The sequence below is a fragment of the Anastrepha ludens genome, chromosome 3 (genome assembly GCF_028408465.1).
Source record: "Anastrepha ludens isolate Willacy chromosome 3, idAnaLude1.1, whole genome shotgun sequence".
Lineage (NCBI taxonomy): Eukaryota > Metazoa > Arthropoda > Insecta > Diptera > Tephritidae > Anastrepha > Anastrepha ludens.
Window position 1 is genome coordinate 92,658,739 of NC_071499.1, and position 144,179 is coordinate 92,802,917.

The 144,179-nt window shown below is 37.0% G+C and overlaps 1 protein-coding gene across 1 annotated transcript; it reads left to right on the forward strand.

Moving 5' to 3' along the window:
- Nucleotides 1-8,735: 8,735 nt before the first annotated feature.
- On the forward strand, nt 8,736-114,548 carry LOC128858472 (irregular chiasm C-roughest protein). The gene is made up of 9 exons (XM_054094776.1): nt 8,736-9,990; nt 32,728-32,781; nt 98,669-99,538; nt 102,123-102,323; nt 105,092-105,268; nt 109,943-110,045; nt 110,452-110,579; nt 111,547-111,967; nt 113,320-114,548. Exons 3-9 carry the CDS (start codon nt 98,738-98,740, stop codon nt 114,018-114,020), a joined length of 2,532 nt encoding a protein of 843 aa, XP_053950751.1. The 5' UTR covers nt 8,736-9,990; nt 32,728-32,781; nt 98,669-98,737; the 3' UTR covers nt 114,021-114,548.
- Nucleotides 114,549-144,179: the final 29,631 nt, after the last annotated feature.

A 144,179-nucleotide genomic window follows, 5' to 3' on the forward strand; every position in this document is an offset into this window, starting at 1 on the left:
CCATGGATTTAACTGCTGACGTGTTGAAGTGCACGCGCAATCATTTTGAAAATTAACATTTTAAAGTGTTGTATTAGCACTTGCATAGCAGTTGATGTTGCACGCAACATACCTCACCACTGTAACAGCAAATGGAAGGTGAGAAATATTATGAAAATAAAAGTATGTCGTTTGTGTGTGATATGTTTAGGGAATTTACTTCTTTTCTTCGATGCAAAATAAATATTTTGAATGAAAATGTGAGTGCATGGGGCATGCTGCAACATTTATAGAGCAAATCTTAATACGCATGCATTCATTCGTCTATTGGGGTGATTGCGGCTCATCGAAATGTTGAAATTTGTGATAAACACAATGACTCGATTCGAGGCGTTGGCATTTTAAGTGCACACTTCGGAATCACTGGGGGCATGGACTAATTGTACTATCGCAACATAGAAATTGTAGATCCCATACAGCTGTTTGGTTTACCCTAAAGACAATTCTTGGTATGTGTGTATTATGTGTATGTAGGTATGTATGTATGTATGCATGTTTGTAGATATATATTATATAAAGTAAATATGTAGATTAGACAAGATCGATCTCTATACGATAGAGATCACTCTATTTTCTAAAAAAACAAATTAATAATAAGGCAAAAAAAAATTGTATGAAAACAAATTAAATATTAATCATAAAGGAACAAATACAAGCATTTAATCGCACGAAAAAAATACTCTAATTTGATTTCGAACATCTCAACAAATTTTTCTAAATCTTACCACTGCGAGAGTTTGAGTCCCTATAGATACAAAAATATTTCTTAAATACACTTCCTCTCACTTGATTGAAGACACATATTTTCTATTGGTTTTTGTCAATATTGTCGTTGCCAATAACAAAATAAAAATACCAGTCTAACGGTTAGACGCGTTAGAAGTGAAACCTTCCGTAAAACAAACTGAGAGAGAATGAGACGAAAGCAACATTAGGAGCGGGATAATTATAGGTTCATTATAATATTGCTATAAAGTTCATATTTTATTTTCTTCATTTTATTATTATTCATCCTCAATGTTTTCAATTTCAACAAATGATACGATGTTGTTTCGATGTTGTCAACATATCTTTGAAATACCGCGTCAATTGCTGTTTTTGATCGTGTTGTCGATTCAGTGCGATTGTTACACATTTTTAAATTGTATGTTGTATTGAGAAGGTCAATTAAAGGAACCGCTGTGTCCAATGCAAAATTTACGTTCAAATCGCCACTTAAAATCATTGGAACTTTATCGTAATCTTTTCTAAGTATCCGCGATACTTCTGGTGTATACTTTATTAAATTTTCGTGAATGAATTCCGCTCTGCTATTTATTGATTGATTCGGTGAAATATAAATTGCCACAATTAAAACTGTTTTTTCATTGCTCAATCTGGTTTCGCATGCACATATTTCTCGCACTTTAGAGAGCTGAACAGACAGTGATTCTAGTTGCTGTGCATTCAGATCTATCTGTGGAGTTACAATACGAGCACCGTCATTTTGATCGTGGTATATTGCAATACCGCCTGCAATTGCGGTAAATATTTAAAAATGAAAATATTTACGAATATAAAAATTCGGACGCAATACAGCACTCGCGGTTGCTATTGTGTAGTATGGGTATACATAATGCCTTCTCGCTCACCGTGGCTCCGTATGACGCTTGAACTAAACACCAAAGCAAGTAATAGGCAGTGTAGTATACATACTACAATACTCACTATACTAGCGTGGCTCAGCAGTACGCAGCCACACACATATACGCATATCAACATATAACGCTTCATAGTGTCGCTTTTTCGTTTCATCGAGTCTCAAATCACTTCCAACGATTCTAAAGAAGTTTTCACTTCAAAAATAAAAAATGTTATAACTGAAGTCGCTATAGTACCTATGATCTCAAAGTTTTCATATTAACCGTTAGTACAAAAAATGTTCTTTTTATTTTAGATATTTTATTTTAGTCACTTATTCTTTTTTTATTTTATTTTTTTCTTTTCCCCCTTGCAATATTATACTTCCTCCACTAAGCAATGTGTTTCTCAATCAAGTAATTCAAGTAATGCGCATAAAACATTCTTGCCACATGATGCATGTAAGGACCGACGGATGATTTGACCGCCAGCCGACCGCATGCCACAAATGCCACTGACTGCCATATGGAAAAAATGAGAAACTAAGAAAAAATCTGAAACATTTCACCATGTGCAACGAATTTCGAACCGACGAGTGCCAAAAACAAGACGGCGGATGGTAGCGCGGGCGGTGTTGGATGAGAAGATGCTTCCAAAAAATTACTTTGGCCTCTTTTCACTTCAAAACACTTTGATTTCGTACCTACTGCTTGCAATCGTATTAAACAAAGTGCAGCATACGGGAGGAGTTGTGGCACGAAGTAACTTTGAAATTGTGCTGAAAAGGTGTAGAACAAAAAAATGCGACAGCTGCTGTTGTTGTGCCACATGCAAAATGTGTCATGCACCAAATTGGGCCCGTCAAAGATGCTGCTGCAACTATGTACTCGTATGTGTCTTGCTGCTGACTTGGTCGACGATGCGGCTATTCTGGGCGCATGTTTTGCATGCGAAAGTGACCTCAGAAAAATTTTCTTTTCTTTTTTCCTCAAAAATTGAATACACCCTTTCAGTTGGTTGCTGCAAGCAACTGTTGCTGAAATTATATTCGCTGCAGTTGCAGCATGCAAGAAGCTATCAATAATGAGTACAATTACAAGATATTATTACTGTAATAAAACTAAATTGTGCTCGTAAATGTTTATAGCACTCGCAATAAAAACACATACATGCACACATGTGCACATATGTACAATATGTACAAAAAAAATATCGAGAAAACCGGCTTCAAAATTTTGAATTTACTATTGCTTTCTTTGAGGTACTGTTAATAGAAAATTACTGCTATCTTTATGCAGCGTAAAAGACAAGCTGCCGTCATTTCCACATGTTTACCCAAATCTTTTTTTATTTTTTATTATGATACTCTGCCAGAAAGTGAGCAAAAATGTCAAAAAACCTAACGAAAAATTCTTATACCTATGAAAATATTTTATTGTTCGTTGGTGGTCAACGCTCGGCGACACGAAGCTGTAAATTTTGTAAAATGTTTTCATCAATTGAAGTGGAAAGGCGAAAGGGAAGATGCATTAATAATTTCAATTTAGAATGGGGAAAAATTTTAATCATACAGCAAACACACACACATACACACTCAAACATACATATTCGCTTAAGTAGAATCTCAGCTACATTACAGCTTTATTAGCGGTGACAGACCAAGCCAGTGAAGCAAGTGCAGACGCTACGTGCGGCACAGTGGGCTTATTTCATAAAGTTGTCTACGAAAATTTGAAAAATTAGAATACGAATTTCTTTGCTTCGCGGGATAAGTTAATGCAAATATATGCATTTATTGTAAAAAAAAATTATATTAGTAATTTTACTAAAATAATAATGTGATAATTTGTCAACAGCATATGGTCGATTGATGTACGTGAATTTATACAACTAATAACTGATAGTTATAACTAGATATCGTAAAATACTTTTCATGAGTTTCGTTTTTGTAAAATGTTCCGTGTTACTGAAGGGGTTCGACTGACAAGCAACAGCTGCTAAGTGTTCAAATTCATTTCATCTGGTTATTTGTTGCTGAGATCTTTAAAATACTAAAATAAAGTTTAATTTATTTTTATATATTTGTTGGTTTTTGTTCCCTCGCTCTAGAAGTGCCAAAAAAGAGAGACGTACAAATTTACTGAATACCAATTATCGAATTTCAAAGTTATCAAACTCAGTCTGAAACCCCTAATGCATCTTCGAAGCCGCTTTATTTCCGAAATGCTTAGAAATTGACAATCTTAACAAATAAAAAATTATGAATGGAAGCTCACAATGCAAAAATATGGAAACTAAATGATTTCCACATGGCAAAGGTAGAGTAAATAAATAAAATAAAAGCATTATATATTTATATTATTGGCGCGTACACCCTTTTTGGGTGTTTGGCTGAGCTCCTCCTCCTATTTGTGTTGTGCGTGTTGATGTTGTTCCACAAATGCAAACCTATAAAATAATTTAATAGGAGGGTTGATTTTGTTCGGTAATTGTCATCAACATTAATGTTAAGATTGGCCAAGTTTCAGCTCTCAAAAATGAATCTTTGGTGTGTCAGAATTAGCGCCAGTTGCTTAGTGCTTTCCAGTTAAACTAAATTGTACGCTCAATTCCGCGGTATTAAATTTAGGTTAAAAAACTCACCACAGTTGAACTAGCACCGAAAAACTGGCTCTTAGTTTTTGAGAAATCGAAGTTAACTCATTTCTTTCGAATAGACCGGCCGATTTGGCCAAAAATTCGAAGGCATTTGAAAATTAAAGTTTGGTTTTCGAAGTAAACATTCTACAATCGACCAGGTACACAGGATCACGCACGAAATAGAAAAAGCACTCGAAAATCAAAAAGTAATAGGACTATGAATAAGTTCGTGCGGTTTTACAACAGATGGCGTAACTTGATTATTATTCCATCGATCCACATTTCCAAACATTCATTGGAGAGCTACTGTCGTAAGGCACAAACGTCAGTATAAGTTTTTTATTTGAAGCGTAAACAACAATATTTTTACCACACTTGAAAATGTCGAATTTCGTGCCAAATAATGTGTTTTTGCGGGGAATTCTTCTTCATTATTTTAATATGAAGAAAAAAGCAGCCGAAAGTCATCGTATCTTGGTGGAAGTTTATGGTGAGCATGCTCTATCTGAGCGAACGTGCCAGAAGTGGTTTGCACGCTTTAAAAGTGGTGATTTTGGCTTGGAAGACGAAGAACGCGAGGGTGCGCCGCCAAAGTTCATGGATACCGAATTGGAGGAATTGCTCGATCAAGATCCGGCTCAAACGCAAGAAGAGGTTGCAAAAACTTTGGGAGTTGATCAATCAACCATTTCCAAACGTTTAAAAGCCATGGGAATGATCCGAAAGGTAGGCCATTGGGTGCCGTATGAATTGAAGCCAAGAGACGTTGAACGCCGTTTTATGGCATGCGAACAACTGCTTCAACGGCACAAAAGAAAGGGTTTTTTGCATCGAATTGTGACTGGCGATGAAAAGTGGGTCCATTACGACAATCCAAAACGTCGGGCAACGTATGGATACCCTGGCCATGCTTCAACATCGACGTCGGCGCAGAATATTCATGGCCTGAAGGTTATGCTGTGTATCTGGTGGGACCAGCTGGGTGTTGTGTATTATGAGCTACTGAAACCGAATGAAACGATTACGGGGGATGTCTACCGACGACAATTGATGCGTTTGAGCCGAGCACTGCGAGAAAAACGGCCGCAATACGCCGATAGACACGACAAAGTTATTTTGCAACATGACAATGCTCGGCCACATGTTGCACAAGTGGTCAAAACATACTTAGAAACGCTCAAATGGGATGTCCTACCCCACCCGCCGTATAGTCCAGACCTTGCGCCATCCGATTACTATCTCTTCCGATCGATGCAACATGGCCTGGCTGACCAGCACTTCCGTAATTACGATGAAGTCAAAAAATGGATCGATTCGTGGATTGCGGCAAAACCGACCGAATTTTTCACAAAGGGAATCCGTGAATTGCCAGAAAGATGGGAAAAAGTAGTAGTAAGCGATGGACAATATTTTGAATATTAAATTTGTAACCATTTTACGTCAATAAAGTTTCAAATTTCGAAAAAAACCGCACGAACTTATTCATAGTCCTATTATGTTCTGGCGTATTCCTCGATGTGGCAAAGGCATTCGATACAGTTTGTCACACAGGTTTGCTTTTTAAACTAAAATTAATACTTCCTAAGCAATACTACGAAATCTTGGAGTCGTACTTATCAGATCGCTTTTTTCGAGTCAAGCAAGATGATGCTGTCAAGTCTTTGACAAATAAATGCAGGAGTACCTCAAGGCAGCGTTCTTGGGCCTCTGCTGTACCTTATCTTTACACATGACCTACCGTCTGATCCTAATTACGTCACAGCAACGTTTGCAGATTACACCGCCTTGATTGCAGTTGGTGAAACGGAAAACGAATCGACAGCCACATTACAAACGCGTTAAATAAAACATGCCAGTGGACTAATACATGGAAAATTAAACTGAACCAAACAAAATCTGTACACGTAGTTTTCACATAGATGATCAAGAGGTCCCATACTCAATCTATGTGTAGTACTTAGGTATGACACTTGACTGCAAACTTCGATGGAAAGAGCATGTCAAGAAAAAGAGGCAAGAATTGGCCATCAAACTGAAAAACATGCAATGGCTCATGGGTAGCAGATCAGTTCTCACGATAAAAATGAAGCTGTTAATTTATAAGGAGATACTAAGGCCAGTATAGGTGCATTGTCAAAGCACCATGGTACTGCAGAAGTTCCGACATTGAGCGCGACCTTAAAATAAACTCCGTCAACACTGAAATCGCAAAGAATCGCCCATAAAGAAAGACTAATAAACCACATCAATGAAGAAGCACTTAATTTAATTGAAACCAACGGATTAATACGAAGGCTCAGACGCACTAAACCTTGCGATCTCATACCTCCATAGAAATGCTTTATATCATGTAGGGTGAAAATTGTGTAATGTTATCATAATTAAGTTGCTTGTTAGTCATTTGTAAATATTTATGAACTAATATAGTTGCAATAAAAAATTAAAAAAAAAAAATTTGAAAATTAAAAATTAAAAAAAGAAATACATATAACCTGAAAAAAAGATTAAATAATTTTTTTTTATCAGCTTAAATTTTTTTAACATATATGTATTTGCAGGTATAATTTACGTAAAAAACAACAATAAAAATTCTCAAAAATTCAGTTAGTCATATTTAATATGCCCTAAGTCATATGTAATAAGAATAAAATTCCTTTGGAATACGCAACATTTTGTATTAGAGATGTTGCAAAATAAGTGCAAAAGAAGATTGCTTGGAAATACTTTTATTATTTTTATTATTTCTTTTAAATGAAACTTTTATAACAATATTATATTATTTTTCTTTTGATGCGATCATCATATAAAAAACAAGATGATCTCAGTATAGTTGAAGTACGAACAATCCCACTTTGTCCCATTTAGAGTGCTCCAATCGAGTCCAAATGTATGACCGACCCCCACTAACATTGGACGGCCGATCCACCCATGCCAGTGGGACACCCCATACAATCATTTCAAAATGTCACCATTTTTGGCCTTTACATGAGAAAAGAAACTAAAAAGTTCGACCCAAATTGGGGGACATCAGAATTCGTTTTAGAGATATGGTTCCTTCGGCAAAGTTTCTTATTTTGATCCCTAGAATATGATTTTTACAGAGCAATGGGCGATTTTTTTGCCTCCCCACAAATCGAGCCGGCCTAATGAACATATTCCACGATTATGTTGAAGCTTGCAAACTTAGCTAAAAAATCGTCAAAAATGCAAATAAATTCAAAAATGCCCTACAGGTAGAAAGAAACGACCTTAATTAATTAACCTTTTAGTACCTCTAATTTTACGACCAAGATAGTTTGTCCATCTTCAAAAGTATGTTTGCATTCAATTTTCTACCAAGCAAACCACTGTACATTATACATACAAAGTGCTCAACTATGTTTCCGCGGCGTATTAGAAGTCGCCAGGCGAGTCATATTAATAGCATTCGTTTCGCTCATCAAGAAGCCACCAACAACAGCCAAAACGCAGACTATAGAAATTTCGAAACAAATTAAAACAAAACTAAAATTTAATCCACCATCGAAGTATTTCCAAAGAACCAAAATAAAGAGTCACCAAAAAGAACACCAACGCGCAATATGCCACAGCGTTACATGCAACACCACCGCAAACAAGTATAGACCAAGTAAGCCCTACAGCAAAACGCCTGGTGCGGCGTGTCATACCAATTCATTGCTTAGCTTTGCACACAACAGGACACATAAGCGGCTCAAATGCGATTTCCACCACTGAAACTTGATCTAAAACACAACATAACAACAAACGCTCTCTTTCGACTAACAGTTTCTCTTCACAAAGCTAACGCGGCGCTCTTTAGTAATAATATTTTACTCTTTTTCCTGATTTTTTACTTAAGATTTGTTTTTTTTAATTTTTTATCAGCTGCCCGCCATCCTAAACAATGTTAAGCGCTAGCATATTGCTGATGCTATTACTTTTCTGCCACTGGATCCAAACGCATTTGTTGTTATTGGTTTTGGCTCCAGCCATTTGCATGTACTCTTGCACTGCTGAGGGCACGCTATTGACGTTGAATTGTAGAGTGGAGTTGGAGCTCACGTGAGCGCATGTGTGGTGTATTTTTCAATTTCCATATTTGGGTGAATTTCTGCTCAACTACCATCGCGCTGCATACTGACTGTTTGCCCACTGAGGCGCCAAGCGGCTCTTCGGTGGGCTGGTTGCCTTCTTCCCTACATAATACATTCATATGTTGGTATGTGTTGGCGTCTTGTTTGCCCTGTTCGTTGTTTGCTTTGCTGTTGTCGTTTGTTTGGTGGATTATTGTTCGTATGCTAGCTGTTGTTGTGGCTACTTGGATAGCCTTTCGCTACTGCTGTTGCTGTGTATGCTTTCGACTCCACTTATTCATTCGTTTGGGTTGTTGTACTCACACGTCTGGAGTGAGCGCTCATTACGTATCCGACTTTTGTGGCGTACGTTTCGTTGTGTTATATCTACGCGTGTTAACGGTTGGACTCGACTCGTTCATTCGTCGATTATTTTATAAACTAGTGCGTTTTTAAATGTACGGCTATTGGATAAAAGAGTTATTCTTTCGCGTTGAATGGTAACAGTTGTGAACTTCTTTATGAAACGCTCATCAAATTTGTGTTTTAAACAAAGCATATGAAAAGTGAAAATTTTCCAGCTGATGTGGAGTCAAGTGCGGGTATATGCATACAAGGGAGTAACTTGCAAGTTGGATTACTTTCATGAAGTACTTGAAATAAAAGGCATTTAATTTTTTGAGAATTTTTACAGTAAGAAATTTCTTACTATTCAATACATGTGAATTTGCTACGAATTATTATTCAAGAGTTAAGAAAAACATAAGCACAATCTCACAGGATTTCAGTACAATTATAGAGGAAAAGTCGTGCAACAAAAGGCATAGTCCAAACAACTTGGAAGACTTAACTTCACATTCAACACTATATGGATAAGCCCGACTACTAAAATCAAGCTGAACGGTTCGTGGCGAGATACTAAAAAGTGATGAATATCTTAATAGCTGGAAGTAAACAAACAAAAACAACAAAAAAGTATTGTGTTAGCGAAAGAGTGAATGAAAAGTAAATAACAGTCCAATTTACAACGCTTTCCTCAACAGAAATAAACAAAAATGAAGTTTTAAACAAAAAAATGGTTAATAAATAATTGGGAATATTAAAAATATTAAATGCAAATTGTGCATAAGTAAGATAAAGAGCAGAAAATATGAGAAACGAAAGTTAAAATACAAATTTTAACAACAACAATAAATATGTACATATGTATGTGTATGTAATTAACGATGAATTGATTAAAAGAAACTAGTTATTGCTGATGATGATCAATGTTAGTGCGCTCTTTATAAAAGCTGAAACAAAGAACGACCTTTAAAAAAAGCGAGTGAATCACCGTACTTGAATACTTCATAAAATCATTTTATTAAAAGTGAAAAAATATATATATTCCCACTTAAATCTTGAAAATGAAGTGTGTTTAAAAAAGTAATAACAGGAGTGCTTAACATTTTCTACCTAAAAAATATCTCTATTGGCCTAAGTGGCACAACTCTACCACACGAAGTCACACACACCTATTAAAAGGATACTTGGATGTAAATATTTTACACGATGGAATTTAAAGCGAACCCTTAGGCCATATGCTGCCATTTTGCGGATAGCACAGCGTTAAGTGGCAGTAAGTAAAAAGAAAATATATGTAAAATAAAAAAAACACTAAATGAAAAAAATTAAGAACCAAAATTTAGAAATATAATATCTAAAACAAATATGTATGTACATATGTATGCTGGCATGTGTGTATAAATCATGAAAATTCAAAAACTGTTTCTACATAAAAATATTTCAACTTTCAAAGGGAATAACTATGTGAGTAACAAAATTTGAAACACTAAAAAAGTTTCAAGTGGCGGCGCCCTCATCAAATACCCTTATATGTATGTGTGTGCTTTGTGTACCTAGCACAGCCTTTTATACTTGCAACAAAGTGCTTAGTGCAAGTACTTAAAGACTTGCAACATGAGCACTTTAAAAACTACACACAGTATGTACCGTTGTATGTAGGCATGCAATAGGAGATGTTAGGAGAGCCAAGTGCAGCGCGCTAACACACTCGAAAAGGCGCAAGCAAGGCATTACCTCGTAATGTTGCTGATAAACGCGCCGGGTCAGCTCGAATAGCTGACCTGCATTAATAACAGTGCGAGCAAAAGGGTAGCATAAGTAACATACAGACATGCTTACAGGCTACTCGCTGCCAAATTTTTTCACAGAATCGAAAATTCGAAAACAAACAAATAATAACTAGACTCAGGTTGAGTTACAGCACCAAGAAAAAAAAAAACAAAAGCACGCGATAGTAACTGGTCGCTTTGAAAAATTGTAAATTGAAGTTGCAAACGAAAATTCTGAAACGGAATAAAAGAAAAAAATAATCTGAAAGTTGCTGCAGATACTGCCATTTAAATGTCTGCAACACTTTACTCATCTGCTGTCCAAAACAAAAATCTAAAAAAAAATCGGCAAAATTAAACAGCCGACAAATCGCCTTTAGCTACATGCTCCTATGTTTCATAACCATCCACTCTAGTAGTTGTTGTGCGCAAAAACTTGCATGCCACAAATTGGCAATTACTGTTACCAATTTACAAAACACACTTACCGATTTGCTCTGTTTTCTGCTATCTTTTGCCACTTTTTGTGCTTGAAAGCTGGTGTATGTATGTATGTAGGTATGTGTGCAAGTACTTATACGAATGAGTGAGCGTAAAAACTACGTAGGCAATTACATATATGTGGGGGTATGTTGTTGTCGCCACTTCTGTCAATGCCTGTCTTAAGCCTTTGTCGCCCATTACATTCTGCATTGGCTTTTTTCGTTGGAGTCCGCACAATTGAATACTTTCATCGATTTGCTTCGCTTCTTGCATTTTTGCACGTCTACATTGCCGTTCACTTCTTACCACTTTTTCTGTTTCATTTTGTTTGGTAACATCTACTTGACAGCAATTTGCAGCTTCCAACATTTGACACATTGCATGATTCCTTTGACTGGATTTTCTTTACTTTAAATATGCTGGCTGATTCGAGCTGCTTTAATTTCTGCCATAAACTTTCCATGTTTGTATACTGACAAGGCGTATCGTGTATTTTTTGGTTTTTACTTCTTAGATTATGGAATTTCATATTCCCAAATAATAATTTGAGTATGTAACTTTATTTAATATGTAGGTATGCATGCCATTTTTGTAAATCATTAATTGCTTTAAAATAAAAATTTAAAAAATTGCTTTAAAGTAAAAAAAAAAAATATTTCTAAATGTGACAGACATTCGATACCCACAACAGGCATTAAACACTAAATGATAAAAAAAGTTCATCCTAGTTAGTAGTAGTATAGGGTGGGCCATGTAAAATTTGCTTTTTGAATCGGCTATAAAAAAAAAACGAATCAATATTTTTTCAAACTTTTATATTTTTTTTGAAGATTGAACATTGTCATTTATGAATAAAAAATAATATCGTTCAAATGACTGCCACGACTGGCTTTACAGTAGGCCATTCGATCAACCCAATTTAAAAAAAAAATGGCCCGATGATGCCGCCAGACCAAAAACCGCACCAAACAGTGACTCGTTGTGAATGCATTTGCTTCTCTACAGTAACGTGTGGATTTTCTGAGCCCCAAATCCGACAATTTTGCTTATTGACGTAGCCACCGATGTGAAAATGAGCTTCATCAGAAAAGATGATTTTTCAGTAAAAATGCTCATCTTCGGTCAAACGATTTTCTGCCCATTGAGCGAGCCGAAAACGCATTGAAAAGTCATTAAGCTTCAGTTCTTGCACCAATTGAACTTTGTAAGCCTTCATACCGAGGTCTTTATGCAAAATTCTCCCCAAAGAAGTGCGTGAAATGTTCAATTCTTGAGAACGATGACGAGTTGAGGTTGTTGGATGTTCACGCACATTTTCGGCTACAGCAGCAATGTTTTCGGGTATACGCACTGTAGGTGCACGTTCACGTGTTGTTTTATCCATTAACGATCCACTTTCACGAACACGATTAACAAGTTGATCCACAAACTGTCTTGTTTGCAAATCTTTTTTTTGAATTTTTTTTTTCAAATTTCTCACAGTTTGAGTAGAAGACTCACCACTTTGGAAATAGGTTTTCAATATTTCCCAATTTTGTTCAAGCGTATAGCGTCTTATTTCGTAAATGTCAAACCTTTAAGGGGTTATACGCAGTTATGAAGCAAATAAAAGACGGGTTTTCAAGGATTTATCCTGAAGAAACTTCAGAATAATTTAATTTGAAAATTTTTGGCGGTTATCCTTCAAGAACGTAACAAAATTTTTTATTTATGAAAATGTTGATTATAGAGCACGCTGCAGGCGATTTCTAGAACCTCCTTTAAAAAAAGACGATTTACGGTGTACATCGTAACTCAGGATTGGATTATTTGAAATCAAAAAACCAAACAAATTTTGTTAATATATTAGATTATCTAGTAATTAATCGTTCGGCTAATCAAAATAGTGAATTTTCACAAAATGGCAGCTTTTAAAAGAAATGATTTCGATTTTTACGTTAAAATTTGGCCGTAAATTGATTATACAATAAAATGGAAAATAAGTATCAGATTTACAAAAGGAACGATTAATTACTAGAAAATGTATCTTTAAAGATTGAGTTAAAACGGTTGACCGATCAAACAAGCCGTTTTCGAGATATCGTGTACACCGACTTGAAAAATGCCATTTTGAAAAAAACACCTTTAAAGTTTCAATATCTACCTTAAAACGTACCGAGGCATCTCTACATATTTATGTATAACTCCGAAAGTATTGCTTAGATCTACTTCAAATTTCGTGCGTATACTTTTGAATATATGTACATTACAAAAATGCAATAAAAAATCCATTTTTTTCAAAGTCACAACTGCGTATAACCCCTTAAGTAAATTGTGAACACATTTGACATGTGACCATTCTCAAAAATATGGGTGGTTCAAAAAGCAAACGCTATATGGCCCACCCTGTATTAGTAGTCGTCACTCGTAGGCAATGGCAATGCCTGGTGCAGTTCTAGCATGAAAAAGTTCTCATAAAATTGATTTGCTCTTCAGCTTGTGCTAATAACTCACAACATCCAGATATACTAGTATACTACCGTACAAAATAGTAGAGAAGCTCAAAGTAAATATCAACAATAGGTAGTATGGAACATTTTGAGTAATTGGCAGATCTGCTTGAAAGTCATCTCAACTACTGACGAGGCATAAGTTTGCTATCACGAGAGTCTTCAAAATGGGACTTTGAGATGAATTCGCAACCTAATGTTGTGACAAACTCTCCCGATAATCTTTATAATCTGGTAATTTAAATTTCCTACAGAGAAACAAAGAAAACACATGATATGTAGGCTTAATGAGCGCGAAAATATTATTCTAAATCGGTTGATGGATTTTGCAACACAATAATCGCAGCCTTTCCATTTCAATTTTATTTCAGTCTATGAAATTAAATTCTTACATGGTAGATTACATAATTACTTTAAAGTAAAACCTACTTGATGCTTAGCCCACGATTAAAACGATTCAAACATTAACTTAAATGCGGATCTTCGTAATGAAAATTCTATATGAACTCTCATTGAGATTAAAAAGCAAAAGCGCACCGAGCAGACTAAAATAGAAGAGGATTTTAATACATTCGTAGGAGGTTGGTAACCCAGTTGTGTTACTACAGGGCGTCCGGCAGCAGAATTAGAAATTAAGAGCTAAATAAAAAAATGATAAAAGTGTACGAGTATTTCAATAACTAGACAAGTGAGCATTTTTTTTATTATTGACCATTACATCGGATACATTCTTGAAGTTCCCTTGTCCGTACTCCATGCCACTCGCTAGATAAGTGATGTCGAAATGCTATTAGCCTCACGAATGACATTTTCTTTTTGTGCTGAGATGGTCACTGGGTTTGGTTCATAGACTTTACTTTTGAGGTATCCGCACGGAAAAAAGTCAATAAAGGTAAGATCAGGCGACCTGGGAGGCCGGGATATATCACCGAAACGGCTTATCAGTTTGTTAAGGAAGAAATCATACAGTGTCGCCATGGTCTCTCTGGTCGTGTGCAGCGTGGCAACATTTTGCTGAAACAATCTAGCCAAACCAGCCTTCCTTCAGTAAAAACACATTATGAGCAGAAAATAATCGTTCAGAAGGCGCCGGTAAGAGACACCGTTCAGCGGTTAGGGAGAAACTTTAAATTTAAAACATAGTTCTGTCACTAGATACCTTGTATGTTCGCATCTGCACTCAGTTCGAAAGCCGACTATATTTTATGGAATACTTCCCAACTCAACGTCTGTCGTCTTTTGTAAATCTCTGAGGTGTTGACCATTAGTTGATAGTCCGAAGGTGGAATAGAAAAATCTTTCAGTTGTTTGTGCATGATGGCCATTCGGCATGATGGCTAGGTTTCGAGTTCAATGCAGATGATAGGAGAAGTCTGCGAAGCCATAGCTTCAAAAGCCTACGAAAAATTATAACACCGTGTGACAAAAATTAACTTTTTTTGTTATCTAGGAAACATTTCATATGCATGTTAAATTATATATTTTATAGCAATGCTGCATACTAAGTTGGTAGATTTACCATCAATTTAATTTTCAAAAGTTCAAAGCAAAATGAAAAAAAAAAATTGTTTTAAGTAGTTTTGTTCACGCCATGATATTAAATGGGTATCAATTGAAAGAAAATGTAACCATCTATTCAATTTTTTTTACACTTCGCCAGGAAAAATCTAGATTTTTATAATACCCATTTTTTTTACTTTTCGCAAGGACAAATCCAGATTTTTATAATATTTCAATGTAGGAAAACTCCCCAGTTTTTTTTACGTTTTTATAAAATCGCCAAAAAACGAAATTGAATTTAAAAAAATGTTTATAGTTGGATATCTTTTACTGTCGCAAGTAATTTCAAATTTAGACAAATGGAATTTTTAATAGACAAATGTTGAATGAATATTCTTCTTTTTATAGAGCATTTCAATAAACGAGTTTTACTTAGAACCTTAAACTAAAATAAAAAATCGTAACACGGAAAAAGTAAGGTGGGCAAAAAGTAAGGTGAATTTGGTTGTAAAATAAAAAATCTTTATTTATTCTTGTAAATCAATTTCATCCCCTTCAAAATAATCCCCTTTCGATGAAACACACTTATGCCAACGATTTCCAATCCCCGAAACATGCCAAATAGTCCATTTCCTTCTTCGATTCAGCTTTTATCTCCTCAATCGACTCGAAACGCGTTCCCCGGAGTGGTCTCTTGAGTTTTGGTAATAGCCAGAAGTCAGACGGAGCCAAATCAGGCGAATACGGTGGTTGCGGAACGATATGCGTGGAGTTTTTGGCGAAATGGTTACGAAGAACGAGTGCAGTGTGAGACGGTGCATTATCGTGATGCACAAACCAATAGTTGTTGGCCCATAATTCTGGTCTTTTTAGACGAATTGATTCACGTAAACGACGCTTAACGCTCAAATAATATTCCTTATTAACAGTTTGCCCAGGTGGAAGGAATTCATAGTACACCACACCACTAAAATCGAAAAAAAATGTCATCATGACCTTTATTTTCGGTCTGGCCTCGCCTTTAGCACGATATTCGCTTGATTGGTCGGTTGTTTCAGGGTCGTAAGCTTAAATCCAAGTCTCATCTCCCGTAATTATGCATTTGAGCTTGTCCTGATAGTCTGTCTGAAAGCATTGTTTCACAAACATCAACGCGACGACTTTTTTCCAAGAAATTGAGAGTTTTCGGTACCAAACGAGATATGACTTTTCGTAGGCCCAAATGGTCTTTCAAAATGGTTTTCACAGACCCTTCTGATATTCCGATCATATCAGTAAGGTCTTTAATAGTCAACCGACGATTTTTGAGCACTAACTCCTTCACTTTATTGACGTGTTGGTCATCAGTTGACGTCGATGGTCGTCCGGAGCGCTCCAAGTCATCAACACGTTCTCGACCCTCTTTGAAGTCTTTGTACCACTTATAAACATTTTTCTGCGACATGGTCGAATCACCAAATGCCTTCTGCAACATGCTAAACGTTTCCGCAGCCGAAATTTCATTCCGCAAACAAAATTTGATGGCACTTCTCTGCTCAATCAAATCAGACATTGTAAAAATCGAAAATGTACTCTTGGTCGTTTGGTAAACACAAGCGTAAATATATTACTGATAATGACAATCACATGAAAGTTGGGCCAGATGTTATTAACAGTGCTGCCAAATCATGAAAAAAATAACTAGAGCGAAATTTTAATCCCGCAAAGTTTGACAAATAAATTCACCTTACTTTTTGCCCACAGAGTATGAGCAGTTCTTTTGTTAAATTGAATTATTCAATCCATGTCATAATGCTGCTATATGATTTCTTCCGCACGCACCCCACTTCAGCGATTTTCATTTATCTTGAAAGTTTAGGCCATGAAATTCTTACTGGAAGATGTTTTTTTATGACATGAATGAGACTAATGAGTGAATCCAATGAAAAAAATTTTCGGCAACTTTGAATAATTTATAAAATATCTTGATCTGTGCAGCTATACATCCATCTGTGATGACGGTTGCCAAAAAACGCCACCTAACAGTGTAAGAAAAGCCGCCAAAACTTCGTAGAAAACCCATTGTATTTTGAGCATCATTTACCTGCATACATTTTCAATTTCCATTTTGATTATACCAGCTCGAAAATTGCTGAAAATTCGATAATTGTGTTTTACTCATTTCTTTAATGCTTTTCAAAATGCTTCATTTAAATGTCAAGGGCCCTCCAAAACATTTATAACCACTGCTTGATTTTTATGTGCGATAGTAAAATTTTACGCCTGTGCGCTCATGAAAACTATTAAAAAGTTATTAGTTAATGGTATATTGGCTACTGATGATGGCCAGCACCGAATTTGCACACGAACGCACTCATGCACCCATACACCCATACACGCACTTGTAGTTTTGTACTTTGATACTCATGTCTCAAGAATTGATCGCCATTTGTCAGTTATTGAACAAAACAGATACAACATTTAAACCACCCGATTGTTAATCTGCACCAAATTGGCTCAAGCTACTAAGCCACTGACATAATTAATACTAATTTAGCTTGGAAATAAAAGAACAGTCAGTCAATTCAAGACAATAAGACCCGAAAATAAGTCAAGCGAAATCGGCCAACTGCCAACGCCAATTAATTGTTTCGCGAAGCAATGGATATAGTGAAATGGGCCAACTGGCACAACAAATTTAAATGAACTTAAATGATGCTAAGCAAATATCCAATCGTAATACATACATACATACATACGAATTGATGATAGTAGTTTTGAAAGTGTTTTTCCACTTAATATTTTTATTTATAGATTTTTTCTTCGGTTGGCCCGTTTGGCTTGTGGCGAGTGCCATCATTTTTCAGCTTTCATTTGCTTATTACTATTTTTGTTTTTGGGGTAGCTTGTTTGCGCGTATCTTTCTAATTGAATAGATTGGGCCACTCAATAGCGAAGGGAATATTTTTTGTGTACACGCATACATACATACCTACATAAGTATGTAAGAATGTATTTAACATGATTTTTGAATGGCATTTGCTTGGCTGTCAATACAACAGCGTTTTTGTTGTTATTGTAGTTTTTTTTACTGTTCAATTGTTTGTGCATTTTAATGAATTTGACTTTCAACGAATTTAAGCGATTCATTAAAAAGTCAAATTCGATGACTTCAAGTTTTGTTTGTTGTAATGTGGTACGAATTGACTGGCAAGCAAAGCAGCGCCAGTTGTTGAAGCAAATTGGATATCATCAATAACGGATGAGACACACGCACACACACTCATAAATAAAAGCCACACGCATCCATAAAAAAACTCATCATTGAACTGTAAATGAAAACAAAAATGCGCTCCAGCACCAGCAGCATTAAAAATTTCTGTACTAGAGATTTTCTTGCAGCTTTTCATATTAAAATTGAAATATTCTTCCGCAACATTGATATTTTTATGATCGAGCAATAAGCACTTAAAAGTACGAGTACACATCCCTGCCCACTGTTCTTTTAGGTTATTTCGTCCTTCGCCTGCAATCAACTGCGATAATCAGTTGCGATCTTCTCATTTCCACTTTTGATTGCTTTGTTTACGCTCACTAAAGTGAATGCGGAAAATGTTTATGACTGCGTATACACAAGCCCCACTACACACACACACACATACACAAATACATACTCAAACAATCAGCCTCCTCGCATTGCCTATCATACGCTGCGGCGCTACACTTGTCACATTTTATAATCCACCAGAATACGAGTACGACTTTATTGCGCAAACACTTGCAAAGCTATTCGACTTGCGCGTGTGTGTGTGTGTGTACGCATGTGTTCGATCGATATGTAATACTGTAGTCGTCACTGCGGTTGACCTCATATCAGGAGTTGCGTTAGCGCTGGTTTTGTGAAATGTCATCTGTTGGCAGCAACTTGGAAATTCTCTTCAATAACAACAACAGCAACAACACTGCTCTTATTATTATTAAGTTCAAAGCTTATCCTGACATATTATTTACCATTTTTACTGCGCGCATCATCATCACTTTACACTGGCCGCATCTTTAAAAGGCTTAACCCACCAGCACTCCGTGTTCCATTTAATGTTTTTGTTGTGCGAATGTGTAGTTTTAGTGAATATCTACTCAAAGTTAATACTTAAAAATTTGTGTGTGTGGGAGGGGTGAGCGGAAAGGACTACATATGGGAAGTTGCTATCCAAGAATTGATTATTGGATATTCATAGAAATCGAATTAGTAATCCGTAGGAAGAGTCTGAAGAGTAAAATGGGTGGGTTAAGAGCTCCAATTGAGATAAATTTAATTATGATCAAGCATGGCTCCTTGCAGAATTATTTTACCGAGCCTGTCCTCGCAGTGAAATGTTTTTCTTGCAATGCTCAGCTCAAACGAATGACGGTCTCCTCTCTTGGAATAAAATATATAATCTCCCTATCCCCTAGTTATCTCACCAAGCATACAACAAGTGCTTGTAGTGATGCATAGTCGATTTTGTCCCCGATGTTAATGTACGGCTCGGTTTAAGCTCCTGCTCTCATTTGTCACGCTCCTGGTGCATTATCGTATAGTATCTATTCTTCAGCATTATGATACAAGCAGGGCCGTAGAGAGCTTATCCGGGCCCCGGGGGGAAAATCCGGGCCCGGAGGAAAAAGTACCCGATCCCTCCCCCCCTCTCGTCGGGCCTGGATACAAGCATTTTTAACATCGGATGCATCATTGAGTGGAGCACGCAGTTCCTGCCTTCATACCTTTTTTTATATTTTTCAGCATCAATTCCACTAGTCAACTTGCCAGCGAAATGTTAAAATGTGTATGGCCAGTAAAGTTCGCGCTTAAATCTTAAACTTAGCTGCTAAGAGCTTTATATAAGTAGTTTCATCAAAATGGTTCACGAATTTGCAAAGGTAAATTAGAATAAGCAACAGGAATAACAACACTTATCGTACTTCCCAATTTCACCTTTTCACCTGTTTGTTGAGCTCCTAAGTCCTATACACATATCTGTCATGCGAAACTCCGTTTCATGTACTCGTAGTTGAACGGAAAATAACACGTCCGGTGGCGCTCCACCCTAAAAATTCCAAGCTTTTGCAGCTTCAAAATGTTTTATCGAAATTTTATTTCCGCCAAAATTTCCTATTCATTGCATTGAGCAATTTTGTTTGTTCTCGTATTCTTGCATAAGCCATGGCTGTATTTTCATAAGGGAAGTGCCACATCTCTATAGTTTTCGTCTTTTTGGCGAAAATTATTTAGATACCCACTCTCGCATAAGCGCAAAATTTGCTGGTGGAATTGTGTGTATGTTCTCTACTCCTTTTCAGACCTGATATAATATTCTGACTGGCGTTGGTATTGGTATTGGTTTTCTTGTTGATTTTGCTGCAGTAGCTGAAGTGGAGGTGGTAGCTTGCTGTTGACACTTCACTCCGTCTTGTACATTTGTATTGCCCACCGAATGCCTAAAGACGTTTAGCCAAAAAGCATCTTCCGCAGTGGCGTTCCCAACTCCTTCGTTAAAAGCAGTTAGCATACAGCAGACTTGAAGGGTTGCTTAAGTGCAGTACGAGGGGTGGCTTTGAGTTTGCCTTCGTCATCGGCGTGTGCAATTCTGTCATGCCATAGCCAGCAACACCACCACAAACGTCTGTTTGGTCCATTCTGCAACGTTTGCATCATAAGCTCGGTGTCGCCTTGCCGCCCAGACATCTTTTGACAAAACTGGCGACAAGTAAGACAAGAAAGTCGTCCTCCATGTCGTCGCCACCACTACACTCATGGATCTACATACTATAGTAATAACATAAAAAGGATATTGTAGAACATTTTCATAAGCAAGTGGTTGGTTGTCATGTTTTCGTCGCGAAGGGTGTGAAGTTGCTGGCAGACATTTCGCCCGGAAAATGCATGCATACTTATATTATTTATGTAGTACATGCATATCAGAACGTACATACATACATATATGATTGGCTACGTATGCATTCACACGTATACGTGTCTATGTGTTGGTAAAATACCAAATTTTTGTATTATCCTGTGTGGGTGGAGCGAACTATTTTAAAATATTTCTCTTCTTTTCTTGAAGATGCTCGATTATGGTGCCAAATAATGGTCAGTTGAAATTTTTGTAAAAAAAAGATTCTGCTGAAATGCAAAAAGTGCTAAGTGAACCATTTACATTTGCTAGAACAGCGTCAGGCTAAAATTTTATTTTAACATAAAGACTCATTACACCGCGTTACACACATTCTGTCCTATGAACCAAATATACTTTTTCGGAAAGGGGATAAAAAATAAAAATACACGTGCATCGGCGATTTTCATGTACGCGTCACAATTTTTTTTTTTTTTTTGTATTTTATAACTTTAAACGAGCAATTCTTGTATGCATATCTGTATAGCCACACGATCTCAGGATTAGCTTAACGGACTTGAATTAAATTGGGCACACAGATAGTGTATCACATTTCTAGAATTTTCACCTAGGTGTTGCCACTGATAATGTTTCACAGGGTTGCCACCTGTTCGAAATAAAAATAAAAAAATTGCATGAGATATGCCGATGTGGGTATCAAAAGAAAGGTATTTCACTCCGCATTATAATAGAGATATAAAACCCCGAATTTTTTTATTAATTTTATTATATTAAAATTAAAAATTGTTGCATTAAAAATTTTAATGCTTTTAAAGAAACTTAGGCCTTTTATTTTTTTCTATAGCAATAGTCGCACACGACTTCCGGAGTATACCACAAGTAAGGAACATAAGCAGTCTTGAATATTTTCTGAAACGAATTAACCACTGTTTTCGTAATATTTTTAAAATTTTTACTTGTGCGAATAAGCCACAAATGTAACGAAAGTTATTTCGAGTCGGGCACTGCATTTTTCGTAAGATGAAATATACAGAAAGACGTTTTCGCGCAACAGAACTTAAAACAATTGTCAATATATGTCTCCTAGTAGCGCAACTGTCAGATGATCGGAACTTCCGGAACTGGAACAAACACACAAACGGCACAGAGCGTGTTGTATTATTAAATTAAAGGTTAATAAGTTGTTTAAAAATTTGGAGTCCCTTCAAGTTATGCCGAAAATTTAGAAAATTTTTTTTTTTTTAAATTCAAGAAAATCTGAGAATTGATAAATTTTTTTTTTTTTAATTTTACATAATAAAAACATTTCTACGAGTCTGCCTGCCGAAAAACTGCGCGATTGGATCACGGGAAAAGGGTTAAAAATTGATCCAAAGTTTTTCACACTGGCGGACTACGAGCTCTATATTTTATACATAAAAAAAAAAATTCTGACATGTACATGAAAATCGCCGATACACGTGATTTTTATTTTTTCTCCCCTTTCCGAAAAAGTATATTTGGTTCATAGGACAGAAAAAAAGTTCGTTTTTGTAACGCAGTGTTATCTTCGAATAAAATACCGTATGTTGTCTGTTTGGCATGAGTTGTTTATTTAGCATAAAAAAGAATCGGTGGGTATTTTTGCAAACTTATTTCTTGATTATGAAGCTTCCCGCGAAGGAGATTTTCACATAGACAGAGTTTAAATAAGATGAGCATCCACCAAGCGTGCGATGAGATCCAGAACAAAACGAACCAACAACTACTCGACCGGACCATGTTTAGTCTTACACTTAACGATATTCATCGGGAGACACTTACCACCTTCTTAAACTTCCTACCCCCGAATGCCGTAATTGGCAGCCACCCACAGCAGATGAAGAGCTCAGCTCCCCGAGAGACCCGCGTAACCTTGGAACAATTCCGTTCTGAATACAGTAGCAGGCCAAACTCCTACCTATCCAGAATTAACTCCGACATGCCAAATACCACATTTTTCCCTAACCCCTCTCCATCTGGGCGCAACCTGTCGAAACAGCAAGTTTCCTCTGCCTACCGTTAGATGAGCTAGACGAAGACGACCAGTAACTACATTGCATTGCAGAGTTTAGTAAGCTGGTACAATAACAACAAAGTATCATATTCGTAAAAAAGTTCAGTGGCTACAGCCACGGCCTCTGTCGCCATAACGTGGTTGCTGTGTTTGCGAGTTCAGAAATACTATTCATCATCGATATGAATAAAAATTTAGCACACAAGCCTTGCATTATTCATTTTTAAAATCTATCTGCCTTAGAAATTGAGGCAAATAATCGGCAGCTTTGGCATCACTTCTCAGTCTAGGTTATACAGAAACTACCATTATCAGGCATGTTCTGAAAATCGCGCGATTTCAATTCGGATCCGGGTGTTCTGTAATTCGTCCGATTTCATTTAAATTCGAATTTGAGTTCGAAACAGCGAAAGATGGTGAAGATAATAAATGTTTGTTGCGCACTGCATAACATACATATGTAGGAGTAATCAAATATATGACATTGAAACAGAAAGCGTATTAGAAAACAATCCAATTGATGAGGAAATTGCTGAAAATGAGAAAAACAGTAGTTTATATAGTGTTGGCAGAAATATAAGAGACTCTATTGCTAGAAATTTAATATTATGAAACATAAAATTTATTCATATTAAAAGTAAATATTATATATACATAACAGTTCAATAAGATTCTTTTATATTTATTTTTTACTCTCTATCTTAAGCATTTAAATTTTAATTTTAACTGTTTCATGTTGCAACTGTCTTTGCTTTTGCTCTATACTTTGAGTCTTCAAGCGATTTTGCTCTGCCAGCAATACATTTTGTTTCTCAATAGCACGACAAAGTCATCGAATCTCTTCCCTTTCATCTTCCTGCGATTTTGCAATCTTGTGTTGGTTTTCGCAAATGTTATCTAAAGTGGTGGATATTTTCTCCATACAAGTAGATTGCGTTGCCATACACGTCTGAAGGCTGTCCTGCGTTGACACTCGTGGCCTTTTTGCAGCTCTCGGGGTAACCACCGCTTCCCTACTTGTTTGGGGACGTTCTTCCTCAGATTCGATAGCGCTAGTATTTTCTTCTGCCCCAAAGCTTCTAGAATGGTTTATGCCCTCAACGGCTGCAAAAATTCCACAAGTTCTTGCAACACATTCTTCGTTGCTCGTCAGTACATGCTTATTAAAGGGTCCACCTCCTGTTGCCCTCGATTCTAGATTGTTATGGGCAACCTTTTTTCCGAATGCACCCCTTCCAGTCAGACCATATCTTGAAAAAAGACAACTCAAAAATGTTTATTTTAATATTTGACTAAATACTTACTTTTTTCCATCCATTAACATCTTTTTGAGGCGGCCCTTCTGCTTTTAGCAGCGTCGTTAGCTCTTTCCACTCTTCCTCAACAGCAACTCTGTCGCCCTTCGAAAAATTCTTCGCCAAATCTGGATGAGATTCCATAAACTCGACTAAAATTAGCTCTTGCTTGGAGTTCTTTTGTTTTCCCCTAAAAGTTTTTGAATAAGTTTTAAATATTTTAAATAAACACTTTTATTTACATAAATATATGCAGTTATTTTGAGCAAATACTCACATTTTGATAAATTTATTTCAACAAACAGTTTATAAGAATGCCACAACCCGCTAACGTTTAATTTGCCGGAAATTTAACTGGAAAATTTTAACGATTTCGATTTCCAGAACAGGGTGACCAAACGATTTGCTGATGTCCGAAAAAAAAAACGAAAACGGAACGATTTACAGGACATGTCAAACGATTTGAAAACGGAAAATGCGAAAATATAGCCCGAAAACGATTTGCCGAACATGCCTGTATATGTCGACTTTCGAAATACTTATAAGCGCATTATTTCTGATGAAGGGCATCCTCTTCTCGACGATTAAAATAACAAACAAGTCTCCCACAACTGATTGTCGAGAAGCCAATCCATATGCAGGGAATGACCACATGGGATGCATTTTAGTTAAGGACTCCCCGATTTTCAACTTTTTGAGTGGGCTTATCTACATTGTTTCTTTACATTTGACTTCAGCAGGATAGCGCCCCATTTTATATAACACATCAAATAATAAATAATTTTTTTTTAACAAATTCGGTACTCGGCCTCAGAAATTGTGTTAATCGTCAATGGGCGATATGAAATGGCCGTCGCGTGTCTGCGATTTGACACTGTTAACCCGTATTCTGGGGTGTTGTTAAATATAAACTTTGTGCTGATAACCAAAAAATTACTAGACTCTTACGTTAAAAATAGTCAAAATCAATCTGCAGAAAAAACTTCTCCGAAACACCACTTTCATGTTTACTATTTATGGTGCAACACCAATGTCACATAGCTAGGCGTGCAATCAATTTATTAACCTTTAAGTACGGCACTATTTTCGTACCACTTGCCTAGACATGGGGTCTCAGACTCTTACATCTGCGGGAACACATAGACAGCATTTCTTAGTAAATATAAGATAGTATAAAATATTCAAAGGCTATGAAAAAATTGCAAGCCCTAGCAGCTATTACTCTGGGTTCGTAAACAAATATTAGTAAAAATGGCTATAGTCTTAAATGAAAAGATTTAATGCTGAAATAATTCATTTTTATAGTAAGGTAGCAAACTAAATTATCAAAATACACACACACAGAATTATACTTTTCCTCGGCATGAGACCACTGTGGCCGGTGTTACCTTTTCTCTGCAGTTAAAGGTTAACTTCACTAGACTTTTACTTGTAGTTTATTTGAATGCCAAAATGTGGCCTAAAGTCGTAGCCATATCAGCCGATAGATTGACCCACAGGGTAGAAAGCGCCGAAAGAAGAGGAGATTTGACCATGAAAGCCAAGGTCTTCAAAAGTAGTTAGAAAAAATCTACTAGAACTAAAATAAGTGATAATATAGGGTTTTTCAGTAAGAGCGCTTCAACTTTTGAACTTTTTTGAATAAAACACAAACGGTTTGACTTTTTTAACTAATTTTTTTTTTTATTATCGAGTTGCATGACCACCGCGTGCACGTTTTACGAAGTCCAATCGTTGAACCCAATTTTCGACCACTCTTTTGCATAAATCGCCCGAAATTCCAGCAATTTCGCGTTCAATATTGGCTCTAAGCTCACAAATCGTCGCCGGCTTGTTACTGTAGACCAATGACTTCACATAACCCCAAAAAAAATAGTCTAGAGGCGTCAAATCACACGAGCGCGGCGGCCATTCGACCGGTCCATTTCTGGAAATAATGCGCTCATCGAACTTACTCTTCAACAAATCAATTGTAGCGTGTGCTGTGTGGCTTGTGGCCCCGTCCTGTTGAAACCACATGTCGTCTAAGTCCATACCATTCAATTGCGGCCAAAAATAATCGTTTATCATGTCGAGGTATCGATTTCCATTCACAGTAACGTGGCGATCGTTCTCGTCAACGAAAAAATATGGGCCAATTACGCCGCCGGCATGTAAACCGCACCAAACAGTGATTTTTTCGGGATGCAACGGTGCCTCATGAATCACGTGTGGATTGCTTTCGGCCCAGTAACGCATATTTTGCTTGTTGACAAAGCCATTGAGCCAAAAGTGAGCTTCATCACTGAAGATGATTTTTCGACTTTAAACTTTCTTAACAGAACACGCATTTTTATAATAAAATTCAATGATTTGCAAGCGTTGCTCAAGTGTGTAGCGTTCCATGATGAAATGTATACTAATGAAGTTTACAAATGACAAGCGAAAAATAAAAAATATTGCGTCGTTCGCCCTCCCTACCGGAGAAAAGTTGAAGTGCACCTATTGAAAAACCCTATGCAAGTGAACAAAAAAGAACAAATTCGCACTCAAAAACACATTTATGTTTAAATCAACAAATTTTTTTTTTTTTCATTAAAAATTAAAATTTATCAAAAAAACTGTTGTTTTTTATTAAATATCAAAACTTATCACAAAAAAATTGTTTTTCATTAAAAATCAATCAAAATCGTATCAAAAAATAAAATTTGTACAGGTTCTTGTTTTCTGAAACTAATACCTAATACGCCTGCATTAAACAGCGTATTGTTTTACCTACCGTTGTTACCAGTTATTCTTTCATCGTTCGGTAGCAAAAATCCTCACTGATTTCCTTTATAATCAGCCCTCTCCACGTACTTAAGCCGGAATTCAAGATATGCTATTTAACTAGACGACTTTTCCACATCTCTTTTCAGTACTGAAATATGCCCACTAGGCCGGGTGAAAATCATATTCTAGGGATCAAAATAAGAAACTTTGGCGAAGGAACCATACCTCTAAAACGAATTCTGATGTTCTTCAATTTGGGTCAAACTTTTTAGTTTCTTTTCTCATGTAAAGGCCAAAAATTGTGATATTTTGAAATGATTGTATGGGGAACCCCCTAGGGGAGCTCCAGGGGGTGTGCCACTGGCATGGGTGGATCGGCCGTCCAAAGTTAGTGGGGGTCGGTCATACATTTGGACTCGATTGGAGCACTCTAAATGGGTCAAAGTGGGATTTTTCGTTCGACCCAAATTGGGAGACATCAGAATTCGTTTTAGAGGTTCCTTCGGCAAAGTTTCTTATTTTGATCCCTAGAATACGGTTTTCACAGACAAAACGTGTTTATTTGTCATTACAATTTTATATTATTTTCATTAATACCTTTTATTATTATTCGCATTATGTGAGTTAAGTATACTATATATACATATATAATTGGCGCGTACACCCTTTTTGGGTGTTTGGCCGAGCTCCTCCTCCTATTTGTGGCGTGCGTCTTGATGTTGTTCCCCACAGTTTCAAATCGACTCCGAACGGCAGATATTTTTATGAGGAGCTTTTTCAGGGCAGAAATACACAGGGAGGTTTGCCATTGCCTGCCGCTATTAGAAAAAACTTTTTCTTAATTTTTGATCTTACACCGAGATTCGAACCGACGTTCACTCTCTGAATTCCGAATGGTAGTCACGCACCAACCCATTTGGCTACGGCGGCCGACGAGGTAAGTGTATAAGATTAAGAATTTGCATTGTTTTTATTTTTTCTAATCCCTTTTCCAAGTTTATAATCAATTATTCTACCTCCACAATTATAAGGTACAGTTTAATTCATCACTTAAATACAATCAATCAATGTTAGACATTATTTAAAGTGACTGAGTGGGCATGTGCTACTATTTACAAAGCAACGTTTCACTCTTTCTCTTATTTTCCTACAACACTTCAATGCGCTTATTGAGTTTTTGTAGTACTGTTTTCAAGGCTTTGCTTTCTCTCTTTTGTTTTTTTAATTTACCTAAAATCGTTTTAATATTACAAATTGAACGTAGCTGGCAGGCGAATGCACCTCTTCCGGCGCTCGCACACTTTAGCAACAATCCCATCTTCACCACCGGGTTATGCTATTGCGTACTTATAGCCAATACCCACTCCACAAGTCAGAATGGTAGCTCGCCTGTATTGGGATAAGCAACCCTCATCACATTTCTTCGTAAACTTTGTAACGATTTGAGCACTTTTTCCAGCCAAACTTATACTTTTCCATTTACTTGTTGTTATGTTTATTTCAGTTCTTTCGTTTATCCATATCCTTTGCGTCTACTTCAATGTCCTTGCTAACTTATGCATCCCTTTTTTGTGCAACTACATTTTGTGCGTCTATATCCATCTTTGTGCTGTGCGGCCTTTGTTTTACCACCCCCTCATACATACTGCATACATACTCATATACATATATGTATGTATATATGTAGACGGCACAAAATGAGTCATGCAACGCGTCGAAACAATGTTGCCGATGTTAGGCCTTAAAAGCAAGTGGAACTCCCTCATACCCTGATGCTTTCTTTGACCGGCTGGCTAGCATTGTTGTTGTCGGAATTTTTGTTGTCGACAGTTTTGCCTATTCTCTTTTTTTATTTGTTTTGCTACCTCGTGTCATCCGAAGCTTACCTTTTCTATGCCACCACTACCCCCCAACACGTTTGTGGATGAATGTTTTACCGTTCTGCCTTATTTATGAATTTATGGTACCCATTTTGTGGTAAAATAGTCAGTGAATATTTTTTTTTGCATTTCTACTGTGTACTTTCTTTTGCGTTTGCTTACCATTTCTTTATTCAATAAAAATCGAAATCAATAAACTAACGGACTAGCTCGTTTGTTTATTTTGGTTTGTAAATATGTATTTATGTATGTATGTATGTATGTATTTATTTATTTATGTGAGGTGGTAAGGAAAAACATAAATCGTTAGCTAACGTAAACTGCATTGCATAGAAATTACAAGTGAATAAACGAATTTCGTGTAAACCTCAGCATGAAGTGTAGGGAATCCATGTAATAGGGCTAAAGTAGTAGGTTCAAACAAAATAGTGCATAAAAACTGTGTTGAAACTATTAAATATTAAATTAAATTTTCTAATATTAAACATATTTAGTTATGAAAAACTGGCAAGTTTAATAATGTATTTACTAACATTTTACTCATATAGATTTTTAAGTCAGTGGGTCTTGACTAAAACTGCAACTAATGAAACTGATGTACACTGCTGGTCTTAGGTTAGACGCACGTTTAGTTGCATACAACTTTGCTTCATATTTATTTATTAAAGGACGATAGAAAAGAAGTTGATATGCAAAAACATATCTTATTTAATGATACTTTAAATATAATATTCAAATGATTATAAAGGGTGTTTTTTTTTAGAGGTTGGGTTTTCAAGTTGGCACTACTTTTTTCGTAGATGGTCTTTTTGACAGCTGTCACTTGATTTATGCTCAGTTTGGTTTGCCATTTCATAATGAAGAGCCTTACACCTGAACAACGTTTGCAAATCGTGCAAATTTGGGCCCAAAACGAGATGGCCACCGATCCCGATTTTCACAAGAAAATTTTGTTCAGCGATGAAGCTCACTTTTGGTTGAATGGGTATGTCAATAAGCAAAATTGTCGCATTTGGAGTGAACATAATTAATCCGCAAGCCATTGCTGAGACGCCGTTACAACCTCAAAAAGTCACTGTTTGGTGTGCTCTATGGGCAGAGGGAATCATTGGTCCATATTTCTTTAAAAATGAAGCCGGCCATAATGTTACAGTCAATGGAGAGCGCTATAGAGCCATGATTAATGACTTTTTCGTGCCTGAATTGGACGATGTTGATGTGGACGACCTTTAGTTCCAACAAGATTGCACTACATGCCATACAGCCAACGCAACAATCGATTTATTGAAGGAAACTTTTGGTGAGCGCATTATCTCGCGCCGTGGACCTGTGGCGTGGCCTCCAAGATCGTGCGACTATTTTTTGTGGGGCTATGTGAAGTCGCTTGTCTACGCAGATAAGCCGGAGACGATTAACGTCTTGGAAGAGAATATTCGGCGCGTTATTGCTGACATACGGCCCCAATTGCTGCAAAAAGTGGTCGAAAATTGGGCCTCTCGGCTGGAATTTATTCGAGCCAACCGCGGCAGCCACTTGCCCGAAATCATTTTTAAAACATAATGGCAAACCCTTATCTTTATAATAAAACTAAATTCTTGGCCATAACATTAAATTATATACGTTTTATTTCATCTTGAAAACCTAACCTCTAAAAAAACACCCTATACATATTTAACAAAATTGTGTTTTTCAAACATTTTCTTAAAGCTACTCAAAATAAGGCGAATTTTCCTTGGTCATTAGAATATACGCACTTTGGCTTTTTAACTTTTATAAGAAAAGTATTTCGATTTTAACTTAAATTACTATTTGATTTATTTGAAATAAAAAAAAAAAATTCAGTAATGAGTACTGCCTCCTTTGTTAGTAATAACTTCATAAATCCGGTCCTTCATAGAATGATACAAGGAATCTATGTAGTTCAAGGAAATCTCGCTCCAAGCACGTTTAATATCTGCAGTTAATGTTTCCTTATCTTCGTATTGCTTTCCTCCCCAAACATTTTCAATAACGTTCATATCTGGAGAATATGGTGGCCAGGTCATAATATTAACGTTTTGACTCGAAATAAAAGATTTTACTACTCGAGAGTTATGAATAGGAGCATTGTCTTGTTGAAAAATCCAAGGAATTGGTCCGAAGAGATCTTCTAATTTTGGAAATACGGACTCCAACAATGTTTTGAAGCGATCGCCGTTCATCTTTTGATCGATAAAAATCAAGTCAATTGTTCCATAAAACGTGACTGCACCCCACACCATTATTCCCCCTTCTCGGCTATGGTGGCGACTTAAATATAGCTCATCTTTCCGCAAATCGTCATAATAATATTGAAATCCATCAAGGCCATCTAAATTAAAACGTTTTTCATCAGTAAATACAACTGAACGCCAATCATTTAATCGAGTGTCAGATTGGACAGTCCACGTCATGAATTCTTTCGCGAATTGAAGCCGGTTTTCTTTGCGTATTGCATTCAAAGGGGGTTTTTTCTTGATTTTTAGACGCATCAGGTGTTCTGCATTTCTGATCGTACCCTGAACAATTCCTTGATCTTAGCAGCAGATTTAGTCGAATTCGAAGCAATTCTAACAATTTGGCGTACTGCTTGTTTTGATAGTGCCTTTTTCCCCTTTGAAGTTATTTCCATATGCCTCTGGATCCTTCAAATATCTGTCAACAGTTCTGGAGCTGCGATTTATTTGTTTGGCAATGTTCCGATTGGACAGTCCTTGCGAGTGAAGAAAGTCTACTTTTTGACGTTCCAATAAGCTCATAACAGCAGCTTTTCCCATTTTTTTCTTCAAATGTAGCTCGAAAACACTTTATTTGTTTATTTTTGATATTTTTTCAATACGAAAGTTTACTCTTGTCCACGCAATACGAAGAAATTTAGGCTGTGTCTAATTCAATGGCCAACCGAAAACACGTGTGATTGCCATAGAAATTTCTATAATCTCCGAATGTACAGTTATTTTTTCGCAAATCAACCAGCTGTTAACATTTTTTTTCGAACAAGATTCTCACATTGATAAGAAAAGCACTTTGGACTATTAGAACAAACATGATAATAAATAATTGATTTTGTTTAAAAAAAACGATGGTGCGTCTAACCTAAGACCAGCAGCGTAGTTTTATATCGGATGAAAATCATATACCCTTCACATTTTTGAACAAAATACAAATAAGCAGAAATTACAAAATACCGAAAGTTGGACATTTTGCGTTCTGGTACTTTTCTCTCAGTGAATTTAACAAAATCAGTTGTTGGCTGCTATGCTGACGTAATTGTAGTGCTTCGTTATTTACAAAAGGGCCATTAATGTTCATTACGCTAACTTATCCTAGCTTTTAATTTTACTAATATATTAATATAAAAAGCTTGCTATTTTGCAACACTCCGCTATTTTTCCCACTTAATACTAAAGCGAATTCTTGTTCTTAAGGAAATATCAAATTTAGAGTATTAACCAAAACTTAACACTCTTAGCGCATTTGTTTCATATAGTAAATTCAGCATCAACATCGTCGGCCTTACAGTGCCTCTGCAACTACGGTTCTCCACTGTGATCGATCCGCTACTCTTTCCAGTTTGTGATTAGCAATATGACCTCACCAATCGGTAGTCTATGGTAGTCCGTTCGTAGTCGGCTTAAAACTGTAAGTCCCTCCAATTGTGTAACAACATCAAGGCGCAATCCTCAAATAAGCGGAGGAGCTCGGCCAAACACCCTCCAATATCTCCTGAAACACCGACCTTGTGCTTATGGGTTGTTTCTCTAAATAACTCGGCAAACTCGTTATATTTCACTTTCTTCTACAGATTTCTAAAATGCTTTACATTTTCTAGTTAAATTTATTGTAATAACATTTTGATCGAAGTTGTTTGTAATTAAATTTCTTATTATTCTAATTTCTTCCTCTTCTTTTTGCAGCTCTTCTAATCGGCTTATGGCTATGTGGCGCCTAATTTAAATCATTAAATTAAGGTAAGTTTTGAAGCAATAAAATAAACCTTTTTTGCATTTGAAACACGCGAACCAAAACGTAAATTTTACACAAACAAGATGTTAGTAGCGACTCGCATCTTACTAATACCTCTGCTCATAGTCTTTGGTATATTCATTCCTCTTCTTTTGGAACTCAGGATAAGTATTTACTTAATGGACGAAAACTTTTTAAGCGAAACATCAAAAAAACAAAAAACAACTTTTTTTTACGCGAAGGAAAATTAATTTTTTTTGGCAGAAACTATTTTTTTCCCCGAATTTATGAATTTTTCTGAAAAGTTATAGTTACATCACCACAGAGAAATAAAATCGCTGTTTGGTTATATTTTGGCTGGTTAGAAAACAATTCGATTAGCTGAAGTATATTCTTATATAATTGGAAGGGGTTTTAAGCCTCTTTTTCCTCTTGGGAAAAAGGGGTTTCTCTCAGCCATTAGTTCTGTTGCACCTATGTATTTTAGCAAAGTTCGACAAAAATTAATTTTTTTGTTATCCAGGTAACAATGCTGCACACTAGGTTTATCATTTTCTTTTCAATTTAATTTTTCAAAGGACTTTAAAATTTCAAAGGACTGAATTAAAAAAAAATCATTTTAAATACTTTTATTCTCTCAATGAGACTAATATGGACTTCAAGCGAAAGATGATATATCCAACTATATAAAAAAATGTGTTAACATTGAATTTCGTAGTTCTTGCTATTTTATATATTAGAAATGCGAAAAAAAGAAGTTGAACTTTCCTTCGATGAAACAAAGTATGCACAGTGGATTATAGTATAGTAATAATCTATATTTTTTCTGAAAATGAAAAACTGAGCATGCAGCATTACTATATAAAATCTATAGCTTCACGTGCAGATTAAACTTTTCCTGGAATATTTTACTTTAGATTTATAAAAATGTTCCTAAAAAAATTGAGCTTTGGGTTCGATTCTTTGTTATTTGGAATTATTTTTAATGTTTCAAACAACTTAAGAAAGCCAACTCTTGTAGGTGTTGAGAAAGATTTGTATTGAATTTTTTTTAGTAATAAATATACATAAAAACAAGCGATAGGATTTCATTTAACATTATAAGGTATTTATTTTGTGATACATTGGCTTTCGATTTTTTTTTTTCATAGAAACTCACTTATTTGTGTAGGGTTTAATTATTTGCTTTCCATTTTTCAAAATACTCCAAGCACAAAAGTTATTAGGTAATATTCTATTGCTTTTAAATAAGTCAATTTAATAATGTTTCATTCCACTAAACAAAAATGTCTATTCAGAATGAAAGTAATGCGCCAGTTTTCTCAGCTTGTGCGGTTTTTATCAGTTAACTTCTCTTAATATTCTTCGCGCCTATTGTACATATTTTCCCGTGAGACCTTCCTCTGTCGGCTGGCACGTTCCATTTCATGGCCTATGCTATGAAATTTACTTATTGGTATTTACTGACGTATTTCTTTATTCAAACATTCTCTGCAATACGCCTGCCGCCTTGTGCCATCTCTCTCTTCGAAACCCTAATAATTAGTTATAATCGGCTTTCGAGTACTTCAATTCCCATAGAGCCATATGAATAACTTAACAAACTATTGCATTAAAGAATTGTAAATGGCTTCTATATATCTATATATATCAACACAGGCTATTTCAAGTTTGGGTTTCTTCTTTAAATTCAAATTAAGCTTATATTTTAAACGGGAATTCGTTATATTTTTATTGACATGGGAACGTATGGTAGAAAATCTATCATACATACAATTTATGAATGACGAATGATATTTTCCAGGTAGAGAGTCCTGATAGCGTTTTCTTTGGTAAATCTTTAATGACATTTCGCATAACCTATGTACATTTATAAGTGCATTTTCGAGGAAAAATATCCAACCACAAGCGATGTATTCAATTCCACTTAGGTTGATTGGTTGGTTAAAGTGGTGATTCATCTAGAATCCTACAAGCGCTACCTCAACATTTTGTTTCCACATCCTCAATATCAACCTGTTTATTGTTTATTTACTGCATGACTATATCCATTCTGTGCGGTTAAAGAACCTTATTAGGTTGTTGACATCTTTGCCAGGCAGTTGACATTCTCTAATTCGATAGGGCCTGGCATTCACAGAGGAAATGAAAAATCGTTTCCTTTTTCTTCGGTTGTTTACAACTGTGAGAGTTTATGTGGTGAGGGATCTCCATTTTGGCTACTTGTTCTCAGACACACCAAAAGCCAGTTATGACTGCCGTGAGTGGCCAGGTGCACCGTCGTTTCATGTTTATCAATATTGACGTTTGTTTGCGGTTGTAGGTGAGTCTCTCCTAGGTCGTCTGGTCTCTCCATCGTGCACTTTTTTTTTTTGTTTTTTTTTGTATGAGGAGGAAGCATCGAAAGCCTAACCCCGTCAGTGTGGAACTTTAACCCGAACTAAACCTCCTACCGTCAAAGTACCGATCCCCCCGGTACAACCGTTAACTATTCGTCCGGAGGCGGTTTGAGCACTAAGCTCAACGTCCGTTATTGTCCTGATGCAATGCGTCGAAAGTAGCATCTGCTTGTTACCACCCACTGTTTAGGTCATCTGATGAGAGAGCCACCCCTGTCATAACAATACTCCCCCACCCACCATGTCTCCGTCCCTACCACAGAAACGTAAGTTCCTATGTCTGGTATCGTCAGTTTACCTGCATCCAAATAAATTTATCTAGAAAGTGGCCCTACAGCACAACCGTAAGTTACTAAATCTACTACTACAGGAAAAGTTACTACATCTACTACTACAGGAAAAGGTACTACGTCTACTACTATGGGATTTCAGCTATTTAGTGCTATGCCTTCGCTTTTTCGCCTTCTCTCCATTTGTCTCAAATCATAGAGTACGAACGCTGAGAATTTTTTGATACAATCCCATACTTCTTTAGATTGTAGCATGTGTGGAACAACATTGTCCGGTGTTATTGGTTCTGCTATTTGGTTCTCCAACAACTCTCGTTCTGTATTATATCTTTGGCAGTGAACGAAAATATGCTCCGCGTTTTCATTAGCCTTGGCACAAAATGAGCATATAACTCCATCATCATGGCCATACTTATGGAGATATTCTCTAAAACAATCATGTCCTGTCAGGAACTGCGTCATATAAAAGTCGACATTACCGTGGTTTCTATCGACCCATGCCTGCACATCACTAATGAGTCGGTGTGTCCATCTCCCTTTGGTTGTTATATCCCAGCGTCTTTGCCATTTAGATAGACTCTCGTATCTGATTTCTTTGCGCTCCTCAGCTATTAACGACCTGCCAAGGCTTCGGCTTTTATCATATATTCTCTTATTTTCCAGAGCCATTATATCTGGGGGCATTATGGCAGAAATTACGCCGATAGCTTCATGGGATACAGTGCGAAAAGCGCTTGCGACTCTCATAGCGCTCAGTCGAAACAGAGATTTTGTACTCTTGCCGTATGTTTCGTATTTTAGCGCTTGTCCCCATACCGGTGCAGCATACATTACATCGTGCACTTATGTTGACTACAATTTGTCGATAGACTTTTTTATTTCGGGTTACGTCGGACAGTTATAGCTACCGAAAATACATGGAACATTGTAAACTATAATTTTTACAGATTTCGCAAATTTTCGTAGTGGGTTTTAATTATTTTTATGCGGTGCTCGAACCAAATCGAACTTATTTTATTGTAGTAAATTGTAGCTTTTTACTGGATATATGTCAAACGACTTATCAACGAGTGTTAAATAAGACACTGCTAAAAACGTAACTCAAACTTGAAAGATCCTGTACTTAAGTATACCAAAGAAAGCAAATGTGAAACAGTATTCTAAGCTATGACTATTTAACTTCAACTGTTGCAGCGGCAGGTTTGAATGCATTATGTTGCACATAAGTGCACTTTAAAGCAGTTTTGAGCGAGTTTGCGTATGGCTGCATGGCTCTACATATATACATATGTATATTGTATTTATGCATAGATTTTAACGGGTGTAAGAAAGCACTAGGAAGATTTTGCATGAGCTGCTTGTTGGTGTCAACAGCAACGTACTGTGTTCCATTAACGTCAATAAGCCTACTATGTGAGTATTTGTAGGATTATTAGCGAGTGTGAGAGAGTTGCACAGTTGAAGGCTCACCGACATGAGTACTCTCTCCCATTGACGTATGCATGTAGGCATTATTTCGAAATATAACTACGTACCATATACATACATATATACTTTTCACATTGTAGTTACATATCGCATATTTCCATACATGCCACACAAGGTTTCATACAATTGTCATACGTGTGTAGTTAATGGCACGTCGAACTGTCCGCTCGCCTGTCTAGCCATCTACCCCGTATTACTCGTATTCCTCCACCTACCACTCTGTCAGTTGGGGAATTCTCTAACCGAATATTTGTGTATTTGGCTGTCACTTCGCCCGCCACAGAAAAGTACAAAATTGTCAAATGTTGTTTGGTTGTTTTTGCAACCACGCTCGTTGCTATTTGCTGTTGCTGATGCAGCTGCTGTTGCTACTAGTGCTGCTGCTGTTGTTACAGCCGATGTTGACAGTTATAAGGCAATGGTAACAATATTGGTTTTGTGTCAACTCGAATACAGTCTATTTGAGTGGTTCCCACTCCCTAGCCGCCTTATGTGACTTGTGTCTTACTGTACATGCCTCTAATCGGATCACATTGTTGTAGTGGGTCTTATTGTACTGTGAGAGTACTGCCAGTATTTTGTGCTCTCACACAGGGTTGAACAACCCACATTGAGGTTGATAAAGGAACGTAATAGAAATTCAAAAAGAAAAACACACATAAAAAAGTGGCTTATGTTGTCTTACAACGGCAGTTAGAAAAGCAATTTGACAAAAGTTGAAATATTTATATGTAATTTTGGATTTGAATATGCGTGCGTAGGGGAAATGCTTGTAAATAAATTAGCAAAGTTGTAGAAATAACTTTTATGAAATATGCACCAATGCCTGCTGGGTTGTGTTGGTGACTCTGTGGGATTACTTGTTTAGGAATTCTGTGTAAATTGAATACTTATTATTGTTAAGAATCGCTGAATATATAAGTGCTTTTAAATTTATAAGAGCTGGAGCTATAATTATACTATTAACTTATTGTTTTTTTCTTATTTTATTGCGGTAAATATTAGTCTACAAAAACAAATTTTCTTACACTAATACGAATGTTTTGACAAATTACGTAATAATAGTAATAATCCGTAAGAAGAAAAAAATATATATTAACAAAAAAACTAAAAGCAATATTAAGAAGTTCAATGCCAGAGTGTTTAGAAGAAGCAAAGCCATAAATTTGTAAATATAGGGTCCGCCATATAACTTTACGGAATTAAAAATGCTATAAAAAAGAAACTACTGAATATTTTTCTAAACTTTTATTTTTATTTTTAAGTAATATACAATCCTTCCGGTTAATGATGGAACACAACTTCATTCATATGGCTGCCTCTGCTAGCCATGCACCATCCCATACGATCGGTCCAATTTTTCAACACATTTTCGATTGTATGCGGCTGTATTTCAGCTATGACATCGCGTATGTTGGTCTTCAGTGCATCAATTGTTGCTGGTTTGTTGGCATAACACTGGTCTTTGACGGCACCCCAAAGATAATAATCCAACGGTGTCAAATCGCAGCTCCGAGGCGGCCAAACGATATCAGAATTCTTTCTTCGAAGACAGTGCGCAAAAGATTGATCGTAGCATTCGCTGTGTGGCAAGTAGCGCCATCTTGTTGGAACCAAATGCCACCAATATCCTCCTCTTCAATTTCTCGGAACAAAAATTCGTTCAACATGGCCCGGTAACGCTCTCCATTGACGGTTGTGGCCACTCCTCGCTCATTCTCGAACAAAAATGAACCAATGATGCCTCTCGACCCAAATCCGCACCAAACAGTGACTCGTTGTGAATGCATCGGCTTTTCTTCGAGTGCGTGTGGGGTTTCTGAGCCCCAAATGCGGCAATTTTGCTTGTTTACATACCCGCCGAGATGGAAATGAGCTTCATCCGAAAAGATGATTTTTCGGTAAAAGTCTTCATCTTCTTCAAGTCGAATTTTCGTACACATTCTGCAACATTACCATGATTTTCAAAGTAATGAGCGTATACACAACCATTTTCGTTCAGTGGAATTTTTCGTTCTGTCAAATCAGATGACAGCTAAGTGTTACCATTCTTGAAATAATACCTAGTTCAAATCCGCAACGATAGATGGCGGGCCCTGTGGTATTGATTTCGGTCAGAGCGTTCATGGCAAGTGCATTCCTTGCATACTGAGTTCTTATCAAGCCAATATGGAAAAGAATTTAAACTAAATTCAATGAGGTATTAAGATAGATTCGCAGAAGGGAGAGGCAATCCACTACACCTCGAATAACATCAAACATGAAAGATAAAGGCAAAATAGATCGTCGAGACTGCAGAGATTTCAATATGACAAACAGGAATCTGGAATAGTATGAAGATATGTGAACTATAAATTCATAGCACCATAACTAACACACTCGCAACATATTTCCCTGCATTAAGCTTTAGACTGGGGCTTAGCTTTTGACAATTGCATCGAAATTAATTCATGCCGTAAATTTTACCTTTCTTTTCACTTCAAGCTTATAAATTGAGCGCATCCGATGATATCTTCAGAAGTTATATGAACATTTTTGTTGTAGCTTCGGCGAATGCGCGGAAGTGCAGAAAATAGATCTTATTGATCTTGATTTTTTTAAACTGAATATTATCCCTTTGCTGGCTACAAGCAAAAAGAAGGCTTTCGAGCAGAAGGAAAGAAAAATAACATGAGAAACAGTGAAGTAATTATCTCAGAGTTACATTCTTATACTACTAGCTGCCCCGGCGAAATTTGTTCCGCCCTAGAGGCAATAAAAAAGCAGATTTTTGATTTTGTTAAGTTCATTTTTTTATTAATCAAGTATTTCAATGAAGCTTTAATAGATTGCACTCTTCAGTTAAGCACCTTGTGATACACGACATTTTTTATTTTATTAACAGGTGCAAGAACAAACAACGCAGATGGTTTTCCGACCCGTGAACATGCCACATATAATTGACCATGTGAGAAACATAGATTTCCTAGTTTCAGACCACAAAGTTTCAAGGATTGGCTTTGTGATTTGTTAATGGTCATGGCGAATGCAAGACGGATCGGAAATTGAAGTCTTTTAAACTCAAACGGATGATCGGTTGGGATCATCGGGATCCTCGGAATGAGAACTTCTTCACCTTCGAATTTTCCCTTGAGTATCGTCGCGTAAAGCACATTGTTCATCAATTTATTTACCACCAAACGCGTACCGTTGCAAAGTTTTGGTGGGCTTATGTTTCACTCTTCCACTAAGGCAGCACAATCCGGGCGTTTTTCCGGAAAACTTCAATGCGCCACAATACTCGCAAGCAACGCTCATTGGCCCAATGCAAACGCTAGGATGCAAGCGGTGCTCAGTGTTGCAAACATATCGAAACGCTGCTCGATTCAAATCAGCACTTGATAATTCTCTTCTTGTGCATCAAAAATGATCTACTTGTTGATCTCTGTTATTCGCTCGACGATTTCGCCTAGCCAACTGAGCCGTTTCACGAGCTGCCTCGCTTTGCTCTTGTGATTGAGAAGCACGAAGTCGAGCCATACTAACGCGGCGCTCTTCATGGGCAATTCCTTGAGCTTCTTCAGTCGTTTCATTCGCAATGTTTCGTATCCTTCTTGCATTACGGCTTTGTCGGGAAAGATTCGATTGTCTTGGTCACGGCATTGATAATGATGATTCAAAGAGTATACAAATTACTGTGATTATAGGTATATTTCTGACAAAATTTATATTATCAAATTTTCTACTTAACCATAGACAAAATTACGTTTAGCTGGCATTTGCGTTTTGTTATTCCATATCAGGTGCGTTTTTGTTTGGAAACGCGTTCGAATGGGATAAAAAGTATCCTATGTCCGTCTCCTGGTTCTAGGCTACCTCTCTACCAATTTTCAGCCAAATCGGTTCAGCCGTTCTCGAGTTATAAATAGTGTAACTAACATGACTTTATTTTATAAGGGTTTTTCAATTGGCGCGGATCGATTTTGGCGCCCTTGGCAGCCATTTTGTTTTGGTGACATCTGTCAAATCTTTTGTTTATTATTCAGTTGTTTATGCCAAATCATCATGGCAAGTTAGACGACTGAACAGCACGTTCTAATTATACAACTTTATTATCAAAATGAGTGTTCATTAACGCAAACGTTGCGCGCATTGCGCCCATTTTTCGGTAGACGTGGTGACCCGTCCAATTTCTTATGGCCCATATTGAACCATATGGACTTAGACGACATCCGGTTCCAGCAGGACGGCGCTACGTGCCACACAGCAAACGCCATTTTATTCCATTTCAACATCTACCCGGCCTTATAGAGGAGTATAAAATAATCTAAAATCGTCTAGGGTTGAAAAAACTTTAAATTTAATAAAAAAAAAATTTCAGAAAACTCTTACTAATTGCTTTTAATATGTTACTTCGGTATCGAATAAAAAAAGCTCATCGGCTGTTAGGAGTTGATTATATTTATAGTATACTGGAGACCTTAAAAACGACCTGAAACCTTTTGACGTTCTTAAATGGCTTTAAAGGTAATTGCTCTTCTGTTATTCAAAGCAAATAAGTGTCAAAAATATATTCCTGCAGTGAATAGATATAATATTCTCTGCAGTTTCCTAATAAAATTTAATGATTGGTAAATATGTTCTGCTCCGATTTATAAAATCCATTGACCCACTAAGTGTAACTGCTTGAAAGATATTTACAATTTGACTCTCTTTTCGGCAATAATTTTACAAATATTGGCAGCAAGTACATACAAATATTTATATATATTATATAACTAGAAACATTTCAATTCCAATTTCATAACAAATATACGCTTGCCTCCTTTTCTGATGACACTAACACAAGTACAACCAAGAAAACCAACTGCAAACCATTGGCGCCACATGCTAGAACGAATTCAATTGAACTACTTTACAAACAAGGACATAAATAAAAACTCAACTAATAAACTGACGTCAGATTAGCTGCCAAGCAGTCTGCCTAGTTTCTTGCCTGCTTGCTTTGCTCCCCTTACAATAGGCGAATGAGTAGATATATGTATATAAGTGCATACATATAAAATATATAGCTTGTAGCCAGTTAGGCCGACCCCCGTTCTCAGCAGCATGTCAGCAGTGAGCAGTATCCGAGGCCCTATAAATGCCACTTACTCTTAACTGCCTATCGTCCGCCCTTAGCATCAGCAGCTTATTGCTGATTAAATGTCAAAATGCGATAAGCAGCAGCTCGGCGCAGATTTTACAGCTTCAATTGTCGCAATCTCGTACCACACATAGCGTGTGGCCTCAACATCCTTTCGTGCCATGTCATTGGTGTCATGTTCTCGTCCTATTAGCTTTTATTCTTTTCGCCCTCTTCTGGGCTTTCAATTTGTGTTTCCTTTACACTTATTGCGCCTCTCTTCCATTTTATTTCACATTTTTAGTGTAATTTTAGAAAAGTTTAAAGGAATATATAAGTAATAAAATTGAGAAAATCTTAACAATCTATTTATGTACTTACGTCAGTCCGTTTTTCCTCTTATATGCTGAGTTAGCAAGTTATGCTCCGTTTTTTTTTTCTTCTTTTGCTTGAAGACTTACCAACTTTGGTTGTTTTGCAAAAATCATTGATTTCGCAAATAAATAAATTTAATGACGGTTAAAATCTTTAATTATAAGGGCAAAGAACTACTAAATATCTGTGTTTAGGTACCACCTCAAAACTTCATAAACTCCTTCTCTAATTCATAAACTTCTATAATTATACCCTTTATTGGGTGTTTGACCGAGCTCCGCCTCTTATTTCACCACAAAACTCCTTATGGATTTTCAAAATTAAACATAAAAATTAGGCGATTTTGGTTAAATCAAATTTTTTAAGAGCTTTAGGAAAGTTTTTCAAAAAAACACACGTAAAATTTAGAAAAATTCATGAAATTTTTATTTGAATCGATAGTACAGTCCATATAATTTAATTTTTGAAGATCATTTCATGCAAATGTTGACCGCGACTGCACTTCAAATGGTCCATCCGCTTAGTCCAGCTTTTGGCATACTGTTTCCAATGTTTCGGCCGGTATCTCACATATAAATGCTTTAATGTTGTCTTCCAATGAGTTAATTGAAGGAGGCTTGCCTGAATAGACATGAGCTTTAACATAGCCCCACAAAACATAATCTAAAGGCGTTATATCGCACGATCTGGGTGGCCAATTGACAGGTCCCGAACGTGAAATAAAATGTTTACCGAACTCGCCTCTAAACAAATCCATTGTTACGCGTGCTGTGTGGCATGTGGCACCGTCTCGCTGATACCACATGTCATGCAAGTCAAGGTCTTGCATTTTGGGCAAAAAAAAGTGGATATAATTTCACGGTAGCGCTCACCATTCACAGTTACATTACGATTCGCAGCATCTTTGAAGAAGTACGGCCCAATGATACCTCCAGCCCATACACCGCACCAAACTGTGACCTTTTCTGGATACATTGGTAGCTCTTGCAATTCTTCTGGCTGATCTTCACTCCAACATCCATTCGACAATTCTGCTTATTTACGTACCCATTGATCCAAAATTGAACTTCGTCGCTGAACACAATTTTTCGACTTTAAACTTTCGTAACGGAACACTCATTTTTATAATAAGACGATTCATGGTTAAATTAAAGACCAAACTGAAGATGTTTGACAGTGAAACAAAACACTAAACGTGCGGCAGGTGCTTAAACCAACTGTTTAAGAAAATAATAGCTAAAAAATCACCCGTTATTATTATTAATAGGCGAACAAAAGAGATATGTTGTCTTGTTATGTATGTCTTGAGGCACATATATTTTTAAAATTTTACCACTTTCTGGGGCTTATAGCTCCACAATTTATACGGATACCCGGCAATACCACCAAGGGAGTGTACCTTTTTCTACCTAGTGCGTGACATTCACAAAGAATGTGTTATAAATTTTCTGTATCCATTTCGCAGTAAAATTGTAGGCCACTCATTTGTGGAAAACATCAAGGCGCACACCACAAATACCGGCAAACACCCAGTAAAGTGTGTGAGTGCCAAATACACTTATAAATATTTATTTCACAGAATCTACAGACTATCAAATTTTATTTCAGTGACATGCCAGGCTACAGTGCCCTTAAAGTAACCAAGTGTAAGTCTGAAGTCTACTCTGCTGACCCAAAGTAGCTAATCACAAAGTCATCTGTTCGACGCTAGGAATTGTTTCGCTTGTCTCTAACCGATAGAATTTCGTCAGTGTTCAACAGATTTATTTTCCTCCCACTTTCTAAAAAATCGTTAATATGGCCTTTTGTGAATACGCAGAAAGGCACAGTACAAATAAGAGGTATGTTTTTAGCTAGATGATCAGCCATTTCCCTTCTCTCATAGCCTTCAAGTCCCTAATGTGTTACGAATATTTAGTCAGTCATTTACCTTTTTGGAGGAATTACAGTTCAAAACCGCCTGACTATCTGAAAGTATATAAATGCCGATTCCTCTCGTTTTCCTACGGAGACATTCGCTCTCACATATCTCGCTGGCATATACGCTTCGGACAGCTCGCGCAGCTGACGCACGGATTTCAAACATAATAGTGTGATTGCATTATATTTGGCTGGAAAATCACAACCAGCAATAAAGTTTCTGTTTATCGCACCATTACTCGTTACAATGACACTGGTAGCATCGCGAACCGGCATGGAGGTGGTCATCAAAAGACTGCAATGTCAGGTGAAATGGTACAAAAAGTGAAGAAGCGACTTGAGTGAAATCCCCGACGAAGTGCCAATCAAATGGCGAAAGAACTGAAAATATCTGATCGTAGCATCCGCCGCGTGCTGAAAAAGTATCTCAAAGTCAAGCCTTATAGGAGGAGCCTTGGGGAAGCCTTTTATCCCTAGAGGGTGCGTTCCCGGGTGGTGAATAGGGGAACACCTCCCAGATATGGAAGGTAGGAGAGTAGGTCTCCCCCGAACCACACAGGCCGAAGACGTAAACTTCGTTAAAAAAACTCCCTCAACCCAAGGTGTGATGCGGCCCGTGCATATTGGGTGGGTTTGGCAGCCGGGGGACTAAACAAGGCTGTCTTCGAACAGCCTCCTGATATCAGGCCGCCTCAAGTTGTAACGGTGGCCTTGCCATGGTCGACCGGTTATTTCCCCTAATTCCTCTTTGGTCGCCGCGCATGGCAACATGCGCAGCTCCTTGGGCGGGCCAGGTGAACCAGAAAAAAAATGAAACCAAAATCGTTTGGTGGCGAGAAACAGACGGAGAACAAGACGCCAAAACGGGCATCCCTTACAACACATACTGTCATAGTTGTAAACAACCGGAGAAAAAAGAAACAATCTTCCATTTCCTCTGTGAATGCCCTGCCCTATGGAAGGACAGAATGTTAACCCTGGGCTAACCGCTATTTGAGAGTCTCGAGCAACAGTCTTAGACGTCAACAACCTAATAAGCTTCCTAAGCCGCACAGACTGGATATAGTCTTGCTGTAAATAACTGTTAAGCGCAATCCAAAAGGCGCATGATCTCACACCAAGGCAGCAACAAGTCAGACTTGAGACAGCAAAGTATTTGCTTTGATTGGCCGAAAGTGGTCAATTTCCGAACATTGTGCTTTCTAACAGGAAAATTTTTCAAATTGAGCAATTCGTTAACTCCCAAAATGATAGGGTTTATTTGACCGACCGTTCATATGAGAATTTGAGCCATCGATTGGCCACCAGGACACAGCACCCGCCACAGGTAATGGTTTGGGCGGCTATAACCGCAGATGGGCGCTCTCCAATCGTTTGCATCGAGCCTGGCGTCAAGATAAATGCGAAATATTATCGGGAAGTATTCTGCAGGTTGCTTTGAAGCCGAGGGCAGACAAACATTTTGGTGGCAGGCCACGGACGTTTCAGCAGAACTTGGCATCGTCTCACAAAACTCGACTGAACAAAGAATGGCTAAAAAACAACTTTCCGAACTTCATAACTTCCACACAATGGCTCTCAAATTCAATATTGTTCACTTTAATCATTATTCATTCACTTTGGGTCATTTTGGAGAGCAAGTTTCGAACTAAGAGACTGGTGAATCTCGAGGCGTTGAAAAAAGCCATTGTCCGCGAGTGGGCCAAAATACCTTCAAGCCACATTCGGGCATCTTGCGATTCATTTCTGGACCGTCTCAAGGTCATAGTCAAGGAAACGGTGGTCATATCAAGCAAAAGTAAATTGATTTGATTGATTTTATTATTTTCACACATTTTATACTTTGAATTTAATAAAAGTAATTTTCCAAACGGCCGCCGTAGTCGAATGGGTTGGTGCGTGATTACCATTCGGAATTCACAGAGAGGTCGTTGGTTCGATTCTCGGTGAAAGCAAAATTAATAAAAACATTTTTCTAATAGCGGTCGCCCTCGGCAGGCAATGGCAAACCTCCGAGTGTATTTCTGCCATGAAAAAGCTCCTCATAAAAATATCTGCCGTTCGGAGTCGGCTCCACAAATAGGAGGAGGAGCTCGGCCAAACACCTAACAGAAGTGTACGCGCCAATTATTTATTTTTTTTATGTTTCATTTTCCAAACTAAATTTATGGCCTTTTTAATTGGTTACACTTCGAGTGCCGGAGCCTTATTTCTGCTTGTAAGAGTGTTGAGTAAAAACCCATTTGAATCGATTTTTTAATTTTGACCTATTGATGCCCGCCCATGTCCTACCATAATAAAAAGCATACCAACTACCAGGCGCTGGTATTCTTCATATACATTTTCACATCTACTTTAGAATTAAACTTAACCAAAAAATGATAAAGACTAATTCACTGCATGGCTATTTTTATAACAATGGCACCACTTACGATTCCGTCACTAGTTGCTTTTCTCATTTTTATGTAAATGTAACACTTCCAGTGGAATCATGGGTCACCTCCAAAAGGTTAATGCACGATTTAGAGGATTTACCTTCTAAATTAAACACTTCCGTTTTTTCCTTTTCAAGAAGTATTACATACTCGTATTAAGCCTATTCAACGCCAAAAGATTATGTAGGCTCATAATAAATATTGAGAGTTTGAAAGCTCATGAAAAGTCAAAGCATTTTAGAAAACACCCACGTATGGTTGAAAGTGGTCACAAAAGGTTTGCATTCTATTGCGTAGCTGCTTTAGAGAATGGAGGAAATCTCGTAGAGTTGGTTTCTTACAATACTAACCACGACTGCTTGCCAACTAGTACAAAACGTGCCAATTTGAATAATAAATTATTAAATTAAAATCAGGTTAATTGATTAAGCTAATTCAATAATCAATATGTTGCTTATTTTTTTATTAATTTTTTTAGCTAAAAGGTTTTGAGTTGGCGCCAAAGCAAGGACTATTTTCCTATTCACGAGGGGAGCGTGCGTTGCGTTCTGTCGACAATTTTTTGAAAAAATACTACTTATACAGAATAAAAGTAGAATAAAGTTATGCACATTTATTATAGAATTATTATAATGAAAGTAGTAAACAAAATTGTAAGGAAGCCTTCTGGTTTCCATGGCAGTTCTCAACTCAATCGGTTTGCAACATCAGCGCAAGCTAATTTTAAATTTAATTATATGTTTCCACAGAGTTTGTTCAAAATAGAACCAGTTCAAGACCCATTCTAAATTTTAGCAGGGGGTGAGAATAGTTACGCGGTGAGAATAGTACCTACTCATAATTAGCTAGTGCTACTATAGTTCTAAGCCACTTCGATTTACTGCACGGTAACCACTGCCAGTATAAGCTTAAGTACGTGCGTGTGTGTGTCTCAAACTAGCCACCTAGGCAGACAACTATATTTTTCATCTTCATTAGTACATATTTCCTACAACACCAACTTTCTTACATACATTCAAATCTGGCAAGTAATGACACGAAGCAATAATTAAAAGATTGAAATTTATCAAAGTCTACGGCGGCCTTATTTTTTTTTTTAATTTTTTATTGGTATTTGTGTGGAATAAACTAGCGGAGACTACGAAAGAACAACGCCAATGCTACACAGCTTACAGAGAAGTGCCTATGTATGTACGAGTACTTAACGCTGAACGACCTAGAGGAAGTAGAAAAAAAATTCAAAAAGGAAACCCGTGGAGGGCAGCCCATTGTAATGTGTGCTGAGGTAGCTGAGAGTGTGTGGGTTTAAGCGTATACTTATATGCTTTCGTGGCGCTGTGTATCACTAAATTAAAACGTTACCTATTATCATAATATGACGATTTGTTGTTGTTGTCTTCCCGATTGCCTTTTTCTAGGCACACCAACCGATCACTTCCTTCTGAAATGATTGTCACCGTGTTCGCGTCTTGGAGCCGGAATGTCGTTGGCTGTCTATAGTCAGTATATATTTAGAAGTACACGTACATATGTATGTATGTATAAGTGCATATCGCCAATGTGGGTTTTTCGTGCCTTTGTGTCTCGTTAACTCGTTACTGGTATCAAGTAGGCCGTTTCCTTTACAAAGTTGAGTGTTTTTTTTTTAATTATTTTATTTTAATTTGTTTAATTTCCTCTTTAGCTGATTTTCTCCACTGCACTTGTCTCAACATGAGAGCACCAGGATAAGTAAAAGAAAAAATAAAGAAGTTAAGTTAATGAAAAAACCAATACCTTTAAACCACCTCGCTTCATCCATTGCGAATTCATGCAAAACGAAAGCTGCTTGCACTTTTTGCCTTTCAATCAGCAGATTGAACACTTGAGTGTTGCAGAAATGCTGATTTTATAGTACTTGCATAATTTTTTAATTTTTTTACTTACATACTTTTTTACGATTTCCCTTACACAGGCGTTAAATATTTCCATCTGTGTTAGGGGAGAAAATCACGATAAAGCGCAACATCTAAAACAGATTTAAGCACGTGATCAACGCGATCGTCAGACTGAAGCCGCCTCTTTTAGTCAGCAATTGTGTGCTGATGCGTAGTCATAAAGCGGCGAACAAGCCGAACCCCAACCCTTTGATGACAGCCTTAACGCCAAAGCAGGCGGGAACTGGCTGCTTCACTTGATTGCTTACAAATTATATGCCGAATTTTTGAAACGACGATGTTTCTCGGTTGCTCGCTTTTGTCATTGCCGGTATTTTTAGCCACGCTGAAAATCTTAATTAAAGAGTCCTGTTAAAGCAATGTTTTTATTGCCTTTACGCCATCGAGTGGCAATCGAACGTCTGTGCTTAACTGCCGCTGCTGCTGCTGCGACTGCTTTTGTTAATACTTTGGCTTAGTTGGTTTATCCTTCAGTGGCCTTTGTTTCGTAGTCACGCAAGTCAATTTACGCATACAAAAAGGCACACACACTCGTACAACTATTTCTACGCGTCTCATTCACACACACATACACACATGCATTCATATGCTTGGATTCTTTATAATCCCCCGCTTTCTTTGACCTTTTTATTAACCCAATGTATGTAATGCAAACTTTTGTTCGGGGGTTCACGTTTTTAATAATAGTCCTTGCAGCTGTGCTTCATTTATTGAGATTTCTCTGGTTATTTGGCGCTAAGCGGTGCCTCTTTTTGGCCGTGGTACTCGTAGTGATTAAGTGCCGCTTGTGTACATCTACTGTTTGTGGTTCTACGTGCGTACATACATACATATAAGTAGTAATTTGGATAATGTAGTAGTGTGCGTAGTGCTTAATGGGCTTCACCGCGTATCCTTATGTTAGCCGGCACCCAAAGGCAGTAATTACAAAAGCGTACTTTATTGAGGTAAATAGGTTGAGGTTTTTGAATTAAAAAATTAAAATTTATAGAGCAAAACTCGTCTTTACCCGTTCAAATAAGTCAAAAAAAAATGTCCGTATTTTTCGATTTCGTTAACCTTCTGGACTAGCAGAATATTAAAAGATGGACGCCGTAACCTGAGGGTTTGTGCGGGACTGAACAGTGAAAGGAGATCTCATATGAAGTGTGTTTATTTAGTTGATGTCGATAGGTAACTAGAAATTTGAATCAAAATAAACTACGAATATTCAATCTGCAAATAATTTCATGTTGCTGGTTGTAGAAAAAAATGTCAATTATATGTGACCAACAACGTGATATCTGAGAAGTGACATAGTCAAGGGCGAAAAACTAGCAATGAAATTTTATGTCACAACTCTATATTTAGAAGACTGCAATGGCTTCAAGTATCTAGACTCGTATATAATTGTCGTCTACACCCTGTCTCCGAGCTGCTTCTCCTATTTGTGGCTTGCATTGTGCGGCTGTTCCACAAACTTCAAGTAGAGACATAAAAACAGTCCAGAGGCATGAAGTCTATTAACCGCGCTGACCCTATTGTCGAGCACTTTTTTCAATAAATCAATGCATTCACACGTGGTATGACATAGGGCATCGTACTATGAATGCCAAAAGTAATGCCAAGGGTCTCCCAGAAGCAAAACAACATAGTTTATTTCGACTTTTTGTCATTTGCAATTGATGGTGGTGGTCGTTGTTGAGGAAATATATACCAATTACACCGGTTTTGAGGGAGTTTGAATAAAAATCAATAGCAACGTAATTTTAAGAATTTGTATCGCTATTTTTCTCAAAAACCTGACAAGCTAAGGACTCAACTTATACTCAAATTAAAACTTGAATTTTACGCTATAATGACCAGATATGCAAGTCCCAAAAAAACGAGTATTGAATAAAATGTGGAAAACCCTTCAAAGTCCATTAATTCTGATCGAATTTGGGGGGTGTTTGACCGAACTTCTCCTCCTATTTATGATGTGTGTGTTAATATATTCCTCGGTACCTACAATTTTACGCTGCATTGGGATTTTTGTTAGGATATTTTTCTTAGCAGAAATGCACTCGTTGGTTTGTCATTGCCTGCCGAGAGGCAACCGCTATCAGAAAAAAAACTTTTTCTATAATTAGGTGTCTCATGGCCTAGGTTTCGAACTTGTGCTTTACCGAATGGTAGTTACTTGCAAACTAATTCGGTTACAGTGAACGCAAATTCCAATTTATTAAACCGAAATTTAGCTAAGCTCATAAAAATAGATATCCGAAGGCTTATAAGACTATGTTATGAATCATACCATTACAAAAGTTCTTTTGGTAAAAAATCATCATTGAAAACTTTGTATATATCGTATGGGAATAGAAAATTTAGCTCAAACAGCATCGGACATGAAAACCGGCAAAAAAATCCAGACTACTCAGAATCATTGCTCTGACAACTAGCAGCTTTATGCAGTTTTAACTTATTTTCCTATATTATTCGGTCACCATTTATAAAAAGTTTCCTCTGGTCACCAAAGTCCAAACCACCTTGGTGGATCAAGCAATTAACCTCGCTACAAAAACACCATAGAACGTTAGGTCAGAGGACTGGCAAACCTATAAGGCTGAACTGAAAAAGTACAAAAAAAAACAGTCAGAACTGCGCAAAGTGAATCTTGGCAAAATTATTGCAAAGGAATTGAGGAAACTTCAGAAGCGGCCAGATTAAGAAAAAGAATTCTTTCAAAGACGCCATGTAAGCCAGGCTATCTACAAGGCCAAGGGAATACATGGACTACGTGAAGTGAGGAATCATTAGGTCTTCTACTAGATACACAAGGAAACAAGCCGGTGGAACAAAATGATTCTGCTAATCATGAAAGGCAATCCAACTTAGGAAGTCTATTAGTCACAAACGCAAAGATTAGATGGAGTTGGAGTTGAACCACACGTTGTTGCCCTGATAGAAGCAATACTCGTCAGAAGGAAGATAACGGCAAACTTAGGCAGCACTACCTTAAGCAGACAGGTCTGCAGAGGCACACTTCAAGGTGGTGTCCTCTCCCCTCTCCTCTGGATTTTGGCGGTATAAACTCGCTATTGCTGACCCTGGAGAGAGGAGGTTGCCACGTCACTGCATATGCAGATGACCTAGCAACTGCTGTTAAAGGCAGATATCCTAACACCCTCATGGACATTCTGCGCTCTAACATGGCCACGCTCAGGAGCTGGACTGAGAGTAGGGGACTCGCTATATATCCCGCAAAAACTGAAATAATTCTCTTCACAAGGAAACATAGGCTTCCTATAATCTCCCCACTGGTTTTCAAGGGTGTGGAGATAGCTTTGAGAGAGAATGTCAAGTACTTAGGACTCATATTAGATAGGAAGCTCACATGGAAACCTAATATTGAGGAAAGAGTAAAAAAGGACAACGTTGCATTATATAGTATACTCGCAAAAGAGCGGTCGGTATTAAATGGGGGTTAACACCTCCCGTTGCTCATTGGCTATATACTTCGGTTGTTAGACCAATCTTAATATATGGAATACTTGTATGGTGGCCATCTACTCTAAGGTCCAAAGAACAGCTATTTTATGCATCTCTGGTGCTTTAAGGACTACCTCAAACAAAGCGCTAGAAGTGCTAATCAAATTGCCTGCACTAAATCTCGTAGGGAAAAACGTGCCCGCCGCCTCGGCGCTTAGACTCAAAAGTATGGCGCTATGGAAAGAACGGCGGTTTGGCCACGCCTGTATTTTGCACACTCTGAACAGTCACAAACAAGAAATAGACTATTCTACTCCTAGACTTACCTTCAACAAGCTCTTCAAGACAAATATATCGTCAAGAAGGGAGTGGCAAACACCAAGGCCATGGAGAAGGGGGGAATTAAATTTTTATACAGATGGCTCCCAGCTAGACGATAAAGTTGGCTAAGGAGTATTTTCGAAAGAATTAGGACTGGAACTATCTGTTCGACTACCAGCGTCTATCAGGCAGAGGTTCTAGCCATAAAAGAAGTGGCTACATACCTAAATATGCATGCCGTAACAAAAACGACTATAAATACATTTTCGGATAGCCAAGCGGCCATTAAATCAATGAATGCGGTTATACTAAGATCAAAGGTTGCACAGAAATGCCGAGCAGCCCTAAATGATATTAACGTCGTATTCAAGGTCAGCCTTATTTGGGTTGCGGGACACAGAGATATTGAGGGAAACTGTAAAGCTGATGAGCTAGCCAGAAAAGGAACTGCTCTTCAACTGTTCCGTGATAAAAGTACCATGAGAATACCTTTGGCCACGAGAAAATTAATAGTAAAAAACAACATTACCCAAGAGGTCAATAGGTCATGAGAAGAATAAGATACATACGTAACAGCCAGCCTCCTATGGCCTCAAATAAACAAGAAAAGAACAAAGGAATTGCTTAACCTTTCAAGAGAAGATATATCGAAGGTCGTGGCTTGTGTCACCGGCCACTGGCTATTTGGAAGGCATTCCTTGAGACTAGGAGTATTCTCCCATGAATATTGTAGAAGCTGTAGAGATGAGGAGGAGGAAGAAACAGTAGAGCACTTCCTTTGCAATTGTCCAGTCTTAGCTAAAATCAGAGCAGGTTGTCTATGCAAACACTTTTTCAATTCTCTTACGGAACTATCTGGCGCGGGGATTAGACCAATCCTGCGCTTCATAAGAGCCTCAAAATGGTTTCACGAAAGTAAATAAACAAGGTTCCCGTGTCGCACAGTGGTATCACAACGGACCTGTGAGGTCTAAGTGAGTTGGTCATACGGACCGACTACCACCATAACCTAACCTCACCTAACCTGGTCACCATAGCTGTGCAAAGGTGCGGAAGTGCAAAATTGCAAAAACGAGATTTGGGGTACTTGGATTTTGTCCTTTGTCCAGTGTGATTGCAGCAATAATTTTTAAATATTTCAACAGCAATTCTTGCGTATTGTATTTTTTTGTTGTACTTTTTGAAATCCTTCGTTAAACCCATTCTTATATTGTACTATTTCACCCTCTCCTTCAGCCAACCTCAAGGCAAATGATTATAACTTTGATTAATCAATGACGAAAATATCTCAAATTGCAGTGAACGTAAATCTCATACCTCCTACATTATATCACATCATAAGCCGATTCTTTTTATCAATGTGAAAAAATAATAAAGAGAAATAAATTTATTTATTCGAAAATAGGTGTTGAAGAATTCACAATGCGTTAGCGATCAACAATCACGTTAAGGGGGAAGTCTACTGTCAATTTTTCAAAAAATCGATTTTTTTTTTATTAGCTTAAAAAATACTTTGAACCCTCTTAAATAAGGTACAATATGTGTTACAGCTGGCTAAATTTTTCTTCGTTGAAATTTCGACCTTTTCCCGAAGCGCTCCAAAGCGCGTACCTGCTATACTGAAACTTTAAACGCATTTTTCTCGAAACTAAGTTTTTGTATACGGTGTACACGATATCTCGAGTTCTGATAAATGAATCAGATTAAAAATTTAATTATATATTCTCTGTAATAGTGTCTCTCGTCTGACATAGGATTGTTTTGATATCGTTATTTGTTAAATTGTTATAAACAATAGTAACATCAATTTTAGGCAAAAAAAAAGAAAAAAATTTCAAGAATTTTTTTTTCAACGCCAAAATTTTTTATCGACATAATCCTACGTCAGACGAGAGTCAATACTATGTATATGATAACACTATTTTGTTTTTTTGTTTTAGATCACCGAAACGTAAGATTTCATGTGCACCGTTTAGGCACCTAAGAAAAGCAGACCTGCGCTTGCAGAAGTGCCACAGCGGCCATTTTGAATATTTTGACTTAAAATTTTTTTTTCAAAAACTTAAATATATAATAAAGATAAGAGTTTAAATAGATTTTATGTACGAGCAATATTTTGTTAGAAATAAAATCCGGAAAATAAGCCTGTTTTTTCCCTTGTCACAGTAGACTTCCCCCTTAAATAACAGCAAAAACAAGTTTTACCAAAACGTTACTGCTTTACCAGTTATTAATTTATTAAACGCAAATTTTTAGAAATTTAGTTTGCAACCAAATTGGCTTATTCAAAAAAATTAGAATTTTATGAAAATGGTCTTGGCTAAACCGAGTTGATTGTGAGACCGCAAAACATGTTTTCTTCTTCAAATCCTATTACTTTCATTACTCATGCTTCAGTGAATATCAGAATCTATAATACGTTGCTAAAACGCGAATTTGTATGCAATGTGCCAGCTAAACGTTTTTTGTTTCTGTTTCTGTGTTCTTTTTTTTTTTTTTTTGTAAATTTAATTATTTCAATTTAAGCGACACATAACGGAGCTCAATGACCGACCAAAACCTAAATTCAATGAAATTATAAATAAGCCGAAATAGCACTTAATATTCTTTACAAACTTTGTGAATATTCTCTACTTCTCTAGCTTTATTAGATTTCTTCATATTTGGTGCTAAGAAATCCAAATAAGTGTTTTCTATTCAAATGTTGCGCCTAACGTATTATGACGTAGTCAACACCTTACAATTCCAAAATTTGGTTAATAATCCATCAAGAAGCTACACAAACTTTTACTGATTCAACTAAAAAAATTTAAAGCGGCGGAAGCTGGAGAATCATATGCCTGCGTATATTCATGCATACACACAAGCCAGTTAAAGCTACATATAGTACATACTTTTTTCATATTTATTTTTCATATGACTAAGAAGCGCAGGTGATAGCTTTTGTAAAGCCATCTTTTTGAATTTAACATTTTTTATGTTATATTTTTTGTTCATCATCGATGGTCTCGATTTCTTTCTTTCACATGTTTTGTTCGCATGTATTATCATATACTCGTATAACGCGCCAACCAAACGGCAAGAAAAGCAAATAAATAAACAAAACATAATTATGCATACAATACATGAATCGACCGAAAAATTTACTAATAAATTAAGGTGGATCCGACAACTAACTGGTTCGCTGGTACATCATCAGCCACATTCTTGGCAATAACAATAACAATTTGGCGCCCACACACGCCTTAAGACGAAATTTTGCTATTTCACAATACTCGTACAATACAGTACAAATAATAAAAAATAAAAGAAAGAAAACAAAAACAAAAATAGCATTAGGCCTAGCTGTAGCCTCGTTGTCGCAGCTTCAATTTACAAGTCCCATATGTGGCGAGTTGCGTACGCTTGCTTTACAAGCGACATGCATTGCCAACGAAATAGGTAATAATAAAAAATTATGACCTACAATAACAACAATGCCAGCAACAATAGCGGCTGCATTCACACAAAAATAAAGGTAAAATAACTATAATAAAAAAATAAAGCATAGTAAAAAAATGACTAAAATTTTACGTGTCACTTAGATTTTCATTTTCGTATGTGAGTAGTTGGGAAAACAATCAACTAATCGTTTTTACAAAAAAGCACTCGAATGCCAACAAATCATAAAATCTTGTCGAAAGCTACAAGTCAAAGACATCCAAACCTCCTTGTTTGGGAGGCGCCACAAAGTAAAATATAAAAAATACAACAATACCAAATTTTACTTTATTATACCACGAAAAAAAGAGGCAAAACCAACTTAACACATAAAACGCCATGCTGCATAGATTTTGAAAATTGTCTGAAATAAATTTAGATTAAGTTTTGCCAAATTTGGTCATAAAACATAAGTATGAAATATTATGGACTCGATGACGCCTAAAAATCAATGAAACAAAAACACAAAAGCATCAAAACATTCGAAAATCTAGTCAGTCAAATAGGCAGCAGCCGCAGTTTTTATATTTGGCAGTGGAGTTCATTTGAGTAGCTTTAGGCAGCCGGCCAAGAAGCTGTCGCCTTGTTAACAACTTCATTATACGCCGTTTGGCGATAAATCAGCGAACCGGTCAGTTGCTTTTATGAAAAAACAACAATAGTAAAATAGCATTCCATCTCAGCTTTTTGGTCATAAGTCGCCCTACTGGAAAATGCCAAACAAAGCAAAAATCATTAAAACCATTAAATTTAAAGAAAAATTTAATTTTGATGTGCGTGGGTGGTAATTAGCATCTATTTTACATAATTCGCTTCATTTTCGTGTTTGCGGCGTAAATTATTTATCTACTTTTAATTAAAAAATCACGACCATGGAGATGACACATTTTTTACTTAATATGTATGTGTGCTTGTGCATATTCATAGATGTACGAGCAAACTTTAGATGAATTTTGAATTATTGATATTAGAAAAATCCGGCTTAGGGCAATAGTAGCATATCATACAATAAAGCCTAAACGTCATCTGCCTATTGTTTATGTGGATACTGGAAAATCATAAAATAAAAGTCTTAAGTGTATATAAAAAACATATGCTTTTGGTAAATTCCACCTAAAACGGCCCTATGCGGAAAAAATTAATTTAGTTGTTTTTAGTTAAATTCAGTCAAATAATGTCTGCCAGAGAATAATATATATGGGAAAATCAAAAACTATATTTTTGCCTTAAGTTGAATAAGTTTGGCAACACTGTGAACTTCGCCTATACTGAAAAGTGAGTTTACATTCTTTTTACGATGTGTCTTTATTTTACATTTTCTTGTTCTTCCTTTATGACTATAGACAAAACCCCGTTATATTTGAATGTAATATGCTATTGCTTCCATTCTTCCAAAGTTTCGACATGGTACATTGTAAAATAAAATTTTTATCGATTTTTTAAAACTTTAAAATTTTCGGTCACACCCGTCCCACTAAAAATTGAAAAAGTTCAATTAAATTGGTACTGTACATTATAATCACTTGATACTTTGCAACGATAAAAAAGTATGCGTAGTAAATAGTTTGGTGACATTTTACTAATTTTTTATTCGCGTTTTGGCAATTCAGTAATATAAAATACTTGGTCACACCCGTCACATAAACTCGAAGTGCTTGTTTTTTTAATGGATTCGAAAACCAGAAAGCGAGAATAAAGGAAAAAACTTAAAAACAATAAAGAAAAATATGAACTGCATTTGGCTTTAGAGAGAACAAGAGATAAAAAAAGAATATAATTGCTAAGGAAGCAGCTGTAGGAGAATTCTTGAAGCTTTTTCAATTAAATCTAGATCAATTTAAAACACATTGGTATGCCAACAATATGCAAGCGCAATGGTTCCAAGACAGGAAAGCGATACCAAACCAAAACGAAGTGGTTCTGCAAGTAGATTTCGCTTAAAACTTTTCAATATTTCTCCAAGACGAAATACAAAGTGCGCATTGGAAGCATCCACAATTGACTATTTTTACAGCATGCGCCTGGGTTAGATATCTCGACGGTATTTCCACACAATCCTACGCTATTATCAGTGATGATTTAACTCATACCAAACACAGTGTTTGGGCATTCTTAAAAATGATTACAAGTGCCCTTAAGGAAAAGGTTGATTTGAAAGTTGTACACATTTTTTCAGATGGTTGTGCATCTCAATTAAAAAAAAAAAAATAAAATAAATACAACATTTTCAACATATGTCATCCTCCTAAGGATTTTGGGTTAGAAGTGACATGGAATTTCTTCGCTACAGGCCATGGTAAAGGCGTAGTAGATGGTATAGGGGCAACAGAGCATTATGGACAGCCATTAAAGCTAGAGAATGTATTATGAAAATACCACTAGACTGTTTCAAATATCTTGTTGCAAAACGCAAATTGAATAAGATCAATGTTTTTTACGCATCAAAAGGCGACATCGATCGGAATAGTTCTTTCTTAAACGAAAGATGGGAAAGCGTTAAAATGGTAAAGAACCTTCAAAAAATGCATACCTTTAAGGGGTAACACCACTGTACACGCGTAAAATAAACACGATTTTTAAAGAATTTTTTTGTATAGAAGAAAAGGGAAAACAATCACTCTGTTTGGGGAAGTTATTACTTATATACTAAAATACAAAACTACAGAGTTTGATCGAAAAATTTTACAAAATGGCGGCATTGGACACATTTTTGTAATACGGTTTCTCTTGAAGGAGCTCCGCGGCACGCAGCACAGAGGGTGCAAATTTTAATCTGGAACAAAGAAACATTTTTTTTCTTAATCTAGATAAGAATAGCTAGAGAAACACGTAGGGGATTTAAAAAATATTTATTTTTGTGGAATTAGCAAGCATTTGAAGGAAAAAACTCTATTTTGAACTAAAAAAAACGGCACTTAAATAATTATAACAATCGTTTAAATTAATCTATCGAAAATCCCCTACGCTCTTCTCTTAAGAAGTTTATTATACAGACGTAGTGAAAACCCTGATTAAAAATATTCAAAATTGTGTGTTATGCTGCGTGCCAATTTCAGAAAACGTGTTTTGAGAAAAACGCGCTTAAAGTTTAGAAATTTGGAGAAGTTGTTAGGTAGCAGTCACTAACGCTTGGTTGAAAGCTTAAAATATTTATGAAATAAACTTCGGTAACGTATAAAACTTTTTGTTCTGTATTTTAAAAGGTTCAAAGAATTTTTTAAGCTTATAAAAAAAAAATCAATTTTTTGAAACTTCTACAGTGGTGTTACCCCTTAAAAGAGCACATGCTTCCTATTCATATTTATCTGAATTTAAACAAACTTCCTTGAAAAATACAGGTCTAGAGTATTGTGATGTCAATGATAGCGAATAAAAAAATGAAATGTTACTTTATGTGTTTTTATTCATAATTGGATTCAATAAAAAGTTTTAGTTCAGCAAAATTTTTGAATTTTCATACTAGGTCACACCCGTCCCTTTTTTTAAGCTTTTTTTTTTAAAGAAAAATATGATTTTTTTAGAAAAGTAAATATGGCATACAACCAGAAAGACTTCAAACAATGTGCTCCTCCAACATTTCTATACGCATTCTTTGGGAAATTTTACAAAAACGTCAATGAAAGTAGAGGTTTGCTGAAAGTTTAAATATGTAAGGTCACACCCGTCACAGTCTTTATATGCCAGCTATGGTCGGAAATGATGCATTTTCAGTATGTACTTGGTATCAAACAACTTTAATATTCACATGGCAGGGATTAGTGTCCTTTAATTCAAGTAACAATTTTAAATTCTAAAATTATAACGAAAAATGTCAGTTACACGGTCACACTCGTCACAATGGAAATGACCTTTTACAATTAGGATTTGGTTGTCACCGTATTTTGTTATCATTGTTTTATTGTCCCGTATTTATGGTATATAAGAAAGATCTTTCCTGCACCAAACACCATGCAATACCAACAAAAGGAACAACCGCCAATGCGTCAAAAGCATCATAGCTGGAGGCGAAACGTAGGTTTATGGGTACGACATGAAATCCAATCACCAAACGAGTGAGTTGGGAGCTCCGAATGAAAAAAAATCCAAAAAACCTTGTCGTTTTCAGTCAAAAAAGAAAGTTCTGCTCATGGTTTTTATGGATTACAAAGGTAGTGTACACCACAATTTTTTGCCAGAAGGTGAGACAGTTAATATGGACTATTATTTGAGCTTTGTGAGATGTTTACGTGCAGTAATTCCGAAAATATCGAAAAAAGATATCCAGAAATATTTCGAGAGCCGAGAGCTGGACCAAACACTGGCAAAAGTGCGTTGCAGTTGATGGGGAATACTTTGAAGCACTTCTGAGGAATAAACTTGTATTTTACATTTTCTGAATATATTCCGGGAACTTTTTGATGCAGGTAGTATAATAGCTACATAAAAGACAATGTATAAAAAAATGGCTATAAGAAAACAATGTTTTCTTGTACCAATATAAACGATTCTATAAGAGTTTAACCGCGTGAAAGTTGCGATTGCGTATGTGGCCTAGGTATAATTTTTTATTTTTTTCGCAAATATGTATTTCCAGCAACGATGTGCTAGCATTTCACTATTGCAAACAATGTACGGGCGGAATCGGGTCACTGCCTCATTGAAGACAGAAATTGTTTTTTGTTTTGTGAACTTCTAGTTTTCTGTTTATTAAAAAAGTGAAACACTTTTAAAATTTGTTTTGCTTTTACTAAAGGGTTTTTTAATAAGAGGTGTTATTTTGATATTCAAAGAAAAATGTTATTTTTTAATATAAATGATCGGATGCTTATTTCATTGTAAAGAGGAAGTTATGCCGTTAATAGTGGCAAATAACATTAGGCAAGTGACCACCACGACCACGCTTACAGGACAATATCCTTTTCATGAAATTTTCCATAACCGAATTGCAAAGTGACCTATGTCCTCGATAGGCTCACGAATCCCATCTTTGAAGTCTTGAATCGACCCTGTTCGCGTCGACCTTCTCTTTCACGTGGCCCCAAAGAAAAAAGGCACAAGGTGTTAAATCACAATATCTCGGTGGCCAACCGTGTTTAACACTTCGAAAACTTTTCCCGTAAAAGATCAATGGTTTTGTTTCTGTGTGGCACATAGCGCCGTCTTGTTGAAAATAAACGTTGTCCAGATCAATACCATCCAATTCCGGCTATAAAAAATTGTTAGTCATCTCTCGATAGAGCAATCCATTAACCTGTAACGCCTGTTATTGGAAAACCCTTTAGAATAAATATAGAAAAGAGGTGCACAATTGTGGACAAGGGCGTTTTATTGAAATATAGAGGATGCATAAATTAATGTGTGTATAAGGGATGATCTTTCTTATATACGTAATCTTTATAAAAGAAAAAAATTACCAGTCTAACGGTTAGACGCGATAGAAGTGAAACCTTCCGTAAAACAAACTGATTATTCATTCTGAATGTTTTCAATTTCAAAAAATGATACGAGTGGCTTATGATAGCTAAAATATGATACAAATGCTTTGGTTTCGATGTTGTCAACATATCTTTGAAATACCGCGTCAATGGTTGTTTTTGATCGTGTTGTCGATTCAGTGCGATTGTTACACATTTTTAAATTGAATGTTGTATTGAGAAAGTCAACTAAAGGAACCGCTGTGTCCAATGCAAAATTTACGTTAAAATCGCCACTTAAAATCATTGGAACTTTATCGTAATCTTTTCTAAGTATCCGCGATACTTCTGGTGTATACTTTATTAAATTTTCGTGAATGAATTCCGTGATGCTATTTATTGATTGATTCGGTGAAATATAAATTGCCACAATTAAAACTGTTTTTCCATTGCTCAATCTGGTTTCGCATGCACATATTTCTCCCACTTTAGAGAGCTGAACAGACAGTGATTCTAGTTGCTATGCATTCAGATCTATCTGTGGAGTTACAATACGAGCACCGTCATTTTTATTGCGGTATATTGCAACACCGCGTGCAATTGCGGTAAATATTTAAAAATGAAAATATTTACGAATATAAAAATACGGACGCAATACAGCACTCGCGGTTGCTATTATGAGCGTCGTAACGCGTATATTACATAGACGTACTAACATACACACAAACATTCGTAGGACTCTTGGTCTAAGCAAGTATTGGGTAGTGTAGTATAGGTATACATAATGCTTTCTCGCTCACCGTGGCTCCGTACTACGCAGGCGCGCACATATACGTACTAGCATACATACAAACATACATACATATGACGCTTGAACTAAACACCAAAGCAAGTAATAGGCAGTGTAGTATACATACTACAATACTCACTATACTAGCGTTGCTCAGCAGTACGCAGCCACACACATATACGTATATCAACATATAACGCATCCTAGCCAAGAGTGTCGCTTTTTCGTTTCATCGAGTCTCAAATCACTCCCAACGATTCTACAGAAATTTTCACTTCAAAAAAATCATCTAAAACGCCATGCAAAATTAAAAAATATACACAAATTTCAAATTTGTGTTATGTTTTACCTTCTTACTCCGACATTCCTTAAATTATATTAACATTTTATTTACCTTTATGAGCAACTAGGTGACGTTTAAAACTATTCACCGAATAAATAAATATAAAGCTACCTTTAAAAATATTACAATATATGTGCCCTAACCTACAAAACTTTTTTTTTCTACCCTAAATACAGATTTTGAGGTTCAATTTGCTAGTTCGGAGTACACAGTGTGTTTCTATCATATTTGACTCTAGCAAGTTTTTTTTTTGTTCGCAGGCACACAGTATAATTTGCCAGCAATTCCGGTTTCTCAACAAACATTTGTAGCTGTAGAAACCATAATCTGTGCTGTCTCTTCGTTTTCTTAATTTTTTGTATTGCTCTCAATTTATAGAGAGCTCCAGAGCTTCTACGTCTAAAGCAACGATTAAAATGTCATCAGTATTTACACAGAATTTCGCATGATTTCTTCAGTGTAGGCTGGCTAAGTAGGCATGGCAAATTGACTTGTAACGCGCAACTGACTTCGTATGACACATCGCTGCTTGATGCTTCTCATGATTAATCTTAGAATCCTTTTAAATTTTTTACTATAGATTATGTCGTAGGCAACTTAAATTCTATAAATAAAAGACTAAAAGACCGACGGGCCACTACTACTGTGGGCAAAAAGTAAGGTGAATTTGGTTGTAAAATGAAAAATCTTTATTTATTCTTGTAATTCCCCTTCAAAATAATCCCTGCTCGATGAAATACACTTATGCCAACGATTTTTCCAATCCAATTTTTCTTCGATTCAGCTTTTATCTCCTCAATCGACTCGAAACGCGTTCCCCGGAGTGGTCTCTTGACTTTTGGGAATAACCAGAAGTCACATGGAGCCAAATCAGGCGAATGCGGTGGTTGCGGAACGATATGCGTGGAATTTTTGGCGAAATGGTCACGAAGAACGAGTGAAGTGTGAGACGGTGCATTATCGTGATGCAAAAACCAAGAGTTGTTGGCCCATAATTCTGGTTTTTTTAGACGAATTGCTTCACGTGAACGACGCATAACGCTCAAATAATATTCCTTATTAACAGTTTGGCCAGGTGGAAGGAATTCATAGTGCACCACACAACGAAAATCGAAAAAAACTGTCATCATGCCCTTTATTTTTGAACGACTTTGACGTGCTCTTTTCGGTCTGGCCTCGCCTTTAGCACGATATTCGCTTGATTGGTCGGTTATTTCAGGGTCGTAAGCATAAATCCAAGTCTCATCTCCCGTAATGATGCATTTGAGCTTGTCCTGATAGTCGGAAAGCATTGTTTCACACACATCAACGCGACGACTTTTTTCCAAGAAATTGAGAGTTTTCGGTACCAAACGAGATTTGCCTTTTCGTAGGCCGAAATGGTCTTTCAAAATGGTTTTCACAGATCCTTCTGATATTCCGATCATATCAGTAAGGCCTTTAACAGTCAACCGACGATTTTTGAGCACTAACTCTTTCACTTGATTGACGTGTTGGTCATCTGTTGACGTCGATGGTCGTCCGGAGCGCTCCAAGTCATCAACACGTTCTCGACCCTCTTTGAAGTCTTTGTACCAGTTATAAACATTTTTCTGCGACATGGTCGAATCACCAAATGCCTTCTGCAACATGCTAAACGTTTCCGCAGCCGAAATTTCATTCAGCAAACAACATTTGATGGCACTTTTCTGCTCAATCAAATCAGACATTGTAAAAATCGGAAAATGCACTCTTGGTCGTTTGGTAAACACAAGCGTAAATATATTACTGATAATGACATTCACATAAAAGTTGGCCCAGATGTTATTAACAGTGCTGCCAACTCATGAAAGAAATAACTAGAGCGAAATTTTAATCCTGCGAGGTTTGACAAATAAATTCACCTTACTTTTTGCCCACAGTAGTATATGCATTTAAATTACACAACTAAAATAAATTTTGTTTTTAAAAGTTTATTATATATATATATATATAGCTGCAATAAAAAAAAATGTTTTGATAAATTTTTGGTACTTCTAGTACCTCATGCAGCTATCATAAATTGTACAATTTTTAGCTCTCAACCTTAGCAAAGCTAGACTTATACAACTTTTCTATCTAATTACCTTTCATAAAATTTTAATGCACTTTACAGCTATTGTCATAAAGAAAGCAACACTTACATGCCCAAAGTGCAATTTTGTAAATTTTATTCCAATGATTCTATGTATTCCTTCGCAGCGATTTTATTGCATCAGCGCCGCAAGTTGGGAATTGCTTTTTTTCTATAAGTATGTATATATGTGCACTCGTGTATACGCATTTACGGATTTAAGAATGTACTCAACAACATTGAAGTATTAACAATCTGAGCGTCTTCGAGTTGCACCTGTTCATGCGTTTGCCAATCGGCGACTTGCAAGCTGCTAACACGACCCTCTCTGCACACTCAGGACACTCGCACATTGAAGCAAACTCGTAAAGAGAAGAATACAAGCAACTAAATCTTTCTTGCGTACACCTTTAAATTATTCGAGATACCATTCCTGACTAACTGGTTTTTCCTTGTTGCCAATGCATTGAGTTCGCCACTCATATGTATGTGTGTGTATATGTGTATGTAACTGTTGTAGCAGTATTATCTTCTTCATCATCACCTATGTTAGCGGCATCCTCATGCTCTCCTTCATGAGCCGCCGACTATTTGCCCGCAAGGCTTGTTGCAACTCGTAGCTTCTTAACTGATCAATGCGTGTGTTATGTTGAAGATTTTTCATTCTTGTTTTATTTATGTGTATCTACATTTCTCTTGTTGCTAGACTTGTTCAGTCTTCGATATTTTTATACATATTTACAAAACGTTGAATAATTCGTTCCCAAATGCAAGGCAGCAACCATGTTAATATTATATAAAGGAATCTTACCGCAAATGCACACACACACACACACTCAAATATATGCACAAGCACATGCATGCCAGCCACTTGACTATTTATCTTGTTCGATGCGTCTTTTCAATAAGTGTCTACCAAGAAACAAGTGCAATAAAGCAATGCACTTAAAGAGAAGAGAAGCCACTGCGTCGCTAGCAATCACAAGTAGTTTGTGGAGAATTGTGGAGAAATCAGAAGGGATTGAAGTGCATAGTGCGCGCATAAAAAGTCAACATCAACTGCATAGTAGAAGATCCCTCTGTTTTATATTTAGGAGTGCACGGATACTCCCTTTTATGCTTTATCGTTGTTGTGGCATTTCAATAACAAACACCGCAAGGAATATTTCTACCCACAGCGGTAGAACTAACCGGCAAAGGCTTGATGAAGGCAGTGATCAATTTACGGTGACGAGGGCAAGTGGATCTTTGAAGGGACGCACACGTAGTATATGTATGTGTGCATGCTAACTCTCGTTAGTATTGAAACTAACTCTCGTAGGTAGTGGAAATCCTATTGATTCATTTAACTTGTGCGATGAAAGATATTGCGATCGACTGTGGTAAAGCGAGATTATTTCAGAAATTAGAGCCACAAAAATGTAATATTTTAGTTTTAAGCGATCAATTTATTAAGAGGTAATACCAAATATTATTGATACTTTTGGATAACAGAAGTAGGAAATCGAACAGAATAATTTTTTTAGAAGCAAAAACTGAAGCTCTGGTCGCATTTGTTTAAATTTTTCTATTTTCCGCTTATTTGAGATGCGAATTAGATCAGATTCAGTTCTAAAATAGTTTACAGTAGCCTTTTATCTTCGACAATAGACTTTCGTTTCCTGTTCAATGAGGGGCATACTGAAGAATGTCATGAGATCCCAGTTAATGAATCCTACCTCTTTACTGATCGCAGGTCTATCGATAGTAAATGTAGAGTAGGCGAAGCAAGCCTTTAGGTGTATTCCTAACACGAAAAAATATTACTTTAAAAACTCTTATAAAATGAGGCTGAAATGTAAGTAGAAAGGCTGCATAGAATTTTGATCTATTTAAATAGATTTGTCCAAAGTGAAAGTGTTCCTGAGGCTATACAAATGTAATCAGTTTTCTTATTATTCAAAGTCTTATCTGTTATAAGCGAAACAAAAATTACTCAAATTTGGTACAAATGACCAGCCCAAGGAAAGAAATGATACGAAATGAAATAAGTAAAATTTAAAAAATAGACGCTTCCACGCTCACTATTGGGTAATTGTGTGTATTTCGATAAAGATTTAATAGAACTTCGTTCGCGCATTGCTCCCCATCTCATTTAGATCCGTCGTAAATATTATTGAGATCGGATAAAAATAACCTCCCATTTTTATACGTTAAGACTAAATTTACCTCTGTTTCTCTGAAGTCCTAAGCAATGAGAGTTGTAGCTTTTGTTTTATTGTCTCTGAGTTTGTTTGATTAAAAAAATTAGCTCCCAGTCATAATTAATTTTTACTAAAATGTGTGCGGGTATGTAAAGTACGGTCCGGACGGAATTTAAACTTCCTTGCTTATTTTTATTTTTTTTTGTGGGTTAGTAATATGCGTTTTCTCATATTTATTGTGCTAAAAAATATTTATATGTAATTGTACTTAAAGAAACTAAATTAATTGTAAAGTGAAATTATTTTTGCCTTAATGACATTTTCATAACCTCGTTTGATATTAAACTAATAAAAGTTACTGGCTGATTTTTGCAATTTTTTAGTCGTTTCCTTTTTTTTCTTCTATAAATATTAATGTAAGCTTGGACTTAGATGAAAACTGTATGTCGAATAGTAAGATTAGGCCAAGTCTGAAAAATAGCCAGTCGTTTCTGGAATAACCTCCTCCTTTGAATAAAATATTTTTCCCGCCGGCCATTTCTTCAATTTGGGGAACAAATAGTAGTCCAAAGGATCCGAAAGAGCCTAGCTTGGAGAAAAGGGGAGGCTTGAAATGAGTTGGAATCCTATTTCCATTAATTTTGCGACCACAACTGCTGAGGCGAGAGCTGATGCGTTGTCATGATAGAAAAGGAAAATCACTCGGCTTCCTCGATTCAAAGTGATGGCAAACACAAAGAAAAATACCGATCTGGCTGAGACTCTGTGCATTTTTTTTTTTTTTTTTTTTTTTTTTGGTGGTGAGGTTGGGTTAAAAATGCCTTCGCACCGTATAGTAACCGTCGCTACTACGTGTGTGGTTATTCCACAAAAAATATTCCTCCTCTTCTCTTGGAGTTTTCCCTCCACCCCGGGACTGCTTCCGCATTGCTTCGAGGTAGAGGGCCAAGACGGCGTCCTAAGAAGGACACTTACTAACTCACCCTGCGTCCAGGGTCGCCTTTTTTGAGAAACCTATCCTCAATGCTCTTCAGCATAACTTTCCATTTCGCGTGCTTCCTTTTCTCGGATAATATCCTCCACAAAATTTGTGACGGCATTCCATTTTTCTTCGTCTAACATCATTTTCTCGATAATTTCTTCAGGTTTAAATACACCAATAGCTCGTTGCAGACCTGTTCTCTCTACGTTCCACCTCTCGCATTTAAAGAAGGTGTGCCCCGCATCATCATACTCAGTATCTCCATATATGCAGTTTGGTTGGCTCACTTTACCCATTCGTACCCACAAATACTTGCAAAAGGACCCATGTCCGGACAAAAACTGTGTGAGATAATAGTTAACCTCACCGTGCTTTCTTTCTACCAACTTTTTTAGATCGGATATTAGTCTCGCTGTCCATCTACCATACCGTACAGAGTTCCATCTTGACCGCCAAAGTGTGAGCGTTTGAACTCTAATATCGGAGAAACGTGGTACTGGGATTCCTGTGTTTTTTGCCTCCCATCTCCGTATGCGCTCTTGTGCTAGAATATCTATAGGGATGGTTCCGCTGATAACTAACACCGCTGCTTCAGATACTGTTCTGTATGACGGAGCCACTCTGAGAGGGCAGGTGCGTTGTACAGATTGCAAAGTTTTCCGCCGGCATTGCACCCTTAGCGAATCTGTCCAGGAGAGACTCTGTGCATGCTCTTCCCAAAAATGCTCCTAACTAAACATAAACTAGATATGCGTCAGTAGTGCCATCCCCCTAACTTTGTACGGACTTTTCAAACGACTTTTGGCTCGTTTGTTGCAAAAATGTCATAATCAAAAGGACACAAAAAAATGAAATAGGTACCTGTATGCAGAAATTATCACAAGCTGTTATTTTATGCTGTCTAAAAAATCCATATTGATATATAATAAAGGGTGTTTTTTTTTAGAGGTTAGGTTTTCAAGATGAAATAAAACGTATATAATTTAATGTTGTGGCCAAGAATTTAGCTTTATTATAAAGATAAGGGTTTGCCATTATATTATAAAAATGATTTCGGGCAACTGGCCGCCGCGGCTGGCTCGAATAAATTCCAGCCGAGAGGCCCAATTTTCGACCTCTTTTTGCAGCAATTGGGGCCGTATGTCAGCAATAACGCGCCGAATATTCTCTTCCAAGACGTCAATCGTCTCGGGCTTATCTGCGTAGACAAGCGACTTCACATAGCCCCACAAGAAATAGTCCAGCGGTGTTATATCGCACGATCTTGGAGGCCACGCCACAGGTCCAGTAGTGCCTACTTGAAAACCTAACCTCTAAAAAAAACACCCTTTAGATGTGGGATTGACAGACGAACAAAGGACATAAGTGAACATGACTTTTAGATTATAGTATTAGTAAATGCATCCCTGCATACTGGACGAATTAAATTGTAACTGGACGAATTTAATTGTAATGGGCATCCCTGAGTGAACGAGAAGGGCTCGGAACTAAAGCGTTAGAAAAACGAACTTTTCTTTTCCGAATAGAGCACCGGACTGGTCGGACGCGTTTTGTAACATTAGTTTAAATAAATATTGTAACCGTTAAGTTAAATAAATATTTAAACCGCTCTTTTATTTGAACGGAAAATGAATCCCACATACATAATTGATTAACAGTATCTTATATCAAATTATAACGGTATCTCATTAGACGATATGATTACTTTTGCTTTGAAAACTTAGCAGTCGTTTTTCTCTCCATTTAGCTTTTTTGCATTATGACATTCTTGCGAAAGTGTTTTCTATCCAAAACGTCTTCCATCTTTCACATTCTTCTTCTTTGCTTTTTCGATTTTGTTCTGAAAAAAAAAAACAATGCATTTATTTGTTTGAATTCTGAATAGCTGTGCATCTCTATTATGTCAAAACATTTTTCGCGTATCGCATGGTTTTTTCCAATAATAGTAGAATAATCATACTCGTAGTAATAGTTGGAATATGTACTTTGTAGTAAAAACTGTTTGATGTCTTCATTGCTTTTAACTGGTCTTCTACAAAACTCACAAGCATCTAAGCAACCCAACCTGTTTTCGTATTCATCCAGAACCCATTCTGCAATGCAAATACCAGTTGCTACTGCTACAATAATTTCTGCTCCTTCCTCACTTACCACTACATAGACTCTGTGGTACGCGAGATTTCAGCGATAAGGCAAAGAAAAATAATTATCTCTACTTACATTTTGAATACACGCATTTCATCGGTTCTTTGTCTGATAGAAAAAAGGAAAACAAGGGATCCGAATTGCCGGTGGTACCCATCTACTCAATATCAGCCAAATACCATAACCCCAGAGAGATTCGAACAATGCACGTTTTTTGTTATTTCCATTGGTTGTAGCCATGAAACTATAAGTTGTTGGTGTTTCTGCATACACTTGTATATACCTGCATATGCTGTGCAACACCGACAGAAGCCAATAGTGACATGATTGTGAAAAAATGCTAATCAAATCGATAAGCGATCGATCGGGTTAAAAAAGAAAACGCAGAAGTAACACATTCAAATCAAACATACCTACATACTTGTTTCTTTATTTACGTGTGTATGAAGTTTGCATACTTACTTAGATACTTTGAGAAATACTTGACTAACTACTAGGGAATGTGAGAAGGGAAATGGTTGAACGTAGAATTGGAATTCGTTGATTTATTTCTTCCGTACTCACTCAGAAGTTTTAGATATTACTGCTAACGGTTAGCTGCGAGGCATTATAATGAAAGAAAACTAATGTATTTGTAATTAAAAATAAAAAAGTTCCATAGAAAAACCTTGTAAAGGGCAATCTTTGCAATAGTAGAGAAATAATCACACGCATACTCTCACTTAAGTTGCAGTGGAAACAAAATTTGTACGCCAAGTACATACAAATACGCATATATGTATGTTTGTATATACAATATTCTTGAGACATTAAAGAAGACTCAAGTGGAAGTTTCAGGGTTACACATTACAAAAACAAATCAGCTGTGCTTCATGTAATACTATAGACCGCACAGACAAACTTCGATTAAGGGGGTATTCTAGTCTAGAGGCCCGAACTTCGAGCATTTTTTGACGGTGAATAAAAAATAAGCAATTGATATTTTTACTATCCATTTTTTTATCATTTATTTATTTATATGTATATTATATTAAGAGCACACAAAATAAAATTTAAAAAAAATTTTCATGGAATTATGCGTCCTTGAAGTGGAAGGGGAAAACAAAAGGCAGTCTCCTCGTCGTCACGATTTCTACCCTTGTGGTCATTTGAAAAAGAAAAGATCACAAATTCTTAATTAATATAAATGTCACTATCGTATGACGCAGAGAAAAAGTGCAATTTTTTTTTTCATAAAATGAGGCCTATTCAAAAATTGAAGTCGATTTTTCCCTAATTCTTAAGCTTTCTCGAATTGTTTACACATATTAAGAAATTGAAATTTCCAGTTTTTCGTGCGTCACCCGATAGAGATATATTTGAAAAATATTCATGATAACTTTCAAGCAAATCGGTTGATTAGAACTTGAGATATCGTGCCGACGGTATCGAAAGAAGTAGTTTCGAGAGAAACACGTTTAAACTTCGCCGTCCGCTCAAACCTAGCTGTCGAGTCACTAAAATAGTTGTAACTTCGAAAATAATTCCAATTTTGAATAATCCTTTTGGAGAGATATTTTTGAATACTTAGCTATCGAATTTTGAAAAAAAAGAGGTTGTCTGTAAAGTCGGTTTACTGACGATAGCTTAACGTGTCAACGTCATAAGGAAATATTGATGGAATGGTTGCAATTTTCAAAAGAAACTTTTAATTTTATTTGTTTGATAGATATTTTGTATGGATATAGAGGAGGTAAATGGAATTGCAATGGAATATGTCAAGTTACATTTACACAAACGTGAAAAACGACGAAACATTTATCAAATTCATGAAAGATATGTTCAACTTTGATTGTGCATCAGATGTTAATAAGTCAACAACACTAAGAGGCAACATCAGCGATTTGCCTTTTTCAAGACACATTACACTCGAAACACCCTACTTCCTACTTTTCCTATCATCTCCTATTCTCAACAGGGAAATGGTTCATTACCATGCACACAGGAAGAAGGCATATGCAAATACAAATATGTGAATTTATATACAAATGCGCATATACATACATATACATACATATATATGCTCACTCAAGTAGGACAGAGCCAGATGTCGAACGTTGCGGAACGCGGGGGCCGATTGTGCTCTTTGTCGTTCGTTCCGCGTTCTCGCTCGCAGTTCAAGCAAGGTAACGACGCATGAGCAAGGTAACGAGGATTGAGCAAGGTAACGACACATTTTTATAAGACGTTATCGCGTCAAAAATTTGGATTTTTTCAAATTTCTAGACTAGAATACCCCCTTAAGAAACACACTTAGAAAATAAGAAGCAGGGCCAAGATAAATTAAGAGTATTTTTGAACTGAACCGAACTGTGTTGAGATCATCAAGCGCCTGATTATGGTGATTCAGATTCATTTCAAAAAAATTGTCAAAAATTAGCATGTCTTTAAGATAGTTAAATCTCACATTTTATTTTAGCAAAATTCAATGTGCGTTGTATATTAAAAATTCTTCTAATATTTCTGATAAAACAATGTATTTTACTTTCATAAGAGTCTGTATGCTCACAAAACAAAAACAAAAAAAAAAACAATTTTAGTTAAATAAACTTGTCAATAATGCCAAAGTATGTCAAACTCTCCAATGGAAACGTCAGATGAAAATATTAACATTTTCACATTTTTACTTACAAAACAAAAATTATCAAGTTCAAAATTCATTTTCAAAAATTATCTAATTAAAGTCAAAAACACACGCTACATTTATTTATTTAAAATAAGATAAGAATTATAAATACTTACAATAGTTCTAGATATTTTCAGGTATGGTTTTTATGGATATCTTAGAATTTCATGTAAAATCAGAACTGTAAACTTTGAAGGGGCTTAAAATTTAAAAAAATGCTGATAAAAATATTTGGTAAAATATTTGTCTTCTTATGTTCGTTATCAGAAAAAAAGCTTTTATAAAAATTAAATAAATAATTAGCGCGTACACTTCAGTTAGGTGTTTGGCCGAGCTCGTCCTCCTATTTGTGGTGTGCGTCTTGATGTTGTACCACAAATGGAGGGACCTACAGTTTTAAGCCGACACCGAACGGCAGATATTTTTATGAGGAGCTTTTTCATGGCAGAAATACATTCGGAGGTTTGCCATTGCCTGCCGAGGGCGACCGCTATTAGATAAATGTTTTTTATTAATTTTGGTTTCACCGAGATTCGAACCAACGTTCTCTCTGTGAATTCCGAATGGTAACGGGAAACGCACCAACCCATTCGGCTACGGCGGCCGCTTTTATACCCCTGTATTAAATTTTTCACATAATTTTTTTGCGTAATTTAGCCCAACCTGCTTTAACTCGAATCTATTAAAACCTAGTAAAATGTCCTCAGAATCAGATACTAGTTATTTCGAGCAATAAATATTAAAAAAGTAAACCAGTTGGCGGTATAAAGGTGTAACATGTCATTTAGATGGTTCATAGGGATTCTCGTCTGTGAGATCACAAAAGCACCTCTCGGCAACTCTAAAAGAATGATGCCTGCAGATTACGAACTTTTGCTCTCTTGCTGGTCGCATAAGTGATTGTTGCGTAGGTTAGGTTAGGTTGGTATGGTTGCCCAGGGAATGGGCACACTTGGACGAAGAAAGATTCGTTCTTTGTGAAGCCATTATGAAGGGGTGAGGCGGGAGAGAAAGACCGATGGGATGCAGGGAGAGGGCGGGGAGAGGTGGTGCTGGAAGGGTTAGGAGCGTGCGGATTACGAACGATGACTATGTTTGCGTCGACCGCTTTATGCTGCTGATGAAATTCATCAGATTTTTAATGTCAGAGCCAGCTATATCAGCAGGCGTGGCAAAGCAGTAGGAGCCAAGATGCCTAGATCTTAGCCCCGCCAGAGCAGGGTAGCTAAGGAGTAGGTGCTGAGATGATTCCACCTCATCCTCCATACATCCAGCGCAAAAAGGACTCGAGGTGATTTCAAGTCTCACAGCATGCATTCCTCGCGCATTGTGTCCTGTGAGAGAACCCACGAGATTAGAGAGCTGATATTTTGTCAGCCTCAGAAGCTCGCCCGAGCGCCTCCGGTCCACACGTGGCCAGAAGGATTTCACGACCTTACACGTTTGTGTACTTGCCCAGCAATCGCTGAGTTGGTGCGATACCCATCTTTCCAGGAGCAGACCGCAGGTAGTCAGGGGGATCCCAATTCTCTCCCTTCGCGGGGAAATCACCTCACATGTCCCTTGTCTGGCCAGCTTATCCGCCTCACAGTTTCCAGCAATGTCGCTGTGACCAGGAACCCAGATGAGGTTGATGTTAAAGAATTCGGACGCAGTCGAAAGCGAGGTCAAGCATTCCTTGACCAATTCCGAATGCACCGTCATAGACCCGAGGGCCCTTATTGCCGCTTGGCTGTCGGAGTAAGTATTTACTTTCTTGACCGTTAATACGCATTTGAGCAGCCAATCAGCTGCCTCCTTGATTGCGGCTACCTCTGCCTGGAACACACTGCAGTGGTCCGGTAGCTTGAATTTGAGTCTGTTGGGGAGCTCTTCGCAAAAGACTCCTCCGCCAAACTTTCCTTCCAACTTCGATCCATCCGTGAAGAAGTTCACCAGGCCCTGCCCCCAAGGGTAGCCCTCCGTCCACTCTTTCCTTGACGGAATATAAGTGGAGAAGGTTCCGGTTGGACTAAACGAGGGTATACACTGATCCGTTGACAGAGGGATGAACTCGAAGTTTCTGAGGATGCTTGAGTGCCCATAAGTGAGATTAAGCTTATAGCTCCAGCTCCTCAGTCTGATTGCGGTACGCGTAGCGGCAATTCTGCCTGCGATTGTTGCGTAAATGTTGCGCGGCTTATAAATTCATTTATTGCGACCATAGATGGTTAGTTGAAGTGGTTCCAATTAATACTACCGCACCATTTTTTTGCCACATCCGCACTACCAAAGAGTTATAAGACTACTATATTTCTTCACGACTATTTCCAGTCTGTGCGATTGAGAAATCGTACTCGTATAAGGTTGTTTACCCTTGTCAGCTCTTCGAGTTTTTCAAAACGCGGTTTGCCTGGAGTTAACATCCTTGCCCCCAATAGGGTAGGTCATTCACAAAGGAAGGAATATAGTTTCTTTTTTCTCCGGTTGATTACAACTATGGCACGATTTATTGTAAGGGATGCCTATTATGGCTGCTGTGGACCCGAAGACAGTTATCACTACCGTGAGTCTGCAGGCATCCCTTCGTTTCATATTTGTCAATATTGACGTTTGTTTGTGGTTGTAGGCGGCCCATCCTTCCATATACAATCCGTGATTCGTAGATATTGTGAGGAGATTGCATCCTTGATTGCACCCAGTTGTGTGAATACTGATTCTGCAAGAATGTTATTCGTAGCCCCCAATTATAGTGGTACACCTTTTGTGACCATATTGACACATATTATTTAGTACGAATTATGCAATCGCTTTGTTTGTGTGTATGTAAGTATTTTACAGCAGCATTTTTTGTTTTAGCTTTCGAGCCTACTGGACAGTGACTTAAGGTCCACTTTGTCGTTCTATTGTACAAGGATACCCTAGTTGTCATGGGGAAAGAGAACAACTGTGCAGAGTAATCACTAATAGCTTTTAGTTACTAAAGGTCGGAATTATCACGATGTGCGAATTTAGAACTTTCTACCAAGTGAGCTCTCTTGCCTTTTGTGGCGATCATCCAACCTAAAGGTCGGAATTAGTGAGTTATCACGTTTGATAGCAGGTGGAGGTTGGACTTATTTCGTTCCAAACGTCGTTACCAGACACGACTTCTTATACTAAAATCACAAAAAGTTGTAAAACAAGTTTTTTTAATACCGGCTGCTTATTAACTGAGAGTGTGAAAAACATGCTCATCGTAAAAACCATCTACCGTTAGGAGGTGGCACCTAATTGGGTCCTCCTCCATTTGTATTTGCTTGGATAAAATGAAATGCTCAGCAGTGTGCAGTTGAAGCAAACTTTTTCTTATCAGCTCGAAACAATTTTCATTACTTAAAGAAATTTTATATAAGAATGTGCATGTATGCACACTTGTATGTTTGTATATATTTTATTTCACAAGAAGTCACACACATTGAAAGTTTGAGTTCATTTGTTGATCGCCTCTGCAAACAAATTTAAATTGGCAACAATAACACCAATAGCAAAAGTAGGAAGAAACTGTAAAAGAACTACCAACTGCAAGAAAACTACAGCACTGCCAATCAAGCTGCCACAAGTTGCTGATGATGACAGACCTGCTGACGGGCCGAGCGGATGCCGCAACGGATGTGGTTTTCCTTTGGAGCCTGTGCGTCGGCTGCAGTCTTAGACATAGCCTGTTGCCAGTCGAGCGACTGCTTCGTGTTAATATTTTTGCAAATATACGAGTATACGAGTATGTGCGTGGCTATCGTCTTGCTGCTGCTTATTTTAGAGGAGGCAATTAACAAAGGCTTTGCTTTGTCTTAGCCCTTTTACTTTGGCAAATTGTTGTTTGCTGTTTACCGCAGACAAGTTCATCTTTACCTCAAAGAAAAACAACAGTTTTCATTTGTTCTTCGAGAATTTGTTCTCTCTTTTTCACTTTTTCTTGCGCGTGCAATGGCCAACGCTATAAATCAATAAAACCCACCTGGTGCGAATAATTTTGTAATTTTTTTTTTCATCGTTATGCTAACACTGCTTGCTGCAAAAACATAATTCCACTAGTTTTTTTGTTTGCTTTTGTTAGTTGCTGGCTGTAAAGCGAATCTGCGACTTATTATTGAACATCGCTTCGACTGCTTAAAGTCGGCGTGCAGATTGCTAAGGGAGGCGTGCGGAGTAAAGCTGAAAGCTGTTAGTTTGCCAAGCAAGCGCCTTGGGTGACGTGCAATAAACTATCGTATGTTGCAGTAAATCCTGCTTGTGGCAGCAAGAAGTTGTGGCAACTTTACGCCAATGGAGTTTATGTCATTTAACAACAAATTTCTGCCGAAGTCATCGAACAAGTTTAAGGCATTGGTGGGGAAGTGAAATTGGTATAGTGTGTGAGTAAGAAAATGTTTTTTGGTTTGAGTATTTGTATATGAGTGTGCATGTGCGTGCGTGGAGCAGTCAGCTTCGAAAGTTGTGAGCGCGAAAAATTGATTTATAATCGATGCTAGGATTCTGGTGGTATTTGCAGCAGCAAATTATGTGTGACGGCAGCTGCTGTGGCGAGAAACCGTAATAGGACCGTAGAGAAATACAATGCATACATATGTATATGTATATACGAGGGGCGTTCAATGTGTTCTCGGTATCATTTTGAAAACGCCTCGAATTAAATGCAGTATATTTTTGTTTCTCAATAATAATATTAATTGTACAATATTAAATTAAATTTTCTGTGCCCTTTAAAAAATATATTTGCTCTTTGTCTCAAAAAGGCGCGTTTATTGCCGTCCTGCGCCTTTCATCGACAGTATTTTTTTCCATGAAGATATTTTTTTTTCAAATTTAGGAGTAAACGAGATTACAATCTTCTACAGCGGCCTTCGAAATTTGCGCTGTGGGAACCGGCACAGAAAAAGAAGAAACAGCGCAGCACCAGCAGTCAGTTTTCCCTCTGCTTTTCACAGTAACTGCTTCCCTTAAGGGGTTACATGGGTTTCGTCGGTTAAAAAAGGCCTATTTTGAATATTTTTTTTCTATTACTTAATATATGTAATTCAAACTTTTGTCTGTCTTTTAAGTACATATTTAAAGAATAATTTCTGAAATTTTCAACAAAAAAAATAAAAACTTCTCTATTGTGACGTCATTTCCGGTGACCCCTCGAAAAAAAGGTGCGTTCGCGTTGTCGGCATAACTCCTGATAGGATCATCTAAAATGAAAATATAAAAATAAGTGTTTTGGTTCAGTCGTGCTTGAATGAAGGAGAGAAAAACAGTAAAAATTGGAATTTTGGCAGACATATTTCCAAAAAAATTAAAATTTCGGTCAAATTTGCTTGACATTTTGTTTTTTTTTTAAATAGTAAAAATCCTTCGCCCAAGCACGAGTAAATTGTAACTCGAACACCTGCGTAAAATTTTATCAAGATCGGTTGAGTAGTTTTCGAGAACATTTGACAACCGACTTTGAAAACACGGTTCCAAGAAAAACGCGATTAAAGTTTTCAGTAACAATAAAAGTGGCTTGGAGCGCACACCTTCCAAAGTCTGTATCTCCGAAACTATTATTCGGATCGGCTTGCAAATTTAAGAAAATATTCTTGAGATGTTATAAGAATTGATAGCCAAAATAAACGGGTTTTTTGAATCCACCAAACCCATGTAAACCCTTAAATCATGCAAAATGGATGCATAGAACGCCCTTTTTCGTTAGCTCAACCAATAAAAGTTCATTTGAAACCACAAATACTGTGCCCGTCATCTTGCCGATGGTCGGATTGGCTTTACATTTCTAGGAGGGTCTGCACCCTTCTTATGCCACTACATAGACGTTAACTTGCTTTTAGCGTCGTAGTGTTAGCACCCCATGTTCCATATCAGGTAACAATATGGTCGAATATACTCGCTGAATCTTCTCCATAGAGCACCGAGAACTCTCCTCTCGTAATTCTTTTTGAGGAATCGTGAGCATTTGCGAGGTTTTGTGCACTTTGAAATCCTTCTGGCAAGCCCAATAGTAGGCCGGATATGCCTAGAAAAAAGTCGTGATTCCTTCACCATGACAAGATCTTTTTTCATATTCATCTGCTACTATTTGACCGAATCACTTTAATGCCATTTCAGTATTCACCTCAAATGGTACCGTGTGACGCTTTCAAGTTCCCACAACTCCGGTTATTAGATCGTAGAATACCTTTTGAAACAATCGGAGTGACAAAGAGATATTAGAGGAGGAGCTGAAGATAATTTCATGCACCATCGGGATTGCATAAAAAAACATTTCCATGAATAATTGAACCGTTTACGTACCACTTCTTCTTGATTGGCGAAGAAACAAGCGAAAGTCGTTTCTAGTCTTTCTCCAATATTATCTTTTTAGCGCAGAGGAGGCCATCTACTTTCTCTGCTACCACCAGCTGATACTGCACCAAATATTTTCGCATCCGGAGCGTTTGCATCCTTTCGCACGATATGACCTCGCCAACAGATACACTGGATCTTTATTCGCTGCACTATCATTGTTTCATTACCTACAATGCTCGCCGTCGCCAATATACAAAGTCCAAAAATTTTGCTCTGAATCTTACTCACAAACCCTCTAAGGGAAGCCTCAATGGATATTTTCATCGTCCAAGCTTCAGCGTAATACGTTAGGACGGGCATGATGAAAGCCTTAGAGTGTTTGCTTTGTTCGTCGAGAGAGGACTCTGATACTCAATTGCCTACTAGCACTTACACCGAAGTAGCAAGAACGTGGCGTCACGTTTGCTGAGTTGTGCAGTATTGCCAACCATTTGCTCTTCGCAATAAATTTAGTGCTTTTTTATACCGAAAATGCGAAAATTTTGAAGTTTCGTGTTTGTTTCTTTTTTTTTTAATTTACAGCTACCGAAACTTTAGGTTTAAAGTAAACTGTATTATTATAATACAGTATACAAAAGTTAACCTTCTCTGAGAAAATTTTAGTGCTAATGAAAATTAGTTGGTTTTTATAAAATTTGATATTTTGAAAGTGTGAATTTAATTTTTTGAATATTTAACGTCCCTCTCTCAACTCTTCTTAAGATTGAAAACTTTTTACACATTTTAAAAGGCGTTTGAATTTACTGAATGCGGATTAAAACCATAGAAGTGTAATCGTTTCTTCCGGCCATCAATCCTTAGTGGGACATAGCGCACTAAGAGGTGTATTCATTGTAAAAATAAGCCACAAAATACCAGAAAATACTAAAGAAGTCATACTGACATTTTTAAAACAAGAGTACCTTATCTAGTTACATAACCTCAAATATAGCAAATAAGTCGTTCCCTTAACAAAAGAGTCTCGCTTGGCAAAAATAACTTATAAATTAAATTGTACGTAATAACATATTTACGTAACATATTTATTAAAAAAAAGCACATTCTAAAGACAATTTGTCACGCATACAAAATTCTTTAAATGATTCAATAAAAATTTGTTGTGTTATTTTCTTTGAATGGGAATTTTAGTGCGTTTTTATATCCAAAGCTAGGCAACACTGCAGTAGCGAGAGAGAGATTTGACTGCCGAAAGCAGAAGAACACCAACAACACCTGCAATCGCGGGCAATGCCACCAGATGTTAAAAAAAGTAAAGCTAAATAAAACTAAGTGAATTATTGAACTAATTTAAAAAAAAATGTATATTTTACAAAATTATAAACATTACTTTTAATTATTGTAGAACAGCTAGAAAAATGTCATGAAGAAAGAACTAAAACTAAAACTAACAAAAAAAAAATGCTAAATCAAGTTACGAAAATGGTAATCTTGCCATACTGGAGCTAAAATCACGTAACTCGTTGTCAAATTCGCTGAGAGCAAAGTAACGGGACCACGAAAGGTGCCATCTCATTATTCTTTCCATCATGCCAAAGCAGCACTTCTTGTTGGAGAGATTCTCCACTGGATGTTATTGAAAAGATTTGGTTGCTTCTTTAGTAGGGGCCAAATGCATTTGCAGCCTTTGAGCAATTTTTCTTTTGCAAAAATTTGAGACTCAAGCGCACCAAATAAAGGTAATCTTTTAAAACTAATCAAAATGTTTGCGTTCCGCTTACTTTTTAAGTCACTTCCTCTTCAATTTATTTGAACTTATAAATTAGAAATTTAAATTTGTGGATAAGAAGAAGTTTCATATGAGAGATAATTTCTCAAATTATAAGAAACATTACGTCGGGATTGATATTTATAATATGTATAAGTGTCATCACTAACCTGTACACATTATCTGGATTTCGTTAGGTCAACACACTATGAATTCAATAACATAGTGAAGTAAATAGTGAAATAATCGCGAGCAAATAATCTAAAAAGAAATAAATTAATCCTAGAAAAATTGGCAAATCCGAAATAAGAAATATCAACTTAAGTCACATTAACGCCAACTATCCAAAAGTACGAGAAATTGTAAGAAAACATGAAATAGAGTGATAATGAAGAAGGGGAGAGCGCGAATGAGCGAAATATGAAGAGATTAGGCATTTCCGTTCAATTTGGTTTATAACTGCGAATTCGGCGGAATTAAGATTAACATAAAGTTATAATTGCTTTTTATTGCCAACAGCACGAAAATCCAAAACAGCCATACACGTGCACTTAAATAACTATGTACATGCATATGTATGTATGTAATGTAAAAGCTATAAGAGAATTTAAAAAAGTTGTAGCAGCGACGGCGGGTAAATAAGGAAACTAAAATGGACGATAGCCGTCATCAGTAGGCTGGTAAATTACAAGAGTTACACAATTTCCAAATTAAGAACAAAAAACAAAAGAAATTATACATAATGACATAAAAAGTAAAAAAAGAACAACCAACACAAATTTAAAACACAACAATTTACTGCAACAATACGTCCAAAAACAAAGCAACAGAGCCTATAAAACAAATGCAATTAAATTTAAGTATACGAGCAATAAAATAAAAAAACTAAAGAAGAAAACACAAAAAAAACACAAGTAACGAAGAGTCGGCGCACAAAAGCAAACTAATTTGATAATTTGCTAGTAAATAAAAGAAGTTTAAAAAAATGTAAAAAGAAAATAAAAAATAAAAATAAGCAAATGGAATGAAAACAACACGTACAGCCGCGAAATAAAATAAAAAAGGAACTAATAAATAGAAAAAATCAACAAACTAAATAATAGTTACACTGAAGGCCAATGTCATGGCATGGGTCTGTTTTCCTTCTTCCTCCTTGCCCTTTCCTTTTTCATGTGTAGCCTTCGAGCTATTATGCCCGGTTTTTGATTTTCTTCTTACTTTTGGGTGACTCCAGCTAATTTACTTATTTTCTCCTTCTGCTACTTGATTGCCGATAAAATACTTTATTCCGATTAGAGATACTTTTAACAACTTTGCAACTAAAGAAGTTGTTGGTCGGGACAAGAAAAGCGGTTTCAACAGGTCAGTCAAACTGAAAAGTTTCAGAAAGTAATTGAAATAGTAGTCACACTATGCATGTAAAGTACTTTCCGAAAGCAAGCTGTATACGACTTGGCGGTTAAGAAAAATAGTTCTGGCTATTTGACAAAAAATAAAAAAAATATTTTACCGTAAAAAGGGCAGTTTGGGTGAAAAAAGAAAAATTTCAGAAATACCTTCCTAATGTTATATATATATATTTGGCGCGTACACCCTTTTTGGGTGATTGGCCGAGCTCCTCCCCCTATTTGTGGTGTGCGTCTTGATGTTGTTCCACAAATGGAGGGACCTACAGTTTCAAACCGACTCCGAACGGCAGATATTTTTATGAGGAGCTTTTTCATGGCAGAAATACACTCGGAGGTTTGCCATTGGCTGCCGAGGGGCGACCGCTATTAGAAAAATTTTTTTCTTAATTTGGTGTTTCACCGAGATTCAAACCAACGTTCTCTCTGTAAATTCCGAATGGTAGTCACGCACCAACCCATTCGGCTACGGCGGCCGCCTTTCCTAATGTTATTCGATTAAATTTTACTTTAAATTTTGGTGTGCAAAAGCTCAGTATTTTGGCACTTTATTCTCAGTGCTCTGGCACTCCTTCGTCTACAATTGCATCACGGCAAAGTTATGCTCGATTTGTTCACTTCAATCTGCGTAATCTTTCAATCTTATACTCTTACGTGCTCTGACGCTAAAAAATATGCGCCAATTTTTTAATTCTTGCTCAAATTTGTTAAAAATCTACATATCTAGTGTTTTTTTTTTGAGCGCTTGAGACATTAAAATGATAATAAAAAACAGAAATGTTATTGCAATGAATTTTTTATTATAATCTGGTAGATAATTCCATGGCATTTGTTTTTAGAATATGAAATCCAATATATGACCGCTGCTGCTATGAGTTACATGGTCCATTCGATCATACCAATGTTTGACTGCTTTTTCCAATAAATCTGAATAATAAATTTAATTAGCACAATCAGCAAAAATGCTACTCAAATGATGTTCATTTGTTTTTAATTCTTCCACGAGCTGTATTTTATGGGCATATAAGCAAAGATCCTTACGTAAAACTTGCCACGTAGTCGAAGAACAAAGGTAAACGACGAATCGACATTTCGGCGTCTTCTTCAGCTCTTCGCTGAATTCTCAGCTGTCAAACCATAGCTATCGAAATCGATAGTTCTCATATAGCTAAAAAAAACACCCTATATTATAATATATAGTACATATAATCATATGCTCTTCTTCTTCTTAATTGGCCGAGTTTAACAAAGCGCGCCAGTCGTTTCTTTTTCGTGCTTACCGGCGCCACACCAAGTGAAGCCAAATCCTTCTCCACCTGATCTTTCCAACGCAGAGGAGGCCGCCCTCTTCCTCTGCTACCACCAGCTGGTACCGCATCGAATACTTTCAAAGCCGGAGCGTTTGTATCCATTCGGACGACATGACCCAGCCAACGAAGCCGCTGGATCTTTATTCGCTGCGCTATGTCTATGTCGTCGTAAAGCTCATACAGCTCATCGTTCCATCGTCTACGATATTCGCCATTACCAACGTTCAAAGGTCCATAAATCTTACGCAGAATCTTTCTCTCAAACACTCCAAGCGTCGCTTCATCGGATGTTGTCATCGTCCAAGCTTCTGTGCCATACGTTAGGACGGGGATGTTGAGAGTCTTGTAGAGTGTTAGTTTTGTTCGTCGAGAGAGGACTTTACTGCTCAGTTGCCTACTTAGTCCAAAGTAGCACTTGTTGGCAAGAGAGATTCTATTCGCTTTGCCTCTTAATCCAGTTTGGGGAAGGCAGAACTAACAGCGCGGTTGTTAAGGCCGATGATGTCAATATCATCAGCATACGCCAGCAATTGTACATAGGTATGTTACATATACATATAAAACGTCTCAGGGATTCCAACAGACTATTGTTGGTTGAATTATTACCTTACTAACCTGAGAAAATACTCCAATAGAGCTTGCAGTTTCTGTAGAGAGGAAGAGGAAACCGTCGAGATCGTGTCCAGCACTGCTGCGTACTATAAGCGAAAAAACACCTGGGTAAACAAATTTTACGAGATGGAGAAATAAAACTCAAAAAATAAGATAAATACTAAAATGTATTGAGGAAGTTGGCCTCAGCGAAATACTCTGAATCCATGGAGTAGGTACAATAGATATTTCAAGTCACAATGCTAGAACCCCTCATAATAATACATATATTTACATGAATTAAATATTTAGTTTAGAAACATTAATTTACTAAATTTAATTTTTATATTATACGAGTATTCCACATCAATTTGCCAAAAATGCCACGCTGCAACGCTAGAATAGTTTGAAAGCACTTGCCAGAAGAAGGCAAAGTATAGTTGAAAGCAACTTGCACTTTCTGATAACAGCAGTCAAAATATGCAAGATTTATTTTCGTAATCGATTGCCGAAAAGTTGAAAACGAAAACGTTCCCAAACTACTTTTTGGGTGTTCATATGAGCAAATTTAATTATTGATAAGAAAAACTTATCGATTGCGATGTCTGATTACACCTTAAGGTTCTTCACGTCTGTTTTCCCCACTTTTCAAAAAAGCTTGGATAAGTGTATAACAAAGCAATACTTACAACAACTTGTTGCACCGGATGCAGTTGGTCGCAAGTAGCACGCATTCCACAAAGTAAGACCTTACTTGCATACTATCATACTTTCCGAAGAATTGTGTTGAAATAGATTTCCAGTTAAAGGAAAAAATGTGTAATAAATCTGTGGCGGGAAGGTCATTAAAAGTAGTTTTCTATTATTAGCGGTTACTGTCTGATTCACATAGAAAATGCGCACAGATGATATTTATATCTACACATAAATATGTGTGACCGAGTGTGTGTACTTATATGTATATGCGTGCATGTCGGGCAACTCAGCGTGAGAAAAATGCCAAGGAAATACACCTGCCAGCCAAATTGCTTAGGTTAGGGGATTACCTATTCAATTTGCGCATATACCTACATACACACGTATATATTATGCACATATACATACTCTCAGCTGAGCTTTTTTATGGCATGCGGTTTGTGGTATGCTTGGTTTGAAGGCTAGTAAACCGCAAGCTGAGTGCCATGTGAGCTTGCAACATAGATTCACTTTTCTAAAGATTTAAGTGATATTCATATGCGTACCTATGTCGGTCGTACTGTGTAATTTTATCTCCCTAAGCTGTGACACTACCAATTTAAAGATAATTTAATTAAGAAAAATATTACCTGAAAATTATCTGAAGAGGTATGTTGCAAAGATAAACGGCCAAAAAAGTGAGAAAAGTAGGTAACACAAAATCTTTTTGACAAAATTAATATGTGGATGTTTTAGGATGTTTTCTGATTCAGTAAAAGGATTTTTTTTATTAACCGCAGAAACTTTTTAGGTAAAGCTAACTAGTGTTTGGTGATTGGATAAAAATATACCTTGAAAAATGGATAGGGTCACTTAACTCAACTATCTCTGAAATAATTTCAGTAACAAAAAAATTATAATTTGAAAATAAAAATGGTTTATTAAATAACTAGTTAAATAACATAAGAAATAAATTTTAATTTTTTGTATTCCAATTTTATTGTAGTAAAACAAAAATTATATTTTTTATAATATCAACTCATTCAATTTAGTACTTAGAGGCGTTCCTATTTTAATTTTGTGAGCTCAAGGTCATCTTCAGGAATTCTTGATTGTTTTTGGTTGAAAGTATTTGAGAGTATTTTTGTATTCTTCAGAAATATTTCTTTCGCACACAGGCAGCATATAGAAAATATGAAAATCTTGAACTTGTTTTCTTGAAAATATTGAATTGTCGTGTGCGAAAACTTTGGCTCCATAAATAAAATTTTTATTCACGATTTTCTGCTGAACTCACGCGTACTTTTTGCTTTGATACATATGTATCACCCGTTTGCTGTAAAGAGACGGCTTAACGCTAAACAGCTGGTGTGCAGTAGATGCGTACTCCATCTGTAACAGCAGCAGTCTCAATAAGTAATAGCCACATCTCGAGTCCTCGAGTCCTTTCTGCGCTGGATGTATGGAGGATGAGGTGGAATCATCTCAGCACCTTCTTCTTAGCTGCCCTGCTCTGGCGGGGCTAAGATCTGCTGACATTAAAAATCTGATGAACTTCATCAGCAGCATTAAGCGGTCGACGCAAATATAGTCATTGTTCGTAATCCACACGCTCCTAACCATCCCAGCACCATCTCTCCCCGCCCTCTCCCTGTATCCCATCGGTCTTTCTCTCCCGCCTCACCCCTCCATAATGGCATCACAAAGGACGAATCCTTCTTCGTCCAAGTGTGCCCACTCCCTGGGCAACCATATCAACCTAACCTAATAGCCACATCCCTTATATCGAAAACTAAAATCGTGAATAAAAATTTGAACTATTTATAGTTTTGAACTATTAAGGGGTAACACCACTGTAGAAATTTCAAAAAATTTACTTTTTTTTATAAGCTTAAACAATTCTTTGAACCTTTTAAAATACAGAACAAAAAGTTTTATACGTTACCGAAGTTTATTTCATAAATATTTTAAGCTTTCAACCAAGCGTTAGTGACTGCTACTTAACGACTTCTCCAAATTTCCAAACTTTAAACGCGGTTTTCTCAAAACACGTTTTCTGAAATTGGCACGCAGCATAACTCACACAATTTTGAATATTTTTAATCAGGGTTTTCACTACGTCTCTATAATAAACTTCTTAAGAGAAGAGCGTAGGGGATTTTCGATAGATTAATTTAAACGATTGTTATAATTATTTAAGTGCCGTTTTTAGTCCAAAATAGAGTTTTTTCCTTTAAATGCTTGCTAATTCCACAAAAATAAATATTTTTTAAATCCCCTACTTGTTTCTCTAGCTATTCTTATCTAGATTAAGAAAAAAAATGTTTGTTTGTTCCAGATTAAAATTTGCACCCTCTGTGCTGCGTGCCGCGGAGCTCCTTCAAGAGAAACCACATTACAAAAATGTCTCCAATGCCGCCATTTTGTAAAATTTTTCGATCAGACTTTGTAGTTTTGTATTTTAGTATATAAGTAATAACTTCCCAAATCAGAGTGATTGTTTTCCCTTTCCTTCTATACAAAAAAATTCTTTAAAAATCGTGTTTATTTTACGCGTATACAGTGGTGTTACCCCTTAATGTTTTTATTTCTAAAAAATATTTGTATTATTTAAAATTGCATTTTTGAGCAAATCGATTTTGCCCGGCGAAATCTGGCAGTAATGTAAGCTTACAAATATTTATCTATTATCTATCTATAAGCCTATAGCCGCAGCAGCGGATTAATTCTAATTTTAATTATGATTAATATACATAAGTAATTATAATAATATTAATTAATATATCTCAACAATTATCCAGCAGCGGCAACTCATTTTTGGCTATACGCCAATTTTTGTTAAATTTCTCATAATTGCGCTCCACACAATTTGTCGCTCACTATCAAATATGCCACAGCTTTCCGCTGAATATTTTTCATTGGCTGATTCATCTACATTAGTTTTCATCTGCATTAGTTATAGTAATTTTTACACCGCTGCATACATTTTGCTGTTGCTTTTTATACTGGGATTTCTTCTTACTATTGATACTTCAACCTCGAAGTGATCCTTTTTTATCAGTGGTTTTTTTTTAGCAATCAGCATACATCGGTATGTATAGTCATTCCCCACTTGTTTGTTTTTGTATTGTAACAGTTTCAAATCTTGCCGTGAAAGTCCTTGGCCGCATAAAAGTCATTGACAAAATTTCCGCTATCAGTTAAAAGCTTTACGCTGGAATACACATTTTTCTCCTTTTAATTTCTTTAAATGCAAAGGTTGGCTTTGGCAAATCACTTCCTTCATGAAAGAAGATTTTTGCAGAAGCTATCTGACTTTTGTATGAAAAAATCCAGATACCCACCATACCAGTAGATTGGCGAGCACGATTTAATTTCTTTAGATTTTATAGGATTGCCATAATAGAGTACAAATGTGACTGCGTCAGAAGATAGAATATTCAAACACATTACGTTTCCTTAGAAATTTTTTAGCTCAGTCATAACTACAATAAGTAAATACCAAACACGTGGATTACTAAAAATCGAATAAAGCTGTTCTGTAAAGAAGGCTCAAAAAGGTACATTCGAAATAAATACTCTCCAATAATCAGCAAGCGATGCCTATAAAAACGAAATAATCATAATAAAAGGAAAGCAATATGAAAAAAAAAATCACTAAAAACCGAAGAAAATAATTTTACGCATTTCAGGCGATACGCGCTCTCATCTGATTCGCTAAATGTGTGCTGCAGCGTCCAAATTGCCAGATTCCACACACAGCTACCACCAACTGAGGACTGACAATGCCCATTAGCATAATGGTTATGATTATAGCAAGATAATATGATTGAGGCGTGCCTTAGCCAAACGACTATCGAATTTAGCGAATGAAATTTGTTACGATAAAACCCGGTTCAATACGAAAATTGGCTTTAGATGTGATATAAAATGAATATTTGGCATATCTTTGTAAAAGTGTATTAATACTTTTGTGTATGTGTGTAGGAAATTTCTTCGTATTTTGCTAAGTAAATCGAAAAATGAATATAAAATATATATCACTTAAAGACCCTCTTTATTCTCCCACTTTATTAAGTTTTTATTTGAGTATTTGTCGAATAACTGGGTCATGTTGGCCATCAAAAACTATTAACTACGATATTGTGGCTTACCACACACGAACTTATCATACCAATTGCCCACACAACCAAAAACGTACTCATCTGAATACAAATAGAGAAGACAATTAAATGTAGTAGCCCCCTTATCCACAAGGAATTAGGTCAAATCTAAAGAAAATATTTTTAGTTTGCACAGCTGCACACTCCTTGCACGAACTACAAATAAATTGTTTTATGAGAGTTTAAATACCGCCTGTTACACTCATTGTCACTCTTAGTAAAAAAAAAATTCTTGATGATTTATGATGTTGCATGGAGCGAAGCGTTTTTTGTGGTGAGTGGGACAAGCCGGTCGACAAGTTGACTCCGAATTCACTTACTCATATCTTGGATGGATGAAGTAGCTAGCAATATTAAAGAGGAAACTAGCGGTAAAAAAAAAATTAAGGGACGAAGAAGGGGTATAGGGAAGAACCTTAAACCAAAACAAAGAAGTGAATATTTAACGGGTTTTCTCTTCAGGTGGCGTCGATGTTGATAATAGGGAAACCAATCCGGGGATTTCGGGATTTCGATCTTCTTTTACTTCCGAAATTGTTCAGATTTGTAATTAGTGGTGTGAGCTTTTTCAACTCGGAGGAGTGTCATTGACCCCCGAGAAGCGACCGCTTTTTCCATCATTTGGTGCTTTGTGCCCGGGGTTTCGAACATGTGCACTTCCGAACAGGGCCGTGGAGAGAGTATTCGGGCCCCGGGGGAAACTTGAGATGCGGGCCCCTTCAAATTTTTTTTATTTATCAAAATGCGTATTATGTTATAGTGATATAACATTTAAACATTGAAAAACTCATTGATAAAATTTTTGACAGAATTAATTATGAAATGATTATGATTAAATGATTAAAATGAATTTTAGAAAACTCTTCAGCAGATCTGAAATAAAAAACGCAGCTGAAAAAAGTTAAAATTTTTTATTCATTTTGTGAGCCTTACAAATATTTGAAAATGACTGCCACGATGCTTTTCTTGCTTTAGCTGAGGCAAAAGCTCTTATAATATCATCGAAGTCGAGTTTCCTTGCTAACTCAGATTCCAAATACAAAGTTGTCAATCCTGTTACTCGACTCTGAGTTGAACAAGAACGATGATAGTCTTTGATCCTTGATAAACGCTGAAAGATATTTCGGCGCCGGCAACCGATACTGGCAGGGTGCAGAATATTCGCAAAGCAATGCAGATGTTCGGGACCAGAGTATCCAAGTTTTTAGCTGTGATGGCATTCAACAAGTCGAACGGAGGCATACAACATTCCGAATTTCCAGTAAAATTCGCCTTGTACACACTCTTCAAGTGACACATCTCAATTGAGATTTCCTCCGACACATCAGAAGGGTATTTTTTAGCAAAATTAAGAGCTGCTGTCTGAAGTTCTGCTTTTTCAATTTTAGGAAATAGCCACAGGAATGAGAAAATGTTGTTTATGTTTTTAGTTGCAGTAAACCGGTTTTCAATACCAGTGATAACTGAGTCCATGATGACGAGAAATGTGTTTAATCTAATCATCACTATAATTATTAATTACCTTATAAATCAGTAGCATAAAATGTTCCATTTTAATAAGAGCTCAATAATATACACTTTTGTATCACCATATTATATTTATTCTTCGTAATCATGATCATAACATTCGGTATGGGGACACCAAAAAACGTCTGTGACGGAACTCTGGTAGAAGTATTATTTACTATATTTTTTCAAGCAGGAAATTTCTTGGAATTACCCTTGAGTCCGGGCCCCTCTGAAAACTCCGGGCCCGGGGGAAAAAGTACCCGTTGTGTATGGGTATTTTTGATATCAAGTATTTGTTTTTGAAGTTTATGTCAGCAATTAGGTGCGGAGGGTAAGTTGGGGAGATAATTAAAAATAGCTGGACTGTTGTTCTTTGTCGAAGTCTCCCTGTTGTGTTTAACGCCGTGCCAGCAAAGTTATGCCTAACAGTACGAGGAACAAAGCTATGAGAATACTGACGGTAACGAAACAGAAAACGGCCAGTTGCAGTTCGATGCCAAGTCAATATATCATGGCATGAATTCTTCTGTTGACCTACCTAAGTTCAGATATGGGAGACTACTGGAAAAATGGTATCAAAAAAACACCTTAATTCAGGCTAAATTATTTTGAAGGTCGAGTAATGCAAACGAAACACAAAACCATAGAAAATGCCGCATTACTCCTAAATTTGCTTCAGTAATAAAGCGGAAGAAGTTGTTCATCGTTCGATTTTTACAAAAACGTTGCGTTGTTTAAAACAAATAGTTAATAATAAATCTATGTAATATAAGAAATTTATCCAGAAATTTTCGGTACCGTACACATCGGACTGAGAGGATTTGGATAAAATTCCAGATAGAGATACTCACATATTTTTCTCGCCTTCATCCTTTGAGTATGCCATTCTTAAGGTATTGGGACATTCAAATATATTATATTAAAACAATATATTGCTTGAAATTTCCATGGTGGCCTAATCGATTAAATATCGCGTCAGAGCTATTTGCATTGGTGTTTTAGAACTCAGTCTCAATTCTATAAAAACTACTAGAACCCGAAAGTTATTTACCTATTATGAAGTCTAAAAAAAAAACACGAATGTTGAGCCAAAGTTGCACTTTATTAAAGCAAAATTTAATGTACTATAAATTTACAAACTCGAAATTTTTTTCGAAATTTTAATTTATATTGGGTAGGCGAAAAAGTCTTTTCGTATTTTGTCAATAGATGTCGTTGGAGTCATCTATCTCCAGTGCTACCAATCACATTGTGTCATATCATATGGTATTGGAAAAGTGACATTTTAAGCTTCATTTAACCAAAAACAAATTAAATTCGGAGAAGTTGAAAAAGTTATAGCTGTTCAAAAATTAGTAAAAATAATGAAGAAACTCGCTATATTTTGAAATTTTTGTATAAAAAAGGGAAGAATGCCACGCAAGCCACCAATGAAATTTGTGAAGTTAACGCAGACGATGCTGTATCAGTTCGTGTAGCACAACAATGATTCGCTCGCTTCCGTTCTGGAAATTTCGTTGTGAAAGATGCACCTCGCTCCGGTCGACCTATCGTTGAAAAAGTCGATGAAGTTATGGAAAAGATTGACCAGGACCGTCACGTAAGCTGCCATGACATCGCCAAGGCACTAAACATTCATCATCAAACGGTTTTGAACCATTTAAAAAAGGCTGGTTACAAAAAGAAGCTCGATGTTTGGATACCACATGAATTGTCTGTGGATGACTCGGCAAAAACTGGGAGAGCTTGGCTGCGAAGTTTTGATGCATCCACCACATAGGCTTGACCATGCACCATCGGACTACCATTTGTTTCGGTCAATGCAGAACTCCCTTAATGGAGTAAAGTTGGCTTCAAGAGAAGAATGTGAAAATTACTTGTCGCAGTTTTTCGCCGAGAAACCACAAAAGTTTTACACTGCTGGAATAATGTCTCTAGAAGAAAAATGGCTAAAGGTGGTCGACCGAAATAGTACATATTTGGTTTAATAAAGTTCATTATAAATATAAAAAAAAATGAGTTGAAGTTTGATTAGAAATACGAAAAGACTTTTTCGACTACCCAATAGTTAGAAATTTGGAAAAAAATTTATTGAATTAGTTTAAATTTGCACAATCTTGGATTTATATGATTTTTGTAGGAGTGCGCACTAATATTTTCATAAAAAAAATTAGGAAAACTAAATAATAGGCAAATAAATTGTCAGAATTCATCACAGGTCCCTGTGCTATAGTTCTTTAACGCACTGTATATGAAATTTAAAAGTATATCTTAAAGCATATAAGGGTTTTAAAAACAAATTTTTAGCACAACTTTTTGTTTACCCTGTTTATTGCACACTATACATTACTTAACGCTTATCCAGTACCGCAAAAATAAATGCATTCTTTTTTTATAAATGCATGAAATTCGAAATCCCTTGGTAGTTTTGAACAATTGCTGCAGCCATCCATTTTTTCAGAATGTCATAGTTTCTTTTAACTATGTAAAATATGCGCGAAAACATTCAACATTAAACAGTTTCTGGCCAATTTTGGAAGAAGTAGACAGGGTTTTACGTAACCAAGCTTCATAGCACGAAAAGTATAAGTAATTCATAATTTAAAATTTAATATCGATTTATAGAAAATTATTGCATGCTCATTAAATTATAAAAGATATGCCAGAAGCATTAACAGTTTGCCGCAATACGAACTCATGCAGTGCCAAATGAAAAAAGTTATAATTTTATGTTGCCACAATCACATGGCGGCGGCAGCCACAGCAAAGGTATCATTTTACAGGCAATGTAACCACATTTACGTATGTATGTGTGTACTATTTATATACCAATATAAGTATACACATATGTACATGAATAAGTTTCAAGTTTGGATGTGTGCGCGTAGGCCAGAGTTGCAAACGCGACAATTTTGAAAATGGAGCGTTAACAAAAGCAGAAATCAACAGGAATCCCAACAGGAATGCCGTAAGGGTATACTCTCTGGTTGTTTCTTTTTTATGAAGAGATTTATATTTGCATTATGGCCCACAGTAGCCAAAGTTATTGTTGTTGCCTGCACTAGCCCGAGCTTTGCGTAATTCGAATTTAATGCGATTTTTTAATATGCAACAACATCACTCGGGGCGTTCACAAGAGCGGCTGGATTGTTGCCAAAAGTGCTGTAAATATGTGCGTATATGAACTTATATGTATTTCGGTAATGTAAATATATGCAGTCGCATGTACAGCTGCATATTTAAATATTCATATTTGTCGCGGCAGGACGAGGTGCTGGTCGATAGCGTTCCGGTGCTTTCATCACGAGACCACAATGAGGCACCACACAAATGCACACAGCCAAAAGCATGCACACACTTACAGATGTACATATAATGGTTGGTTTTAAAATTGCAATGCAACGCTAAACTGGTGGGCTTTTATGCCTATTGGGCTTATTTGCCTTTGCTTTTGGCTGCCAACAGCCTTTGGCTCTAGCAAATTCATGAGTATGAACAGCAAATGGACAAATTTTAACATTTGGTTTTTTCAAATGATTCTTTCTGTCTGCCTCACTTTCGGAAAATTTGTACGCCAACTTGTAAATTTCCAGTACGCTAACGGCTGTTTTCTATGGTATGCTTTTAGGCGTTCATGCACTGAACTCAGCTATCAATTGGCATATTGAGTCTTGTATCACAGACATTGCCTAATGTCAGAACTCTGTATAGATATATATGTGTATATGCTTATATATATGTAATGGTATGTATGTATTTGTGTAATTAAATGTAATTCGGGCAAAGTTTTGATTACACCTAAGTCGATAAATACGTATGTAAATACATACATATATAAGCCAAAGAGCTCGTATTTGTATACATCCGTGCATATTTTTGCAAATTTTGTTTCAGACTTTCCCCCAATTTTCTTTCATTTTCATCTTTTGATCGCCATTTAGACGCCTTGTAAAATTTGTCTGCACATTGAAGTTTGCTGGAAAATAGTTTGTTGTTTTACTTTACTGTTGCTAAATATTTTCAAATCCTTTTGAATTGGTTGCTCTGATCTAGGCTTTGTAGGTACGATATTGAAATCGACTCGGTCACGTTGCGTGTAGCCGAAAGCCACACAAGAAATAATTTCAGATGAAAGTCTGAGCCACGGTAATCCGGCTTAATGACTGTGTGTATGTGTGTATACGAGCGCATGTTTATGGGCAAAGTGTTAAGGCAAAAGCTGTATATCTACGCATGTAATCTCTTGCTCTCTTCTTTGGCTGCAATGGTCGATTTGTTCTTCCCTTAAGTTAGGAATTGCATAACAAACATTTATTCTAATGATTCGCTTGCTTTGTAATCGCAGATAGTGTATTCAGATATTTGTAAAGGATCTAAAATGACGTCGAACTAATTTAATCGAATACAATGCCAACAAGTGGACACTCCCAATGTATCCTTCTAAAGTTTCGCTGTCGTAACTTTGAAAATTGGCATGTTTATTCATTTGTTTTTAGTTATAAACTTACCATTGTCACATTTTACATTTTGTTGGAAATTAAAACGAAAAAATTCCGCACCACAGCAACTGAATTTATTAAATGTATTGCGATAAAAATTTGAAGAACGTGATGGACCAAGATTCGAGTAAGTGATGCTATTATGACATAAGTCATAACGGGACCATATTAGCCATTAGTGGCATCTCTGATTTGTATGCTAGACAAAAAATAACTTACGCGAATTATGCCAGAAATGACCCATTCACTTCGAGAACTCAATGTGATTTCCAACTCTGTTTTGGTTGATTTTTCTTTGACCAAGAATGTGTTTCCCAAGTTATCGAATTCAATTGTATTTTAGTGCTTTTTGCACTATAGTCCTAAGTTATCTTTTTAGTATTTTTTTAATTGGTTGTAATAAATAATATTTTTCCACCTGGTAAAATGTGGTAAAACTAAAGCGGGACAAAATTAATAATAAGGACTGAACCCTTATTGATTAATAAAAAAATCAATTTAAAAATGTTCAATTTTTTAGAATGCCGGGTGTAGGTGGGTACAGTGAAATTAAGTTGAGGGCGTGCAAAGCAGTACCAAGTATTTTGTTTTTATTAAATGTCTTGTTAATTATATAATATGGAGGTGGCATAACTGATTGTCAGTTAGAGCCATCATTATTTAGGGTTGACAAGCCTTACAACATAATTAGATATATTTCCTGTATTGAGTCAAGCATTCAACTTCAATTCATCCCTAAACTTCTTACGCCTAAAATTTTCTTAAACGTTTTTAAACTAATACTGCTTACGAGAAACTATATAAAGGGTGTTTTTTTAGAGGTTAGGTTTTCAAGTTGGCACTACTTTTTTCGTAGGTGGTCTTTTTAACAGCTGTCACTTGATGTGACATTTCATATGAATAGACTTACACCTGAACAACGTTTGCAAATCGTGCAAATTTGGGCCCAAAACGAGATGCCCACCGATCCCGATTTTCACAAGAAAATTTTGTTCAGCGATGAAGCTCACTTTTGGTTGAATGGGTATGTCAATAAGCAAAATTGTCGCATTTGGAGTGCACATAATCCACAAGCCATTGCTGAGACGCCGTTACATCCTCAAAAAGTCACTGTTTGGTGTGCTCTATGGACAGAGGGAATCATTGGTCCATATTTCTTTAAAAATGAAGCCGGCCATAATGTTACAGTCAATGGAGAGCGCTATAGAGCCATGATTAATGACTTTTTCGTGCCTGAATTGGACGATGTTGATGTGGACGAACTTCGGTTCCAACAAGACGGCGCTACATGCCATACAGCCAACGCAACAATCGATTTATTGAAGGAAACTTTTGGTGAGCGCATTATCTCGCGCCGTGGACCTGTGGCGTGGCCTCCAAGATCGTGCGATATAACACCGCTGGACTATTTCTTGTGGGGCTATGTGAAGTCGCTTGTCTACGCAGATAAGCCGGAGACGATTAACGTCTTGGAAGAGAATATTCGGCGCGTTATTGCTGACATACGGCCCCAATTGCTGCAAAAAGTGGTCGAACATTGGGACTCTCGGCTGGAATTTATTCGAGCCAGCCGCGGCGGCCACTTGCCCGAAATCATTTTTAAAACATAATGGCAAACCCTTATCTTTATAATAAAGCTAAATTCTTGGCCATAACATTAAATTATATACGTTTTATTTCATCTTGAAAACCTAACCTCTAAAAAAAACACCCTTTACTTACCAGTGTCTCCCGTTTAGTTGGCGAAAGTTTAGCTTGCTTTCTTTTTACAATTGGCAGTTCAGATTCACCATTTATTTACCAAAAAGAAAAAGTGGGGTATTTGAAAACAAGCTTTTATTAATAAATATTGCTTAAGGTGAGAGCCTGATTCCTAATATATTTCAGAATATTCACACAAAGTTACAGAGCCTAATTCTTAATATTTCCGTAGATACAAAGCCAAAGGTAGGCGAGCGTTAGGTAGTTACGCTGTGACCGGACAGCTATAGTACAAATTTTATCTTCTTTTCTCGACTTTTCATTTTTATGATTTCTTTGAATTGGCGTACATGAATGAAAAAAAAACGAATGAACCTTTTGAAATGAATCATAGCTTGCTCCCTTCAGTATTAAATTCTCTTCTATTTGAACTAACAAAATAGATAAAAACAAATTTTTAAGATTTTTATACCAAGTTGAAGTGAATTTTTTTTTTTTTTATAGAAAGGCATTTTTTTCTTTAAAACCTCCAAAAAGTTGAAATTTTGGAATTTCTCTCAGTTTTCTTAGTTCATCTAGAATAAAAAATCATGACAATTAGAAATCCATTAGAATTTTTTGCTTTAGATAATAATTACGAGCTGTATCTTGTACGCCAGTTGGAAACTCCAGCGTTGCAGCGCTTTACTAATTTCTATGTCAAACATTTTTTTCAACTTATTTTAACCAGTACAAAAATTTGTTATACTTTTTAAATGTTCATTAAAAGATAGAAAAAACTTTGCAGTGCTAAATTAATTTTTTCCTTAAAAAAAAAAATCGCAAAGAGATGCAATTTTTAGACCTCATAAACCAGGCTCCCCCCTTAAAATATATGTAACATAATCTTCTTAAACTGAATCTTTCCTCTAAGATGGAAGAGTGCTCGTAAATGGTTATCATCCCGGGCTCTTCTTGAAATAAATTAAATTAAGCTAATATTAAATTTTTAAAGGTGCACAATAAAAAAGGGCTATTTATAACGAAAGTAGTGATACCATTTAGAACTTACAGGTCCGTTGTGACTCTTATGAAACATAGAATTGAACCCAACCCCACGCCAGACAGAGAAGAGTAAGGGAATTAAAAAAGTTTTTACCTAGACAACCTGATCTGATTTTAGCTAGGGCTGGACAGTTGGAAAGGAAGTGCTCGACTTTTTCTTCCGCTTCCTCATCTCTGCAACTTCTGCAATATTTATGGGAGAAAACACCTAGTCTCGAGGAATGACTGCCAAATAGCCAATGACTGCTGAAACAAGCCACGACCCTCCAGATATATCTCTTGAGATACTGAGCAATTCCTTTGCCCTTTTCTTGTTTATTTGCAGCCATAGTAGCCTAGCTGTTACACATGTATCTTCATCTCTCCATGATCTATTGGCCTCTTGGATTATGTTGTTTTTTATTAATAGCTACGGTTAGGACTTTTATACTACATGAAGCGGTGAGATATTTTGTTTTATTTTAAAGTTGTTTTAAATTTAAATCCCATCGATTCTCTAAACATTCTGTAAGTAAATTTCCTCATTTTTAAACTCTTTCGGTGGATTAGAACTATATCCGTTTGCAAAGTTAAATTCACCAGGCAGCTTTGTTATCAATCTCAGCAAGTAATTGAAATCATGAAAGTAATCGACATAATCAGATACTTTCCTCCTTAATAAATAGAGTTTAGTTTTTTTGTAAAAAAAATGTAATATTCTTTTTCAGCAAAACTTTTATGTTATGGTACTGTTAAAAATCTCAATTCGCTCAGGAAATATTGAACTTTTATAATGTAAAACGAAACAAAATTTTTTAACCAGTACCTACAGGGAATTTTAAATTTAATAAAAACGTCTTAGAAGAACGAGGGGGTTCCTAGATACCTTTCACATTTCATGTGGCGAATCAGTTACTGTTTAACGCACCTTAAAAAGTAACATTTTCTATGCACAATTTTGAAATTTAAGTATCCACAAGTTTTGCTTGTATATCTAAAAAAATAAAGCTCTGAGAAATATTTAATAGCGGCACATTACACAAACAGATGAATATCCATGCATACATATAATAGTGAATTTGCTATCCAATTGTTGTTTCGGCTGCAAACTTAATTTCCGATTTTCTACTAATTTCCTTTCATTTCATTTTCTTTTCCCTCTTTCTATTGCAGCATTGAAAAGTAATAAATCGATACGACTTTCGTGCGCATCCATCAAACATTTTGCGTCGCGTCAAGTAAATGCTTTCGAAGCGTCATCGACAACAAAACCAACAAACCAAATTTGTATCAAACACGCATAACAACAGTGAAACGCACGTCTCAGTCATGCAGTACAACACATTCGCTTCAACTTCACCTGTCATACCCTTGCATCGCTCACCTGTGGCTACAGCGACGTCAATGGCGTTACTCAAAAGCCTGCGCAGTTTACGGCAATTGCTGCTGCCACTCAATATCATCGTCATCATCACCTTCGCATCGTCGACGATCAGCATGACGCAGGCTAAGCACCTGTCAGGCAATGACATGGTTAGCAGCGACGTCGTGACACTCGACGATGTCGCATATTCCGCCTCTATGCCATCAGTCTCCTCCTCCTCATCCTATTACGGCGCTTATCAGAATCAACGCTTCGCTATGGAGCCACAAGACCAATCGGCTGTGGTGGGTGCTCGTGTAACGTTGCCGTGTCGCGTCATCAATAAACAGGGAGTACTGCAGTGGACCAAAGATGATTTTGGTTTGGGCACCTCGCGGGACTTAAGTGGTTTTGAGCGCTACTCCATGATTGGCAGTGATGAGGAGGGCGACTATTCGTTGGATATTTATCCGGTGATGTTGGACGATGATGCGCGCTATCAATGTCAAGTGAGTCCAGGTCCAGAAGCTCAGCCGGCCATTCGTTCTACGTTTGCGACATTAACGGTGTTGGTGCCACCAGAGGCGCCAAAAATTACCCAAGGTGAAGTGATCTACACGACGGAGGATCGAAAAGTGGACATTGAATGTGTGTCGGTGGGCGGCAAACCAGCATCGGAGGTAAGACGCAATTAGATTTACATAGAGTATATGAGACCCGGAATCGTAATACAAATGCAAAAATTGCAACTCAATTTATTTCAGGAATGCTTGTCGAATATTTAGCGTGTGTGTGAATTTTTTCAAAAACATTTTATGTGAGATCAAAAAGCTGATAATATGGTAGTTTCTGAAAGTAGTAGATGAAAGATGACTTCTTCCTTTTTTGAGCATAATTTATCAAAGCTGGGCGGAAAAATTTTGAAATAACTACTCTCATTTCGTGCCCTAAATTGACTTGTTTGCCGTAAAGAAGAAATTACACAAATAACACACGCGCAAATTGCTATGTTCCCAATTATCTGTTCCACAAGTGTAACGTCACACACATAACGACTCTGAGAGCGATGCATGAGACCTGATTAGCATCAGAATTCGTTTTAGAGGTATGGTAAGATAGTACTAAGAGTTGATCAAAATTCTCTGGGAAATATAATAAAATATTTACCAAAATTGGTACTTAACATCAATAAGAGTTGGATTAATATGAATTGCAAACTTGTCTTCAGTTCTTGAAGAGATGTACTTTGCAGAAAAAGTTTCGAAAGATGAAAAATTTAATAATTTTTTGTTCCTCTTCCGTGTTTTCTTTTCCACAACAGCAACTTTTATCGAAACGACGAGAGAGCATTTCATTTCCATACTTACTAAGAATAAAAATTTTTTTTTAGATGGCGATCTTCTCTGGCCTAATATTCATTTAAGGGGGGGGTAGGGTCACAAAATCGAAATTTTTTTTCTTCACTCATCTTATAGTAAATCATTTCAAGAATGTTTTGTCAAAATTTTAAGTGGATCGGAGCAGAACTCTCAAAGTTATAGCCTTTGTAGGCACTCTACCTCGAATTATTACGTCATACTTTAACTGAAAAATTCGACTTTTTTAGTTTCAGATGATTCTACGACGAATGCCGATTGGCACCGCAGAGCACCTCTCGAAAAACATATCTCCAAAAAAACTCTGTCATGGGCTTATTTGTTAATATTTTACTATTAATATTTTTTAAAAACTTATCGAAAAGATGTACAATAACATGCAACTGATTTTATTAAAGTATCTTAAGCCATATTTCTGTAAAAAATTAAAAAAAAAAGTGTTTTTTTTTAGCGCTAAACCCTACCACCCCCTTAAAGAGCCATTCAGGTATAATAAATCGAGGTCTTTAAATTTTTTTTGAGAAATATGCGCTGTATGACATCAATCACTTTTCTAGTAACTGTGATATTTGTTGCATATACATATCTACATCGCTTTTTAATACATTTGAACATGGCAGCGTGGTTGATCGCAATTCATAAATATAAGACAGCTATTGAAAAAATTAGTGAACCAAAACTTTGTGATGTTCTATTCAGACGCATGAATGCACGAAATCCTTTGATATCACTCCCATTTTCTATAGTCAGATGGTGTTTCATGCTACTTTTCAATGCAAATAAGACTAAACGCAATATGTCTGTCCCCAGAGCAAGTTATAAATACAATATTCACTCACAACTGAATATATACCTACTTATGTAGTTGTGTACATAGGCGGCCGCGGTAGACGAATGGGTTGGTGCGTGATTACCATTCGTAATTCACAGAGAGTTCGTTGGTTCGAATCTCGGTGAAAGCAAAATTAATAAAAACATTTTTCTAATAGCGGTCGCCCCTCGGCAGACAATAGCAAACCTCCGAGTGTATTTGTGCCATGAAAAAGCTCCTCATAAAAATATCTGCCGTTCGGAGTCGGCTTGAAACTGTAGGTCCCTCCATTTGTGGAACAACATCAAGACGCACACCACAAATAGGAGGAGGAGCTCGGCCAAACACCTAACAGAAGTGTACGCGCCAATTATTTTTTGTTTTTATTTATTTAGTTGTGTGCATATATGGTTCAATCTTAGGGTCTTTGGCCCAGGGAGACTCTTCATTTTTTAGGGTGACTTTTCTGTCATTTTATATTTCATGTCCTCAATAGCCGTCAAGCCCACTTGACTATCGAATCCTTGTCATGCATAACCAACTCGGCTGTAGCGCTATACAAGAAAAAAAATAATTTGCTTTCATTTTCAATAAGAGCTACTGCCGAATTGTTACACTTTTTCTACAAATCGCAACTGGCAAAGTGTTCAAGCAGCAACCTTTGCAGCCAACCTAAGCTCAGTCCCAACCCTCAACAGCCTAAAAACGAGATCATTGCTCCACTGGTTTTGGAAATATATATGTACGTATACAACAGTTAATACGTTAGCGGCTCACACCTGTACATTTGTTAACGGTATCCAGATATTTGCTACCACGATATATTTACGAAATTTGTATTTTAATTTATTATTCGTCTTTTTTGCGTCACTCCAACTCAGTGTTTGTTTGTAAATCCCTTCCCACAATCCATCCAGCTGTCATCAGCATAGAGCTAACCACACATCATCGCGCTTTTACAATTTGATCCTTACACGTACATGTCCTTTAGTCCTTCGCGCTCGTTATATTGTTGTTTTGCATTCTCATTCATATATTCATTCACACATTTGCTTTCATTCTTACTTTTATTTGCAGATAACGTGGATTGATGGACTTGGAAACGTTATAATGAGTGACATTGACTACACTACGCTGCAGATGCCGGATGAGCGACGCTTCACCGCTCAATCGACATTGCGGTTGACACCGAAAAAGGAACATCACAATACGACATTCACATGTCAGGCGCAAAACACGGCGGATCGCACATATCGGTCGGCGAGGATACGTGTGGAGGTGAGTATGACAGAAGTTGTTTCCGGAAATATACAATACACACACACATAAATAAAAGCTCACATGGCAGCTTTATTTGAACAATGAGTTATGTGTTTATTATACTTGTATATGTGAGCAATAAATCGGACTGTCTGACGACTCATGCAGGACCACAATTTCTTGAATCACTACTAGTTGCGTAAAACTAGTTTGAAGCTGGTTAGTATAGTTGAAGCGATGAAATTAGCGTTTAAAAGTTAAACATTTGAGACCTAATTTGTTGGTGATCAATAGTGGTACATTTAACGTGTTTCATATTGGTGCTGAAGGAATATGTACTAGTACCAGGGCCGTAGAGAGCATATCCGGGCCCGGGGGAAAATCCGGGCCTCGGGGGAAAATTGCAAATGCGGGCCCTTTCAAATGATGTCTAATTCATATAAATACGTATAATCTCGAGTCCGGGCCCCTCTGAAAACTCCGGGCCCGGGGGAAAAAGTACCCGAGAAAACTTCTAAACCGGGCCATCAAGACTAACCTTGCAGAGGATTGGGAGCGATACCGTGATGTTCAGAAGAACTACAAGAGGCTTATTCGGGAATCGAAAAGAGCCTCATATAGGGAATTCTGCAGCGGTATTGAATCGTATATAAAGGGTCCGCCATATAACTTTACGGAATTAAAAATGCTATAAAAAAGAAACTATTGAATATTTTTCCAAACTGTTTTTTTTATTTTGAAGTACAATCCTTCCGGTTAATGATGGGACACAACTTAATTCATATGGCTGCCTCGGCTAGCCATGCACCATCCCATAGCATTCGCTGTGTGGCAAGTAGCGCCATCTTGTTGGAACCAAATGCCACCAATATCCTCCTCTTTGACCGTATACACAACCATTTTCGTTCAGCGGAAGAATAAAACTAATTTTTTGTCAAATCAGATGACAGCTAAGTGATGCCATTCTTCAAATAATACCTACTTCAAATCCGTAACGATAGATGGCGGGCCCTGTATATAGACAGCCCTCCAACCACATCAGGGGTAGTCAAGTCCTGTAAATCCAGGCTGAACTATGTCGGTAGACATAATAGCCTGATGCTAACATGGGTCCCGGGACACGTGGGTATCGCGGGTAATGAGACCTCTGACTCCTTAGCTAAGATGGGCTCTGAGGCCAACTTCTTTGGCCCAGAGCCCGTTTTGCCACTCCCTTCTGCGGCCATCACAGCCACGGTTAGCAAATGGGTTACTACAACCCACAAGTGAGCTTGGCAGGCTGACAGAGGCTGCAGATGGACTAAACTGATGTTACCTGTCATGTCCGATCGACTGTCGCAAACCCTTCTGTCATTAAGCAGAGGGGAGTGCAGACGGCTTGTTGGACTGATGACGGGCCACTTTCTGTGGGCAAAGCACATGGAAAGGTTGGGCATCTCAGACAGTGTACTCTGCCCAGCTTGTGAAGAGGAGAATGAGACGACGGACCACTTCCTGTGTGTCTGCCCGCCTTCGTTCGAATCAGGTTTGAGGTCTTTGGCACTGATGTGTTAAGAAGCGACCATCTTGACTCCTTGGCACCACAAGATCTACTCAGATTTCTTCAGAGATCTGGTAGATTTAGAGAAAATTAAATGGGAATCCAAGTGTAGTACAATGGACTTAATTAATGTCTGAGTGCTGCACTAGCTAGTTGTCCCGGCAAAAAAAAAAAAAAAGGCACAATACGAGGCATGACTATTAAATTACCAAGCTAACTCTGCTTCGTTCAGCTATTTAGCATAAATCCCTCTGCTTCAATTGCAGTTCTTTTTATATTTGTAAATAAGTCAATATAGCCAGTGTAGTATAGTTATGTTCTGGTTTCACCGAAAAATTTGTTGGCGTAAAACTGGCGGCCGCCGTTGCCGAATGGGTTGGTGCGTGATTACCATTCGGAATTCACAAAGAGGTCGTTGGTTCGAATCTCGATGAAAGCAAAATTAATGAAAACATTTTTCTAATAGCAGTCGCCCCTCGGCAGGCAATGGCAAACCTCCGAGTGTATTTCTGCCATGAAAGGCTCCTCATAAAAACAATTTGCCGTTCGGAGTCGGCTTGAAACTGTAGGTCCCTCCATTTGTGGAACAACATCAAGACGCACACCACAAATAGGAGGAGGAGCTCGGCCAAACACCTAACAGAAGTGTACGCGCCAATTATTTATTTTTTTAAAACTGGCTCCTCGAATTGTTCTCTCATTAGTTCATCTTCCTGCCTGAGCTCTGTTTTGATCGTGCGGGTCCCACTGCTGTTTTTGTACAACAACTCTCCTTTACAAACTATATGTCTCATCATTTCCCTTTAGGCCACTATAGCATTGTTTACAAACTGCAACTTTAAACTTGAGACATTTCACCGAATCGTTCGTTAGCAGGTTTTTTCAATAAGCTATAGTGTAACGTAGCGTCAGCGAAATCCTTATCATTCTGGGTTTAATATAATGCATTGCCATATTTCTATTAGTTGACACATACATACATACACATAAATAGTGTTATTACGTATAACGGCCATAAATGTTTGTCAACGCCTATGGCAGCGTATCCACCTACATACATACGTACATACAAACACATTTCTGTGTGGTCTTCGCGCCGATATCTGAAAACTTTATCAAAGTACAGTTATGTGCTCGAGTAAAACCAGTTTAAATTAAAACTTTGTATTGCTGTCACCGCAGCTGATTATAATTCATAGCAATTTTCTAAATGCTCATTTTCTTTTATTTCTTTCAATTTTTCCAGGTAAAATACGCACCAAAAGTTAAAGTGAGCATAATCGGCGGTGCGTTGGAGGATGGTCGTATACCGGAGTTTGCACAGGTGCGATTGGAGTGTAAAGCGGATGCCAATCCCAGTGATTTGCGTTATCGTTGGTTCATCAACGATGAACCAATTGTTGGTGGGCAAAAAACCGAAATGGTAAGTTACAACAAAAGCAATAAATGCATGCAAAGACTTTGGTTTTAAGAAATTAGCGCAGAGCAAATGCAGTGAAGTGAATTAATTTAAGCGTGCAGCTTAAGAGCGGGGTTAGGTGTACACATCTACATACATAAATTGCTAGTTTAGTGAACTGTAGTTAAAGAGCTGTTTGTGGTATGGTGCAACGCGGCATGCAGTGAATGGGAGCGCACTGAATTGGGTTGAGGTTAATGTGGAGTGGCAGTTGAAGCTGCAGCCCAGGTGAGTGCCGCTAGCAGAGACTATGTGTGTGTGTGTGTGGCGGTAAATATGGTATTTGATGTTGTTGCGCCACTACTGTTGCCGCTACATATAATTCGCAAATCACAGGCCAATCAATTACGTCGCTGCCACAACTAGATTTGCTGCATTAAAAAGCTGCTTACTGCTGATTACGTATGTCGCGCATACTACACATATTTCTAGAGCAAATGCGGCTCTTATTGTTTTGGACTATTTTCTTTTTTGCTGCCAAAACGATTACGCGAGCTATGAATGTTACGTGCAACTACGAAAGAAGTTGCAACATAAATGGAGAGTTGGTAAAAGCGTTAGTCGTTTAGAATTTCTTCGCAGACAAGCATTTAAAAAGTTGAAACCAGTTCAGCTGTTAGAGCTGCCATAATAACAGCAACTCGGAGTGGGCGGACTGAAGAGAAATGGTTGCTGCTAGGATCCTAATCAGTTGAAGCGATCACAAATTGAGGCACTGCCATATCACGCCGTTTTAATCTACGCCTAATATTGGGTAGTCGAAAAAGTCTTTTCGTATTTCTAATCAAACTTCAACTCATTTTTTTTTATTTATAATGAACTTTATTAAACCAAATATGTACCATTTTGGTCGACCACCTTTTGCCATTTTTCTTCTAGAGACATTATTCCATCAGTGTAAAACTTTTGTGGTTTCTCGACGAGAAACTGCGACAAGTAATTTTCACAGGCTTCTCTTGAAGCCAACTTTACGCCATTAAGAGAGTTCTGCATTGACCGAAATAAATGGTAGGCCGATGGTGCAAGGTCAGGGCTATATGGTGGATGCATCAAAACTTCCCAGCCAAGCTCTTCCAGTTTTTGCCGAGTCATCAAAGATGCGTGTGGCCTAGCGTTGTCCTGATGGAAGACGACGCCCCTTCTGCTGATCAGTTCTGGCCGTTTTTTTTCGATTGCCTGCTTCAATCTCATCAGTTGTTGACAGTAAAGTGTAGAATCAATCGTTCGAACAGGCTGGAGCAGCTCATAGTGGATGATTCCTTTCCAATCCCACCAAACACACAGCATAACCTTTCGAGGCGTCAATCCTGGCTTTGCGACCATTTGTTGAGCTTCACCACCCTTGCACCATGATCTTTTTCGCACATTATTGTCGTATTTGATCCACTTTTCGTCTCCTGTTACCATTCGCTTCAGAAATGGTTCGATTTCATTTCGTTTCAGCAAAGAATCGCAAATGTTAATTCGGTCCATTAAATTTTTCACAGACAATTCATGTGGTACCCAAACATCGAGCTTCTTTTTGTAACCAGCCTTTTTTAAATGGTTCAAAACCGTTTGATGATGAATGTTTAGTGCCTTGGCGATGTCATGGCAGCTTATGTGACGGTCCTGGTCAATCTTTTCCATAATTTCATCGACTTTTTCAACGATAGGTCGACCGGAGCGAGGTGCATCTTTCACATCGAAATTTCCAGAACGGAAGCGAGCGAACCATTGTTGTGCTACTTGAACTGATAGAGCAACGTCTCAGTAAACTTCACAAATTTCATTGGTGGCTTGTGTGGCATTCTTTCCTTTTTTATACAAAAATTTCAAAATATAGCGAATTTCTTCATTATTTTCACTAATTTTTGAACAGCTATAACTTTTTTCAACTTCTCCAAATTTAATTTTTTTTTGGTTAAATGAAGCTTAAAATGTCTTTCGACTTTTCGACTGCCCAATGTTACAAGCTATTGATGTTGGCTATGGCTTTGTTTTTTTGGTTTTGGTTTGCCTGTAGTTTTTGTTATTACTTTTGTGGTTTTGGTGAGTGGCGCACTAAATTTGAATATCACACCTCAAACAACTAGCACCCAAATGAAAATTGGTTTAATACAACGCCTTTTCTGATGCGAATATTTTTCCTACAACAAAACAAACACTAAGAATCAATCGAAAGGCAAAAGATGATGCGAAAGAATGTTAGCTTCATCACTGCAGTAGCGGCACAAATTATAAATGTTGCAGCAGTCGTTCAATTTACGTATCTGTGTGATTATTTAGGAAAAATATAATTTCGCATATAAAAACATATAGAACTAAACCAGTTACTGACGCTGCAAAAAACCACAACCGTATTATTGCTACAACTAAAACCACCCAAAACCAGCCGCAGATGTTCGAATCACTCCACCTCACCTTAAATTGCACTCGATGCAAAGAACAAATTACTTGCAAGAATTACTAACCAGTTGTCAAATGCTGCTTTTGTTGCTTGCTGCTTGCAACCAGTTGATCAGCAACCGTCAGCAGCTGCAATCGCCTCTACAATCATAGGCATAGTAAACTTCCTGATTATATAAGCAGGTACGTGTATATGGATGTATGTATGTGTGTGTGTGGCCAAAACAAGCTGTTGGTTCTCATAATTTGTTATGGCCTGACGTTTAGAAGGCGCTGAAAAAAGTAATCGGTGGCAGTTGAAAGCGACTAACTGCAGCTGAATCGGAGCTGAGTTATGGCAGTAGCGTTGGAAAATGCCTTAAAGCTAATATAGGGTGCCACATTAAGAACGGCCACCGTCCGATATGCGAAAAATAGTTTTTATTTAATATTCAAAGGTTAGAGGTATAGACTTTTCGCTGATATTTTGGCTTTTTGACCGGCTTTTTACCGGCTTTCGCTCAGCTCGGAAATTACTTTGGATGTAGAAATAGCCGATGAACACCCAGAACTAAACCAGCTGAATTATGCCAAATTGTACCCTGTTGGACTTTGCGACCGTCAAACGTGTTGGTCTATAAGTGACTGTTGAATATGTTGTGGCTTTCGTTTGGCTTATAGCATTTGCGTATTTTTAATTATCGCCAGTGCCATCGTCCTGCCCCACTGCGCTATACTATATTTATATATATATACCCATCATAGACACGAGTAGTAGTGCATTTAATGGCGGTTATGAGGCTAACTGCAAGGAGAGTAAAGGGGAGTATGGGCCATGTTAAACACTACTATTAGCATCCGTTTGCCATTTTGTGCGGCTACTACAATTCATATGGCAGCTTTTGTTGTATTCACATTTATGAAAAACAGGTAAGGAGTGCTGAATTCGGTGCGGACCGAAGTTTATATGTATTCCTGTGTACATTTTAGTAAAGTTTTATTCGGGCTCACTGTTTATTTTTGGAGTTAAACAAACTCATAGGCGAGTTTTTGCTAGTAACATCAGGCGGACCTACGAAAATTTAGTATTAATAATATATATATTATAAAAAGTGGGCGTGGTTTTTATCAGATCTCAGTAATATTTAAGTCGAATTCAAATGAGGTGGACAGCAATAATTGTACCAAATGTAGGCGAGTTTTATTGCGTTGTTATAGGGATGCAAGCATTTACCCGAGAACGAGCGGGGTATGGCCCACTTTTATTTGGGTGCCTCATTTATACTAAATTTTACTTCATTTATAGCAGCCGTTTTCTGAGTTTTTTGCGTATAGACGTGGTTCTGGACCATTTTCGCCCATTGTCAGTACTAAAATACCTCGAACAAAGTGTAATATTTATGTCAAGTTGCATGGGATTATATTAATTTTTGATCGAGTTATCGTGCGCACGGACGGACGAACATACCCTCTAGGCATTTTTGTACACATTATAAGCCTTTTAGTAAACATATAGTTATGTCTATATATATCCCGATTCCTTCATGCTATGACATACAACAGTCGGGTGTAAAACAACAAACACTTTAAAAGTTACTTATACGCCCCGCTCACCACAAATTTTATTTAATTTTATTATACCTATTAGGGCGGGTCGATTTAAAAATCGCTCATTGCTCTGTGAAAATCGTATTCTAGGGATCAAAATAAGAAACTTTGCCGAAGGAACCATACCTCTAAAACGAATTCTGATGTCTCCCAATTTGGGTCGAACGAAAAATCCCACTTTGACCCATTTAGAGTGCCTCAATCGAGTCCAAATGTATGACCGACACCCACTAACTTTGGATGGCCGATCCACCCATGCCAGTGGCACACCCCCTGGAACTCCCCTGGGGGGTTCCCCATACAATCATTTCAAAATATTACCATTTTTGGCCTTTACTTGAGAAAAGAATCTAAAAAGTTCGACCCAAATTGGGGGACATCAGAATTCGTTTTAGAGGTATGGTTTCTTCGGCAAAGTTTCTTATTTTGATCCCTAGAATATGATTTTCACAGAGCAATGGGCGATTTTTTTGCCTCCCCGCAAATCGACCCGGCCTAATACCTATGTACAAAAGCTTCGACTCTGTGTGTTGTGAAATTGTTATTGCTATTAATGCTTGATAGAGATATTAGTTTATATTTTAGAAATTCAATTTCTTAAATTTGTTGCATATTTTATTTAGCACTTTAATTTGCAACTTCTTTCTCTTCTTAATCTTGCAGGTCATTCGCAATGTCACCCGTAAATTCCATGACGCCATCGTCAAATGTGAGGTACAAAACACCGTGGGAAAGAGTGAAGATAGTGAAACGCTGGATATAAGCTGTGAGTAGTTAATACAAATCTTCAGTTCAAAAAAGATGTATAGTCCTGCATTAGTTTGAAGAGTTGTCGAAGAAATCCGTACTAGTTAGCAATAAAAAGAAAACTTTATTTTATCTTTTTATTTATTTATTTTTTATTATTTGTTATTTTTATTTATTTTTTTTTTTTTTTCAAAAAGCACTTATTGGTGCTACTTTTAACTACCTTCGAGGAAATCCAGTCGGTTTTCACTGAGAATAGCGACAATAATAAGTGGCTCAAATGGCTGTGATTCTCTTCGCCAGCTTATCAATAACATTTAATCTTTACACTCATAAGTAGTATAATTAATATTTACTAAGCTATATTCACCACTAATCACAAATTGTTCTGACGCTTCTCTCAAATTGTACTTTGTTTTCAACAGATGCTCCCTATTTTCGTCAGCGCCCACAGTCGATCGAAGCAGACTCAGGTACATTAGTATCACTAAGTTGCGAAGTGGATGGTAATCCAACGCCAGATATTGTATGGATCCAACATCCAAGTGACAGGGTAAGTTAAATCTAAATTGGTAATTTAATGGGTTATGAGAAGATACTTAAGACGCAAAAAGAAAGATTGCAAATGGGGTAAACTCCTTTACAAAATCATCTGAGAGTTTCTCGAAAAATAGGAATGTAGCTGATTCTCTTTCAACACATCTGACTCATAAATGCAACTTCTTAGTCTAGCGAATTTCAAACAAAAAGAGAAAAAGTACTCTGCTTTGTCATCCTTCATCCCACAGTCACTTCAGCAGCATTCCCCGTACTTGTATGGGGAACGTTTATACTACTACTAAACAACAACAACATCAATAGTTTATTCGTTTGTACTTTACCTTAGTCATAGTTCAGCTAGAGTCAGCTTAGAACCAGCTTTAAAGTTAGAGTAACGAGAAGCTGTCACTAAAGCTGCTCGTTGTTTTATTCTGTGTACGGAGTTGCCTAATTTCATAAATGTGTGCAGTAAGTTTCATAATAGTGTCAACACATTTTGTTAAAACAGTTCGGTTGGTATCAGTCGTACAAAGTGCTGTGCTACGTAGTTGCAGTATTCTACAGTAAGCACTATTTATTGAGAAAAAACCACCAGATGGGCTCAATGCATACCTATTATCATAAGTGGTCTACAGCCACAACTTCTCCATTCGTCACTGACTGGAGTAAAGAGCTTAGAGAACTGTTTTTGGATTTTTCGATGTATTTATCTACCAGCTAAGCGTTCGCAAAAGTTATTGGTACATTATTTGAATACATTCATATTAAGATGGATAAAATGAAAGCCATACCCTGCACTAGCTACTACAGTCCATAATAGTGCCGACAGTATGCGCTCCGGTACTTCTACTGTATTTTATTTAGCTAAGCCAACACTTCCGAAGATTTTTGAATGATACATTTTCAATAATCTAATTTTTTACTTACATAACATTGAGTATATTTTATATTAATGTCGTAAACTCTCTCTCTTTTTCCAGGTTGTTGGCGTCAATTCTAATCTCACCTTCACCGTTAGCAACGAGACTGCCGGTCGTTACTATTGCAAAGCAAACGTGCCTGGCTATAAGGAGATCACCAGCGATGCGTATATTTACTTAAAGGGCTCGCCCACCATTTACTCTCCGGCCTACCAATTTGGCTGGGTGGGTGATACGGCGCGTATCGAATGTTCGGCTACTTCGGTACCTCGTGCACGTCACGTCTCTTGGACTTTTAATGGACATGAAATCAGCGCTGAGTACGGGCACGACTATTCAATATTGGTGGATCCGGTGCCGGGTGGTGTCAAATCGACTCTGATCATTCGTGACAGTCAAGCCTATCATTATGGCAAATACAATTGCACTGTGGTGAATGATTATGGCAACGATGTGCTGGAAATCAGTCTACAGGCGCAAAGTGAGTATTCAATATGTGTATGCAGTTAATTGTAGTTGTGTGGGTGAAAAAGACACGTGGAAGTTGGTGTTGGTTGGCATTGTAAATAGTTGAAGGTTGAAATAGAATTTAAATACATTTTTTTGCGCGTTGGTATTTAATTTTCTACAAAGAAATATGAAACTGAGTTTGAAATATGTAATTAATTTAAATTTGAGGTGCAAAACCACTTAAGTGGCAAACAAACTTTATAAATTTTACGATTTATTTTGAGTGTATGAAAAATAGGCTAGAATTTATTTTTATAGGATTTATTTAATGACTGGCATCCTAATAATTGGTTATTCAACTAAAGCCTTGGGGAAAAAATTTACCCCACCGCTACGTATAAAAAACAGATACCAGAAGATATTAAAATTAAAGTTTGTGGTTTGTATTTGTTAGAGAACTTACCAGTTTAAATTTTAGTTATGGAAGACAATGTTGTACTGCCTAGCATAACTTTTGCTTTTATTTATAGTTGGTACTGGTGTTACTACTGTCAAGAAGGTAAACATTTAACAGCCAAGCGGCAATTAGCGCCCCCACTGTTGGTGCGCTCAAAATCAGGCGGCGCATGCCTGACTTCTCTCGGAATTGCAACCGAACACTAAGATGTTGGGCTCATTACACTTTGTGGTCACAGCGACATTACGAGAAATTGCTGGGTAGATGAGCTAACTAGATAGGTTGCCCTCTAAACGTTTCCCCTCCCGGGAAATTAGGATTGGGGTTCTTGTAAAGGTAGGCTTCGCGTCCACTCAGTGAGCGCAAATTGGTAAAGTCGCGATGTCCTTCTGCCCTCGTATAGAAGACGTTCGGAGCAACTTGTAAATTTAACAAAGCCGCTACTATGGAATTTTGTGAGTGTCCTTAACGGACACCGTTAGGTATCCTCGCGGTGAGACTAGATAATGTTGCGAATCCTTCCTGCAAAAGCTATCTAGAAGACGAGGTAGAATCATCTCAGCACTTCGTCATTAGCTGCCCTGCTCTCGCTGAGCTGTGATTCGAGTATACACAGCCCCCTATCGTTGCTTAGTAAAAGTATATTTAAGTTTTTGTGTGTGATAAAAATTAATCAAAATTTTTTTGTATTTAGCTTTATTTTTTTATATCTGATTACATACTGAAATTCAAAGGAAAATTGTACATACGAAATGTTAGTGAAATGTAAAATGTTTGTTATGGAAAGTTAAACGCTCCTGAATTTAGTCAGCTTAATAAAAGTCAAATAATTTTAAGATTTTTTAAAGCGACTGTATGATTTTACATACATTTTCTTTAAACAACAAATTAATTTATTTTTTTCCACCCCTCTTTTCATCCAACAGAAACCATATCGCCCATGATGATCATCATCGGGGGTACCTCAGTCGTCGGCTGTGCCATGATTCTCATAATTATCATCATCGTCTACTTTAAATGCAAGAAGCGCACCAAACTTCCACCGGCCGATGTAATCAGCGAGCATCAGATCAGTAAAAATGGCGGTGTAGCTTGTAAAATGGAAGCCGGCGATCGTACTTCCAATTATAGCGACCTCAAAGTGGACATTTCCGGTGGTTATGTACCCTACGGCGACTACACCACACACTATAGTCCGCCGCCGCAATACCTCACCACCTGCTCCACCAAGTCGAATGGCAGCTCGACTATACTACAAAATAATCACCACAATCATTTACAACAACAACATATGCAGCAAACACTACAACACCATCAACAAACTCCACCACCACAAACAGTGCCAATGAGTTTCCTATCGAACGGCAGTGCGAGCGGCAGCCTCACGAGTAGTATCGTCGGTTCACGCGAAATACGTCAGGATAATGGTTTGCCGAGCTTACAATCGACAACAGCGTCAGTGGTGAGTTCGTCGCCAAATGGTAGTTGCAGTAATCAGAGCACAGCGACACATGTCATCTCCAGCTCAGTGGCGATGAGTGTAGATCCACGGTACAGCGCCATTTACGGCAATCCATATTTGAGATCATCCAACTCGTCGTTACTGCCGCCACCAACAGCGGTTTAGGGAGTGAACAGCGTAAGTGGTTGGAAAATGCTGACGATGGTGTAAGTGTAAGGAAAGACTCATACAAACAACATAAATAGTCGCGTAGAATTCAAAGACTGATCTCAAAAGCATTAATAATTGTGTGAACGGCGCGCAAATCGATCGCATTACCCTCTAGACGCCAGGTAAGGATTAGGATTTTTAGTTCAAGAATATATGTATTTGTATTGTGAACAGCCATGCAATTCGTATTGAGCAACTAGTTAAAAAAAACGTGTTAATAAAAAATTTTAAAAATATGATTTTAATGGCAAGAAGTAGTTTGGTTCAAGCAAACAATTGTATCACTTTTTGCAATCGTTGAGCTTTGTTGGTACTTTATCGTTCAGATTTTTCAAGTTTTAAGGTTATACAAATCTCCACAAAATTATTTAAAAAATTTTCGAAAATACATAAATATCGCATTAGTACTCTACTTAAAACATGACTCAAATCAACTCGGCTGCTTTTAAAAGCTTTTCATTTTATACTGCGCAAGGGCGTTAACGTTCATAAAAGTACATCAGTTTTAAATAGGAAAAGTTACAAAATTTATATCTTATTTAACATTTTTTTGTGTGATTTCTCCTTTAAGAATGCATCCAATATACTGGTATATTCTTGCTCCTCAACCTTTACAAATCTATACTAACATTGAAGTTAATTTCAAAAACTTCAAAGTACAGCAATGTTTCCCCTCTAAATCCTTAAAGCCATGCGCCCGCTATCTGTTTTAAAATTTCGACAGATTTTCATACACAATATCTCAACTTTCAGCGCTGGATTTTCCACGTTGACACCGTCATTGGTTGCTAAGGTAGACATGTCGGTTTAATCCCTTGGCAGCAGAGGTAACAAATCGTTTGAAGCTGCTCAAGCACAAGAGTATGGCGATGTCAGCATCTGTACACCGTTTTATGATTTTGGGGATACGAAAGTGAATGTGAGAAAAAGTGGGTGAAAATGTGTGCATAAAGTTCAAGGCAAAGGTGGCCGAGTGAGGATGGCGGTATGCAGCTCAACAGCGAATGGTTAGCTGAATTGCGCTCACATAACGTAAAGTAGGCATTTATTTGTACAAAGTAGAAACTTTTTTGATTACCAAAGCAGAAAAAATATCAGCACATTCATACCCCGAAACAAATCTCTTATGTTGACTGCACTGCACAGAAGCTTGGGGTTATTTCCAAAGACCTTGTTAAAATATTTGTTGGAGAAATGAGGTTTTCAGTATATAGGAAGCCATTAAAGAGAATAATAAATTTGAATATTATTTAAGACTCGTACGTAATACATTGCGCAATAAACTCTCGAACTTCATGCGTAGATATATACCTATATATGTATGGGCGGCTGCCATAGCCGAATGGGTTGGTGCGTGACTACCATTCGGTTCAAGTCTCCGTGCATCAAACAACAAAATTAAGAAAAAAGAGTTTTTTCTAATAGCGGTCGCGCCTCGGAGTCGGCTTGAAACTGTAGGTCCCTCCATTTGTGGAACAACATCAAGACACACACCACAAATAGGAGGAGGAGCTCGGCCAAACACCCAAAAAGGGTGTACGCGCCAATTATATGTACATATATATATATATACTGATATTATATGTACATACATTTTCACCTATTAAATATTTAACTTTTTTTTTTTTTTTTTTTGCCGGGACAACTAGCTAGTGCAGCACTCAGAAATTAATTAAGACCATTGAACTACAATTGGATTCCCTTTTAATTTTCTTTCTCCGAAGAAATCTGAGTAGATCTTGTGGTGCCAAGGAGTCAAGATGGTCGCTTCTTAACACATCAGTGCCAAAGACCTCAAACCTGATTCGAGCGAGCGAAGGCGGGGCAGACACACAGGAAGTGGTCCGCCGTCTCATCCTCCTCTTCACAAGCTGGGCAGAGTACACTGTCTGAGATGCCCAACCTTTCCATGTGCTTCGCCCACAGAAAGTGGCCCGTCATCAGTCCAACCCGCCGTCTGCACTCCCCTCTGCTTAATGACAGAAGGGCTTGCGACAGTCGATCGGACATGACAGGTAACATCAGTTTAGTTCTGCAGCCTCTCTCAGCCTGCCAAGCTCGCTTGTGGGTGGTAGTTACCCATTTGCTAACCGTGGCTGTGATGACCGCAGAAGGGAGTGGCAAAACGGGCGCTGGGCCAAAGAAGTTGGCCTCAGAGCCCATCTTAGCTAAGGATTCAGAGGTCTCGTTACCCGCGATACCCACGTGTCCCGGGACCCATGTTAGCATCAGACTATTATGTTTGTCGACATAGTTCAGCCTAGATTTACAGGACTTAACTACCCCTGATGTAGTTGGAGGGCTGTCTAAGGCCATAAGCGCAGCTTGGCTGTCGCTGCAGACATAAATAGATCTGCCTCTCCATCGTTTTTCCACAACAAAGTTCATCGCTTCTTGAACCGCATACATCTCCGCTTGAAACACAGATACATGCATTCTAAGAGCAAAGTGCAGTTTTGTCCCGCTGGATTCCACGTAGACCCCAGAGCCGGAGCCATGCTCGGTCCTGGAGCCATCCGTAAAAATGCGAAAACTGTGTTTGCCGGGCTCATTTTCTGAGTCTTCCCACAACTGAGCCTCTGGTAGTGCTACACTGTATCTCTTTTCAAGTACGACTCTTGATGGAATGGAGTCAAGGGGCATGGAGAGAATCGTTGGATCGACGTCCATGCTTTCTCCGTGTTCCAATGTCGGACAGGGGCCGTACCAGTTCCCATTGGGTTTCAGCCTGCAGATGGCCTTCAAGGCCTATATTTAACTTAATTTGGTTTTATTATTGTCTAAGCGATTTTTAGTTTATTTAAACAAATCGCACTGGTCAGCTTTCCCGTTTTTTCGAGACGAAACACTAAGCGAGCTCAAATATTTTTCTTGTGAAAAAGCCACGCATTCGCACTCATACCAACATACCGTAGAGAGTTCAGCATTTGAATATCTCTCAAAAAACCATTCGGATGGAAATATTCGCAATTTTTCATTAACTTTTCGCCAAAATCCAACTAAATTCGATATGAAGTAGAAATAATAGAAATTCCATTCGCTTTTGACTAGAAATACTGCAAATATTATTTTAAATTAAGCCGAACAAGCGGAACGAAAAAGGCTTAAAATCACAAACAGTAATGGATGGGAGTTAATGGAAAATGCTAAAAGCTTCAACCGAGCTAAGCTGCCCGGTTATAATGCAACAGGGCATGGCAATTACCAGTATTACTTAGATTTCGAGAAAAAATTAAACAATGAAAACTCTCTTGCTAAACTCTAAAAATATTTTTGTACGTTCGAAATGCATTTGAATATTTTGAAGAATTTTTTGTTCTTTTTTTCTTTCAAATAAAGAGGATATTTGGTATTTAGAAGAGAATTCAACAAGCATGCGCCGGTAAAGACTTAGCAAATTTCGATATGCAAAATAACTAAACTCAAAAATAAAAGCAAAAATGTTACTATTTATGGTATTACAGCAGGATGCTAGAGGAATAAAATATAGCCCGAATCCTTAAAAGCTACTATTTACATACATACGCGCATACAAACACTGAGTATACAAACCTACAAAGCAAACTTGTCTACTTACTTAGCATTTATTAGGGTTAATAGGAAATTAAAACAACAACAATAAAAATAACTACATACATATGCTTGAACTGAAAGTTAGGGGAAGTAAAAAATTACATGAATCCAAAAATTATGTCCTACTTCAAATAGTCCAAATTTTGCTAATACTCAACTACAGATGTAATACTTTTAATATAATCGTATTTAAAAAGTTCAAAAAAGTAAAACAAAAAAATATATATAAAAAAACATTCTAAGCATATGTAGATGTATGTATGTATTTGCTTAAGATATTATTAGCAGTTAAAGTTTATGTTAAGCATCAGCATTTCAATGCCACAGTACCTGATAGTTTTAAGCTTAGAAAGAAACAAATATTTAAGAGAAACTATTGAGTAATATTACCGTTATATTATAAGTAACTCAGATATTATTACTTACGCATTGGTGAAACAAAGTTTGTAGAAGCTCAATAACTGTTCTGGGTGCATATTTCTTCAATTCTCAGGATGTCAGTGAAGTTTAAATGAAAGAGCAAACTAAAATTCAATTGCAAACAAAGAAATTTCAATGAAAGCAAAATGCTAGTTGCGGTTTTTTCCTATGCTCGCTCATTTAATACAGGGTGTTGTTGTTGTTGTTGAGGTGGTTAAACATTTCTGAACTGAAAAGCTCCTAATTAGTGACCAGCACCGTTTTACTACCGCTATCTCGTGTGATGATGATATGTTTTTTTTTTTTTTTTTTGTTTCCAAGTCAGATCCATTTAGTGAGGTCCAAGTATAGCAGCAAATCCTTTATTTCGGTGTCTGAGATCTCCTTAATTTGCTGTAGGAAAGGCTTACCGAAGGATTGGAGTCGTGCCCTGGCTAGTCCCGGACATTCATATAAATTGTGGAAAAGACTTTCCTTCGCCCCTTCCGCTTGACAGCTTCTACAGATAGGATTGAATGGTAGATTGAGTCTAGCTGCATGATCCCCTACTTTCCAATATCCTGTAAGGGTTGCAGTGATACGTGAAATGTTTGGCCGAGAACATCCTAGCAGGTCATTCGTCCTTTGGATTTTGTATGACGGTCATGTGTTTTTTGTTGTAATACATGTAGGTATTTGCTTCCATCTTCTTTCGGCTAAAGCATGATAGTGTGAAGCAATGGATGCTTTTAGTGTGTTCAGTGGGGTGGAGACTGCCACCGCCTCTGCTAGGTCTAATGTCGAGCCCTTTCTTGCTAACTCATCCGCTATCTCATTGCCCCGTATGTTCCTATGACCGGGAACCCATATCAGAGTAATTTCAAGCCAATGGCTGAGCAGTTTCAGCTCCTCTCTACACTGTAGGACCAGTTTGGATGAAATGTAGTTGGAGTCTAAGGCCTTAATAGCTGCTTGACTGTCTGAGAAGATAGCTACTCCTGCACCAACTTCCTTGTAGAGTTCTAGGGATTTGCATGCTTCTCTGATCACTAAAAGTTCTGCCTGGAACACGGTGGCCTAATCAGGAAGACGGATTGATTGAGATAGGTTGAGTGGCTCCGAATGGAAGACAGCTTCCATACCACAGTTCATCTTAGAACAATCGGTATAAATTTCGATATCGTGTCTTTCAATCACCTCTACAGGGTGAGCTAGAAATAATTTTACAATCCCTGCATTTGGCATCGAAAGCTTCTTTGGTGCAGACAAACGAAAAATTTATTTGAATAAATTTGGCAAAAATTTCCTTCTGTTCCTTTAGTGCGTCGTGAGTTTCGTTTCTCTTCATCTGGTCGTCCTGCACCGAATCATTGAGCGCGAACAATTAAACGCAAACTGAGTCCACTAGAGATGTGGCAAGAAGTTAGACCGTCTAGAGTGTCCAAACATCGACACCTTTTGGCATCGGCACGTACATATTCTTGGCCAGAAATTTTGGCAATATGCCCTTCGAATATATTCCCTTTCGCGTGAGTTGTAAGTACCAATCAGCGAATGGAATTCCGGAAAAACGTTTTATCACCTAGTGATTTTTGGGCATAAGACATTCTTCCATTTTTAGATCATACAACAGATGTGTACACACATACATAAAAAATATTTTATATGACTTTAAAAAATAACGCTTTTGATGTTTATAGTGTTGTCGCTTCTTGAATAAATTCTGTCACTGCCATCGTGCACATCTCGTGTTTTTTGCGTTTTGCAACAGATTCTGCATCATCGCCTGATGCTTCCAATTCACGACGAACCTTATGAATGAATGAACGGCCACACTCAAGGTGGATTTGTACATATAGCGATGATGGCTGCATGCCCCTTCATTTCTTGAGCTAAGTTGCAGTCCTCCATGTTTTATCTGGAAAAAAAGACATATACATTTGTGCATGACCTCAACGTCTTCACCCTTTATATATGCAGATCGGGAAAATATGAATTCTTGTTTGCCGGCTATTAACTCAACCAACTGATTTTTGTTTATAAATTTAGGTTAGTTAACCACAGCCGACTAGACATTTAATGTTTGTCTTTCTTTACGTTACAATTTGTTAATATATTTATACTAAAATAAAGGAGTCGTACTTCTCTGTAAGCAAATTCTACCGTACAGAACTAGAAAATTAAAACCTTGTTCTGTATAGTTGCGCCTTTCTTTGCACCCATAAGTCTCTAACCTCCTATCTCGTTAAATTTGAAAAGAGTTTCTCCTAACTCCACTAGCCTATTTAACATTTTTAGCACTTAAAGACAACGAATAGATTGATCTGCGGACATATTTTTCAGTTTTCCGTTTAGTGAATTGTATTGTTTTGCTCGAAAATGCAAAAAGTTTTTTTTATTGAATTTTTTTTATATGAAATTAGCATGCGATAATAAAAAAATAAATAATTGGCGCGTACACTTCTGTTAGGTGCTTGGCCGAGCTCCTCCTCCTATTTGTGGTGTGCGTGTTGGTGTTGTTCCACAAATGGAGGGACCTACAGTTTCAAGCCGACTCCGAACGGCAGATATTTTTATGAGGAGCTTTTTCATGGCAGAAATACACTCGGAGGTTTGCCATTGCCTGCCGAGGGGCGACCGCTATTAGAAAAATGTTTTTTATTAATTTTGCTTTCACCGAGATTCGAACCGACGTCTCTCTGTGAATTCCGAATGGTAATCACGCACCAACCCATTCGGCTACGGCGGCCGCATGCGATAGCTCATCGTAAATGGAGAAAAGGGTTATAGAAAAGTTTACATTAGTAATTCGGTTTTCTCTGTTAACATAATATAACATTTTCTGTTAGGCCATCAAAGTTGACAGCGCTTACGAGTTTTGCATGAAAATTTAACCATTTAAATGTAACTACGCAATAATAATGGCATGAATACGAATATGCTTGAGACCTCCATACGAGGGGTGCCTTTTATATGTCGGGATTAGAGAACAAAAACAAATTTTAATCATCGAAAATCACTTTATTGTTTTTCAAAATATTCTCCATGAAGATCTGTACACTTTTGCATGCGTTTGAACCAATTGTCGAAGCACTTTTGCCACTCTGAATGAGGTACCTCCAAAACATGCATTCTGAATGCCGCAACCGCTTCTTCAGGTGTCGAAAAACGTTAACCTCTCAGTTTGTTTTTTACGTACGGGAATAAAAAGAAGTCATTCGGTGCCAAGTCAGGACTATACGGCGGATGACCCATTAATTCGATGTTTTGGGTGCTCAAAAATGCAGTTGTTTGAGCCGATGTGTGAGAGCTCGCATTGTCCTGATGAAGAGTGATCCGTCTTTGGCGATTGGTTTTCCTAATTTCTTGGAAGACAACTGGCAAACAAATGGTTGTGTACCACTCAGAATTTACTGTTCTGCGTTGTTCTAGTGGTACGGTTGCGACATGTCCAGTTTTTCCGAAAAAACAGGCGACCATTTACTTGGAAGTGCTTCGTGCGCGAACAACTTTTGTTGGATTTGGCTCATCTTGAAACACCCATACAGTCGACTGCTGTTTACTTTCAGGCTCACACGCGTAAATCCACGATTCATCACCTGTCACGATGTCATAGACGTGTTTCGAAGCCCCGCGATCGTATTTTTTGAGCATTTCCTTCGACCAATCGACACGAGCCTTTTTTTGAGCGATTGACAAATTGTGTGGGATCCAACGCGAACAAATTTTTTTGACAGTCAAATGTTTATGCAATATTGAATGTATGCTGGTCCCACTAATGCCTAAGATTGTCTCAGTCTCACGATAGGTCACATGACGATCTTGCAATATCAGTTCGCGCACAGCATCAATGGTTTTCGGAATAACAACTGATTTTGGACGACCTTCACGAAATTCGTCTTGGAGTGAACTACGACCACGATTGAATTCACCATACCATCGATAAACACTGGTCCTTGATGGAACTTCACCGCCAAAAAATGAATTAAGTTCATCCATGCAATGTTGCTGAGTTAATCCATGTCGAAAGTTGTAAAAAATAATCGCACGAAAATGTTCACGATTTAATTCCATTTTTGGACCGAGATGAATCTTTTAAGTTACTGTAAACAACTCAAATAGCGCTGGTATTTCAAAACGTTCTGAGTACGTAAAAGCCAAAAAATGTCAAACTTTGCGATACAGCTGTCAGTTGCCAGATTGCAACACCAGGGTTGCCAAATCCCGAAATATAAAAGGCACCCCTCGTATTAGTCTTTAAGAAAACAAATTTCAACCTTTCACATACAAACTTAATTATGCAATTTGTTTTCGAATAACGTTTTTGCTAGATAAAAAGTGATTTTGAGTGATGGAAATCTTTAGTTTGCCCTTTACGCACTGAATTGTTCGTCTGTTTATGAAGTGCAGCTGTCTAGTTTGCAAGTGTAAAATATAATATGAAGGGCGTACGACGTCATTAGCAAAAATTTTAAATTTTCCGATAGGGTGTTTCATTTTCATCAAGTTAGAGATGCCAAATGCTCTGTTCATTCCGATTGTTAAAATTTATAGTTATGAAGGATTTTTCAATTGAATTTCTAAATTTAACGCCGGCATCCTTCCATAAATGCTGCTTTTCATTTAATCCCAGAGCAGTTCACTCCAAATACTACCTTAACGAATGTCGCTTCGTATCTTAGTGTCTTACAGCAAAGAGAAAAAGAAAACAAATAAATTGTATGCAACAAATAAAATACAAAAATAAAATCACTTCTATGTAAACCTATTAAATACTATTAATAAACATTGTTAGAAAGAATTGGCAATACAGTGAGTGCTTAGTTATCTCTTATAGCCATTGAAAACAAAAACGAAAAACAAAAAAAAAAAAAAAACAGTGAATGCTTTAGTCGTGGCTTTATTATCATTATGAATTATTTTTAATTTAATTTTTAAATATTTAGTTTTTGTACGCATTTATAACTTGCTCATTATAAATCTTCGATTACAACGACTTACCCGTTATATACTAACCTAGACTTCTTTATCTTAAAATGTGCATACATATATATCCTATATATGTATGTAGGTATGTTCAACATACAAAGAGTGTGATTGCGTTTGAGTGCGAAATTTGAATTGTAAATTCTGTTGGGAAAAATTAGTTTTTAATGCACATACTCGTACTACATACATACTTGTGTATGTGTGAGTGCTCATAAAAGGAAAAAATGTTAAAGAATTTAAGAAATAGTTTAGTTTATTTATATGTATATATGTATTGTCTCTTAAGTAAATGTATCTTCTAAGTAAGTGATCCGTAATTAAATATATATTTGTAGTGCATACCTGTAAATTTGCGTTTGTTCGTATGGAAGAATGCGTCGTATGTCCTCAGCGTGTTTGATAAACTTCCGTTCAAAGCGCTTTAGTTTCTCGAATTTATTCGAAATAATATCAGATTGTAAAGCTATTCAAGCATTAAGTAATTCACATTGTAAATGATTCATTAAATACCATATTATTGTGCATTCATTCATTCATGCAAGTAATTTGTAAATTCATTAGATTTGCATATGTATATGTGTATATGTATTCAAGCTCACCACTTATCAGTTAAGCCTGTATATTCCTAATTTGCATTGATCGATGATTATAGTATTACTTAGCATTAGTTTTTGTATGAGCTTATCGAAAAACAAAACAAAACAAAACAAAACGAAACGAAACAAAAAATATCTAAATAATTCATTAAAATTATTTTAAGTGCTTTACATATTTAGCCTATACATACATACTTACCATATGTAGATGCATATATAATATAATATTTATGTAGTATATATGTATGTATTTGTATAGCATCCGTTTCAATAGCCATTTCAATAAAGCCTGTAATCAATTGGTCCAACAAAAGCGCAGGAAGAAAATGTCGCTTTAAAAAGCTTTTGTAAACATGCAAGCAATACAAAAACATACAAATTCATACATACCAACATTTACATACACACACATACACGCTCCACATGCAAACTCTGATTAATGTATATTTGTATTGAATTATATTTATTATTAATAATACATACTCACTTCCACATACTCACACATACATACGTACTACATATATGCAGAACCCACACACAAACAAACATATATGAAATGATGGATGAGTTTACTGCTAGCTTGCTAAGCGAGAATTATAAGAAAAGAAAATTTAATAAAATTGAGAAATTAAAAATCAAGTCTGGTGAATTTTATTTTATTGCAAAATAAGACGGTAAGTAAATTACTTCGGTGGCATAAATCAATAATGAAATCAATAGAGATGATGTCTTTTCATAAGTGAATACTGATTGCCGCCCACTTTTTATCCGCTTATAGGAAGTTCATGAAAAATAATATTCTAATTCAAATCAAAAAGTTGATTGATGCGTACCCATACAATGGCATAGGCATAGAGTAAAGTCGGGTATTATGGTATAGGCGGCTAATATGGTACACCTGCTTTTCTCATAAACTATTTGTACTGTGGCAACGCCACCTACCGAATGAGCTGTTAAATTAAGAAAGAGAGAATGAAAAAAAAATACAGCTTTGACAGCTATGCAGTTTTCCTTCAATTGCTCAAAACACGTGGTTGCGTATGGTCGACTTATAAAGACGGTGCAGCAGAAACGGTTTTATACGCTAAAACAAGAGGCGCAAAAACATAGTTATCTTCCAATTGCATAATATACATCTCATTTAGTTATTTCAGACAGTGAGTTATAAACTTTACAAGGGTTTTATTTAAAAAAAATGTAAAAAAGTCAGAAATGGAAAAAGAGTCTAATATTATACTTGCGACCGGTTAGTATGGTAGAGTGTACCATATTATCCTCCCATATGCTCCAAAGTTAAGTTTTTTTATTTTCTGGTGGAATTTCATAGGAATAATGAATAAAAAAGGAGTACGAAGGCAATGGGATGTGGAAAGCATACGCAAGGCCATTGCAGCTGTGAAAAACGAAGAAATGGGTATTTTGCTGGCCTCAAAAACATTTGAAGTCCCACACACCACACTGCAGCGCATGGAGTCTCGATTTTGGGGGCTCACGAGATTGGATTTGCGTTCCCTGGCCTTCCAAATGGCTATTAAAAAGGGCATACCAAATAAATTTAATGCTTAGGCAAAATGTGCAGAAAAAGACTGGCTCAATGGGTTTTGTAAGCGCCTTAGCGAAACACTAAGCTAGAGGACACCAACTGGCACTTCTTTTGATAGGGATGCTCAAGAGAAAACCAGCAATTCTTGTTTAATTTATTGGAAAATGAATATGTGAAACACAGTTTTTCAGCCACGCGCATTTGGAACGTCGACGAAACGGGTTTGTCTGTAGTGCAGTCTCGACAACCAAAAGTTATTGCGCAGAAAGGAAAAAAACCGGGCCATGACTTCCGCAGAACGCGGATCACTCATTACTGTTATAACATGCCTGAGTGCTGGTGGATCTTTTGTTCCGCCATATTTTATTTTCCCAATAAAAAAAATCGTCCCCTCCTTATGAAGGATGCACCACCTGGAGCGAAATCGTCGTGCCATCTCTCTGGGTGGGTGCAAATACCGATTTTCATTTGGTTCAAGCACGTCTTAGAATTTACAAAACCGAGTAAAGAAGAACCCATCTTACTCATTTTGGATGGGCATTATTCCCATACTCGAAACATTGACTTAATTGATTTAGCCCAAGATAATGGGGTAATTATATTATCCGTGCCGCCACACTCTACTCACAAATTACAACCGCTGGACAAAACTTTCATGGGACCCTTAAAAATCTATTGTATTATAGTGATGAAGTAAGACGTTTTGTCCGAGAGGAAGGCCGCAAAGTAACTCTTTGTGATTTGTTCGGACTGTTTACGAAGGCATACTTACGAGTTCAAATTGGTCAAATAGCTATCAATGGGCTTAATAGCACTGGAATTTTTCCGCTGGACAAACACATTTTGTCCGAAGCTGATTTTATAGCAGGCGAAATGGAGGGCTTGCAAACAGAATCCGTTTTAGCTCAATACGTTGAGAGGGGAAATGCTATGAATAGTTCTCAGAGTTTGCTGTCAGCAGTGAATGCCTCCGTGACGACTACAAGCACTGGGTTATCACCGTGTATATTTTCTTCAACTGGTATGTATTTCATTCATTTTATTTAGAAAAACTTAACTTAACATTAACATGAGATGTGCCAATAGGTGATATTGCTTTAAAAGCAGCTGAAAAACATATTACACCATGGGAGATATCTCCGCCGCCAAAAATAAGGAGAACCTTAAGGGGGTGGTAGGGTTTAGCGCTAAAAAACAAACACTTTTTTTGTGAATTTTTTACAGAAATATGGCTTAAGATACTTTAATAAAATCAGTTGCATGTTATTGTACGTCTTTTCAATAAGTTTTTAAAAAATATTAATAGTAAAATATTGACAAATAAGCCCATGACAGAGTTTTTTTGGAGATATGTTTTTCGAGAGGTGCTCTGCGGTGCCAATCGGCATTCGTCGTAGAATCATCTGAAACTAAAAAAGTCGAATTTTTCAGTTAAAGTATGACGTAATACTCCCCCCCCCCCGTTAAACGATTTTATAGCCAATACTTCAATGATAATATATACCAAAGCTTGACAGATTTGGGTGTGCATTTTCTGAGTTACAAGGTAAAACGGAATACGTATTCCATATTAAACGACTTTACTCTACCTTTAGGGACGTGTAAACTTCCCTTCTATGAGGAAATTGTAAGTGCAGCATATGAAAGATTGCGCAATGAAATAACCTGCGGAATAGCCGGACAATTGTGGCCGACTCTCAATACTAAACGCACACAATCTCTGCTAAGTCCATCCACGGGGCGCGCAAGCACATGACTTCTGCAAAAGCTGTCTAGAGGAAGAGACCTCCTCTGCCATTTACCACTTTAGGTAGACAATTTTAAAATGAATCGGAAGCTCTCAGCACCGTGGAAATCAGTGTTAAAAGTACGCATCGATTTAAGGAGAGATAAGAACAAGCTCCCCGCGCGGCATCACCATGGGTCCCACAGTGGACAACCGCTTCAACCTCACCTAATCTTTATCAAAAAATAGATATGAGAGTAGCATTTTGCATTTTGCGTCCAATAATGAAAACACAGTGACATAATAATGAAAATAGCTTTATTCTTTAACAAAATGTTTTCTCCTTGGGAGTAAATACGCTTTTGCATTCCGTTGAACTAATTTTCAAAGCACTTTTCAGACACAGAAGTGTATTTTTGCTTCCAAAAGTAGCTGTTTAAAGACTTCAACTGCTTTTTCAGGCGTTGAAAAACGCTGACCTTGTATTTGTTTATGTTTGGGAACACAAATAAATCATTAGATGCCCAATAAGGGCTGTAAGGTGGATCACACATTAATTCGATCTTTTGAGTGCTCAAAAACTCTCTTGCGACAGCCGATACGTGGGAGCTGGGAAGGATAAACCGTCTTCGGCGGTTGCTTTTCATTAATTTTTCGTAAACTTCTGACAAACGCATGGGTGTGTACATATAACTCAAAATTTACTGTTTTAAATTTCTTTTGTGCTGCAGATGAGGCATGACCAGTTTTTCCGAAAAATAGTCGGTCATGTGTTTTGAAGGGCTTTTTCCGCAATAAATGGCATGTGTAGGTTGATGTTGTGCTCATAGCGTTTTTCCATAGACTGTTTTAGGCATAATATTTGATCCGTCTCTTCCGGGTCTGAAGCCACATTGGTATTCTGGTAAAACTTTTTCGGCATAACTAAAAAGCCTTTCGTTGCCGATATTCCGCGATAGTTTTTACACTTTGTTTTGTCGCCTTTTTTACGGATTGGTATTATAAGTGGCGTATTCCATTCACTAGGCACCATTTCATCTTTCCATATCAGCGTCATCAGATGATGTATTGTAATTTTTCCATAAATACCACGTTTCCATTTTTCAAGAGCTCGCACGTAATCTCGTCTTCTCTAGGAGACTTAAAGTTTTTCATTTCATATCTCAGTTTATGTCGGGGAGTCCTAATCTTCTTCTATCATGCCCAGACAGGGACTGCCTACATGTGAAACGACACCATTCGCACGTGTAACTGCTCTGGCATTGAGCATCTTCTTAAAGTGCTCCACCCATCTTTGTATGTGAATCAGTAAGTATTTCATCTTTCTTGTTTCTACATATGTTGACGCGTGGTTGAAAACCTCTCTTTTCTACTTTGCTATTAGAATTTGCGAGTTTCTTTTGTTCCAAAATCTTCACAAATGGTCTTTAGGTTTTTCTTTAAGGCTTCTCTTTTCTTCTTCTAACGGATACTTGTTACAATTTTTCTTTTTTCACTAAATAAAGGGTGGTTAAATTTCAAGGGCCGATGTTGAATGTGAACCATACCTAAACGTATGGACACCAACGGTGTCGGTTGGACTTCTTTCTTTGGGGTTATTTGAAAAAAAAGGTATACGTCGATAAGCCAGCAACAATTCAAGAGCTAAAGGATGAGATAATTCGGCACATTAACGGCATAGAACCTCAATTATGCCTCAGCGTCATCAAAAATTTGAACCATCGGATGGAGGTGTGCCGCCGAGGCCGCGGCGGCCATTTGGCCAATATTTTATTCTATACGTAATTGACCCATACCAATATTATCATAATAAAGAGAAATGACAATAATTTCCTAAAAGAATTTTATTTTATTCAAAATCAACACAGGCCCTTGAGACTTAACCACCCTTTATTTCTTCTGCTCTATGGATTTTCTTATTCATCCAGCTCTTTCTAGCTTCATTCTTCATTTCTATGAATTTTTCGCATTCTTCATCAAATTAATCTGAGTTTTTTTTCACTGTTTTCCCAATTGTAATTGATGCAGCAGATGTGATTGAGTATTTCAAAACGCTCCACACTTCCTCTATATTGTCGGATATCTTATTATTGTTTTTTATTTTGTCGGTTGCCTCTTGGAGCGCTAATTTAATATTGATATCCTTTAGATTATCAGTGTTCCATTTCTTCCTTTTCGAACCTCTGGATTTAGCCACGTTTGAGAATTTTCGACGAAAGTTAGCTCTTATCAAGAAGTGGTCGTTGACGCAGTTTGGTCTCCTGAGGTCCAGCTACGCTTGACGTAATACTTTCGGTACCTATTTTAGCGTTAAAGTCCCCCAATACGGCAATAGTGTCGTACTTGCTTGATTTAGTAATAATGTCTTCCAAAGCAGAAGTTTGCGTCCTCTGTCGGTGCATACGCTGATACAAGCGTTACGTTGCCGACTGCTCCTTTTATTCTCAGCTTGCATAACCTATCATTAATTGGTTCAAATTCCAGAAATTTGTCTTTCATTCGTATATTCATCCAAAAATCAACGCCGCTCCTTGCAGCTCTATTTTCTTTGCCGCTGTAGAATAGCAAATATTCTCTCTTTCTTATTTCACCAAAATTTTTCCACCGTATTTCTTGTAGAGCCACCACATCCAATTCACATTTCAGGAGCGCCATAGCAATTTTCTTCATTTTATCAAGTCCACAGAATTACTCGCATCATTGAAAACGCCTTTGAGGAAAAAAAGGTGTGCTCTGCTGTCTTTCTCGACGTGTCTAAAGCCTTTGACAAAGTTTGCCACATTGGGCTCCTCAACAAAATAAATGCGCTTCTACCAATACAATATTTTAATGTTCTAAAATCGTACTTATCCGATCGTTTTTTCCGAATAAAATACGAAGACATATATTCCGAACTTAAGGAAATTAAGGGGGGATTCTACTGTAAAAATCAAATTTTCATGGATTTTGTTTTCATACTTGTATTAATTTAATTAGTAAAAAAAAGTTTAGGGTTACATAAACACAGGTCTTGAGTGTACAAAAAAATTTTTTAAATTTATTTTCATTTCAAAATGGCAGCTGTACAGCCGCTCCCCCGAAACGCCTTTTGAAATCTGCCCACACTGTCGCGCATTTAAAAAAAATCTGAAATGAAAAAAACCAATTTTTTTTTATTATATATCATTATTTTTAGTTGTTAAGCCTATTACTTGCAAAAAAAAAATTTTTTTGTAAAATTTTTGAAGTTTTTTAAAAAATCGACATTTTTTTGTTGTCATTTTGTTATTAAAAAAGGGGTTATAAATAATAAATTTTTTCCCACCATAGCTTTAAAAAGTAGTAAATATTGTTAAAAATATACTATCAAAGTTTGAGCTTGATATGTTAATTTTTCACGGAGCTGTGATGTGGGCAATTTTGAAAACGTGGTTTCGAGAAAAACACGCTTAAACAAGCGCATTATCAAGCGCATATGACCGTAAACCGCTCGAGCGCTCAGTTTATACCTGCTTTGCTAAAACTTTTATAACTTGAAAACTATTCAAGATTTCTTTTTAAGATTTTCATGGAACATTCTGGAGTTGTTTCTGAGTATGTTTCAACTAAAAGTAAAAAATCGATTTTTTTTAAGTTTTACAGTAGAGGCCCCCCTTAAAGCTGGCGTCCCACAGGGCAGCGTGCTGGGGCCCATTCTTTATATTCTTTTTACGTGTGATCTACCTATTGACATAAATTGTTCCACAGCAACTTTTGCTGACGACACAGCCATCTTATCGGTAGGAGAAACTCTGATTGACTCAATCAAAAACCTTCAAATTTATTTAAATAAAATCTCCGAGTGGACCATTAAATGGCGCATAAAACTAAACGAAACAAAATCGGTTCATTTAGACTTCACACAGAAGAAAATCAAATATCTGCCACTACATATAAACCGCGTACAAATCCCGCATTACAACACCGCCAAATACTTAGGTATGACACTAGATACCAAGCTTAGATGGAATGCTCACGTTAAAAAGAAAAGAGAAGAGTTAGATATCAGATTTAGAAATATGTACTGGCTTATGGGCAACCAATCAGCCTTATCCCTATACAATAAAATTCTTTTATATAAGCAGGTGCTTAAACCAATTTGGACATATGGGATCCAGCTATGGGGCTGCTCAAGCTCAACCAACATAAAATCCATACAAAGATTCCAAAATAAGGTACTACGATGCGCTGTTAATGCACCTTGGTACGTCCGTAACACCGATATCGAACGCGACCTTGGCATCGAATCAGTTGCCACTTCGATCAACATCAACGCTAAGTCTCATATGGAAAGACTACGCCACCATGTAAATAGCGAAGCCTCAGCCCTAATTGACCCCGTTAAATGGAAAGAAAGGCTGAAACGAAAAAAACCGCACCAACTCACGCAGTAGCCCATTTCCCTGCAAGCCTGATGTAGAGTATTTTTAAATTTAGTTGTATTGTACAAAATTAAATCCAAATTGTTCGTTAGTTTATAATTTATTAACTAGTTACAATGTAAATAATAATAAAAAAAAAAAAAAAAAAAAAGAATTTATCAAGTTGTAACATTGTTCTAATCGCAAAGTCGTCAAAATTTTTGCGTTCGTTGCGAGGCTTTTGTTTAGCTTTCATGACATGATTATTTCGCTAAGTAAATTGTCGGTCTTACGACAGCGGGTACCAACGCACTATGGTTTTTTTTTTAATTTTTTTGGCATAAATCACAAATTTAAAGATGACTTAAATTTTTGCAGGTGAATCACGTAGATTAAAGTATTGTAGAATTTCGGTTTTTGTTTATTTTTTCATTCGATTACGCCTACACCTCCGCCCTGAACATGATCTTTAAAATAATGTAACAATTTATAGTAAATTTGTGTTTCCATATATTTCATTTATTTCGCGAATTTGTGCATTCTTAAACAATAAGTATTTATTTAAAATTAATTAAATTATTTCTTTGTTTTTATATTAAATTTGTCTGGGTGGATAATTCCCTTCCAAAATGGCTTAGGTACATTTTTAAACTGCATATATGTGTTCTAAGAAGAAAGAAAAGTATTACGTAACTTACAAACAGCTTATTGAGACTACTTACTACCAATATGAACTTAGTTTTCATCTATTTTAATATATTCTTCGTCAGAAGTAATCACATCAAGTTCAATATCTTCGTCATATTCTTCATCTTCGTCCTGATAATCTTTGTCATTATTTGTTAAAATATTTAAAGATGGCGATTGAAGCAGCGCGAAAACTTCTTTTGGTATGTCTTTCTTTTTATTTTTGTTTTGTCGTTCTTTTAAAAAGATAGTGGACAAAAATTGGTCCGAAGTATCTAAGGCTCTGTTAAAAACATCTGTCATATTATCCAGCCGACTGCATTTTCTTGCATGCCCCCTTCTGTCGCTCTTATAAAACTTATTTCGGGTTTCAAGGATGCGGGTAATTGTATGGCCCAAGAGTTGTTGTAAAGGAACTTGTGCCTTATCTTCAAAATATTGAATGCCGTCTGGTCTTAGCTTTAATTTGGAACCAGACAAATCCTTATAGGGCGGATATATATCATAACCATGTATTTTTGCATTTTGTTTTATATTATTATATTGCTCTTTTGTAAATCCGTTTTCTAACAAAAATGCTAAAGCACTGTCAGCTGACATTTGTTGGGGCTCAGACGAAAAAAGTTTTCTTTTCATTTTACAAATATCTTTGCTTTTTGCAGGAGCTTTTAAAACAGCAACCATATCTTTCTCTTCTAATTTTTTAGCTGAAACTGTAGCAGCATGTAAAAGCAAGGGCAACGAGGTTTTCGTATTCTTGCGAAAGTTCTTTTGCAAACTTCCGTTTTATTCGGGAGTTAGCATTCTCGTAGTCCACTTTTGGACGACCAACTTTATTTTCGGATACACGATTAATTTCGGTGTTGAATGGTTTTTTCTAAATCTTGACATAACTCGATGACAATGGGGCCAGTGTTTTTCAAAATATTTGACAAAAGCTCGTACTTTTTTATTAATTTGGGCTACCTTAGATTCATTCAGACTTTCACCAATTTTTTTTAATATATGCTGGGGTAGTATGGTTAATTCGGTGTAAAACAAGCATATTTTTCGAAATTTTTTTTGTCGACACAGTTGATTTATTCAAAATTTTAAAACTACTTCATTATAAAGTCATATTTAAAGAATATTGTGTGACATTTTCATTGATTTTTATGAAGAAATGAGTTGGTGGCAGCGAATCTTCGCGGACGTCTCATAAAAAAGTTTTATTGCGGTGTCCCTCAGAACTCATTACTGGATCAACTAAAATCAAAAAACCAAATTGATTTCATCAGCTAATAAAGTTTCGCAGGTAACAACGTCGAATTTTTTTTTTTTTTTTTTTTTTTTAATTTTTTAAAGCGCTTTGAAGTCAAAACACCGATTTTTCATAAAAAAAACTTGAAAACTTTGTTGTTTTAAAATATGACAAAATTTAAAAAAAAAAAACTCGACGTCATTACCTCGTGAATAAAGTAAAGAAACAAAAAAACCAAATTTGAAAAGAATCGGTGCAGTAGATATGAATCTACAGTGGACACCGACCGTAAAAAAGGCAAGTGTGAGAAAAACGCGTTTAAAGATTTGTGAAGATTTTTACAGCGTGAAATCCGGTTGGAGAGGTAGATACTTAATCCTTTGTGTCTTTGTCAATTTTACTCTAATGCACTTCAAACTTTCACACAATAATCTTAAGATGTTATAGAATAATTTAAAAAAAAAAAAAAAAAAAAATTTAAAAAAAAAAAATACCATACTACCCCCTTAACACTAAACCTACCATGACGGGTCAAATGACCCATTTTAAACTTTTTTTCAGAAGTATTTGGAAATAACATTATTAAATCGCCGCTTTCTTTCACGACTTTTATTAAAAAATACATCGAATGTATTTTTCAAAATTTACTCCTCTCTTGCTAATTGTTTTACCGAGAAATATATGTGATCTGCTCTAACTACCGTAGCGGGTCATTTGACCCATGCACAGATTGTGTCTCTTGATTGAGCCGTTTTTCCTATTACGTGATATATTTCGCTCAATTGAGTTCTATTTATTGCAGACTGACGGATGAATAGCCAATTTCGTTCTACTACAAGCGAGCGTTACGTAAGAATTTCAAGTTATAGTGCTATTTTGTGAATCAAAAATTCTTATTTGATAATTTTACATATAATTTTTATCCCAAAAATGTCAAAACATTCAAGATATTTGAAATCATTGGAAGTTATAAATAACATAGATGAAGAGTGTTCGGAATTCAGGGAGGAGCAACTGTCTGAAAGTAAAGTAGATAACATAGTACAATATAATAATTCATTTGACAGTACAGATGAATGTGGGTCCTCAGGTAAAGAAAGCGAAGGTAAAGGAAGCGAAGACGAGAAAAAGGCCGTTATCGAGTTCAGAAAGTGAAAAATATGTGGAAGACCGATGTACTGAAATTGCGCCTGATGGTACAATTTGGCAAGAAATAGAACAAAGCTCAACACCTGGACGTTCTCCAATTTATAATATTTTTAGGGAGGTTGTATGCCAAACGAAATATAATGAAGGGCAAAGTAAAAACTGCATTTTCTTTGATTATTGTCAATCGTGTAATGGAGCACATAAGAAAATGCACAGAAGAAGAAGCCTCTCGAGTATTGGGAGCTCAACGGAATTTTACTCCTGCAAAAGTAAATGGTCTTCTATGTATATGCACATGGCTTATATCAGGCAAAAAATTTGAACATTTCATATCTATCACTAAATGGGGTCTAGCCAGCAACGAAGCCAGCGTTTACAAAATGGTACAAATTCATCAAGAATAGCCAAAATTGTTAGAAGCCTGTCCGAACAAACCGAATAAGTTTGGTATGAAATTTTGGCTAGCATCTGACGTCAGCACTAAATACATCATAAATGGATTTTCATATTTGGAAAAGGAAGAAAAAAGAGGTGCTTCAACTCCGCTTGCGAAATTCGTTGTTCTCAAACTAATGGAACCGTTCACAGGATGCGAAAGAAGCGTCACTACAGATAATTTCTTTACAAGCGATTCACTCGCTACGAAACTATTAGAAAAGAGATCCACTTTTCTTTTGGAAACGATTAGCGGAAGCATAAGAGAACTACCCAAATTAGCCACGCTTCTCAACAAAACTATATAAATCGAGTCATTATTCACTTACCATTTATAAAAGTAAGACAAAAAAAAAGTGCTTTTACTAAGCGCAAAACATAAATCTGTAAGCATTGAAACATATTGAAGTACGGTGTAGAGATGATGAATCAGTTGGCCAGAAAATACTCAGTGAAATCAAAATCGCAAAGATGGCCTGCGCAGATTTTCTTCAATATTCTTGACCTGGCTGGAATCAACTCAAGAGTTTTATATAGAGAAACAATTGGCAAAAACACATCTAGATAACAATTTTTATTTTAATTAGCTGAAGAACTTGCCGAAAGAAGATTTTCAACAGGAGCAAAAACAAAGCAAAGAATAAACTATTTTTATGTTTTTTAAATTTAATATATAAACTATTTTGAATCATTAATTGAAAAAAATTGTTTCATTCATGTACCAAATTGGCCTAATTGATATATTTTTCGCTACACTTAGTAATATATATAACATTTTAAAGGCGGGTCATTTGACCCACTTTGGTAGGAATAGGAATACATAAAGTATCGGTAGGTTTAGTGTTAACTGCGACCTTTGCCCGATTATTTTTGATATAAATATCTAGCAGCTCTACATTTCCGAACGTATATCCCTCTATAAAAGGCGATTTTATCAAAAAGGGACAAATTTGTGCAAACAAAGTTAGTTTCTTAGTATTGTGGACGTTTTAGTAAGTAACTCTACATCTAAAACTCTGTGCACTTCTGTGCGCCTTGAAAGTTCTATTATACGAAACGCACCTATACTTGTTAAGACTAATTTAAATAATACATATGAATAAAACACGATATACAAAGTCCAAACCACACATAATTGAAAAAATGCTACTAAACTATAATCTTATATACCTGGACTATGACCTTTAATCATTTAAATTTGGATTCTTTGTTTTATTTGGATAACTCGAGCAATCAAACTTTTTTCAATGATTCCACCAAACTGTGCACAAAGCGAACACGATAATTAGCTGACTTTGAAGGCGTACCGTTCAATCAGTGTGACCGTAAAAAATTTTAGCGACTAATTTCTCAAATAATTAGGGTAAGGTAAAAACAAAAATAAAGCTTATTTTAAAAAACAGGATACGTTTTTTTTTTTAATACATGCTAAAAAACGCCAAAAACCCCATAGTGCGTCGTGTAGGTGAGATTGACATTTGGATAGAATAGGCTATGTATCAGTTATCTGATTGAAATAATCAAATGTGGTTATATACATATCTGCGTATTGTACATACAAATAATTGTACTTCATATTAGGTAGAGCAAGAAAAATTTTTTAATTGAAGCTGCAGAAGCCTTTTTCGCGCACTTTTCGGCACTTTTTGTTTAAAATATGTTCCCAGCCACCGCAATGTTAGAAAAGTACCAGTTTGTACAAAGAGGTTAAGCACCTCGAAATATGTAATCTGACGTTGACTCACACAAAGACTAATTACATTCGCACAGCAGTTTACCCATTTACAATTCACCAGCTGATTTGCATTAACCGTCTAAATTAGCTACCCCGCCTGCAATCACTTCTACTCACCGCTAGGTCGACATGCATCAGCTGTCACCCGCCACCATCACTAGCTTACCCGTCAATCACATTTTTCGTGTTGTGACACAGCATAAAGTTCACTGATAAGCGTTCAACTAAGTATGCACTTTAACCCCAATGCTACGCCTTTTTCTACTCCCATTCGGTATTAAGCTCATACATACATTAGCCATGTCATCTGGTGACACTGACAAATATTTAACGGTGATAGCAAAAGTAACTCAAATATTATGGTACTCCTTCACCCACCGCGCTTAGGAAAGCGATTTAGTTAATAAATAAACAGCTAACAGCTGGGTAACAAACTAACAAAAAGTTTGGAACTGAAACCACCCGCTAAACCTACAAATAAACAGAAATTTTCTGAGTCACTCGCAGTCACCCTCGCATTCTCTAACTAACACTCACGCACTTGAACATTTAGCGGGCAAGTAAACAAAACTATAAACTTCCGGTTGTGCGTCACCAGACCGACCCAGTCAAATACAAATGTACGTGCAGTTGGCTGCCAGCTGCTAGCTATTAGCTGGCGGCAAATTTCAAGTTCGCATGTTAGCTGCTATTACAACTTTTTAGTTGCATACAACTTCTTAGTGGCACTCAGGACACCAAATCACCCGCTTGCTGCCACATTCAGTAGCAAAAACTGTATTACAGGAAAGTGGTGCGCGCGCTTTTGTTTGTTGTTAAATGCGAGCTGTTGCTGTCAGCCGCTGAGATGTGCCCGTTTCAGGCAGTTCTCTTTAACCCCATTGTAGGTGGATTGTTTTGTTTGATTTTAGTTTTGAGTTTAAGTGAGTAATTAGTTTGCTTTCAAATGCTCAGTTAGCGAAAAGTGTATTCGTATAAATACATACATACATACATACATATTTGAGGTGAATGAGTAGTAAACAAAAGGTGAATAATAAATCACAATCCGTCAGCTACACGATCAACGTGACACGGAACGTTTTATACCCATGCGCACCAATATACGAGAGTATTAGGTAAAACATTGTTCACATAACGGTTGTTTGTATTAATCTAACCGCATCTATTTTGCCAAGGAAGGGTTTGGACATCTATTAATCTAGTGAAAGTCAGACGTATTGCTCAAGAAAATATCTTTCAATCTTTGGTTTTATTTGCCTAATCAATAATTCATAAGCCAATAGTAGAAAGTGCAGTTATTCCGCTTAAAAATAGAACAAAAATAAAAAGAAACAATATTAAAAACTTCAAATGCAACTGTCTATGAAAACATATCCCACGGATGCATTGGGTGTGCTCCTGAACATACCACCGCTTCCAATTGAAAGGGAAGCTCGCTCGAGTGCCTTAAGATTAAAAGGTATATCTGAACTTAAAGGTGGGGATATGAAAGGGCATTTAAAGATCTTAGAAGACTTCCTACATAGTCCCATTCTTCATAGGGATGATATACTATCACCCAAACCAATACTCTTCAGGAACTTCAAAGTTATAATTAATGAACGAACAGACTGGAAAACTAACTCTATCACTTTCAAACCTGGCTCCCAGCTATGGTTTACTGATGGGTCCAAATTGGAAAATGGTAGAACAGGGGCAGGAATCAATGGGCCTAAACCAAAAAATCGATTCCAATGGGGTTCTACCCAACAATATTCTAGGCAGAAATACATGCCATCGAAATATGTGTGAGAGAATGCCTTAGCCGGAAAATGAGAGGTATTTACATCTACATACTTTCAGACAGCCAAGCGGCTCTAAAAGCCCTTCTATCAACAACTATCACCTCCAAATTGGTAAATGATTGCCTAAACCTTCTCAACACGTTAGGGAACCTCAACATAGTAACACTATGCTGGATTCCGGGACATGAAGGACATGAGGGAAATGAAAGGGCTGATGACCTTGCAAAACAAGGAGCAAATATGCAACTTACTGGTCCTGAGCCTTTCCGTGGACTCACAAAAGGCCACGTTAATGAATTCCTTAGAAAATGGGAAGAAAGAAAACTTGCCGCACACCGGCTAAACTGTGCCGGTCAGCGTCAAGCCAAACTATTCCTAAGTCCCAACAAAGGAATATCTGACAAACTTCTCTCACTAAACAGAGTAGATCTGCGTCTTTTAACAGGATATCTTACAGGTCTCCTGAGGCAGCCTGAGGTATCATCTAAATAATATTGGTCTATCTGAGACCAATGTCTGCCGCTTGCGAAATGGACATAGAAAGCTCAGAACATGTGCTTTGTGAATGTCCTGCGTTGGGCAGACAGAGACTTCATCACCTTGGTGGTATCGTAGTATCTCCATGCAATCTTTGGAACAACAAACCCAAAACTGTGGTCAAATTTTTAAAAAGCCTAAAACTCTAGGGTTGCAAAAATAGGCCTTTCACAATAAAACAGCTCTGGTCGCGGTACGTAATGGCCTTCTAATAATAATAGTAATAACTGTCAAGAAAATCTTTTTACATTTGTAGTTAATAACTTTAAGTTATGTACTTTAAAAAATTGTATGATTACCCCCAGCAGATGATATAACACCTTGAAGTCTGCTTCTCATAGAATGAATACATTTTTGAACATCAGAGACCCCAAGAATTGATGTGCCATTTCTCTAAAATAAAGTTTTTGAAATCTGCTCGTCCTTTTGAGTGTTTCTTCACAAGTTTTTTCTTTAGATATACCCACAAATATTTTACTGGCTTTGGGCTGGTGTATCTAAGACTTTATTGCAATAAAAAGAGCTGGCCGTATGAGCTTCATGTTTAGGTTCGTTGTTCTGGTATAAATTAAACCAAAGTTTGAACAATGAAGCCAAAATTTATTTATATTGCATCCGTCTTATCTTCTGATGTTTATAGAATCACCCATTCCCTTTCTAGGTATGCATGGCCACACTGTGACTGCCACATTTCACTGTGGGCATAATAGTCCGGCTTTCTAGTGCTTTTAATGGCTGTCTCCACACTCTATTAGGTCCACCATACCGTATGATTTTAGTCTCAATGCACAATATCACATTATCCCAGTAGCTATCTGACTATTCCATGTAAGTATGTTCCAGCGAAAAAGAAGAGCTTTTCCATGTGCAGTGCAGAGAGCAAAGGCTTCTTTCGAGCAACTTGTGGAATAAATATAATTGGGGTTTAGCAAAACTTGGCGGACTGTCTTATGAAAGACTTCGACTCCGCACTTATTTCTAAGCTCACTAGTGAGATTTCTTGTCGATTCTAGGGATTTGCGGCTACTTTTCCCAACAAAACATTTATTTTGTTATAAATAGATTGATGAGTTAAATAAACATTTCTGACAACTGTTGCAGACTTTTTCTTATTGTATAATTATAATAGACCGACTTAGTCACCTCAAACGATGTCCGCTTTCTAGCCTTTTTTGCGTTTTTTATAATTTAGGTACGAAGTATTGGTAACTAAATTAATGAAATAATTTTTAAATGTTCTCCAAATTCAATAAGAAGCGATGGTTTTAGTTAAAGAAGTGTAGATAACTTGATTATTTTAGTATGTCGAAACATTTTCTCGATAAACTTTATGTAACTGAAAATGTTCAGAATGACGAAATGAATCGACCAGGTATGCTCACTCATTAGTGCGTCCATGCACAGGATAACTCGTGAAAATAAAATTAAATGCAGGCAAGAATTTCGGTACACTTATTATCACCTTAGATTAAGGCAGTCTCGGCCGCCGTAGTCGAGAGGCCTCGTGCGCCGATTACCCAAGTTCGAAACCCAATTTTGAGCAAGTAACATGGTTGGTTGGTTGGTTAAAGTGGTGATTCATCCAGAATCCAACTAGCGCTTCCGCACCATTTTGTTGCCACATCCTCGTTACCAAATTGTTTAACAGTTAATTGCAGCAGGACTATATCCAGTCTGTGCGGTTTAGGAACCTTATTAGGTTGTTGACTTCTAAGCCAGACAGCTGCTCGAGACTCTCGAACAGCGGTTTGCCCAGGGTTAACATTCTGTCCTTCCATAGGGCAGGGCATTCACAGAGGAAATGGAAGATTGTTTCTTTTTCCCCCGGCTGTTTACAACTATGACAGTATGTGTTATGAGGGATGCCCATTTTGGCGGCTTGTTCTATGATAGACCAGAAGCCAGTTATGACTGCCGTAAGTCTACAGGTGTGCCGTCGATTCATGTTTATTAATGTCAACGATTGCTTGCGGTTGTAGGTGGGCCATAACGTTCTGCTAATTTTGCATTTCGTCTGGTCTCTCCATCTACAATCTGCAATTCGAAGGTATTTTAGGGAAATTGCATTCTTGACCGCACTTAGTGGAGTGAATACTGGTACTGCAAGAGCGCTATTCATGGCAGATCCCCCTCTTGCCAGTTCATCAGCTTTATCGTTATCTTCTATGTTCCGGTGTCCCGGGACCCAAATTAAGGTTACTCTGTGGTTTTCACTCAAGTTGGTGAGGCTACTCCTACTTTCCTCCACCACTTTAGAGGTTGTTATAGTCGCGTCCAGCGCCTGGATTGCAGCTTGGCTATCCGAAAGAATAGCGATATTGCCCTTGAAAGAGAAATCTGCGATTAGTAACCTACAGGCTTCCCCAATTGCTAGTACTTCCGCTTGGAAGACGCTGCTGGTATTAGGGAGACGCACAGATTTTTCAATTCCAAGTCTATGAGAATATATACCAGCTCCAACACCGCAGCCCATTTTGCTTCCATCCGTATAGGCTGTAGTGTCGAAGTTGTTTAGAGAGAATCCCTTATTCCATTCTTCCTTAGATGGAAAGAGAGTGGCAAAATTCCTATTGAACGTTACCATCGGGACGATGTAGTCAGTCCTCACCGAGGTTAACTGAGTTTGTCGCAATAATAGACTAGCGTGACCATAAGTTTTTTCTTTCCAGTGACCCGCTTCATTTAACCTAATGCACTCATTGTTGCCGTCTTCTTTATATGTAGGTCTATTGGAATAACGTGTGTCAAAGCATTGAGAGCCTCTCTAGGACATGATCTGATTGCACCGACCGTTATTGCACAGGCTGATCTTTGTATTCTGCCGAGTAATTTGGTATTGTACTCTCTCCCTAGAGCTTTCCACCAAACTACCGAACCATACGATAGAATGGGTCGTATAACCGCCTTATACAGCCATAATGTATGCTTAGGTTGAAGACCCCATCTCCTTCCAAGCATACGTTACGCAAGTAACATAAATTATAGAAAAAGTTGTTTCTAATTGTTGTCGCTTCCCGGCAAGAAAAGGCAAATATTCGAATTTATTTCCTCCATAAATAGACCTTTCATAAAAACCGTCTGGAGTTGGTATAAAACTGCAGACCCCTCCAGTTGTGGAAAAAAATCTAGATTGTTGTCGTTGAGTGTCTACAGTTATTGCCAAAAAACCCCGAAGCTAACCTTTGTGGATATCGTTTAAAAGAAATATTCCGCCTCCTCGCGCTGATATATTTTTGTGTCAATCAGAATTGTACTTTTTGAGTTATTCATTCTTTTTTGTTGAAAAACTTTCTAAAAAAATAATTAAAGATTGAGAATTAGATTGAAATACAATTTCATGATATGAAGCCTAAGAGCTCCCAAATCGGGCAGAAAGTAAAAAAAGGTTTTTATTAAATAAACAAATAATTAAGTTTTGAAAATTTTTATTTTCTTTGAATTTATATAATTTTTTGAAGTGAAACTTCTTTAGGCGCGTCGGGGGCCCCAAGGCAGATTGAAAATAGGCGAGTGAAACGGTAAGTTCGGAGCGTTACCGAAATCCGTCAAATGGGCGGGGCCAAGGAGCAGCTGCTCCTTCCCACTCTCGCATATTCGCCCTCTCTGTCGCTCTCTCGCATCGCAAGCGCTGAACGATGTGAGGGAGCCACCGAAACACGCCGTCTCTCCCCTTCTCTCTCGAATGACTTTCTTTCTCTCCCGTTTGCTCTATAGCAAACTACCCACGCCGTGCATCAGTCGTTCAGTAAGTGTGAAGCGAGGTTAGGATATTGCGTTGACCTGTGATTCGCACTGAACGAAGCGAAATAATATGAACTGAAATGTATATAGCACACAAGTAAGCATTGAAGTAGACTGGCGACATGCAGGCAACCGACAATCGACAACCGACAACGGGTATTATAGATAGCCATAGCCCGTGCAAATGAGTGCTGTGTGTGAGCATCAGATAAAGCGCCGATTGAATGTGTGTAAGCGGGAAAGCAATAAGAAACTGCTGTGAAGTAAATAGATGGTAGGTATGGAGGAGACGAAGCGATACAATGAGTGCGTTTGCCAAACGAGTGACGATAGTTGAAGTAGAAGGTTGTAAAATGACATTTCAACCGTTTCGGTGATCAAAGCAAATTGATTAACGCGCCAAAAGTAGGCAAAAAATACCATTGGAAGTGCAAAGAAATGTCAGCGTCAAGTGCAACACTGCACCCAAGTATCAAATTTGAAGCTAATAAGGACAAAAATAAATAGTACAAATTTATGTGGAGTGATATAGAAAAAAAAATATGAAAACCTGAATTTAACACAAGAGAGGGGGGAGAGATCTAAACCGGGGCTCCCATGCATGGAACAACCAACTTAGAAGTTTCACTTCTACCGTGCGTGAGTCTGACAGACCCTAGTTTTTTTTTATAAAACTAACTATTAGAGTTAAAACTTATTGCCTAACAGAAATCATATAAATCATATTTTCAAATTTTATTAATTAAAGGAAGACACCTATATGAGGCCATTAAGGCAAATAACAACAGCATATTAAGCACAGGAGAACCGACGTATTGGCCAACTGACACTAAAAAAAACTACCTGACTTAATCGACTTCTGTATTACAAAAACCTGACTCATGAAAACATTGCAATCAAATCATGCCTTGACTTATCATCAGACCACTCACCATTAATAATAACGCTCCAAGATAGACCTGTTAGAAAATCCATCACCTCGCTATATAACCATAAGACGAACTGGAATATATTTCGTGATGTCATAAGAGAAAACATGGAAACTCGAAGATCTTTGAAATCCTCCTACGAACTGGACAATGCAATCGTTTACTTAAACGATAACATAATAAAAGCAGTAACACAATCGACACCAATATTAGACACCTTAATAACAAAGAAAATCCCTGCTTTTATTTTAGACAAAATCAAACAAAAACGCAAACTCAGGAAAGACTGGCAGCGCTCCAAACACCCAGCTGATAAAACTAAACTAAACAAATCATCAAATGAACTCAAAAAAATTCTCCAAGAACATAATGACAATCAAGTGAAGAAGTACCATAGCAGCCTCGAAACAACTACAGCTACCAACTATTCCCTATGGAAAGCAACTAAAAAACTCACTAAAACAACCATACACAAGCCTCCAATAAAAACAAATTCCAACACATGGGCTAGAACAAGCAAAGAAAAGGCTGAAACATTAGCTGACCACTTTAAAACAATAATTACAAATAGCATACAAACGCAATTGAGAATGCAGACCCCACAATACAAAACACGACAAAAGAAGAAATCAAATAAAGAAATTTAAAGACAAAAAGACACCGGGGTAT

Bases quoted from the DNA above. Each gene is read 5' to 3' on its own strand.
- LOC128858472 (XM_054094776.1), top strand. From the start codon at position 98,738: ATGCTTTCGAAGCGTCATCGACAACAAAACCAACAAACCAAATTTGTA. The intron at 102,324-105,091 runs GTGAGTATGACA...CAATTTTTCCAG, and splicing joins CGGCGAGGATACGTGTGGAG to GTAAAATACGCACCAAAAGT. The intron at 110,580-111,546 runs GTAAGTTAAATC...CTCTTTTTCCAG, and splicing joins TCCAACATCCAAGTGACAGG to GTTGTTGGCGTCAATTCTAA.